The sequence below is a fragment of the Danio aesculapii genome, chromosome 4, assembly GCF_903798145.1.
Source record: "Danio aesculapii chromosome 4, fDanAes4.1, whole genome shotgun sequence".
In the NCBI taxonomy this organism is placed as follows: Eukaryota; Metazoa; Chordata; class Actinopteri; order Cypriniformes; family Danionidae; genus Danio; species Danio aesculapii.
Window position 1 is genome coordinate 23,647,352 of NC_079438.1, and position 105,318 is coordinate 23,752,669.

General features: G+C 38.5%; 2 protein-coding genes and 6 non-coding genes across 8 annotated transcripts; 6 read left to right on the plus strand and 2 right to left on the minus strand.

Annotated features, from left to right (window-relative positions):
• Positions 1–8,424: 8,424 nt before the first annotated feature.
• On the minus strand, positions 8,425–33,766 carry LOC130223485 (gastrula zinc finger protein XlCGF8.2DB-like; the record flags this gene model as incomplete). The annotated part of the gene is made up of 4 exons (XM_056456331.1): positions 8,425–8,465; positions 8,554–8,561; positions 15,888–16,348; positions 33,170–33,766. Coding segments are annotated over 4 exons (1,107 nt in total), but the record flags the coding sequence as incomplete, so codon positions are not given.
• A 31,151-nt stretch (positions 33,767–64,917) lies between these two features.
• trnar-ccg (transfer RNA arginine (anticodon CCG)) lies at positions 64,918–64,990 on the minus strand. The gene has a single exon. It is a non-coding gene; the product is annotated as a tRNA-Arg (tRNA).
• Positions 64,991–66,634: 1,644 nt separating this feature from the next.
• On the plus strand, positions 66,635–66,706 carry trnap-agg (transfer RNA proline (anticodon AGG)). The gene has a single exon. It is a non-coding gene; the product is annotated as a tRNA-Pro (tRNA).
• Positions 66,707–66,980: 274 nt separating this feature from the next.
• On the plus strand, positions 66,981–67,052 carry trnap-cgg (transfer RNA proline (anticodon CGG)). Its single transcript has one exon. It is a non-coding gene; the product is annotated as a tRNA-Pro (tRNA).
• Positions 67,053–68,856: 1,804 nt separating this feature from the next.
• trnap-agg (transfer RNA proline (anticodon AGG)) lies at positions 68,857–68,928 on the plus strand. The gene has a single exon. It is a non-coding gene; the product is annotated as a tRNA-Pro (tRNA).
• A 7,115-nt stretch (positions 68,929–76,043) lies between these two features.
• Positions 76,044–76,115, plus strand: trnap-agg (transfer RNA proline (anticodon AGG)). The gene has a single exon. It is a non-coding gene; the product is annotated as a tRNA-Pro (tRNA).
• Positions 76,116–77,557: 1,442 nt separating this feature from the next.
• On the plus strand, positions 77,558–77,629 carry trnap-cgg (transfer RNA proline (anticodon CGG)). The gene has a single exon. It is a non-coding gene; the product is annotated as a tRNA-Pro (tRNA).
• Positions 77,630–80,256: 2,627 nt separating this feature from the next.
• LOC130222348 (gastrula zinc finger protein XlCGF8.2DB-like) lies at positions 80,257–91,726 on the plus strand. The gene is made up of 2 exons (XM_056454933.1): positions 80,257–80,399; positions 90,443–91,726. Exons 1-2 carry the CDS (start codon positions 80,315–80,317, stop codon positions 91,483–91,485), a joined length of 1,128 nt encoding a protein of 375 aa, XP_056310908.1. The 5' UTR covers positions 80,257–80,314; the 3' UTR covers positions 91,486–91,726.
• Positions 91,727–105,318: the final 13,592 nt, after the last annotated feature.

The window sequence follows — 105,318 nt, forward strand, 5'->3', positions numbered from 1 at the left end:
AAACCTTATAATTCTAAGGTGACGAAATGTCAAGAACTATTGAAGAAGATTTTTATGTACTAAACCTATATGAAGACACATTTAACTGGGTGAGTGGAGGGCCCTACGAATCTGCCATTATATATCTTTGAAAACAGGTGATAGGTTAAGGCAAAGGGGTCATAAAAGAGCATGAGAGAGGACTTGAGGATGCAATGAGAACCATCTGTGTCAGAAAGGCATGAAATGTATACAACACATGTTGAAACTGTCATGTATATTTAAAAGACACATACTGTATGGGAGGAGAAGAGTCCAGTTTAGATGTTTGAAACATATATACTAATCATGATTACCAAATGTGAACTGTATGTGGAAAAACGGTGATGATTATATTAGATCTGTAAATTATAAGGGCCAACAAGAAGAGGGAGTCTTTAAATAGGGGTCGTAAAGGAGTAGAGCTGGGGAGAGGCCTGTTGAACCAGTAAACAGCTGTGAAAACACACAGGTGGGAGGAAGCAAGGATAAAGGGGATAGCAAATTTGAGGGACATTGGATTTGTCCTGGAGTGAGACTAGAGATGGGTCTGCTCCAGGCTGTCTCTGCTTTTTTGGGAAATATTCCAATAAAGTATATTCTTCTGATATTCATAACCCCAGTCTGAGCTTGATTCATTAAGAAAACAGCCAGGAACCACAACAAATGGCGTCCCTGGGTGGGCCGGAAAGGAGCAGGACTGGTGTTGCTGTGCATGCTGGACTGGAGAGAAAACACAAATATGTGGCCACAATAAAAAATGGTAAGCGATTTTATGCTTATTAGTTTGTGTTTTTTCTGCCAGGACCTGCTTGTAACGGTAAAGACACTTGAACTGTTTCTCCAGCTTTAAAGAACTAAAAGTAAAAGTAAACATAAAAAGATATTAAAAGAAATAAGGGGTTTTGAATAACATAAGAAAAAGAGTAATTTGCATGCAAATGATCTGTGTTTTCCTAAGAGGGCCTTGACGGATAGGATAAACATTAACTAGTAACTGTTCCCCATATTTGGGCAATTTATAAATGGATGTTTGATATGCACAGAGCATTTATAATTTTAAGAGAGAGTCTTTAATGTGCGGTGACAGTTAAGAGATTAAAGCAGATTAAGTTTAAGTAGAGAGATGCGCGCAAAGTCCTACGATACCGCTCTGTTAAAGGTGAAGCAGAGGGCTGCATGGGTAGGCAAAAATCCTGTGGTTACCGCTCTAAGGTTAGAGGCTGCTCGGGCAGGTCACTCAAGAGGAGTGTAGTGTAGTGTATTTATTCAATTGTATGTGTTTGTGTATTTGCTGCTTCGAGTTGAGGCAAAATAGTCCATATAAGAATAGTAATTGATGCAGATCAGGGAAGAGATTATGATATAAAGGAGGAGTCTCCTAAACCAAAACTGATGGAACATGTTGCATTCAAAAGACACAGACTGAAAAAGCAGAAGAATATACTAGTTAAACATTTTTCAGAAAATAATCTTTGTGTTTTAAGTTGTGTTTATGTTAAAAAAAAAGAACAATGAGTGCACTGAAGCAGAGTGGACTGAAATTCCTGACATAGCAACAGGTGGAAGACAGTCTGCCCCAGGATGGGGGTAAGAGAGAGATTTATGGTGTCCATGTGTGACCAGTAAAAGAGAATATCAAACTATTATATAAAATAAAAAGATAGACTTTAACATAATCATAATGGGTATAATATAAGTTATTAAATGAAGAGACATATTACAAAGTGCTACAGCAAGATAATTGAAATAGGGAAATACCAATAATAGAGTAAGATATAATTAATTGTGTTATATTATAGAAAATGGAACTAAAATAAATTCATTAAAAGCTATACTAATTAACTAATGAAGCCATAGTTTATAAATATATGGAGATAAAGGGAGTATGAAGGAAAATAATAGATTAATAAATAAATAGATTTACTAAGCAAGTATGAATAAATATTAGATAAGTTAGTTATTTGACAAAGATAAAAATGAGAAAGGAAAACTGAAGATTTAAGGATAACATGTGTAAAATAAAATAAATTTAAAAATGTTAAAATGTATAAGTAAACCTAAGAGCTAAAAATGCAAATTAGGCAAAGGAAAAAGAAAAAAAAAAGAATAGAATAGAAATAGAAAAAAATAAGTCCAAACACTGTTTAATAGAGAAAAAATGAGATGTTTAAAAATGTAGAAAATGTTTCAAATATAGGTATATTAACAGATAAGATAATAAAAACTAGAAAAATCAGTAACATTCTGAAGAAACTAAGGTTTGCTTTTAGAGGATTAGTTTATATTTAAGGGCAATAAAAAATGTTTTGTCATCTTTCTCAAAGTCAGCTACATGTTATCTGAGCCATCATCTATTTGGAGTAAAGCATAGTGATTCAGATGAAAATCAGTTGGGTAAATGTTAAAGAACATGATGGAGTGAGTTAAAAAGTTATTTTTTAAAAGTTTATGCAGTAAGGAGCTAAACTGATAATTAAGTATTGCATTTCAAAAATGAAAAATGGTTCTAGTAAGCAAATATGTAAGTTTAATTAATAATATGAACACTGAGGTATAGCAGTAATGATTTTGAACAGTTATACCAGATATTATAGGCTGATATTAGGCTGTAGATGTAGTACTGTTGAATTAAAACAGGTATGGAACTAAGAAATAAAATACTCAAATATGTGGCAGAGAATATAAAACATAAAAAATGACAAATGGCAAAAGGAAGGAACATTTGATGCAGGCATAGGGAAAATAGAAACTGAGTATGGAAAATGTTAAGGAAATTAAAAAATCTTAGTAAAGAAACACTAGTATAGATAAGCAAAAATGCACAATCTGAAGCTAAAGAAATTAATTAGAATAACACTAAATAAATAGAAAATTATATCAGATTTACATATGATAATAATTACTGGAGGAAAAATAAGCTGATAACAAAGAAAAGATAATAGATGGAAGGAGTCTTCATTTGATGGAGAAAATATGGGAAAGAGAAAAAAGACTTTTATTAAGTCATGGGCTAAATTCCATATATTATTTAAGAGGATATAGGGATGGACTTTGGTGGACTGTAGTCTTGTACCTACCAGACATCTCTGAGTGCACTGGCAAATAGGAAAGGTGGTTGAGAAACACAATGGACAAACTGTTGGCTGTGGACATTTGTGAAAGCAGTGAGGCAGGCACTGCACGCCCAGGATTTACTGAGGACTGAAAAGGCCACTGATGTTCAGAGACACTAAAAAGAGTCAAACAAGAGAATGATGAACTGATCAAAACAAGAAAAAGTGCACCACCAGAACTTTACATCAGCTAAATGAAAGAAAAGAAGCCAGAACTAAGAGAGAGGGGGAAAACACTGTGCCCTGATAAGGAAAAATGTGTTGAGTCTGGACACCACAGAAAAGACTCCAGAGCCAATCTATGAACCAGCTGTCTTCTCAGGGTGCGAGGAGGGAGAGTCTGGCAGTCCATCTCAAAGCAGTCGAACTATAGTCCAAATTGAGTATAATGTGACCACTCAGAAGGAAAATTAAGAGCAAAAGTGTACCTACCCATTCTTGTCTCAAATCAGACTCCTGCCAATTTGATAGAGAAATATCGTGTAAATTGAAGAAAAGTGTTATATGAAAATATACAATGAAAATGTAAATGTGTAATGTTGAAACTATAAATTATGATGAATGTTAAATAATTTGGTTAATTTTCATAAGTTTAATCATAGAGATCCTTGAACATAGAAGGATAAAGTACAATGCATGGTGGTGACTAAAAAAAAAGACAGCTTTTGATAGCTGAAGAAATAATTTGGATTAGAAATTTTGATGGAATTAAATATTTAAGTAAAAATTAAGGAAATATCTTAGCATAATCCTATTTTGAGTAATCTAAACCAAGATTTTAGAGAAAAATTATGTAAGAGATTAAGACAGAAAAGTGTTTTATACTTAAAGAAGAGATTAGAAAAAAAAATGAAATGAACAGGTTGGGTACAATATAGGTAAAAAAAGTGACAATTCTAAATGTACTAAAAGAATAACTGAAAGAGAAAAGTGTTTAAGAAAACAGATTTTGTTTCACAAATAATCATATGTGAAGAAATTATTCAAAGCAAAATGGATTAAGGACTAAAGATGAAAAACCAGAACAGATAGAGAAGAACCTATAAAGAAATAGGTAGTTTTAACTTGTAACAATTACAACAAAACTGTATGCACAAGCAGCATGATGTGAGAGCGGGAAGGAATTAAGAGCTGATAACACAAATCAATATAAGATGCAAATTAAGAAATATCTCAGAAAGAAAATTATTTAGGGTAAATAATGATTATCAGTTCAGGACGTAGAGGTAGAAAAAATTATCCAGAATAGTGAGGATTAATATTAAACCTGATGCAGGTTTGCCCAGAGAAACACTAGATGCTGAAACTGTTATAAAAACATGAATGGATTTTATTTGAATTTGATTTAAATTTAATTTTTGATTATGGCATTAGTCAAAACAGACAAAAGTAAATTTTGTGTAGTTTATGATTTAAGCGCAATCAGTGATAGAGGATTTTTCAGCAGAGATTCCCAACACACTGTACTGAAATATGTTATTCCTGATGACAAATATGTTAAAGTAATTGATTTCTGTTCCGGTAATTACTAGAGGAGGGCAGACAGTACATTGGCTGATAAGCAATATACATACATTAGAATGCCTAAAAAGTGGTTTAGGATTGATATTGTTATAACATATGTAGGATTTAGTTATCTGCAGATCCATTTAGCTCTGTCCTAAGTAAAAGACTTAAACAAAAAACACTATTGCTACAAATAATGAAACGATGACTTTTTAGAGATGACTGGTTTAGTGCCAATTAGATGGAGGATTATACAATAGGATTGAGTTGAGAAATTACAAAATAGAAAGGACTGAAAAAATTAGGCATGCCTTTAACTAGAAATCCAGATGCAATAATGTCAGGTAAGATGATAAATAAGAAATTGTATTTTCATTAAAGGAAATAATAAAGTAGTTCTAATATAGTAGTTTTAGCATAGAGTCACAACCTCAATTAGATGACAGTACAAGTTAAACAACAAACTAGTCTCTATGAACAATATATGTAGCATCAGAGGGAAAAAAGAAAGATAAGATTTTTCTAATACATACAAAGTACAGATTGTTGAGTCAACAGCATTTCTAAATATTGGCATTAAAAATGTATATGGTTTGTATCAAGGGTGAAGTGGTAAGGAAAATTAAGCAGCAAAGATAGTGGTCTCCTTATTTTATTATAGTGATTAGTGAATTGTTATGCACATGTGACTTTTGTGCAGAGTAGAAGGTGAGTAAAGGAACAGCAATATACATAAGAGGGTTATTCAATAACTTGATTGTGTATGTTGTGTTGCATTATGATAAACTTTTTTAGGGCAAGAGATACAAGCTTTTGGAAAACCACAGGTGTGGTAGATGAGTGAAGGTGATTCCAGAAGTAAAGTAGGGAAGAAGGAATAGTTATTACATTTAAGACACACAAAGTAAGTCCCATATTTGGAATCCCCACAGAAATAAGTTCAAATAATGTGTTCATTTATAAAGGAATTAAGAGTAATTAAGGTTAATTAAATTAAATAAATTAAAGATAATTAAGTAGATAAATAGGTGGATATGTGATTCAGTGAATAAATAGATAAATAAATTAATTGATAATGAGTTAAAAGAGTATTGGAAATCAAGAAAATTGAGCAATTATCATAAACACCTGTAAGAAATGGCTGAAAGAGCTGAAGATGATCCATCAAGGCCAGAGCTTAACAAAATATGTGAAAATAATTAACTTAATTGGATTGATGTATTACCTCTTGCGTTGATGAGTGATTGCATGAAAACTGACAAAAACAGGCATCTAACGCTGCATGAAGTGCTATTGGGTCGACCCTTGCATGTAATCTTGCACATAACCTTGCATGTAATCTTGCATTTAACCTTGCATATAACCTAAACTCGTGGAATGTTTGGAGAACAATTCTAATGCATTGGAAAGAAGAAGTTTGGTCTTTTATGAAGAAACTAATTGCCATGTGCAAAGCGATATCTGTACAGGAAACCAGAGAGTAGCAGAAGCAGGAGATTATTCCGATGCTCGAGTATATCTGAGGTGCTCTGGAGAAAGTGGAGTGAAGTCAGGAGAAAAGGACCTTATGACAAGGTTGCCAAAGGGGATGCCATCAACTGGGTACCATCTGAACCACTGCAAAAGGGCGCCAAAGGAAAAAACTACAGGAAGAGAAAGCTAATGGGAAACAGAGGAACCAGAAAATCCTGAAGTTCAATGAAGTGCAAAGTGTGGCAGGAGGAGTTTATCAGAAAAGTTAAAAGAGTGATTCTGATAATATGCCTGAGTAAGAAATACAGAAGGTGCCACAAGTTCAAGCGATGATAATCACCACAACTTCAGGCTACAGACTCTCAACATAAAGTCTCTATCAACATCTTTTCAGGCCAGAATGAAAGAAAGAAACAAACAATTCAATCGCACGAGTAAATCAGACTGTGATTAAGAAAGCAGAGTGCTAAATATTTTGATAGTTTAGATAAAGAAGAGGATGATGAAGAGGATCCATGCCTTGGGTGTAAGTGCTAGAAAACCTCTACCCCAAAATGGCGGCTCTCTACGATGCGCAAAGTATCTGGGCTGAAGATCAACTTATTCTACTTATTATGTGTGTTGTTGGTGGAGTAGAATAGTGTGTAGTGAACATGTATTATGATTATGTATGGTTATTCTTTGATTCTTTGAAATAACTGTGACCCCCACAAGCATATGTATAACCTGATGCACGCTCATGCTTAAAACACTACCTCCTTTGATATAACAGCAAAATAGAATGAAGTCTTTTACTGTGTTCTTGTCAAGACTGGATGCAGATGTTTGGCTTGGTTTTATTCCAAAGTGCGATTCCATAATCTGGTCATTTGTAATAATACAGTGACATATATTTGTCATTAGGTAGTAGAACTTAGGGCTGGATTATGAAGTTGCACTATGGGTAAAGACAATTAAGGTGTGGCTTTAATAAGCCACAGAGGAGGGAAATGAAGAAGATTTTTATTTACTAAACCTATATGAAGACACATTTAATTGTGTGAGTGGAGGGCCCTACGAATATGCCATTATATATCTTTGAAAACAGGTGATAGGTTAAGGCAAAGGGGTCATAAAAGAGCATGAGAGAGGACTTGAGGATGCAATGAGAACCATCTGTGTCGGAAAGGCATGAAATGTATACAACACATGTTGAAACTGTCATGTATATTTAAAAAGACACATACTGTATGGGAGAGAAGAGTCCAGTTTAGATGTTTGAAACATAGATACTAGTCATGATTACCAAATGTGAACTGTATGTGGAAAAACGGTGATGATTATACTAGATCTGTAAATTATAAGGGCCAACAAGAAGAGGGGTCTTTAAATAGGGGTCGTAAAAGAGTAGGAGCTAGGAGAGGCCTGTTGAACCAGTAAACAGCTGTGAAAACACAAAGGTGGGAGGAAGCAAGGATAAAGGGGATAGCAAATTTGAGGGACATTGGATTTGTCCTGGAGTGAGACTAGAGATGGGTCTGCTCCAGGCTGTCTCTGCTTTTTTGGGAAATATTCCAATAAAGTATATTCTTCTGATATTCATAACCCCAGTCTGAGCTTGAGTCATTAAGAGAAAAGCTAGAAACCACAACATATACTCGAGCATTGGAATAATCTCCTGCTTCTGCTACTCTCTGGTTTCCTGTACAGATATCGCTTTGCACATGGCAATTAGTTTCTTCATAAAAGACCAAACTTCTTTTTTCCAATGCATTAGAATTGTTCTCCAAACATTCTACGAGTTTAGGTTATATGCAAGGTTAAATGCAAGATTACATGCAAGGTTATGTGCAAGATTACATGCAAGGGTCGACCCAATAGCACTTCATGCAGCGTTAGATGCCTGTTTTTGTCAGTTTTCATGCAATCACTCATCAACGCAAGAGGTAATACATCAATCCAATTAAGTTTATTTTCACATATTTTGTTAAGCTCTGGCCTTGATGGATCATCTTCAGCTCTTTCAGCCATTTCTTACAGGTGTGTATGATAATTGCTCAATTTTCTTGATTTCCAATACTTGTTTAACTCATTATCAACTAATTTATTTATCTATTTATTCACTGAATCACATATCCACCTATTTATCTACTTAATTATCTTTAATTTATTTAATTTAATTAACCTTAATTACTCTTAATTCCTTTATAAATGAACACATTATTTGAACTTATTTCTGTGGGGATTCCAAATATGGGACTTACTTCGTGTGTCTTAAATGTAATAACTATTCCTTCTTCCCTACTTTGCTTCTGGAATCACCTTCACTCATCTACCACACCTGTGGTTTTGCAAAAGCTTGTATCTCTTGCCCTAAAAAAGTTTTATCATAATGCAACACAACATCCACAATCAAGTTATTGAATAACCCTCTTATGTATATTGCTGTTCCTTTACTCACCTTCTACTCTGCACAAAAGTCACATGTGTATAACAATTCACTAATCACTATAATAAAATAAGGAGACCACTATCTTTGCTGCTTAATTTTCCTTACCACTTCACCCTTGATACAAACCATATACATTTTTAATGCCAATATTTAGAAATGCTGTTGACTCAACAATCTGTACTTCGTATGTATTACAAAAATCTTACCTTTCTTTTTTCCCTCTGATGCTACATATATTGTTTATAAAGACTAGTTTGTTGTTTAACTTGTACTGTCATCTAATTGAGGTTGTGACTCTATGCTAAAACTACTATATTAGAACTACTATATTATTTCCTTTAATGAAAATACAATTTCTTATTTATCATCTTACATTTCTTGTTAAAGGCATGCCTAATTTTTTCAGTCCTTTCTATTTTGTAATTTCTCAACTCAATCCTATTGTATAATCCTCCATCTAATTGGCACTAAACCAGTCATCTCTAAAAAGTCATCGTTTCATTATTTGTAGCAATAGTGTTTTTTGTTTAAGTCTTTTACTTAGGACAGAGCTAAATGGATCTGCAGATAACTAAATCCTACATATGTTATAACAATATCAATCCTAAACCACTTTTTAGGCATTCTAATGTATGTATATTGCTTATCAGCCAATGTACTGTCTGCCCTCCTCTAGTAATTACCTGAACAGAAATCAATTACTTTAACATATTTGTCATCAGGAATAACATATTTCAGTACAGTGTGTTGGGAATCTCTGCTGAAAAATCCTCTATCACTGATTGCACTTAAATCATAAACTACACAAAATTTACTTTTGTCTGTTTTGACTAATGCCATAATCAAAAATTAAATTTAAATCAAATTCAAATAAAATCCATTCATGTTTTTATAACAGTTTCAGCATCTAGTGTTTCTCTGGGCAAACCTGCATCAGGTTTCATTTTAATCCTCACTATGCTGGCTAATTTTTTCTACCTCTATGTCCTTAACTGATAATCATTATTTACCCTAAATAATTTTCTTTCTGAGATATTTCTTAATTTGCATCTTATATTGATTTGTGTTATCAGCTCTTAATTCCTTCCCGCTCTCACATCATGCTGCTTGTGCATACAGTTTTGTTGTAATTGTTACAAGTTAAAACTACCTATTTCTTTATAGGTTCTTCTCTATCTGTTCTGGTTTTCATCTTTAGTCCTTAATCCTTTTTGCTTTGAATAATTTCTTCACATATGATTATTTGTGAAACAAAATCTGTTTTCTTAAACACTTTTCTCTTTCAGTTATTCTTTTAGTACATTTAGAATTGTCACTTTTTTACCTATATTGTACCCAACCTGTTCATTTCATTTTTTTTTTTGTTCTAATCTCTTCTTTAAGTATAAAACACTTTTCTCTGTCTTAATCTCTTACATAATTTTTCTCTCAAATCTTGGTTTAGATTACTCAAAATAGGATTATGCTAAAATATTTCCTTAATTTTTACTTAAATATTTAATTCCATCAAAATTTCTAATCCAAATTATTTCTTCAGCTATCAAAAGCTGTCTTTTTTTTTTTTTTTTTAGTCACCACCATGCATTGTACTTTATCCTTCTATGTTCAAGGATCTCTAAGATTAAACCTATGAAAATTAACCAAATTATTTAACATTCATCATAATTAATAATTTCAACATTACACATTTAAATTTTCATCGTATATTTTCATATAACACTTTTCTTCAATTTACACGATATTTCTCTATCATATTGGCAGGAGTCTGATTTGAGACAAGAATGGGTTGGTACACTTTTGCTCTTAATTTTCCTTCTGAGTGGTCACATTATACTCAATTTGGACTATAGTTCGACTGCTTTAAGATGGACTGCCAGACTCTCCCTCCTCGCACCCTGAGAAGACAGCTGGTTCATAGATTGGCTCTGGAGTCTTTTCTGTGGTGTCCAGACTCAACACATTTTTCCTTATCAGGGCACAGTGTTTCTCCCCACTCTCTTAGTTCTGGCTTCTTTTCTTTCATTTAGCTGATGTAAAGTTCTGGTGGTGCACTTTTTCTTGTTTTGATCAGTTCATCATTCTCTTGTTTGACTCTTTTTAGTGTCTCTGAACATCAGTAGCCTTTTCAGTCCTCAGTAAATCCTGGGCGTGCAGTGCCTGCCTCACTGCTATCACAAATGTCCACAGCCAACAGTTTGTCCATTGTGTTTCTCAACCACCTTTCCTATTTGCCAGTGCACTCAGAGATGTCTGGTAGGTACGAGACTACAGTCCACCAAAGTCCATCCCTATATCCTCTTAATTAATATATGGAATTTAGCCCATGACTTAATAAAAGTCTTTTTCCTCTTTCCCATATTTTCTCCATCAAATGAAGACTCCTTCCATCTATTATCTTTTCTTTGTTATCAGCTTATTTTTCCTCCAGTAATTATTTTCATATGTAAATATGATATAATTTTCTATTTATTTAGTGTTATTCTAATTAATTTCTTTAGCTTCAGATTGTGCATTTTTGCTTATCTATACTAGTGTTTCTTTACTAAGATTTTTTAATTTCCTTAACATTTTCCATACTCAGTTTCTATTTTCCCTATGCCTGCATCAAATGTTCCTTCCTTTTGCCATTTGTCATTTTTTATATTTTATATTCTCTGCCACATATTTGAATATTTTATTTCTCATTTCCATATCTGTTTTAATTAAACAGTACTACATGGTGGCCTAATATCTGGTATAACTGTTCAAAATCATTACTGCTATAGCTCAGTGTTCATAGTATTAATTGAACCCACATGTTTGCTTACTAGAACCATTTTTCATTTTTAAAATGCAATGCTTAATTATCAGTTTAGCTCCTTACTGCATAAACTTTTAAAAAATAACTTTTTAACTCACTCCATCATGTTCTTTAACATTTACCCAGCTTCTATGAATTTCATCTGAATCACTATGCTTTACTCCAAATAGATGATGGCTCAGATAACATGTAGCTGACTTTGAGAAAGATGACAAAACATTTTTTATTGCCCTTAAATATAAACTAATCCTCTAAAAGCAAACCTTAGTTTCTTCAGAATGTTACTGATTTTTCTAGTTTTTATTATCTTATCTGTTAATATACCTATATTTGAAACATTTTCTACATTTTTAAACATCTCATTTTTTCTCTATTAAACAGTGTTTGGACTTATTTTTTTCTATTTCTATTCTATTCTTTTTTTCCTTTCCCTAATTTGCATTTTTAGCTCTTAGGTTTACTTATACATTTTAACATTTTTAAATTTATTTTATTTTACACACGTTATCCTTAAATCTTCAGTTTTCCTTTCTCATTTTTATCTTTGTCAAATAACTAACTTATCTAATATTTATTCATACTTGCTTAGTAAATCTATTTATTTATTAATCTATTATTTTCCTTCATACTCTCTTTATCTCCATATATTTATAAACTATGGCTTCATTTGTTAATTAGTATAGCTTTTAATGAATTTATTTTAGTTCCATTTTCTATAATATAACACTATTAATTATATCTTACTCTATTATTGGTATTTCCCTATTTCAACTATCTTGCTGTAGCACTTTGTAATATGTCTCTTCATTTAATAACTTATACCCATTATGATTATGTTAAAGTCTATCTTTTTATTTTATATAATAGTTTGATATTCTCTTTTACTGGTCACACATGGACACCATAAATCTCTCTCTTACCCCCATCCTGGGGCAGACTGTCTTCCACCTGTTGCTATGTCAGGAATTTCAGTCCACTCTGCTTCAGTGCACTCATTGTTCTTTTTTTTAACATAAACACAACTTAAAACACAAAGATCATTTTCAGAAAAATGTTTAACTAGTATATTCTTCTGCCTTTTCAGTCTGTGTCCTTCGAATGCGATATGTTCCATCAGTTTTGGTTTAGGAGACTCCTCCTTTATATCATAATCTCTTCCCTGATCTGCATCAATTACTATTCTTATTGCTCTTTAAATCACACCACACATTTGCAGCCCTCCTTTTATATTATAATCTACTATAATTGTTATTTTAACCTTCTCTTTATTGAAAACATACTTTTAAACACATTCACACTTCTACTCTTATTATTTTTCTCTTCTCATTCACTCCTCTCCTCCACTCAGTGTAACATGAGCTGCATCCCCCTATCCTCGTTCCAGTCAAGGAGGAGGAAGGGAGCCTTCTCTGCACACCAATATGGACTATTTTGCCTCAACCTGAAGCAGCAAATACACAAACACATACATTTAAATTAATACACTACACTACACTCCTCTTGAGTGACCTGCCCGAGCAGCCTCTAACCTTAGAGCGGTAACCACAGGATTTTTGCCTACCCATGCAGCCCTCTGCTTCACCTTTAACAGAGTGGTATCGTAGGACTTTGCGCGCATCTCTCTACTTAAACTTAATCTGCTTTAATCTCTTAACTGTCACCGCACATTAAAGACTCTCTCTTAAAATTATAAATGCTCTGTGCATATCCTACATCATTAATAATTTCCCAAATCTGGGTAACAGTTACTAGTTAATGTTTATCCTATCCGTCAAGGCCCTCTTAGGAAAACACAGATCATTTGCATGCAAATTACTCTTTTTCTTATGTTATTCAAAACCCCTTATTTCTTTTATCTTTTTATGTTTACTTTTACTTTTAGTTCTTTAAAGCTGGAGAAACAGTTCAAGTGTCTTTACCGTTACAAGCAGGTCCTGGCAGAAAAAACACAAACTAATAAGCATAAAATCGCTTACCATTTTTTTATTGTGGCCACATATTTGTGTTTTCTCTCCAGTCCAGCATGTACAGCAACACCAGTCCTGCTCCTTTCCAGCCCTCCAGGGACGCCATTTGTTGTGGTTTCTGTCTTTTCTCTTAATGAATCAAGCTCAGACTGGGGTTATGAATATCAGAAGAATATACTTTATTGGAATATTTCCCAAAAAAGCAGAGACAGCCTGGAGCAGACCCATCTCTAGTCTCACTCCAGGACAAATCCAATGTCCCTCAAATTTGCTATGCCCTTTATCCTTGCTTCCTCCCACCTTTGTGTTTTCACAGCTGTTTACTGGTTCAACAGGCCTCTCCCAGCTCCTACTCTTTTATGACCCCTATTTAAAGACCCCTCTTCTTGTTGGCCCTTATAATTTACAGATCTAATATAATCATCACCGTTTTTCCACATACAGTTCACATTTGGTAATCATGACTAGTATCTATGTTTCAACATCTAAACTGGACTCTTCTCTCCCATACAGTATGTGTCTTTTCAAATATACATGACAGTTTCAACATGTGTTGTATACATTTCATGCCTTTCCGACACAGATGGTTCTCAGTGCATCCCCAAGTCCTCTCTCATGCTCTTTTATGACCCCTTTTCCTTAACCTATCACCTGTTTTCAAAGATATATAATGGCAGATTCGTAGGGCCCTCCACTCACCCAGTTAAATGTGTCTTCATATAGGTTTAGTACATAAAAATCTTCTTCAATTGCCCTCTACCGTAATACGCAGCGTATGAGCGACCGCCGAAATATCTAAATAAGCTAATAAATCAAAGAGATTGTCATTTCTCTTCAGTTTCACACATACTAAATTAATCAACTATTAGATGTTTTACAGTGGACCACTGTGCTTCCCTATCGTCATTAAGCACACCGGCTGAAAATTTAATACCTACAGCCACTTTACGGTAAATTTAAGACAATTTAAGACCTTAATTTCCCCGATTTAAATTTAAGACATTTTAAGGACCCGCAGGAACCCTGTTCTACTAATTATAGAAGGGGATGTTAAGTGTATAAATTAGAATCCCTTTATGTCTTCCCACCAGTATGTTACTCAATGACTCGAGTCTTGGTGTGCTCTAATCGTTCATCTTGTGTCGTTGGTCAGTACGGTTAAATACCATTCTTCCTTCAAACGATTTAAACGTCCATCATCGGTGAATTAAGTCAAGAAGTTTTACTAGTCTCTCAGAGTTCTTTGTTAGGATCTGTCAGGTTTTACCTTTCTTTCAAATGGAGCTAGTGTTGTCCCTTTGAAATTCAGTTTTTCCCAGATCTTCGCGTGATGTTTTTTCTTACTTTTCTTCGAAGTCACTCCAACCTTTTGCCAAGATCTTTGTTTCTCTTTCCCAGAGATTCCTATAATAGTTTCTTCTTCGCTGTTTATCAGTCCTTTTTCTTTCAGATCTCTTGACGCCTCCATCATCAAACTGTACATGACCGGCCCGTTTTCCAGAAAGATTCTAAGTTTGTCCGGCGTTGATGTTTGGAACTTAATCTCCTTTTCTTTCAGAGTTTTTCTTATCGGAGCAAAAGCCCGTTTTTTCTGGTGAATCTCAGGTGGGTAGTCTTGGTCAAAGAAAATCCTTTTTTTCGTTCCAGTGTATTAATTTCTTCCTCCATGCAAAGCAGAGGAGGACCAGGTCCTTCTTTTTGTATTCCTGGAAGAATACCACCACTGATCTAGGGTGTGCATCAGCGGGTGGTTTTGGTCTGAGTGCCAGATGACACCGTTGGATTTTAAGGTCCAATTCGTCGAGTGACAGCTCCGTTTTGATAATCGCTTCCACCAAGTCTTGGATATTATTCCCTTCTCTTCCTTCGGGGATTCCAAAAATCTGAATAATATTTATACGGGCGCGTGTTTCTAGATCTAACAGTTTCTCTTTTAAATTTTCTTGAATTTGGATGGTTTGATCGAGCATTTCTTTCATCTCAGCGACGTTCTCCTCAATTTCTTCAACTCACTGCTCCCCTTCATTGACCTTTTCTATCGTTGCATTTAGGTCCGTGATAAGGCCATCCAGTTTTTGATTGACTTCTTGTTAAAAGTTACTTAGTTTCATTTTCACATCTTTTGCGAGAGAATCTTGGAAGGCGGTTAAATCGGATTTAATATTCATCCAGAAAGCTATGATGTCCGTATGTATTGCTGCAATGCTAGCTGACAGGCTATCAGCTATGCCGTCCGCCTTGGATTTTTCATCTGTTGCTTTCTCTTTTTTTTTTTAGGTTTCAATGGTTGTTTTGTCCTAGCCTTTTTGTTTTTGTCCCCCTCCATGTTTTTTTTAAAATATGGTTTAGGTTATCATGTATGATGTCATAAGGAGGATTAATACCAGTGTGTATGGGAGCGCTCTTTCTATGCTGCTACATGTGTTGATGCCATACCGGAAACCATCCCATGTGTTTCTTAAGCTGCCTCGAATGAGTGAAACTATGTACACACTGATCATGTCTTGGGTTTCTCTCCAGTGTGGATCCTCATGTGTTTATTAAGGTTTGATGATTGGCTGAAACTCTTCCCACACAGAGGGCATGTGAATGGTTTCTGTCCAGTATGGATCATCATGTGTTGATTGAGGTTTGATGAGTGGATGAAACTCTTCCCACACTGAGGGCATGTGAATGGTTTCTCTCCAGTGTGGATCCTCATGTGTAGATTAAGGGATGATGATTGGATGAAACTCTTCCCACACTGAGGGCATGTGAATGGTTTCTCTCCAGTGTGGATCCTCATGTGTAGATTAAGGGATGATGATTGGCTGAAACTCTTCCCACACTGAGTGCATGTGAATGGTTTTTCTCTGGTGTGGATCTTCATGTGTCTATTAAGCGATGAGGATTTGCTGAAACTCTTCCCACACTGAGTGAATGTGAATGGTCTCTCTCCAGTGTGGATTCTCATGTGTTCAATAAGGTATGATGATTGGCTGAAACTCTTCCCACACTGATGGCATTTGAATGGTTTCTCTCCGGTGTGGTTCATCATGTGAATCTTAAGTTTGCTTTTGCTTGCCAAACTCTTTCCACACTGACTGCAGATAAAACGACTCTTGTCTCTCACTTTTAAAATATCATCAGTCTCTAAATGAGTTTTGTCCTCAATTTTGACATGCTGTTCCTCCTCTTTACTCTCCTCATAGTCTTTAATTAGGTCTGAAATAAAAAAAAAAGTTCAGTTTTTAGTAAATAATTAAAACTCTTATCAAAAGCTGAAGTGAAAAGGCACTAAAAACATTGGCTACACAAACCTTAATTTTGATGCACATTAACCCTCCTGTCGTGTTCACTTCCTGCCCCTTACTTTAGTGTTCCCGGTCAAAATTGACCGGTCTGTTTTAAATGCTTTTATATTAGCACAAAAAAAAAAAAATTTCTCCACCAAATTTTTATTCAACTTTCGTTAGCTGTGAACAATGTCTCAAAGTAGTGTTTAACATGAATTTACTGAATTAGACATACAATAACTGCAATGAAAATAAAAATAGGCGCTGAAAATATATTACAAAATGAACAACAGATGACAGAAATTTAAATACTTTGTTTCATTACTAACTGACAGTTCGCTAAAATAACTATCACAGGGTCTGACCAAAGAAACTGAAACTTTAATCCATCTGAATGATTTATCTACCAACAAAGCACAAACAAAATGCCATCCTTTCCTGTGTTCTGAGTGATCGAATTTTTAGTCATTCAAGTGTACTAATATAGGGAATAGTGACTGAGGGTATTTATGTTGAGCATGGACACAGAACTAGCACAGAACTAGTAGTAATACTTTGGTCATTTTTGAGTGAGATAATAACGGTCTAATATAATAAAATAATTGTTGCTAAGCTAAGCTAAAAGTGCTCCTGCTAGACTCAGAGATTGGCTGAACGGAGATAGGCGGAAAGAAAGAAAGAAAGAAAGAAAGAAAGAAAGGGATCTAGATTCCTTCTATGTGCTTCTTTCCAGAGAGAGAAAAATAAATAAATACACAAAAATAAGAAAAGAAAGAAAGACACACATGGATGGATTCACATAACAGACACCTGGTCTGTCTGAAGATATGATACACTGTTTTATCAGGAAGTTGATTCACGTTGGAGGATCCAACACTTTCATGGCAATTCATAACTTACTGGTTTAGTAACTAATCCATATGACTTTGTATGATCTCATTCATACAGTTTTGTACAATTTGCTTATCCCCAATGACGATTGGGTTTAGGGGTGAGGTTGGGGGCCACGCCTCCTTTTTTAAAATCATGCACTTTTGTACGACTGAACTCATATGAATTAGCCACTAAACTGATAACACATAAAATAGTTATGTTTCCTTGTGAGATCAGGCTGGAGGATCAGCACATAAGCGCGTAAAAGAGATGTGTACCTGCAAAAGAGATTGTTCAGTCTGAAATAAGTGAGTGAGTGAGTTGGGGTAGTATGTGTGGGGATGTTTTCTGTTTGATGAATGAATATAGACGGGATACCCATTCATTTCCTATGGCGGACACTGGTTGATTAAAACATCAGACATATCTGAGACATATCTGCATAATATCTGCAAAAAGCCTTAAATCTGCACCTTTAAATGACAAATGTTCTCTGGTTTAGTAATCTGCATGTAAGAAATGCAATGCAGAAATGTAACACTTCACTGTTTCAGCTCATCAAACAAATGTAAATATTAGTCAAAGATAACACACTTAAACACATTGTGTAGTTTTTAAATGAAGGTTTTTATTATTAAAAAGAAGACAAAATACTACCTATGTGAAATTTTTTTCCCCATTAAAACATAACTTTAATTTATCACACCGATTTCAAGTTCTCTAGCCACAACCAACCTGATTACTACCACACGTTCGCAATCAAGAAATCACCTAAATTGGACCTGTCTGACAAAGTACACCAAAACAGCCTCAAAAGATAGACATCATGCCAAAATCTAAAGACCTTTAAACACGAAATACTTAATAGAAAATACTTGTGTCACGAGTAAAAAAAAAAAGTGAACTCAAATGCAGAAAAACAACGATTTCCTCGATTTCACTTTTAAAATGGCGGCCGCGTGAAAATCAGTCTACAGAGGGGGCTGGTAGCCTAAGCAGCACGGAAAGGGAGACAAGCCCAAAGAAAAAATGGGAAGGGAGTTATATGCATATTTGACTATAGTTAATGTGGAACTCTAAGATGATGGTTCCCTGGATGCGACGCAACGCAAGACCCTCTCCAGCCGCAGATTAGCTTGCTTGGCCTGGCCATTGGTCTGTGGGGGTGCTCGTGAGAAAGGCTAGCAGTCGCCCCCAGCTGTTGGCAGAATTCTGCCCAAAACCTGGACACAAATTGGGGACCCCTGTCTAAAACCATATGAACTAGGAGGCCATGAATACGGAAGACGGGGTTCAAGACAATGGCTGCTGTCTTCCCCATTGAAGGTAATGTGGGGAGGGGAATAAAGTGAGCTGCCTTCAAGAATCTGCCCACCACAGTGAGGACTATTAAGTTGCCACTGGAAGGGGGTAAACAAGTGACAAGCCAACACAAACTGACCAGTGTACCACACCATTGAGAGCCACCAGAACCATTGCTTGATTAACTCAAGGGTCCTATCTGCTCCTGGGTGGCAGGCTAGCTCAGAAGAGGGACCCCTACTGTAAAACCTTGGTCCAGACTGACTATGGCACATAAAACAAGTTACTAGGACATTTGGAGGGCATAGCAATGGTACGAAGATACTTCCAGACCACAGACTCCACCCCCCGCAACCACAAGTTCAACTGGAAGGGTGGGTCTGGGTTCAACCTTACTTATATGTGACAGGGAATGGGCCTTTACATTTTTGGACCCCAGGCGATTAGAGATGTAAAAATCAAATCGTAAAGATTTTAATTTTTGATATTAAAATTAGGCTTGTCACTAGTGACACTGGTAATTTCTTATATAATAAATGTGATTGTTACTAGTACAATTAGTCATTTTAAATTAACTTGTCAACAATTCAGAATCAGTTAATGTCAAGAATTACATTTTTGATATCATAATTGCATACCCTGAGAATAAATATAAGGCTGGATATGATTTTGTTAAATATCAACAGTTACATTTTTGATTTAAAAAATGCTGATTGTTGATATCAGGAATTGCATTTCCACTAGTACCAACCCAAATTCTTATATTGAAAATGATGTCATCATTTGGAGGAAAACATTCCTAATATCAAAAGTGAAATATCAACTAGTAATAAACATTTCTTGATATCTGTAACTTAATTCTAGCAAGTTAAAAATGCATTTTGACTAGTAAAAATTGCTATTTCAAATCTAACGAATTGCTTTTTGGATGTGTGCGTAGTAATGAATTCATTTATGTGCTGTAGGGAAATTTATTAGTCTGTCAGATGAAGAAGAGCCGGAGTCAGAGATTCAATTAAAAGAAACATTGCTGAAGATAGTTAGCAGTTTCATCAGCAGAAGCCGGCTTCAACACTCGCAGTGAGTTCGTAGACCGTTCTGCTTACAACCTCAAACCAACAATTTTACTCTTATATAACATCATTAACTGTGTCATACATAACACCTGATTGGTTAAAACACAAATTGATTTAGAACATTTCCACGTGAGTAAAGGCGTACAATTCTGAACGATATCTCAATATCTCAAGCATACAAATGTCAGACATCTGCTAGGCTGTTTAGAGCTGACCTCAGACCTGTGACAGGATCTAAAATTGAATTGTACACACACACACTCAAGGTACAATTTGTTTCTTACCCAAGGCTGAGTGTACTCTCAGCCGTTTTTATCAAAACTGGTTATCTACATTCAGGCTGCTATATTCTCACCACACAAGTCTATTTTGAATAAAAAGGAAAATCAATTTGAACAGAATTAACACATAATAATAATATCAACCTTCAAGCCCTTTAGTTTCACTCGACGTCTCCATGACCTCTGACCAGATTTGGGAGCTCCTGAAAATAGTTTTGACAGACAAAGATAGGGACAAAGACACTTCAAGTGAAAATTCCTGAATTCATTCATTCATTTACTTTCTTTTCAGATTAGTCCCTTAATTAATCTGGGGTCACCACAGCGGAATGAACCGGCAACTTATCCAGCATATGTTTTACGCAGCGGATGCCCTTCCAGCCGCAACCCATCACCGGGGCACACTCATACACTTATATCCACACACATACACTATGGGCAATTTAGCTTACCCAACTCACCTGTTCCATATATCTTTGGACTTGTGGGGGAAACCGGAGCACCCGGAGGAAACCCACGCGAACACGGGGAGAACATGCAAACTCCACACAGAAATGCCAACTGACCCAGCCGAGACTCGAACCAGAGACCTTCTTGCTGAGGCAGCAGCACTTAAATTCCTAAATATATTCTGAAATTAGTTTACTTTTATTCATTAGTCCAAATCATCTCAAAGATTAAATACTGATTAAAATACTCATGTGAATGAAGTAATAAGAAAAAGGATAATAAGAAAAAGGATAAACACTGGTCCTTGCTGAGATGGATTGGAAGACAGAAATCTGAATCCATCAGTGCATAGTGATGACGAAACTACATATTTGATATCAACTATTGAATTTTTGATATCAACAATTGCATTTTCACTAGTTAAATGTAGGCTACCATTCAGACTTAATTGTTGATATCAGGAATTCAATTGTTGATTTCAACAACTAAATTGCTCCACAAACTTCTGCTACTCCCTCTAAACCCTGGCTGTCGGATGGTCTGAGAGAATGGTTAGTGTTAGGGTTAAGTCATGTGCTGACATTGTCATGTCCTCGGTTTGATCTTCTGGGCCACTTGTTGTTGTGTTTGTATTTTCTATGTGCCTTTCCCTAGAACGTTTTGTTTTGATCACCCGCCACATGCCTTCTGTTTACTTTCTACTTCCACGCCCATCCTCCCGTTTACGTTCTATTACTCTATTAAGTTAATGTCACTCACCTGTTCTCCTTGATTTCTCCCTCTATTTATTCCTTCCCTTATCATTGTCCTGTGTCAGATTGTTGTTTGCTTTCGTGCGTGTTCAACGATCTCCCGGTCCTGCTACCAGGCCCCTTCCTGTCTAGTTTCAGTCCTCCTGCTCGCCTGCCTCTTCTCTCCGCTTCAGCGAGCCATATTCCAGCTCCCTCCTGCCCCGAAGTGCTCACTCTTTCTTGCAGGTGTCGTGGCCCAGGAAACGCCACTCTCCGGTATCGCCCCTGCTACCGTGATGTTCAATGACATGCTGAGAGACATGGTAAACCAATTTGTCTTTGTGTACCTTGATGATATCCTGATATTCTCTCCATCTCTACAGGTACACACCTGGGATGTTCGCCAGGTGCTGCACAACTACTAGACAACCAGCTGTGTGTTAAGGCAGAAAAGTGCATTTTCCATGCCAAGTCAGTGTCGTTCTTGGGGTGTGTAATTTCGGCGGGTGAGATCAAAGCTGACTCCTCTAAGGTAAGGGCTGTTGCCGATTGGCCAACTCCTGACTCTTGAAAGGCATTGCAGCGGTTCCTGGGATTCGCCAACTTTTATCGGCGATTCATCCAGAATTTTGGTCTGATTGCTGCACCCTTAACTGCACTCATCTCTTCGAAGGTACTGTTCAGGTGGGGAGAAAAGGCTCAGGAGGTCTTTGATAAATTAAAGTCCCGTTTTATCTCTGCTCCTGTCTTATCTGTTCCAGATCCTAAACGACAGTTCATAGTTGAAGTGGACGCTTCTGAGGTCGGAGTAGGCACAGTCTTGTCACAACGGTCTCCCCGGGATGGGAAGGTGCATCCTTGTGCTTTCTTCTCCCACCGCCTGACCCCCGGAAAGCGAAACTATGACATTGGTAATCAGGAGTTGTTGGCAGTCAGATTGGCTTTGGGTGAGTGGCGCCACTGGTTAGAGGGTTCAGATTAGCCTTTTTTGGTCTGGACAGACCACAAGAACTTGCAGTAAATAAGTTCAGCCAAGAGGCTGAGTGCAAGACAGGCTTGCTGGTCGCTCTTCTTCAGCCGATTCATCTTTGAATTCTCGTACAGGCCAGGGTCAAAAACATCACACCTGATTTTCTCTCCCGCTTGTTCGAGACCCCGGAGAGGGAGGTTTCGAATTACATTATCCTGTCCAAGGGCGTGGTGGTGGCCTCTCTCCTGGGATTTTGAGACGGGTACAAGAGGCCTTGCGAGAGTCCCAAGAACCTAGAGGAATTCCAGCAAGCAAGTTATTTGTTTCTACTGCTCTGTGCTCTCAGGTTATCCAGTGGGGGCACTCATCCAAAATGATCCATTACCCAGGAGTTCAAACCAGATGCTGCAGTCTCGTCTGCCTTGGCTTTTGTCCAACGGTGTCGGCACACCTGGAAAAGAGCTAAGGAGGCCTTGGCCCGGGCTAGTAGACAGACCAAAGCAGCGGCTGATCGTCATCGGAATCCAGCTTCACACTATGTATGTGGTCAAAGGGTATGGCTCTCCACCAAGGACCTGCCTCTCAGTGTTGCCTCCCGCAAGTTGGCTCCCACGTTTATTGGCCCATACCGGATCACATAGGTGTTGAGTCCTGTGGCGGTTCGGCTCAAGCTTTCTCCTACGCCTGGTCGGGTACACCCAGTTTTTCATGTCTCTAGGGTTAAACCTGTCTATTCCTCCCCTCTTGTTCCCTCTATTCCGACCCCTTCCCGCCTCCACCCGTCTAGTGGATGGCTCTCCAGTCTATACTGTTAGGAAGTTACTGGATGTCAGATGCAGGGGTTTTGGATTTTAATACCTAGTGGACCAGGAGGGCTATGGCCCGGAGGAGAGGAGTTAGATACCGGCCCGGGATATTCTGGACAGGAGGCTGATCGAGGACTTCCGTTGGCGACGAGGTGAGCCCCCTCCTGGAGCACCTAGTGGCGCCGGTAGGGGGGGGGGGGGTACTGTCATGTCCTCGGTTTGATCTTCTGGCCCACTTGTTGTTGTTGTGTTTGTATTATCTATGTGCCTTTCCCTTGCACGTTTTGTTTTCTTTTGATCACTCACCACATGCCTTCTGTTTACTTTCTACTTCCACATCCATTCTCCCATTTACGTTCTTTTACTCTATCAAGTTAATGTCACTCACCTGTTCTCCTTGATTTCTCTATTCCTTCCCTTATCATTGTCCTGTGTCAGATTATTGTTTACTTTCGTGCGTGTTCAACGATCTCCCGGTCCTGTCCAGTCTGCCTTTTATCCCGTTTAGTCCGACTCCTGGTCAGCATCCTTGATTTAGCTTTTTTTCTGCTACCAGTTTAGTTTCAGTCCTGCTGCTTGCCTGCCTCTCCTCTCCGCTTCAGCGAGCCATATTCCGGCTCCCTCCAGCCCCGAAGCACTCACTCTTCCTCGCAGGTGTCATGGCCCAGGAAACGCCACTCAGCGGCCCTCTGCTGGGTGTCTTTATAATTGCACCCATATGAGAAGACTGTCTCCTCCACAGAGAAGTTTCTGTTCCTTGGCTTTTAGATCTTTGTGGAACATTTATTTTGTTCTACTTTTGCCTTTTCATATATTAACTTTAGTTTTCTAAGAGTTTCCTCTACGGAGAGTTTGTGTTGAAGTTTATCCTCTGGAGTTTTTTCAGAATTTTCTACATCTACTAGTTTTTTCCTCTTCGGAACAGTTTTCATTGAAAATTTTTTTTACTCCCTGAGACTGTCCTCTGCTATTGTGTGAATAAACTGTGAAGGACCTGCAATTGTGTCTGTTCTGTTTCTCCTTGATCAGATCCTTGACAGAGATAACTTCGAACAGCACCCAGGGCAACAGAGAGAACATGGCACAAATCAAACTGACCTTAGCAGTTAGCAAACCCAGCTGAAATCATTAGTTTCCCAACTCTATTTGACCAAAACCCATACTACCATAACAAAATTAACACTTCAGACATCCACAAATTATTCAGGACATTTTATGCCCTGCTCTCCGCCAACTCCTTATCAGCTGGCCTACTTCGTTACACAAAAAAACACTGAAATTAGCAGTCTATTTCGCACTAAATCCAACCTAAATCTCCATCACACAACACCCTCTGAAGAAAAATTCCCTCTCTTCCTGCACTCCACACTGGCACATTCCCAACCACTTTTAAGCAGATGGAAAGAAGGCCAGCTAGTGAAGTCCTGTGCAGATAAAACTCACTCCTCTGACCTTTTAAGGTGCTCTGGCAACAGGCGCTAGGCGCCATGATCTTTAGCCCCCTTGTTAGAGCAACTGCCATGCAGAAGGTCGCTGCTTCGATCCCAGCTCGGAGGGGGTTGGGTGGTGTAGCATCAGCAGAGTTACACAGGTCTGGTTAACCTCACTGTTCAAAAAGCCATCACTCAACACCTCATTGGAAGAAAAATACAGACCAGTCTCTCTCCTTCTATTTATTGCCAAAACACTAAAAGGGCTGTTGTCAACTACATTTCCAAATTTTTTAACTCGCATCAAACTGCCTGAAGGATGTCGGCTTGGAAAAAACATCACCAACTGCTTACTCATCTGATTACATCACCTTCCCAGCAACTCCACACATCCAACACAATTTCCAGTCCAGCTGGGATCACCCACCATTACCCCATGTAGCTCGGTATTAAATCTTAGAGTGATTCTGGATGATCAGTTTTCCTTCAAAGAGAACATTGCTAACACAGCTCCATCATGCAGATCTGGACTTTTCAACATCAGAAAAATCAGACTCCTCTTAACAGATCATGCTGCACAACTTTTAGTGCAAACTCATCATTTCAAGGCTAGACTCCGACAGTGGTCTTCAAGCTGGACTCCCATCCAGCACCCTTAATCCTCTACAGATGCTCCAGAACACTGCAGCTCATATGGTCTTCAATGAGAGCCCATGTAACTCCTCTCTTTACCTCTACCTGCTATAGTTACCGCTCAAGGCTCGTATCAATTTCAAACCACTGGCACTGCACCCTCTTACCTGCACCTACTCCTGAAGGTCTACATAGCCTCCAATCTAGGAGTGAGCACAGGCTATAAATCACTTTCAAAAAACTTTTCATTGATTGTTCCATGCTGGAGGAATGTCTTCCTATTTCCAACTAAATGTAAATGTAAGATTCTCAAATGTAAGATATTCAGTCTCAAAAATAATAAAATAAAAAAACTATATAACATTAATTCATGCACAGCACTAATCATTTACATAATCCGATTCATAAATTCAAAAGACAATTTGTGAATTAACAAACATTGAATTTTTGAATTTAAGAATTGTGTGCTTCAAAACAAATCCAGAGGCTTAAGGAGATCACTAAATTCGTCCACTGGGGCAGTGGCTTTCTTTGAATACTACATGTGTTTGTTGCAACCAAGTTAATCAATGACATGGTTTCTGCTACATTCATTCTTCCATGGCTAGGCACCACGCCAAAATTGCCACGCCACAGCTACATTACAGCTTCTCATTCAAAACATTCAGTCATGTTTTTTCTTAATAGCGGGTAATAATCGCAATATAGCAAACTATCATACTCAAAATGAACTGCCTTCCTAAAGTTACTTCTCTACTTCAGTATATCCCTGTAAATGTTTCTTCACAATATTTAAAACAGCTTGATAATTTAGTCAATTAGTTTCTCTTGAACAATTAGCACCCTAGGTTGCATAGGATTACATCGCAACAGCCAGTTGATAAAAAAGGATTGGGGCTTCCTGAGCATTTATTTCATTATTATGCCTTCAGTCTGAGACATCTCACGCACTGGTCTATCCCTCCTTAGAGAGCTCCATCTTGGTTCGAGGTTGAACAAGTCATCCTACTTCCCCTTCTTCTACTACAATGTCTATCCATCCATCTGTTTATTCATTTTATTTTGTAAATGTGTTTTTTTTTAGGCTGATCTCAAAAATAATCATTTTTTACTGATAGAATTTTAGGTGCAGGCTAGGACTGTCTTTTGCAGATATCGTCCTTTTGGCTTCATAGGACATGGACCTTCATCATGCAGTGGGACGGTTTGCTGCTGAGTGTGACACGGCAGGGAAATAAACAGTACCTCCAAGTCAGAAACCATGGTGCTTGACTGGAAAAAGGTGGCCATCTCCAGTTTGGAGGAGAGTCCTTACCCCAAATGGAGTTCAAGTATCTGTGTTTTTTTTTCAAGAGGAATGGAATGTGAGATTTAAAGATGGATCCGTGCAGTGGCAGCAGAAATGTAGTTGATGTGATTGTCTGTTGTGTGGAAGGAGCTGAGGCGAAAGGCAATGTTCTCAATTTACCGCACAATCTAGGTTTCCTACTCTTACCTATGGTCATGACTGAAAGGACAAGATCTCGGATACAACCGGAAACATTTTACAAAGTGTTATGAACCGCTCGTTTGAGTAGCAACATAAAATAGAGATGAGCTTTCAAAATAGCCTGAATGCAAAATATTTATTATAAAATGTAACTCATAGAACAATCAAAACAACCAACAAATGTCTATGGATGATAATAAAGACAAAGAACTTAGGATATAATCACAACAACACTTTAACTACATGATATAAGTAATGCAAAACAAAACCAGAAGGTTAAAGAGTCAATGAGATGGCAGGTCTTGACATGAGGTTTCCTGAGTAGCCACAGCGTCCTGGGGTAGCTAACGCAACAACTTTTATATACCCATTGATGAGTAATGCAGGCATCCGATCAGTATTTACCACAATCTGGAGTCTTGGGATAATCACAGTGTATTAATATTGTAAAACTTCATACCTGTTGCTCTGCCTAAATCATAAAATATTCTAAATGTAAATGTAAGATTCTCAAATGTAAGATTCTCGGTCTCAAAAATAATAAAATAAAATAATAAAATAAAAAAAATAACAGTAATCAATGCACATCACTATTCATTTACAAAATCCGATTAATAAATTCACAAGACAATGAATTAACAAATATTGGATTTGTGAATTTAAGAATTGTGTGCTACTTTAAAAAAAAATTCATAGACCCAAGGAGATCACTAAATTTGTCCCTCTGGGCAGTGGCTTGCTTTGAATACTACATGTGTTTTTTTGCAACCAGGTTAATCAATGGTTTTTAACCCTTATAGCAGATGAATCCTTCTGCATGTGTCTGAAATGTATGATGTCTGGTACTAAACAAAAGCTAGTGATATTTGCAATACATTGGTGTAAATGAAAAACTTGTACCAGAAACAGTATTTGCCTTGTAACATTTGATGTAAGATATTAACAAACTAACAAGATATTTTATTACATGAAATTACCAAGCAGTCTGTTAATGACATACCCTGAGCATAATGGTATGGGGCATGAGCCCGCCCACCATGGCAACAGCTCATTGGAAGACAGTGCCATTGGGATTGACCAAACCAGGGAAAACACTAATAAAACAAATTAACAAACAAACCAAACTAGACTGGGCAAACTGGCAGGGATCAGGACTGGAACAGACACACGACAAGGTAACATACGATGAGGAAACATACAATGATATACAATGATGAACTAGCACAGGACAGCAGACATGAGGAGAATATAAGCAGGAGTAAATTAACACACAAACAGATGAACAGATGAATGGAGGGGTGGGACTAGACAAGAGATGGGAGAGCACATGACACAAAGAGACAACACAAGCCATGTGCTCACATAAAACAAGATTAGAACACGCAGCCAATGAGAGAACTCATTAACCGTGTGTTTGTATGACAAGACAAACACAACACTGAAGCACACAACAAAAGCATGCAACCACAATGTAAACACAGAGCCACGTGCTTTGACAACAGACGCAAGACACGAGCACACGATAGGTGAAAACACCTTACCGTGCGCTCACACAAATGCAACGCGCATGTTTCATCTCAGCGCCAACCAAAACCGAAACCGACTAGATGGAGACGCTGAGAATAAAACAGCGCGATGCTGACAGAACAAACACACAGAGTACAAGAGCGCGCAGACCCCGCGCGCCCGCATCAAGTGGCCCGCTTGACCCGCTTGTTTGAGTCGCACCATAAAAGAGAGATGAGCCAACAAAATAGCCTGAATGCTAATTATTTATTATAAATGTAACTCATAGAACAATCAATCAAAGCAACCAACAAATGTCTAGGGATAATAATGAAGACAAAGAACTTAGGATATAATCACAACAACACTTTAACTACATGATATAAGTAATGCAAAACAAAACCATAAGGTTAGAGTCAATGAGATGACGGGACTCCTGAGTAGCCACAGTGTCCTGGGGTAGCTAGCACAACAACTTTTATATACCCATTGATAAGTAATGCAGGCATCCAATCAGTATTTACCACATACTCCAATCTGATGTCTTGGGATCATTACAGTGTATTAATATTGTAAAACTTAATACCTGTCGCTCTGCCTACATCATAAAGTATTCATCAAGTTTGTATTTTACTCAAAAAAGTAAATGTAGTAAAGTAGAAATAATCTTGAACCCAAAAATAAAGAAACTTTACTAATAAAAGATGCAACACAGGACAATTGAATGGGCTTTCTTAACTTGAGGCCCTAGTATACTGCAAACTACCCATCCTGGAGCTCCACCTTCTCTGTCGTGCGGTGTCATGCCAGTGATTTGTTTCTCATTCAGGGAGTCAGAGAGAGAATATAATCCAAAACAATACTAGCTACATGAATACACTGGAGAGTGGAGTAGAGATGTATCCGCACCTGTACAATCACTTGCAAAGAGATTTTAAGCTGCATAGGTGCTGTTTGCCAGATGTTTATAAAACTGTTCTCTCAGCCACCATTATTGTATTGTGGTAAATGCAAGGAGCGCAACACATTTACAACCCCACCTACTGCAGTGTAGGAGTGTTGGAAAATGCTCTGATTACTAAAGTAACCCTCATTCCCCGAGGAGGGGAACGGAAATGCTATAGTGGATTTTTAATCCACGCATGGGGATTTCATTCAGAAAGCCAATCATCTGAAAGAGCATGTAAACGGGCCAATGAAATGCCAAATGAATTGGCAGTGTCAGGTTGCGCACCTGATGCTTGTTGCAATCAATTTAGCATAAAACCACAGCGAAAGCAAGATGAGGCATCCTTTTTAAGCCGAAGAGACTGATATCTACAGCTAAGGAACAATCATTATGGCTATGCATTTCCGTTTCCGTTCCCCGAGGCTACTTAAGTAACCAGAGCGTTCCCCTTTGGATGGGGAACTTCAATGCTATAGTGGATTTTTAAGCCACGTATGGGGAAATGTCTGGAAAACGCCATAATAACTGCACCTTACCTTCCCTTCCGATGAGAGGATAGCCAGGCATAGCGTGAGCGCACCTGCATCATAGAGAGGCGCGGTCTTCCAACGCGATCCCTGGACCTTACTTATCCCACTTCAAGGAAGATTTACGGATTTAGATATATATTTTTGAGGAGCCGTAAGCGTCTAGATAATTCTAGGAATTTAATACGACAGTACGTTGGGAAAGCGTGCAGTCCCGAAGGGGGGGATGCTGCGGAGGCCGCTTGCTACCCAAATGGAGAGATGATGGCAGAATATATGAACTAGCCCTGAGAAGGGGGAGTACGCATATAATAAGATGATTAGCAGAGAGGGAAGACACAGGTCCGCCTGTGAGTGGGGGACTGCGTCGTGGCTGAATAAGCAAATGGGATCGCCTAGTGGGGATCATGCATGCCCGCAACACACAGCCCCCCAGCCCGTGCTGGAACAACATGACTGGATGTCTGTCCTGGAGGCACTCCGGCCTGTAGGAACGAGGGGTTGTTCCAAGGGCTAGGGCGACACAGCGCAGTAACAGTGACTCGGTGTGTGCCTGCGTGCCATGCGTGTCTGGGGACTCAATCGTGAAGCCAGTGCTGAAGTAGTCTCATATGGGGTAATCAGAGCGGCGTGACAGTCGCTGCGGATGCCATATCCCCAGGAGACTCTGAAATAATTTCAGTGGGACCACTATTTTGCTGTCGAACTCTCTCAGATAGTTCAGCATTAGCTGAGCGCGCTCTCTGGAGAGGCGCGCTGTCATGGTGACCGAGTCCAGCTCCAGCCCGAGAAAAGGGATCCTCTGCACGGGGGCGAGTTTGCTCTTTTCTCGGTTGACCTGAAGCCCCAACAGGTAGAGGTGCCAGAGCACCTTGTCTCTGTGCATAATCAATTGCTCCAGAGAGTGGGCTAAAATCAGCCAGTCGTCGAGATAATTGAGTATGCAGAAGCCCGCGAGCCAAAGGGGCGCTAAGGCGCTAAAGAGTTGGAAGGCATAGCGTCCCAGACTGGCAGAGTTCTGGCTGTCACATCCGGGGAAGTGGAAAAGTGCTCTTTCATTGATGTTTGCGTAGCACTGAAAAGTGCCATTGGAAATGGGACCCGGCCGTCCAGCGGGAAAGAGCAAATTCCCTCTTCTCCGGATGACCTGTCTCAGGGACGCTTCGCGGTCCGTTTACCGGACTTAACGGCGCCCTAAGCAGGGTGAATGCCTACTTCCGAGGTGCTCGACGCGCCCGATTCGCTGCAGACTGCTCTCTCACCGCCTTGAATTTCTGGGTGAATTCACCGACGGTGTCGCCGAACAGGCCAGTCTGGGGTATGGGGGAGTCAAGAAAGCGGACTTTGTTGACTTTGCGCATATCAGCCAGGTTTAGACAGAGGTGGCGCTTCTAGACCACTAATGTGGACATCGTCCTCCCCAACGCACACGCAGCGGACTTAGTGGTTTGAAGAGCATAGTCGGTTGCGGTGCGGAGCTCGTATAAGCAAGCTTGGGTCGGACCCACCCTCGTGCAGACTGGCCAGCGCTTGGTAGTGCTGGTAGGTGGTCATAGCATGCAAGGCGGAAGCATCCTAGCCCGCAGCCTTGTAAGCTCTAGCTCCGAGGGAGGCAGATAACCTACAGGCTTTAGACGGGAGACGAGGCGGACGCCGCCAAGAAGAGGCACCACGCGGACAAAGTTTGACCGCAATGATGCGCTCAACCTGAGGAATCGCCTCATACCCCCTGGCTGCTCCACCGTCAAGATTGGTGGGGGCGGAGGGACGCGCAGCACGGGCAGAAAAAGGTGCCCTCCAGGACTGCCTGAGCCTACTGTGCACCTCCGGGAAGAAGGCTTCGAAGGCTTGGCCCTCTTGTTCTCTACGTAGCACCCATCTAGTCGGTCCGGCCGCGGAGCTGGGGGATAAACCATCTCCAACCCCAAGGCCGAAGCAGCCCGAGAAAGCATTGCTAAGATGTCTGTTTCAGGATCCTTTTTGACAGCGCTCACCTGCCCGGAGGGGGCGAGCAGGTCTGGATCCTCGTCAGACAATGAAAGCCCACCCTCCAATGCAGCAGTGGACGTCTAGTCCCTGGTGTCATCGAGCGTAAGGGCTACCATCTGGTTAGACGGATCGTTTCCTCTGCTCGAAGCTTGGATGCAGCGCTTGGAGGAGTGAGAGGTCCACGGGCCCGAAGGCGACAGAAAATCTCCCACTGGAAACCTCAGACCTGCCAGAGTGCCCGCTGCAGTGCAGGAGACAGCTGGGGTGGTTCGCACTTTTGCAAAGGTTAGCCGCGATCTTAACTGCACAACAGACATGGCATTGCAATGATGACATGAACTGCCCGCGAACACCGCATTAACATGCTGGACCCCCAGACATGCAACGCAGTGCTCGTGCCCATCATCCAGGGACAGGAAACCACCGCATCCAGAAACGCACGGTCGGAGCGTCATCCTGAAAAGTACGTGCTGCACGACTGTGTTGCTCTTTTAGAAAACTTGCAACATTGTACGCACCGCTCTGGAGGACCGGATCCAAAGAACGCCAGGCAAGGGAGAAGCCCAGCTCAACCGTCTGCCACCACGTGTATACACTCTGGACCAGGAGACCATTCTCGTTCGCTCGAAATCGCTGGATATCAGCAGGAGGAACCCTCATTGACTCTCTCAGAAGGCTGTAGAAGTCTCTGAAGCGAAAAGGATGCCTCATCTTGCTTTCGCTGTGCTTTTATTGCCAAATTGATTGCAACAAGCATCAGGTGTGCAAGCTGACGCTGCCAATTCATTCATTGTTTTGCTGCATTCATATAATGTGTGCAACTTTTTGTCCATGTGTTTCTTAAGCTGCGCCAAATGAGCGAAACTCTGTAGACACTGATCAGATCTGTACGGTTTCTCTCCAGTGTGAATCCTCCTGTTTTCAGATGTGTTAAATGATTAAACCTCTTGTCACAGTGTGAACACTTGTACGGTCTCTCCAGTGTGAATCGTCTGATGCAGTTTCAATTTTGGAGCTGTAATAAAAGTCTTCTCACACTCAAGCACATATACTCTTTCACACCAATGTGGATCTTCATGTGTTCATTAAGGTTTGCTGATCGGTTGAAACTCTTCCCGCACTAAATGAATGTGAATGGCTTCTCTCAAGTGTGGGTCTTCATGAGTTTATGAAGGTCTGAGGAGTTGCTGAAACTCATCCCACAACGAAACTAGAGTTTGAGCATGCGAAATTCTGCTGTATGGCGCTGCGAAAAGGGGCGGGATTAAACAGGATGATTAGACATTAAATAAATGAGCGATTGGTCCATATTTTACATTTCCATCCAGAGATTTCATGTTTCGATCTTTGATTGGTCTCAAACACTCAAGTGATGCGATTTCCCAGGTCACAGTTCACCAAGCTTGAACTTTGCAAGGCAGTGATCTGCAAAACTTGATGAACAAACTAGGTTTCCGGTCTGATGTATTCGCGTGCGTATGAATGGAAGTCTATGGGGAGAAAAGTCCAGTGTGACGTGTGACTGCGGCTTAAGTGCAAGTGAATGGTTTCTCGCCAGTGTGGATCTTCATGTGTAGATTAAGGGATGATGATCGGCTGAAACTCTTCCCACAATGTGTGCAAGTGAATGGTTTCTCTCCAGTGTGGATCCTCATGTGTAGATTAAGGGATGATGATCGGCTGAAACTCTTCCCACAATGTGTGCAAGTGAATGGTTTCTCTCCAGTGTGGATCCTCATGTGTAGATTAAGGGATGATGATTGGCTGAAACTCTTCCCACACTGAGTGCATGTGAATGGTTTCTCTCCTGTGTGGATCCTCATGTGTAGATTAAGGTTTGATGAGCGGTGGAAACTCTTCCCACACTGAGTGCATGTGAATGGTTTCTCTCCTGTGTGGATCTTCTTGTGTTCATCAAGGTGTGTTGATTGGCTGAAACTCTTCCCACACTGAGTGCATGTGAATGGTTTCTCTCCAGTGTGGATCGTCATGTGTTGATTAAGGGATGATGAGCGGATGAAACTCTTCCCACACTGAGTGCATGAGAATGGTTTCTCTCCAGTGTGGATCCTTATGTGTAGATTAAGAGATGATGATTGGCTGAAACTCTTCCCACAATGAGTGCATGTGAATGGTTTCTCTCCAGTGTGGATCCTCATGTGTTGATTAAGGGATGATGAGCGGATGAAACTCTTCCCACACTGAGTGCATGTGAGTGGTTTCTCTCCAGTGTGGATCCTTATGTGTAGATTAAGAGATGATGATTGGCTGAAACTCTTCCCACACTGAGTGCAAGTAAATGGTTTCTCTCCAGTGTGGATCATCATGTGAATTTTAAGAGTGTCTTTTCTTCCAAAACTCTTTCCACACTGAGTGCAAGTGAAACGATTCTTGTCTCTCCTTTTCAAAATACAATCAGTCTGTAAATGATTTTTTTCCTCAGTTTTGACATGATGTTCCTCCACTTTACTCCCCTCATTCTCTTCAATTAAGTCTGAAATAGATAAATAAAGCATTAGTTTTCATTAAGTCTTATTTATCTAGTGCTTTTACAATGTAAATTGTGTCAAAGCCTCTTAACATAGAAGTTATAGTAAATGGACTCTATGCACAAACTCTGCTGACCTGTTTCCGGTAGATTCTGAGTCAGTCTCTCTACTTCTGCATAGCGCGTTCTACAGCTAAATCTAATAGCGGCGAAACCTAAACGGATCAGAACATGACAAAGAAGGGATATTTACTCTTAAATAGATGAGGATCTTGTGCCAGTGGATGTCCAGCATCTGGAACATCATTGTTCAGTTCCAGAATCCACAATAGTTGATTAGTACACCAGGGGCCCATTTCAGAAAGGAGTTTAAGTGACCACTCAGAGTATTTTAACCCTGAAAAACCCTGAAACCCAGAGTATTTAATTCCCTGAAATGGAAACTCTGGGTTTTCCACTTCAAAATGGCAGGTTTGCTAAACTCGAGAAAGCAGGGTAAGTCAAGTCTGTTTCAGAAAGAGACATAACTTTAACTCAGTCAGTTGCTGTGGTAACTTACTCTGTGAACCTAACCTGGTCAGGAGCAGGTTCTATTCTCTAAACTCTGAGTTTCTGTTGGTCTCCTCCCCTTTTTTAAAGACGAAGCTGTATTTCTCACCTTAGCCTTACATTTCCAACCAGTGACTGTATAAAATATGGATGACGCGACAGCGCCATTTCCCATTGAACGATTTGAGGGCAAAACGCCTCTGTGACGGGTACAACTGTCGCAAAAGACTGCTGAAATTGAAGCCTGGGCATGCGCAGAAGGACTGTCTGATGGAGCCAGAGGAGGAGCTGCGGAATCAAGCTTCCAACCAAATGCTTGATGTGAAATCAACCACGCCCCCCCCCCCCGCACTTTTCACTTGACCGCCGGTGTCTGCACTATAACAAAGGCTTGCTGATGTAAATATAAGAACTTACATTTACAAAAACGCAGTAATATACGGTTTAAAAACTGTGTGTTGCAAGCTGTAATGATTTAATAAAAGCAATACATGTTGAACTGCAGAAATAAACAATCTTTCCTTTACTCTAGCCTGAGTTAGACTAATATGAGCACAAAAAATATTCTCTTATAACAGGGTTGCTAGTATTTGTTATCTTCACAGGGGAAGAAATAACACTTGTACAATATGAACAATAATAAATAAACACCACTTACATTTTTAGAAAGGTTTTTATTTTTAATTAGCAAACAACAGAACTCAAAATATAGCCTACACACCATAAATAACGATTTACCAAGCGGGAAAAATCATGCGTTTAAAAGATAAATACAGCAAGATTTCTAAATATAGATAGTTACACATCCCAACCCTGCAATTCGTCAATTTGCATGGTTTCCGCTACATTCATTCTTCCATGGCGGGGCGCCACGCCAAGATTCATCCCGCCACGGCTACATTACAGCTTCTCATTCAAAACATCCTATTTTTTTAATAGTGATAATCGCACCAAAACGTATTAAAAGGTAAGTGAATTATAACAGTGCGAACTTTTCTGTAACCGACCATAGTAGTGCTGTGCGTCATTTGTTTTACCTTTTAAGTTTCGTGCTGACTGACTGACTGTGACAGGTGCGTGATGCGTGAGGCCAGCAAACACAACGTATAGCCGTTTTACTTTATTGTAGACGCATTAATACCGGAGGGATTCATAAATATTCCTAGAAAATCTAATAAATGCTGGAGACATACTGCTTACATAAACGCACTATATCGCACTTCAGCAGCGTTTATTTGAGAGCGCACAAGAAGATCTGCGCACTCTTAAAGCGGCTTATATTTGAGGGCGTGCAAGAAGTTTTGTGCACAAGCAGAAAAAAATTGGCACGCAAGCGAAGAGATCCGCATGCTCATAGGCTATTACATAAATGCGATCTCGACTTCTAATACTGCGCTCACGACATTTCTCATTGAAATAACGCCACAGGTAGTTGGTAGATCTGTGTAAAAAAGGTCTGCCGCCACAGCTGGAAAAAATTCTAGAGGAAACACTGATTTGTACAAAAAACTTCGCAGTATTAATGCATCAACTGATGTCTATCAGCTGGTGCAACATCTCTTGTATTGTTTATTATTCTTTGCTTGTATTGTATTGTGTTGTTCGCTAGTATATTGTTTATTATTTTTTGCCTCCGTTTTCATTTGGTTTATTCCATGCCTTCATTATATCTGGCAAAAAGGAATTTACATTCTTTTTAATGTTTATTCAGAGTTGTCAAATAAAAAGCCAACAGTAAATGATGTATGTAATTAATTTATAACATTTACAGCTATATTTGTTATACAAGTTTCGGTTTCTAGAACATTAATATTTTATAACAGCAAATTCAGTAGATTAACTCATCAACATGCCGAAACTCAAAATGCAGAGACGTCCTGTAAATCAAGTTCAAATAACCTTACAGGAGATCAAAGTGGAGATCGGCTAACATTAGTTTTGTCTTCCTAATTATTATTTCAGACCCATTAAGGAATTACTGCTAGACAGCGATCACCTGTATTTTCCCCGTCATACTTAAATTTGTTTACAATGTGTCATTTCTTGTGCAGCTTTTATTGTTATTTTTATATTAAAATTCTTGATTCTTGTGCACTACAAAATTTATTCAATTTTATAATTATTTGTTAAATACTTGTGCAATCAATACAGGTTTATTATTATTTATTTTGAACCTTTATTTGAATATTTGCGATATGTATGCTGTTTGCATTTTATTCAAAGGTTAAACTCAGTGCCTACAGTTTGCCTTTACATAGTAGCCTACGTTTGCTGTTATATCAACACAAATGGTTGTAATAACGTTAATAATAACCGAGTAGGTACAGCAGACGGAGTCGGGACGAGTCGTAAGTCTCCGGCAGGCGAGGATCTAGCTAGCAGGAACTCACCGAAGTGTATTTTGCTATCAGGGTGGTTAGGCGTGTATCTGCAAACTAATAAAGCCCAAAAAATCCCTGACCTTACCGAATAAACAGTGTTCCACCAGATCCTGTATGTCAGAAACTATAGTTTACTGCTGAACTCATTTTATCGTAATGTAAAATAACACTGAAATCTAATAATAACACTTCAGTCTCCTGCCGAAGCTCAGACGGTCTGCTTTGAGAAACTGTCAATCACAGCTGATGATACTCCCAGCAATAAATTACTGCTAAAAACAAACTGTTTACAAAAATGAAGATCTGCACCTATATCAGCACGATAACCAGTGCCTTAATTGACCAGAACCATCTTTCGGGACATTTTATTGCAAATTAACACGGAGGAGGCGGGCTTTATGACTTGTACTGCAGCCAGCCCCCAGGGGGCGATCTAACGACCGAGACCTTCACTCAAAAGCAGGCTTGCGGCAGATTTGTTTCCAACCACCTAATTTATTGCTCATTTTGGAGATGCGCATAAAAAAACGATTGATGGAGACGTCATGATGCACATAACTTTTGAAAATATGCATAAAAAACATGTGCACAACTCGTCACCTTAGAATTATAAGGTTCTAACTGACATTTTTGTCAAAATTGAGTTATTGACATATTCATATTAAATGACAACTTATTTACATTATGGGATGTTTTTGTAGAAGTTCTTTACATTTTAAGACTTTTTATTCAAAAACAAAAAAGGTTTTATCTGCAAAGTCGAACTCTATTTTGGCTATATAAGGTTCCATCTGTGAGCCAATCAGCATTTCGAATGCACGACCAATCAGGATCAGCATTCTTTTGTCATTCCGCCGCACTGCTCTGTTGTGGAGCAGGAAAGACCTGAAGGAAATCATCGATTAAATAATGCCACGCCACACAAAATTAAGAAGAAACTTCACTGTCGACTACTTTATTGACGATCTTGTCAAGGACAGAAGTCTAAATTCCAGATAAGTTTGTTTTTTCTGTTTGTTTCGTTTAAGGTCTTGCAGAGAAGTTTATTATCAGACACCACATTAGCTGTCAATGCTAGCAAGCTGTTCCCTTCATCTATCCTGTGTAATGCAGACCCGTAGTCAAGGGGGGTTCGGGAGGTTCGAAAGACCCACCCCCCACTGACAAATGTCTAGAATTTGTCCCAAACATGAGCTCATCCGTCTTATTTTGGCTGCGAGGTCATCATACATAACGTTAGTGTAAATAATTCATCAAATAAGGCTTTAATTCCAAGCCGAATACCCTCTTGGCTGTCGCTTCAGTTTTAGCCAATGCAAACTTATTTATCCAAAATACAGCTGTGCAAGAAAACATACAATCAGACGTTAGTGAAGTCATCCTTCGCTACTGAACTGTTATTAAATAGAGATGAAATTATGTTATTCATGACTTTTTTAATGTACTTTACAAGAAAGGCCAAAAAAAAACCTGAAGCTCTATTATTATTATTATGTCTGAATTTTTTTTATCATTCAAATGGCCAAATTCTGACTGAATTATTTGTTATTTGCATAATGAATGACAATAGGCCACAGACCTTAACAGATAATTTTTTTCTAATGATATATGATGTCATAAATGTGTATTTTAATTTGTGATATAAAGTAATGTTAGCTATAAAAGAGTTAGTGTGTAAAACTACTCATATAGTACGGCTACAGTTTGTGTAAGATTGTTATAGCAGTTACCTCAGTATTAAATGGTAATGATTGCAGAATGATTGTAGGTTGTAGCCTGTAACTAGTCAGTGGTACCAAGCTACACACTATTTATTTATTTTTTCTATTATTGTGATAAGTAATGATACAAATTATATGAAACACCAGGAGAACAGCAAAGAGAAAGAGAGCACCAGACAAAGAAAATATTAAAAAAAGCATCATTAGAGACGGGGAACAACTGAGGCAGAAGAGCAAAGGAGCAGTGTGGTAGAAGAGCAACGTGAAATTGAACTTTCAGAGACAGAGAGACAAACAAGCAGTCTAGAAATACCAAGACAGAGACCAACAGAAAGAGGGAAAGTAAGAATTAGTTTTTAACTACAAAACGTAGTGAGAAACTTTTCAGAATTTACTGCTTGTCTATTAAAATATACTGTGTATTTAAATGTAATATAAAATGTAAATAAGTAACTTAAGTTGTGTTTTTTTAATGTTTTTTTCTCCAGGCAGGTGACCAGGTAGAGGCAACAGAAGGAGCAGCATTAGGGCCATGGCTTTTATCAGACAAAGCAGAGACCACACCTGCCAGTCCACCAACTGAGGAGCTGGGGACTAATCAGAAAAGAAGAGGCAGGAGACGGGTTGCCAATCCTTCAAAATGGAAAGAATCAACCCGCAAGAAACTTTATCAGGAGGGCAAGGAACATGTCAACTCTACAAATAAAATGGCTTCAGCCAACTCTACAAATAAAATGGCTTCAGCCAAACATGTGAGAACTTTGAAGAACTGTACTATGTCATGTAAATTCAAATGTGCAAAAAAAAGTTACCCCAGCTGAAAGGGAAAAATGCTTTAGAGTTCTACGAGTTGAGTCAAAACAGAAAATATGACTTTATAGCCATGACTACAGACTGTGACAAAACAAACAGGCAAACTTGTGATGAACCACAAAGAAAGCGTATCTACTCATTTAAGTACTAAACATAAGGGGTAAAAAAGTGAGAGTCTGTAAGCTGTTTTATCTGGGCACTCTTGCCGTCAGTCAGAAACCAGTGTATAACATACACATGAAAAAAAATCTGACCCAATCAAATCAGAAAGAGGAGGTAAAGGCACACATCAGTTCATTTCCTGTTGTTGAGTCACATTACTGTCGTGCCAACACAGAAAGGCAGTACCTTGAGCCAACACTCAATGTTTCAAGGATGTATGATCTCTACAGACTTAAATGCAGTGAGAATGGAGATACTCCTGTGAAAGAATCGTATTATCGATTAATATTTAACACAGAGTTTAACCTAAGCTTTCATGCCCCTAAAAAAGATCGGTGTGATCAGTGTGAAGCATACGAGACCACTGTAATGCAAACTGTAACACATCTGAAATGTTTTGGTCATTCATTCTAAAACACCTTAACTGTTTCAGTATTAATGGTAATATATTATTAATGATCTCCAGAGCATCTGGAGCATGTCAAGAGCTTCTGTTCTTCGCATATCATGTCTTCAAACACCACCACGCGTTCATTGTGTGTCAGCACTGTCTTCTGAGGCGCAAGTACATTTATTAAATAAGAAAAGATTCATGTAGCTTCTTCTACCGCAGTAAATTCAGTTTTTACTGTTGATATGAGGCACCAGTTAATCAGGAAGTGACGATGTTGTTCTCTTTGATTCATTGGATGGAAACGCTGATTTATTTGCACGTCTTTTATGTGATATTCCAGTTTTGCACATAAATTTAATCAATATATTTGGATGGAAACATAGCTATTGCCTACATTTCAGTCACACAACAGTCACGTACGAGAATGGCTTGTCCTTTATTAATGAATAATTAGCTTAAATTCACAGACCTTCAACAGGGACATGTACTGTAACTAGATTAATGGAATTATTAATCTTTCTAAAAACTACGGTTTAGTTCTGCTCACATTCTAAATGTGATATCAACCTCTACCAGTTGATTAATTATAGAGGCAGACACAAGAGCGCACTTTTAAATCTATTAAAACTGATCAACGTGTCATCCGCAGAGTGAAACAACAAGCTGGACAGTCATCAGCTCTTTCTATTACAGCGAGCATCAACCCGATTTACACAATGGCTTGCCTTCTGCCCATCAGTAAAAGCTTGAGCTAAAGATTAAAGAGTAGATGATCAAGCAAAATTTAGTCATGTAAAAAAATTATATAAACCCAAACTGTACATAATTTCTATGTTGTGGTCTGCACTGCAGGAATATAAAGTTGTCAATATAATAAACATACATTGTCAATGCATTAATATAAACATGTATACATAAATAACAGAACAATTTGAGTGAACATTTGCACTGCACTAATGTAAATATGCAGGGTTTTTTTGTGCAGACTCGGGCGATGGTTACCTTCATCAAATGTACCACCTCCGTCTTTTGGCAAAAATCAGGCAGGCAACTTCTGTCAGACCCCAGTGCTGCTCAATAATTCCAAATGCATTTGTTTCAAGTAGCAAAAATGTAATGAATGGGATACCACCTCCAACTCATTTTCAACAAGGAAAACCCACCTAATTACAGGTAATTAAAACAACATAAAAATCTATATGAACTATGAGAAACAGACACGACTAGCATATAATTGGTATTCTTATATATAGCATAATAATACACACCATCAAAATGAACGATGTAACTTGAAATGTAGAATTTTAACCTCTTTTCTTCTTTGCTGTTTGGTGTGACAGCTTTCTGTCTCATGATTCGATTAATGTCCTTCATGGTAATGCGAGGAAACTTTTATAAACAACGAGTGTAATCTATCATCTGTTTACAGTGATCGCAGTGCTGTACCGGAAAGTTGACATGCGGGCTAATTGCAAACGCGGAAGAGATCTTGCATAGAGTCCATTAAAACTGTCAATCAAGTTTCAGAGTTCTTACTTAATTGATCTTAAAGTCATTTTGGTCATATTGATAAGACAGATTTGAAAGCTGTTAGAAAAAAGTTATGGGGTAACAGCTAAACAGACAGCTGAATATTTGCCTCACAGACATAAGACCATACCTGCAAACACTTTTTTTCTCGGGTTTTTCTCGGGATTCTCCCAAATTTCAGACCCATCTCCCATATTCTTCTGTCTTTTAGTTATATTCATGGCCGTTTTTTTCTCCATTGGCCTCTATTTTTGATTGCAAAGCCATGACAGCATATAATCATGCATTTATGATTGTTGGTGTTTTCTGTGACGACAGTCAACAGTTTAATTGGTCTCCACCAATGGGACGGCAAAAAGGAAATGAGTGAGAGTATAAAGGAAGAGGAGGAGAGTTTAAGAGGGCAGCATTATGTGGTGTGTGGAAGAAAGAGAAGTTGACTGAACTGTTGCTGCATGGGGAAATGAGTAAAGAAACCGGGTCGAGACGAGTAGTGTAAACTGGCTGTGAGAAACAAAAAGCGAAAGTACGTATCGAAGCAAAAGAGCAAAGACCACTGTCTTGTTACTGAAGTGCTCATGACGTCTGTGAATGAGTGCGTCACCAAAGACTTCAGTCCAGTGTGTCCTGAACAAAATCAACTTATCGATTTATCTCGCAACAATTTTATTATGGCAAAAATAAAAGCAAAAAAAAGGTACACTTACTTAAAAAGAAAATACACGTTTCTTTAGCCAGCTCCACAATTCACACATTACTGTCTGGCTAGTTTCTCTCCTTTGCTTATGCTAAAAAGGCAATAATGGTCCAAAATTCCTGACCATTTTCACCAATAAAGCCTAGAAAAACAGGGCATCAGTATATTGTAAACCGATAGGTTCAAATATTTCTTTCCAGTGATCTGTGCGTTTTGTTTTCGTGGAGTTTCAGTGCACTTTACTGACGCATTTCTAAAAACAGTTTGCGGAGAGAGAAAAGAGAGAATGGTTTTTGGCAATATGAGGAGACGACGCATCAAAATGCGTACATGCGGCCTTCGACCCCTGGGGGTTAAACACCTATATGTATCACGCAGTTAATGACGTTATGTAAGAGTCTAATTGTTGTTCTAGACTTGTTGGCGATTGTTAAAGCTGGCCTCTGCTGATGAAACTACAAACTATCTACAGTAAACTTTCTTTTAATTGAATCTCTGACTCCTGCTCTTCTTTATCTGATAGACTGGTCATTTTTAGGTTAAAACTGTTGGTCCCCCTTCAAAGTGCATTTATGCACGCACACTATAATCTGCTGTTTTACTCCATTGAACTCCATATAAAAGACAGAAACTTTTTTGAACAGGCCTATCTAAAGGATTAATGTAGCCTGATGATCAACAGAAAAAATGGCACATTTGACCATCTTCCCAACAGGGAAAACACCAACAATCTAGAATGCATGATTATTTGGTGTCATGGCTTTGCGGTTAAAAAAATGTTTATAATGGAAGTCAATGGGTCAAACACAGCCAAGAACATAATGAAAGGGTATAGGGCTGCACGATTAATCGTATTATTATCACGATAAGGATTTTTGTGGCCCACGATCAATAATTAAATATAGTCACGATTTTACAGTATAAACACCAAGCCATTATTTTAATGAGTGGATTTTATGGACAAGCATGAGGTGACTGCGTCTAGATTGCAAGTGTTTTTTTTGAGGAATGTAATGTTAATCAGGTAGCCTTTGCTCCTGTTCAGTCGAAACTTCCTAAAGTAACACAACAAACCTCATTAACCACCTTAAAAGCCAATCACAATGTGGCTGTCATCAGTGGCATACCATGTGGGCTTCCTTCGAGTGCTCCAGTTTCCCCCACAAGTCCAAAGACATGTGCAGGAAGAAATTAAAGGAAAAAAAGAACAGCACATTAGAATAAGTCAACAGTGAGAAGCTCTATGTGTAATAAGTTATGATTTGGGGGAAAAAGGGGGTTAATATAATAGAGTTTGTTTCGCTTATAGCCATATAACTGAAAAATTGGGAAGTAAATTTGAGGACTAATGAGGAAAAAAAGAGCAAAACAGACCAGATAGATTCAGTGATTTTACAAAAAATACATAAAAGCTGTGAACCCAATCAGTATGATGGACTTGCCTTAAGAAGTAAATATCAAGAGAAAGAGAAACAATAATGAATACAACATCTGAATGAACAAATAGCTCAGAAGTTAAATGATTTAAACAAGTGTAGTTAAATACTTAAAGAATTATTATCATTGCAGGACTTGAATTTATAATTAGAAAATTAACCAGTATAGTGAGGGTTAAAATTAAACCAGATGCACATCTGCAGAGAAACTAAGAAAAATGCTGAAATGATTATAAAAACAATATTGAAGTTTTATTGAGAGTAGGATTATTAACACCTACGGATTATAATATGAAATAAATCATTGGATATTTTCGATTTAAAATATATTTCAAGTCAGGCATGACTGTGTATGTAACTAATAAGATTTGATTTTAATTTAAATAAATTTTTTAATTATGCTGCATTAAAGCCGGTAAAAAGCAGATGCTATAAGAACAATTAATGAGAGAAAATCTTCCAGCTGAGGTTCCTACATTTTATGAACAAATGTTTCTCCTGATGTCAAATATTGTTAAGTAATTCATTTCTGTTCAGCTTATTTTAGGTAATTAGCAGAGGAGGGTAGGGACCAATTAGTATTTACATTTGCTGGTGAAAATTATACATACAACGAAGTGCCTGTAGATCTTATGATGAATAGTAGTTTGTTACAACATGTGGTTGATTTAATTATCTCCAGATAGACTTAGTTCAGTTAAAATGCAGAAAACATATGATGACTTTTAGGGAGGATTTTAGCATTGATGGAACAGAGAATTTTACAAAAAAAACAGCACTGGAGAAAATTTATGAAACAGGAAAGACTGCAAAAATACAGTTCTGAATTAACAGGAAAAACAGATACAATAAAGGCATTTGAGGTGATGAAAGATAAATTAGTCTGTCATTGAAGGAAACACTGTAGCAGATTTAAAAGTAAATAAGTGACAGGATGTGAGGTAGCAAGTCACCTATAGTGCTTCTAGAGCTACAATCTCAATTAAAGAACATTGTAAAAAATTAAACGTCAGACAGATCTCTGTGAACAATCTAGCATGAAAGGGAGGAAAAGACTGTCTATAGCCTAAACATAAAGGAATAATTGTTGCACCAGCAGCATCTCTAAAAATACTAATTGCAGATGCACATGATTTTGATCAAGGGTGAAGTATTAGGAAAAATTAAACAGCAAGGAGATTGGTCTCCTTATTAAATGCAGTGCTTAGTGAGTTTTGCCCATGTTACATCTGTGCTAAATATAATGTGAGGAAAGGGACAGCAACCAGTACCTTAAGTGACATTCAAGCATTTAGTAATGAGGGTTTTGAGGTTATACTAAAATGAGTACAAGGCAAGAAATACATGTTTGTACTACTTAATAGGTTAGGATTAAAAACAGGTTGTGGTGATTAATTATATTTCTAATAAGAAAACTATGATTTCTACATCTGAAATACCATCAGAAAAAAGTTCAAATAATGGGTGTGCATTTATAAAGTATTTAGAGTAATTAAAGTAAATTAAAAATAGCTAAATAAGTAAATAAATGATTAAACAAATAAACAAGCAAATAAATAAAACTGTTAAAGAAGTACTGTTAATTAAGAATAAATCAAAGACTGGAGTGAAATTATCCTGCGCAATCACAAGGACTGGTCAAAAGCTACAAGAAGATCCATTAGGGCCAAAGCTCTTTTTAAAAAATATGTGAAAATGCTAAACTTGATTAAGTTTGGATTATTAAACTAGGCTGATGTGTAAACAGATGTTTGAATGAGTTTTTACATGTAAACTAACAGAAACAGGAAACTAACACTGCATGGAATGCTAATGTCCTGTCTAATACATTGGCAAATAATAATTTTGTCTTATAAGAAAAACTAACTGCCATGTATGAAGCTATTCATTCACAGGAAAAGAACAGTGAACAGAAGGAAGATGTTCCTGCTGCTGCTGATGATGATGCAAATAAAGATGAGTGAAAGCCTAGAGGTAACTTCTCCAAAGGTAAAGGATTATCCCAGTCTGATGGAGTCAGACAAGAGTATCCAACAATTGACTTCTTAATTTTCTTGGAAAGGGGTGAATATCCCACAACAAAATGAAGGTAAAGAACAATCGTCTGAAGAAAATATTGACCCAGAGGATATGTATGAAAATCAAAATGATATGCAATTTAAAAAGAAATTGAGTATGACCAGATCTCAGATGATCAGCTCTTAGAAAAAACTAATAACAATGATTGGTATCATTGGGCAAAATACATTTAGAAAATTACAAATATTCAATTGCCCAATATGTTTACAAACACTTTTGAAAAAGCTTATAGTGGTTGTAAATGTTTATGATTATAGACATTGTGCAAAATTCAGTATACTGTACTGTGACTGCCCATTTTGCCAGGCCCAATGTCTTGATATAATAGGAAGCACCAAATTTACATTAGAGAACAATGGTAGGTTGAAAAAAGAAAGCAAAGAAATGAACATTAAAGTTCAAGCAACAACAAGAGAGATTCCCACAAATATGCAATAAGAAATTAGAATATGAATGTTATAACCAAACAAGTGGATCGACAAATGTGAGAAAATTTAAAAGGAAATTGTGCAATAATTTGCCATTTGACTGACAAATGTGGGGAAAAGAAAATGTTTATATGCAAACCTTCCAAATGGCTACAGCTACAATAAGGAATATAATGTTGCCAGTTTCAGAAAAAGGCGATAGGACGGCTAACAGCACACTTGGTAATTGCACTGGACAAAATGTCCAATTGCCAAGATGATTTCCCTTAATACAACAATATGAACAAATAGCAGACTACTACTGGATCTATGGAAGGGGAATATTACACCTCAACATTCCATTGAAATGGAAAGGGATTTGTACTAGAGTTAAACTAATACAGGAAGTGATAATAACTGATTGAGTTGAAGAGCAAAATGACATACAAAGACAGCAGAATTGGAAGCATCGAGTTAAGAGACAATATACACCTGACTCAGAAGTTCACATTGGCCAACCTAGTGTAATACCAGATGAGTTTAAAACTAGAGATATAGCAAAAGAAGGATCTGACTCTATAATAGTGTGGATAATTGCAATGACATTTTTTTACAGTGGATTAACTACATTTATTACAACCAACAAAGATTTATAAAGTACACAAATGATGACGTTAATGTATTAGGAGAATAATTGGCCCTAACAAATAAAATGGCTTGGTAAATCACTGCACCCTTTACTGCTCCTATATTCCAAATAATACTGCCACAAGTGGATCTTTCACTGAAGCCATGCGAAAAGCAGAAAATCTGAGGAAAGAAGTAAAAGAGAACGCTGGAGAGGATAAGTACTTTAGTGACTAGTTTGCTTCCATATATGGATCATTAGGACAATAGTTGCGATTGGACAATAATTAAGATTGGAATATTCAAAAGAATTGCTATATTTGTTTTTATTCTATTTTGTTGTGTTATCCCTCTTCTCAGATTTATAGCTAAAGCTGCTGCCAAACAGATGGTCGATGTGCGAGTTAATAGAACTGTGCATGACTGCAGAGACCATGTCTATGAAGTTCTTGGGCCAGATTTGGAACATTTGGATGAGTTTTGAGAACAATTACTACCCTAAATTTCTTTCATCTTTAAGGTCTTAAAAATAATAATAATATAATTCTTTAGCTTTTTACTATTTCATAAAGGCTTTAAATCCCAAAGAGAATGGTTTTAAGCAAGGCATCATCCTAATACAGGAAAATGCAAATAGAATGGACTGAACTGAAAGATTGTGTAATCATTTTAAGACCCGTTTACTAGTATAAAATTCTGTGTATATAGGAGTTCATCAAAGCTGCCGGAGCTGATATCAGATGTACACGAGGAAAGAGGGAAGATGACTATGGGTCAAGGGACACTCCAGAATCCAGCAACAAAGGAGAAGAAGAGCAGAATCTACTGGAGGTTTAAAAACCCACTGTCTGCACCAACACCAGACAGTACTCAGAAGTACCTCTGGCGACGTGGGATGAAACATCAGATATAGTTCTTTTACAGGTGCTATGAATGTTCTGCAAATATTGAGATTTTCTTTTGTGTGTTGATTAATCAAGTATATATGTTATATAACCACTGCTGTGAGCAAAGCTGACAAAGAATATGTTTTAACATGACTAATAATTGTTGAGTGTTGAAGTCCCCAAGAAAGTATTTAGTTAGGGAGAGCGGGATCTTTTACTCCTTCTAAAGACAAAACTGGAAGGAGATGTTTGGTTCTGTTTCTCCTCTGAAGTGCGCCGCAAGGATGCTGACAATTGATAAGGATGTAGATGGGCAACTTTTTTGGTTGCACAAGAACGTTAAAAACTGAGCGAAATGTTAGATTCTTAAGTTGCACTTCAGCGAGGGATTTAGGAAATGGACTTTTTTGATAAAGCCCCTGAGGGGGGATTTATAGTGGAACTTTTATTATGTAATCACTATATATAGTGGAACTTTTATTATGTAATCACTATATAATCTGCCACTATTAAAATATAGATTACTATTAAAATATACTGTCAAAACTTATAGAAATACCTACATTCAAGTAATGCAGAAGAGACATACAAACATGCAGGGGCTTATAATTGAGGGCCTTACAATTGAAGCACAGCATGTCATGCGCCAAAGTGAGAACATTATGACAGAGCGTATGCAATACATTTAGACAATGTATATGTTGAACAAGACAAAAACAACCCTCGCCAAAATAACATACATAAGGAGAATCATTTAGAAAGTATGAAAACAACATGATCCTATGCAAACACATGATTGTAAGCACATGCTATATGACCTTTAAGATATGTAAAAACAGAAAAACATACAGCCATTAATTAAAAAGCTACGATCCTATTGGAGCCGGGAATAGGGTGATGTTACATCATATCTCATGATACCTATGGATAAGAAACTGTATATAAACTGTGGGTTTTTGGACATTGAGTGGGAGAGAGCTCATTGACCATCTCTGCTGTAACAATAAACTGCTTCAACTTGAGAACTTCAAAGACCTCAGCCTCTTTTTAGAAACCTAGAAGATGTTTGTCGAGATCCAGCGCAACTTTCCACTACAGTTTGAGCCCCACGTTGGGTGTTTGTGTTACCTTTCTCTCTCTCTTTTCGGCAGCTTTCATTTGGGTTCATCCAGCAGACCAAGTGAGACAAAGTTCAGCGTTTCTACTACAGGTGGTTTGGTGTCTGAGTCTCTGTGGTGCAATCGGTTAGCGCATTCGGCTGTTAACTGAAAGGTTGGTGGTTCGAGCCCACCCAGGGACGAACCAAGCCTTTGCTGCCTTGCAACTGCTAACACATGCACCAGGCAATGATCCTGGGCCACGTGCTGTCTGGCGTTACAAGATGACATCAGGATTTAGCAGAAGTTTGTTGTCCAGTGCCTAGATCGACCAAGTTACTTATTTCAGTTGATTTAAAATAAGCATCAAACTTTACACAGGTAGGGAAGGTATTGATCAAAACAGTGGCTAGAATGCGTGTCTCACAAGCCCGGCTAGCTCAGTCGGGAGAGCATGAGACACTTAATCTCAGTGACGTGGGTTCGAGCCTCACATTGGGTGTTTCTGTTACCTTTCTCTCTCTCTTTTCGGCAGCTTTCATTTGGCTTTATCCAGCAGACTAAGTGAGACAAAGTTCAGTGTTTCTACTACAGTTGGTTTGGTGTCTAAGTCTCTGTGGCGCAATCGGTTAGCGTGTTCGACTGTTAACCGAAAGGTTGGTGGTTCGAGCCCACCCAGGGACGAACGAAGGCTTTTGCTGCCTTGCAACTGCTAACACGTGCACCGGGCAATGATCCTGGGCCACGTGCTGTCTGGCGTTACAAGATGACATCAGGATTTAGCAGAAGTTTGTTGTCCAGTGCCTGGATCGACCAAGTTACTTATGCCAGTTTACTTAGAATGAATGTATCAGAAGCCCGGCTAGCTCGGTTGGTAGAGGATGAGACTCTTAATCTCAGGGTCGTGGGTTCGAGCCCCACGTTGCGCGTTTCTGTTACTTTTCTCACTCTCTCTTTTCGGCAGCTTTCATTTGGATTCTTCGAGCATACCTATTGAGACAAAGTTCAGCATTTCTACTACAGTTGCAACGCTCTCTAAGTCTCTGTGGCGCAATCGGTTTGCGAGTTCAGCTGTTAACTGAAAGGTTGTTGCTTTGAGCCCACCCAGGGACGAACCAAGGCTTTTGCTGCCTTGCAACTGCTAACACGTGCGCCGGGCAATGATCCTGGGCCACGTGCTGTCTGGCGTTACAAGATGACATCAGGATTTAGCAGAAGTTTGTTGTCCAGTACCTGTATTGGCCAAATTTTTTATTCCAGTTGACTTAAAAACACCATTACACTTTACACAGGTAGGGAAGGTATTGATCAAAACAGTGACTTTCTCTTGAATGAGTATCTCACAAGCCCTGTCTGGCGTTACAAGATGACATCAAGATTAAGCAGAAGTTTGTTGTCCAGTGCCTCTTTTGGCCAAGTTACTTATTCCAGTTGATTTAAAATCAGCATCAAACTTTACACAGGTAGGGAAGGTATTGATCAAAACAGTGACTAGAATGAGTAGCTCACAAGTCCGACTAGCTCAGGTGGGAGAGCATGAGACACTTAATCTCAGTGACGTGGGTTTGAGCCCCATCTTGGGTGTTTCTGTTACCTTTCTCTCTCTCTTTTCGGCAGCTTTCATTTGGGCTCATCTAGCAGACCAAGTGAGACAAAGTTCAGCGTTTCTACTACAGTTGGTTTGGTGTCTGAGTCTCTGTGGCGCAATCGGTTAGCGTGTTAGGCTGTTAACCGAAAGGTTGTTGCTTTGAGCCCATCCAGAGACGAACGAAGGCTTTTGCTGCCTTGCAACTGCTAACACGTGCGCCGGGCAATGATCCTGGGCCACGTGCTGTCTGGCGTTACAAGATGACATCAGGATTTAGCAGAAGTTTGTTGTCTAGTGCCTTGGTCGGCCAAGTTACTTGTTCCAGTTGACTTAAAATCAGCATCAAACTTTACACAGGTAGTGAAGGTATTGATGACGCCACTGGCTTGCATGGTTCAGGATCTGTAGAGCTGCGCATCGTTGGATTTGCTCTTCAGTATTTGGACTCTCAGTAGTGATTATTAAACCACACTGAACTGAGCTAAACTGAACTGAACTTAAACACTACAAACTGAACTACACTGTTCCTATTTACTGTGACCTTTTATGTGAAGCTGCTTTGACACAATCTACATTGTATAAGCGCTTTACAAATAAAGGTGAATTGAATTGAATTGATCAAAACAGTGCCTCGAATGAGTGTCTTATAAGCCCGGCTAGCTCAGGTGGGAGAGCATGAGACACTTAATCTCAGTGACGTGGGTTTGATCCCCACGTTGGGTGTTTCTGTTACCTTTCTCTCTCTCTTTTTAGCAGCTTTCATTTGGGTTCATCCAGCAGACCAAGTGAGACAAAGTTCAGCATTTCTACCACAGTTGGTAAGGTTAGTCTGAGTCTCTGTGTCATAATCGGTTAGCGCGTTCGGCTGTTAACCGAAAGGTTGGTGATTCGAGCCCACCCAGGGACAAACTAAGGCTTTTGCTGCCTTGCAACTGCTAACACGTGCACCAGGCAATGATCCTGGGCCACGAGCTGTCTGGCGTTACAAGATGACATCAGGATTTAGCAGAAGTTTGTCGTCCAGTGCCTAGATCGACCAAGTTACTTATTCCAGTTGATTTAAAATAAGCATCAAACTTTACACAGGTAGGGAAGGTGTTGATCAAAACAGTGGCTAGAATGAGTGTCTCACAAGCCTGGCTAGCTCAGTCGAGAGAGCATGAGACACTTAATCTCAGTGACGTATGTTCGAGCCTCACGTTGGGTGTTTCTGTTACCTTTCTCTCTCTCTCTTTTCGGCAGCTTTCATTTGGCTTCATCCAGCAGACTAAGTGAGACAAAGTTCAGCGTTTCTACTACAGTTGGTTTGGTGTCTAAGTCTCTGTTGCGCAATCGGTTAGCGCGTTTGGCTGTTAACTGAAAGGTTGGTGGTTCGACCCCACCCAGGGACGAACGAAGGCTTTTGCTGCCTTGCAACTGCTAACACGTGCACCGGGCAATGATCCTGGGCCACGTGCTGTCTGGCGTTACAAGATGACATCAGGATTTAGCAGAAGTTTGTTGTCCAGTGCCTGGATCGGCCAAGTTACTTATGCCAGTTTACTTAGCATGAATCTATCAGAAGCCCGGCTAGCTCAGTCGATATAGCATGAGACTCTTAATCTCAGGGTCGTGTGTTCTACCCTCACGTTTGGCGTTTAGGTTATTTTTCTCACTCTCTCTTTTCGGCAGCTTTATTTGGATTCTTCGAGCATACCTATTGAGACAAAGTTCAGCATTTCTACTACAGTTGCAATGCTCTCTGAGTCTCTGTGGCGCAATCGGTTTGCGAGTTCAGCTGTTAACTGAAAGGTTGTTGCTTTGAGCCCACCCAGGGACGAACCAAGGATTTTGCTGCCTTGCAACTGCTAACACGTGCGCCGGGCAATGATCCTGGGCCACGTGCTGTCTGGCGTTACAAGATGACATTAGGATTTAGCAGAAGTTTGTTGTCCAGTGCCTAGGTCGGCCAAGTTACTTGTTCCAGTTGCCTTAAATCAGCATCAAACTTTACACTGGTAGTGAAGGTATTGATCAAAACAGTGCCTAGAATGAGTGTCTCACAAGCCCGGCTAGCTCAGGTGGGAGAGCATGAGACACTTAGTCTCAGTGACCTGGGTTTGAGCCCCATGTTGGGTGATTCTGTTACCTTTCTCTCTCTCTTTTCGGCAGCTTTCATTTGGGTTCATCCAGCAGACCAAGTGAGACAAAGTTCAGCTTTTCTACCACAGTTGGTATGGTTAGTCTGTGTCTCTGTGTCACAATCGTTAGCGCGTTCGGCTGTTAACCGAAAGGTTGTTGCTTTGAGCCCATCCAGGGACGAACGAAGGCTTTTGCTGCCTTGCAACTGCTAACACGTGCGCCGGGCAATGATCCTGGGCCACGTGCTGTCTGGCGTTACAAGATGACATCAGGATTTAGCAGAAGTTTGTTGTCCAGTGCCTGGATCGGACAAGTTACTTATGCCAGTTTACTTAGAATGAATGTATCAGAAGCTCGGCTAGCTCAGTCGGTAGAGTATGAGACTCTTAATCTCAGGGTCGTGGGTTCAACCCCCACGTTTGGCGTTTCTGTTACTTTTCTCACTCTCTCTGTTCGGCAGCTTTATTTGGATTCTTCGAGCATACCTATTGAGACAAAGTTCAGCATTTCTACTACAGTTGCAATGCTCTCTAAGTCTCTGTGGCGCAATCGGTTTGCGAGTTCAGCTGTTAACTGAAAGGTTGTTGCTTTGAGCCCACCCAGGGACGAACCAAAGATTTTTCTGCCTTGCAACTGCTAACACGTGCGCCAGGCAATGATCCTGGGCCACGTGCTGTCTGGCGTTACAAGATGACATCAGGATTTAGCAGAAGTTTGTTGTCCAGTGCCTAGGTCGGCCAAGTTACTTGTTCCAGTTGCCTTAAAATCAGCATCAAACTTTACACTGGTAGTGAAGGTATTGATCAAAACAGTGCCTAGAATGAGTGTCTCACAAGCCCGGCTAGCTCAGGTGGGAGAGCATGAGACACTTAGTCTCAGTGACCTGGGTTTGAGCCCCATGTTGGGTGATTCTGTTACCTTTCTCTCTCTCTTTTCGGCAGCTTTCATTTGGGTTCATCCAGCAGACCAAGTGAGACAAAGTTCAGCTTTTCTACCACAGTTGGTATGGTTAGTCTGTGTCTCTGTGTCACAATCGTTAGCGCGTTCGGCTGTTAACCGAAAGGTTGTTGCTTTGAGCCCATCCAGGGACGAACGAAGGCTTTTGCTGCCTTGCAACTGCTAACACGTGCACCGGGCAATGATCCTGGGCCACGTGCTGTCTGGCGTTACAAGATGACATCAGGATTTAGCAGAAGTTTGTTGTCCAGTGCCTGGATCGGACAAGTTACTTATGCCAGTTTACTTAGATTGAATGTATCAGAAGCCCGGCTAGCTCAGTCGGTAGAGTATGAGACTCTTAATCTCAGGGTCGTGGGTTCAACCCCCACGTTTGGCGTTTCTGTTACTTTTCTCACTCTCTCTGTTCGGCAGCTTTATTTGGATTCTTCGAGCATACCTATTGAGACCAAGTTCAGCATTTCTACTACAGTTGCAATGCTCTCTAAGTCTCTGTGGCGCAATCGGTTTGCGAGTTCAGCTGTTAACTGAAAGGTTGTTGCTTTGAGCCCACCCAGGGACGAACCAAAGATTTTTCTGCCTTGCAACTGCTAACACGTGCGCCAGGCAATGATCCTGGGCCACGTGCTGTCTGGCGTTACAAGATGACATCAGGATTTAGCAGAAGTTTGTTGTCCAGTGCCTAGGTCGGCCAAGTTACTTGTTCCAGTTGACTTAAAATCAGCATCAAACTTTACACTGGTAGTGAAGGTATTGATCAAAACAGTGCCTAGAATGAGTGTCTCACAAGCCCGGCTACCTCAGGTGGGAGAGCATGAGACACTTAGTCTCAGTGACCTGGGTTGACAAGATGACATCAGGATTTAGCAGAAGTTTGTTGTCCAGTACCTGTATTGGCCAATTTTTTTATTCCAGTTGACTTAAAAACACCATTACACTTTACACAGGTAGGGAAGGTATTGATCGAAACAGTGACTTTCTCTTGAATGAGCATCTCACAAGCCCTGTCTGGCGTTACAAGATGACATCAAGATTAAGCAGAAGTTGGTTGTCCAGTGCCTCTATTGGCCAAGTTACTTATTCCAGTTGATTTAAAATCAGCATCAAACTTTACACAGGTAGGGAAGGTATTGATCAAAACAGTGACTAGAATGAGTGTCTCACAAGCCAGACTAGCTCAGGTGGGAGAGCATGAGACACTTAATCTCAGTGACGTGGGTTTGAGCCCCTTGTTGGGTGTTTCTGTTACCTTTCTCTCTCTCTTTTCGGCAGCTTTCATTTGGGTTCATCTAGCAGACCAAGTGAGACAAAGTTCAGCGTTTCTACTACAGTTGGTTTGGTGTCTAAGTCTCTGTGGCGCAATCGATTTAAAATAAGCATCAAACTTTACACAGGTAGGGAATGTGTTGATCAAAACAGTGGCTAGAATGAGTGTCTAACAAGCCCGGCTAGCTCAGTCGAGAGAGCATGAGACACTTAATCTCAGTGACGTGGGTTCGAGCCTCACGTTGGGTGTTTCTGTTACCTTTCTCTCTCTCTTTTTGGCAGATTTCATTTGGCTTCATCCAGCAGACTAAGTGAGACAAAGTTCAGCATTTCTACCACAGTTGGTATGGTTAGTCTGAGTCTCTGTGTCACAATCGGTTAGCGCGTTCGGCTGTTAACCGAAAGGTTGTTGCTTTGAGCCCATCCAGGGACGAACGAAGGCTTTTGCTGCCTTGCAACTGCTAACACGTGCACCCGGCAATGATCCTGGGCCACGTGCTGTCTGGCGTTACAAGATTCAATTCAATCCAATTCACCTTTATTTGTATAGCGCTTATACAATGTAGATTGTGTCAAAGCAGCTTCACATAAAAGGTCACAGTAAATAGGAACAGTGTAGTTCAGTTTGTAGTGTTTAAGTTCAGTTCAGTTGAGCTCAGTTCACTGTGGTTTAATAGGAGGCTGGAAGCTGGCCTCAGCGAAGACTCGTCTGTCTCTGGAGCGTCACAGGAATCAGTCTCATGTTCTCCACTCTTCCATGACCATCACAGTAGCTGCTCAGGATTCGGCCAGGTCCAGGATATGGAAACCTTGGGATCATCTCGTCGTTGGTCTTGGATCGAATCAGTGACTCTGCATAGTCTGAGGGCCTCGGGAAGAGTATCCCCAGGTGGAAATGGAGAATAAAGAAAATAATTAGCCTAGCTGATGTTCACAGTGTATATCAACAAGATGCATAACCTGTGTGGAAGCCCCCTAAGTGGTGCACTAAGTGTATGCTTTACTGAACAGATAGGTCTTTAATCTAGTTTTGAATTGGGAGAGTGTGTCTGAGCCTCGGACGTTATCAGGAAGGCTATTCCAGAGTTTAGGAGCTATAAATGAGAAGGCTCTACCTCCTTTACTCGACTTTGCTATTCTAGGTACTACCAGAAGCCCTGAGTTTTCAGACCTTAAAGAGCGAGTTGGATTGTAGCGAGACAGAAGATTGGTTAGATAAACAGGAGCTAGATTATTTAAAGCTTTATATGTAAGAAGCAATATTTTAAATTCAATACGAAACTTAACAGGCAGCCAGTGTAAGGAGGATAAAATTGGTGTGATGTGATCAAATTTTCTAGACCTGGTAAGAACTCTGGCAGCTGCATTTTGTACTAATTGAAGTTTGTTAATAGAGGATGCTGGGCAGCCAGCAAACAGTGCATTACAGTAGTCCAGCCTAGAAGTCATAAAAGCATGGACTAGCTTTTCTGCATCTGAGATGGATAGCATACTTCGTAACTTAGCGATATTTCTCAGATGAAAGAAAGCAGTTTTTGTTACATGGGATATATGATTTTTAAAAGTTAAATTGCTGTCTAATATGACACCCAGATCTTTTATAGTAGAGCTAACGCTAACTTTGTATCCCTCTAATTGTAGGTCGAGTTGTGAGATCTGCTGTGTACAGGATTTAGGCCTAATAAGTAATAATTCTGTTTTGTCTGAGTTTAAGAGAAGATAATTGTTGGTCATCCAGTCTTTAACATCTTTAATACACTCAGTTAGCTTGGACAGTTTAGACGTCTCGTCAGTTTTAGTTGAAATATATAATTGAGTATCATCTGCATAGCAGTGAAAGCTGATCCCATGTCTTCTAATAATGTCTCCCAGGGGTAGCATGTATATTGTAAACAGTAAAGGGCCTAAAACTGATCCTTGAGGCACCCCGTATTTTACTGGGCTGATTTGTGAAGGCTGTCCATTAATATTCACAAACTGGTAACGGTCAGATAAGTATGACTTAAACCATTGTAGGGCCTGTCCGTGGACACCTGTAGACTTTAAGCGATTAATAAGGATACCATGGTCAATGGTGTCAAATGCCGCACTAAGATCGAGTAGAACTAATAGCGAGATGCACCCTTGGTCAGCAGCTAAGAGTAAATCGTTGGTTATTTTCACTAATGCAGTTTCTGTACTGTGATGAGCTCTGAAACCTGACTGAAACACTTCAAAAACATTGTTCGTCTGCAGAAAGGAGCATAATTGAGCAGAAACAACTTTTTCTAGTATTTTAGATATAAATGGAAGATTTGAAATAGGCCTATAATTAGCTAAGTTGCTGGGGTCCAGTTGTGGTTTCTTAATAATAGGTTTAATAACAGCTAACTTGTAAGGATTTGGAACATGGCCTAAAGATAATGAAGAGTTGATAATGTTAAGAAGAGGTTCTCCTATAACAGGTAGCAATTCTTTCAGTAACTTTGTTGGAATTGGGTCCAATATACACGTAGCTGATTTAGAGCTATTTATAATTTTGTCTAGCTCTTCCTGTTCTATGATTTTAAAGCACTGTAGGTTATTTAGATTCAGTGGCGTGTTTACTGGATCTGAAGTATAAGGCGGTGCAGAAAGTTGAATATCTCCTATTTTCTGTCTAAAGCCTTCTATTTTATCACTGAAAAAATTCATGAAGTCATCACTACTAATTTGCGGTGGAACATTTGTTCCAAAGATGAACGATTATTTGTTAATTTAGCAATGGTGTTAAATAAGAATCTAGGATTGTTATGATTATTTTCTATCAGTTTGCGGAGGTGCTCAGCCCTGGCAGATTTTAAAGCCCTCCTGTAGCTGGACATACTGTCTTTGTATGCAATTCTAAAGACTACTAAATTAGTTTTTCTCCATTTACGTTCCAGGGCACGGGTTGCTGTTTTGAGAGCGCGGGTATGACTATTATACCATGGTGTAGTTTTATTCTCTCTAGCCTTTTTTAGTTTGATGGGTGCCACGGTATTTAGAGTGCTAGTAAAGATGGCATCCATACTGCTGGTTACTACATCAAGGTCATTTGCGTTTACGGGTGCATTTCGAAGTAGAGAAAGATCAGGTAAGTTATTTATAAATTCATCTTTAGTGGATGGAACAATAGTTCTACTAGGGCAATATATTGGAGCGGATCTGCTAATTTCAGGTAAACACAGCTTATATAGTAAGAGGTAGTGGTCTGTAATATCATCACTTTGTGGTATAATGTCTACATCAATGACCTCAATTCCATAAGACAGAATTAGATCTAGTGTATGCTTTAGGCGATGGGTTGGACCAATAACATTTTGCTTTATTCCTAGTGAGAGCAGTAAGTCCATAAATGCGAGCCCTAATGTGTCGTTAGCATCATCTATGTGGATGTTAAAGTTTCCTACAATTAGTATTTTATCAGTTTTAACTAGTAAGTCAGAGATAAAATCAGAAAACTCTTTTAGAAAATTGACATAGGGTCCTGGGGGTCTATATATGGTGATTAGAGCGAGAGATAACATAGGTTTTTGCATAGTGTTTGGAAGGACAACATTAAGCGCTAATACTTCAAAGGAGCTAAACATAAGTCAGTTTCTCTGATTAACATTAAGAATATTACTAAAGATTGACGCGACTCCACCACCACGACCAGTTTGACGAGCCTCATGTTTATATAAGAATCCTGGAGGAGTTGCTTCATTTAAACTAATATAGTCATTTTGTTTCAGCCAGGTTTCAGTGAGACAGAGTGCATTAAGATTGTTATCTGTTATTAATTCATTTATGATAAGTGCTTTAGGTGCTAGTGACCTGATGTTTAGGAGACCAAGCTTCATAAAATTTGTATTTTCACAAATCTGTGACATCTGTTTTTATGCTTGATGAGTTAAACCATGATGATCATACAGAATTTTATCGTTTAAATTAAATTTATAAATGGGAGAATGGCGATAAGACAAGTCTATATAAAAATGAAATGCCTGGTTAATGATCAGTATGAAGGACTAGGAGTGACACTGAAAAATCATTTTATCAATGAAAATTTTTTTACATAAAAATGTACATAAATACATCACATTTAAATGTTTAAATAAATACAATTTGTTTTAAAACATTGATTAATCAAACAATAAAAAGTATTTTATGAAGAAATTTCCTTAAATTCTTTAAAAAATGCTTTTGGCAAATGTTTTTTAAAGCTATATAATATGTGTATTTTATATATATTTAATATGCTTTTTTATTCTTTGATTAATTAGCAGAAGAAAACATGAATTAAATAAACAGTTTTAAATAAGTATATTTACAAATTTAAATGATATTTTTTAAATGTAATCTTTTATTGATATAATAATATATTATTGATATATTAATATGTTTTAAAAACACAAATTAAATCCATTTAAATATGCCTTGTCCATTTATAGTCGATTTCTTATTGATGCACTTTTTATTAATTGAATAACCAACATTTAAAACGTGAAATAAATAAACTTTTTAAATTGTATATTAATCTATCCATTAATTTTTTTTTATTCATTGTTTAACTGCCTATGTGATTCATTTAAATAATTTTCTGCTTCAATTATTGAAAGTTGATCATTTGATTATTCATTTTATTTTTAAATGATGCTCTTGGTCCTCCATAGAACAGTGCCTGTTTAATATTTACATTCTAATATCAGGTGTTATATGTTCAACCTGAAATTAATTAAATTTAAGTATCCTAACATGCAGTGTAGGGTAAAGTCACTTTTAAAAGTAATGCAATACAATATTGAGTTATTCCTCCAAAAAAGTCAGTAGGTGCATTACTTAGTTACCTTTTATCGCAAGTAATACATTTTGTTAATTTTGAGTTATTTATTTTTATTCATTCAACTCTGAAGTTCCTCTGAAATATTCGGTTGTATTATTTGGTTAGAAGTGTCATCTGGACCATTTCTGCTTTCATTGTGAGCAGAAAACGGTACAGATTCAGTTCAGTTCCACTTCAGTACAGATATGGCTACTGAGAACGCGCGTTTCTGCACGCGCAAAACTGCAATTGGTCAACCGCAGTCACACGTAGTACTCTGGCCTTTTCATAAAAAAAAAAACATTTCTGTGCTTTACGCAATAGCCACCAGGTGGCTCAAGGAATGACTGCTTTTCCATTGACTAACAGGTAGTTCTCATACAGTACGTGTTATAAAATACAAATTCATTACATCATATATCATTAGGAAAAAATAGCAATCTGTTAAAGTTTTAAAGTAAAAAAAACTCATCATTTATTAGACAAAAAACTGCACATTCAACTGTCCTCAGTAACAATTTGGCCATTTCAATAAAAAATAATAGTTTAAACATAATAATAATAATACAATAATAATTAATTCTTCAGATTTTTTTTGCCTTTGGTTAAAATAAAACACATTTGAAAATTCCTGTAAATCAACAATAGCCAAAATATATTCAAATTAATTTAATATGGTCCGCTTCTGGTGCTTCACACCTTTTTATTGCTCATTTTTATTTCAGGAATAAGGTCCAAGATTTAGAATAAAGTTACCTGTAAAATGTTTTCTGTTTAAGAACAATACAGTAGTGAAAGAAGACTTCTCTTACATCAGATTATAGTCCCACCGAAGTAACAGCCGGCAAATGATTCCGTTTAAATAATGTTATTATTATTAGTAGTATTATTTATTATATGGATATTTATGTTTGTATTAATAAAAACAAGCTTAGATTTGCCGGGAGAGTGAAATCATCAGAAACTAAGCTACCTTCTTTTCTGTCATTGCAATGCCGCTTTACAAACGGTTGGGGAAAAACCAGCGGCCCACCATATTCTTACGAACATAAAGCTCTACATTTAAAATTTCATTTTTACATTTTACCACGTCATATAAAAACATAAACATTTGTTTGAGGACATTGAACACATGTTTTTGTATGCATGTGTGTGTGACCAGGCGAAAGAGCGCTCGCTTCACAGCTCTTGAAGCATATTAAATCTTTTTTTTTTCTGTATTTGCTTTTTTGTGCATGAACGTTTTATTGTATTTTTAGTTTTATATAAAGTTTTTAAGATTTTATATAAAGATAAGAATTTACATGACGGGTAGTAATTATATTATACATGGTTTATTATATTCAAGTCAATGAAATTGGCTAATAACCAAATATAAATAAAATATGTTTGTAAGAATGTGGTGGGTGTGCCAGTGAAAAGCAGCTGTAGTGTATACTGTTGTAAATAATTAATAAAGCGGTATTAATTCCTGCCAGGTGGCGCAGTAGGTAGTGCTGTCGCCTCACAGCAAGAAGGTTGCTGGTTCGAGCCTCGGCTGGGTCATTTGCCGTTTCTGTGTGGAGTTTGCATGTTCTCCCTGCGTAGCGTGGGTTTCCTCCGGGTGCTCTGGTTTCCCCCACAGTCCAAAGACATGTGGTACAGGTGAATTGGGTAGGCTAAATTGTCTGTAGTGGGTGAGTGTGTATGGATGTTTCCCAGTGATGGGTTGTGGCTGGAAGGGCATCCGCTGCGTAAAACATGTGCTGGATAAGTTGCTGGTTAATTCAGCTGTGGTGACTCTGGATTAATAAAGGGACTAAGCCGAAAAGAAAATGAATGAATGATAGTTCCTGCCAGGGGCAGACTGGCCATCTGGCAAGGGCCGGATCATTTTTTAAATGTGGGCCGGTCAGATTTTTTTTTTTAAATATGTATTGTTTTTACATGCAGGCAGCTTTTATCTCTTGCTAGATGTGATATTATGATGATGAGGATAATAATAATAGTAATAATAAAAATAATAATAATAAATGTTAAGCATTTGGCCCAATCGGCGATGGCTGCCTGGTTTCGTGCAGCCAGAAACTGTACATTAGGTCTTGATTATTAATATTTATTCATTAGGTCACCTATAATTGTTTAATAAGCACATATTTATTCAAAACAAGAATGAGGCAAAGCCCAGCATAAGCAGTGATTCAAATAATGACAACACTCACAATGAGAGAGTTAAAAAGGATGAGAAGATGTAGAATCAGACAGACAATGTGCACAATGTCAACTTAGAAACAAGGAGAAGCCAACATATAGACAGTGGCAATAAAGACTTGATTATTATCATCATATCCAAATACTTAATAAATAATATTTTAAACCTCCTCCGGTGTTTATTGTTTTTAAGGGAAAGGCACAGCCAATCAAAATGCCCATATGTCTTTTGGGGCGGGAGGAGCGAACGTGATTGAACCCTTTCTGCATGCCTAGGTTATATGTTGACAGCGCCATTTTTTTTTTTTTTTTTTGTGGATTAAATTATTGGTGGGGACATTTCAATGGTTGGAGGACATTGGTGGGGACACATCCCCTCCGTCCACCCTAAATCTATGCCCCTATATATATATATATATATATATATATATATATATATATATATATATATATATATATATATATATATATATATATATATGTAACCGTAGTCTCTTTTACTCTGCGTTGTGTAGTGAATGATGAGAGGACACCATTTTGAGTCTGCACAGAGAATGTTATTATGTTTATGACAGATCGGCAGCTTCAGCTCATACCATTACACTCTTTAGTTCAGGGAAAAGGTGGAAAAGGGGGCGAAAGGACAAGCCGATAAAGAGAAAGAGGGAAGAAAAGAGCGAAAGATGGAGGAAACGTGCAAGAGGCGCCGCAGAAGGGCGCGAAGACAGGAAAGGGACAGAGAAAACTAGCTCTCACGATTACAAAAAGCAGCATATGAACCGTGACAATCCACATATTACATCGTCAAAATAAAAATCATAAATGCATACCTGCACAGAGAATGTTATTATGTTTATGACAGATCGGCAGCTTCAGCTCATACCATTACACTGTCAACAAAAATAACATTCTACAATATAACAAATTGTTTTTACATTAGTAAATAAAACATATGATTAAAATTAAACTTAATTATGCATGTGTGTGTGTGTTGTTCATGACCAGCACCAAGTTCAATGTGGAACAGGTAGAGCATACCTCTTTAGTTCAGGGAAAAGGTGGAAAAGACCGCTCAAACAATAGTGCAACAGGTATGGCCGCTTGGACTATACCATCTTGATGTTAACCCCAAGGGGGAGAAGAGGTGAAACCACTGTCACTGTCGCATGACTCTTTTTACATTTATATTGTGAACACTAAACAATTTTAAATTAACAGTAACTAACAGGAGAAAAATATAGTGAAATCAATATGCCTGAAATTATCCTGTTACATATATATATAGCCGTTTGAGTTCTGAATAAGCCAAATAGGCTCAACCCACCAGTTTACTGTAGTAAAAACCACTTTCTATATTTAAGTGCATTTTTTGTTTTCATGTATTAAATAAACAAACTGTCACTTTTCTAATTAAATGACATGCATTTAAATATATATTTTTAAACTTACAGGCTAATTCACATATTTCACGATCTGAATGATTTTAATAAATAAGAAGTATTTTTTAATACTAGACAACACTTGATGTTTCTGTCTCTGTCAGTGACTCAGTGATAGTTACAATGGGTACATTCTCTAAGTGGTTCTGTCACTCTGTTTAATCCTTTCTGTGCAAGACTGTATAGTTAATGTTACTAGAACTGTAAAGTGTTTAATATTGGTAGTTCATTTTGAAATAAAAATAGCGAAATGTTCATAAAGAGTTACATTTTTCCCTGGAGGAAACAGCTGTGCTGATGAGGTGAACGCCGAGAAAACCCGACAGCTTTTCCGTGACATTGGAGGATACGGGTGATACAAGTGTATCTATATAAAGAACTGCAAATAAGCAGGTATTATAACAATTTATCAATTTATCACACACCTCGTTCTCTCGCTGTCCATGGCTGTGGTTTGCTGATCAAATGAATAACAAGACAGGGAGGACCTGAATCCTGAGTAGAAATATAGGGCTACAGCCCCCCTAAAACAGGCCAAGCAACGCCCATGGTGCGCTCACTGCGCTGGGTCTCTCAGTTAGTGGCGAGACCACTCGATGCTCGATGCCAACAGTCGGTTGGCGAGTAAATTAATATGATGAATGGAAACACACAGGCCTGTGCGTATAGACATGTAATGTAATGCTGTACAGTAATTAAATACCCATGAGTCACTTGTGACTTTGTATGTCATTTTAGATATTTTATATACTTAATTTTAATTTTTAAACTAAAAATATTTCCTTTCTATTAAAAATAACATGTTAAAATGTATACAAACAAATCAAAGTCATGTTTAATAGACCAAGAACAGTATTTCCTAGAGTCTAATAGTTTTTATTCTGGAGAAGGTCTTGGGCTATTTATTTTAGTCTGGCTGCAGTAAAAGCAGATAGGCCTAATAAGCATGTCAATATAATAAACCCCTTAAGAATTTCTTTATGTCAAACAAACATTTGTCATGACTTGTCACTCAAAAGCATCTTGCTATAGCTACTTAATTTATAATGTTGCCAAATGAGATTTCTTGAAAGCTTTCTTGCTGTATAAGCTGTTTATTTTGTCATTCTTTAAACATTTGTTGAATATACAGATTTATATTTTAAATACACCCTTTTAAGTAATGAGCTGTTCATCTTCTGTGATTATGACCATCTTTTTTTTTGTAAAAACATTGATATTTCAATTGCATCCACTCCCACAATACAAAAAATACTATAATGAGTTATAGGAATACTATAGTGTTTTTGAACCATATTATAAAAATAGCCTGTTTAAATTCTAAAGTTGCTCTGGTATCACAACAACTATAAACATAACCCAATACTGAAAAAACATGTTCAAAAACGCTGTAATATTTACTATAATATTAACTATATTACTATACTATTTTTTCATGAGGTCTTCCGCGATAATAAATGCGAACGCGATCTCCGCCACTGGTGACATTTCCAGGCGGCAAAATAGCAAGATTTGGGAAGTGTCCAACTTCTGATGTATTATTTGAGCCCTCTTCTTACTGCAGACAAGGTGAGGCACACCTCAAACAAGCCAATTGACATGCAAACACATCTCAAGAAGGTTTTCACAGCTACTGTCTTTCATCCACCAAACATTGCTCCCAACTTGAAGTGAGACCTTCAAAGATGACCCAGGTGGGACTTGAACCCACAATCGCCAGCTCCGGAGGTTGATGCCTTATCCATTAGGCCACTGGACCATGTCGCCATTCTTTTGTCATGGATGCCAATGCATGGAAAACTGCACTTTAGGATCTATATGCCACTTTGCCTTCTGTCAAATAAGATGTGTGCAACTAATGGACAAACATTTTCTTTGTGCAATCATACACATTCGTGTCTCATTGGTCCTGGGGTATGGTTCTCATGTATGTTGTGACTGGTCTTGAGTTTCAAATTCCAGACAATGCCACTCTCATTAACTTGAAATCACAACCTTTCTGCAGCTATTTTCTTGTTTGTGTTTCATCATCATCCACCTAACATGAGACCATTAGTTGAAAGCCACGGGGTACTTGAAGACAAGATCTCCATTGCCAAATATTAGCGGAACCTTTTAAGTTTGTAACGTGACAGTGAGATTCAAGCAAGATTGGATGAATCTTATTTGAAGTGTGCAGCAAGTCTGAGAATTCGAAGCTAACTATTGTCCTCAGATCATCACGCCTAAGTTTTGAGAAAACAAGTCGGAATTGTTTCACAAAACTGAAATGTAACCCAAGCAACACAACCCAGATGGGACTTGAATCCACAATCCCCAGCTTCGAAGGCTGATGCCTTATCCATTAGGCCACTGGGTCAATACTAGCATTTGTCATATCTGTTGTATGGCTCAGGAAGTTCTTGTAACTCAGAAAACAGTACTTTAGGATCCCGATGCCATATTGTATTCAGACGATCTGGTGTGTACACGTAATGACAAAACAGCTTCTCTGAGGAGTTTTCCTTTGTCATGTCTTTTTGACCTAAGGGTTTGAACCTAGCTTTTTAAAGGTCACACTGGATTGTCTTGCACAGCCAACTTAAAAGGAACTGCATCAAAGACAACCCAGTTGGTACCTTAAACCTACAATCCCCAGCTTCGGAGGCTGGTGCCGTATCCATTACTCCACTGGGCTGTTTTTCACTGCCTGTGAACTGTAATATGCCTCCAGGGAGTTGCTGACACACGTAACAAAAACAACATGAACAAAGAGTAGATTAGATCAGTCTCACAGAATTTTTTGTGGCACTGCAGACTGCTTCTACAGGGCTTGTTGGTCTAGGGCAGGGGTGGGCAAACTCGGTCCTGGAGGGCCGGTGTCCTGCACAGTTTAGCTCCAACTCTGATCAAATACACCTGCTTATAGATAATTAGTGATCTTGAAGACACTGATTAGGATGTTCAGGTGTGTTTGATTAGAGTTGAAGCTAAACTATGTAGGACACCGGCCCTCCAGGACCGAGTTTGCCCACCCCTGGTCTAGGGGTATGATTCTCGCTTAGGGTGCGAGAGGTCCCGGGTTCAAATCCCGGACGAGCCCTACGCCTCAGCAAGTCTGAGAATTCAAAGCTAACTATTGTCCTCAGATCATCACGCCTAAGTTTTGAGAAGACCAGTCGGAATTGTTTCACACAACTTAAATGTAACCCAACAAAGACAAACCAGATGGGACTTGAACCCAAAATCCCCAGCTTCGAAGGCTGGTGCCTCATCCATTAGGCCACTAGGCTGTTTTTACTGCCTGTGAACTGTAATATGCCTCCAGGGAGTTGCTGACACACGTAACAAAAACAACATGAACAAAGAGTAGATTGGATTGGTCTCACAGAATTTTTTGTGGCACTGCAGATTGCTTCTGCAGGGCTCGTTGGTCTAGGTGTATGATTCTCGCTTAGGGTGCGAGAGGTCCCGGGTTCAAATCCCGGACGAGCCCTGCGCCTGTCTTTGAAAAAGAGGCGGAGGTGTGCAATCCAAGGTGTTTGTATGATAATTGTAGCAGCTTTTGCTGTGACTTTAGTTAATGAAAATTTAGTGGACTTCGAAGGCTGGTTCCTTATCCATTATGTCACTGGGCTATTTTTACTGCCTGTGAAGTGTAATATGCCTCCAGGGAGTTGCTGACACACATAACAAAAACAACATGAACAAAGAGTAGATTGGATCGGTCTCACAGAATTTTTTTGTGGCACTGCAGATTGCTTCTGCAGGGCTCGTTGGTCTAGGGGTATGATTCTCGCTTCGGGTGCGAGAGGTCCCGGGTTCAAATCCTGGACGAGCCCTACGCCTCAGCAAGTCTGAGAATTCGAAGCTAACTATTGTCCTCAGATCATCATGCCTAAGTTTTGAGAAGACCAGTCGGAATTGTTTCACATAACTTAAATGTAACCCAACAAAGACAACCCAGATGGGACTTGAACCTAAAATCCCCAGCTTCGAAGGCTGGTGCCTCATCCATTAAGCCAATGCTAGCCTTTGTTGTATCTGATGTATGGCTCAGGAAGTTCTTGGACCTCAGAAAAACAGTACTTTAGGATCCCTATGCCATATTGCATTCAGACGATCTGGTGTGTACACCTAATGACAAAACAGCTTCTCTGAGGAGTTTTCCATTGTCATGTCTTTTTGACCTAAGGGTATGAACCTAGCTTTTTAAAGGTCACACTGGATTGTCTTGCACAGTCAACTTAAAAGGAACTGCATCAAAGACAACCCAGTTGGTACTTTAAACCCAAAATCCCCAGCTTCGAAGGCTGGTGCCTCATCCATTAGGCCACTAGGCTGTTTTTACTGCCTGTGAACTGTAATATGCCTCCAGGGAGTTGCTGACACACGTAACAAAAACAACATGAACAAAGAGTAGATTGGATCAGTCTCACAGATTTTTTTGTGGCACTGCAGATTGTTTCTACAGGGCTCGTTGGTCTAGGGGTATGATTCTCGCTTAGGGTGCGAGTGGTCCTCGGTTCAAATTCTGGACGAGCTCTATGCCTGTCATCGAAAAAGAGGCAGAGCTGTGCTCACTATGATATTTCTATGTTAATTGTAACAGCTTTTGCTGTGACTTTAGTGAATGAACATTTAGTGGACTTTTGATCTAAATCAGTCTAACATGTACAATTATACAGACAAAAAAAGGAGCGCCAATGATTTGGTTGTTAGACTTGTTTATGGATCTTGAACAACCCACCAGCTTTATATGTAAGCACCATTTTTGTCTTTGTAGTCTCTTCTCTGTTGGCACCATGCATGATTCAAAATGGCCTTTCGCGTTAGGTATCTCGTTACCCTTTTAGTCATAATAGGTAATATGCATGGCAATGCAGGAAGTTAATGACATGCAAACACATCTCAAGAAGGTTTTCACAGCTACCGTGTTTCATCCACCAAACATTGTTCCTAATATGAAGTGAGACCTTCAAAGACAACCCAGATGGGACTTGAACTAACAATCCCAAGCCCTGGAGGCTGATGCCTTATCCATTAGGCCACTGGGCCATTTAGCCAATCATTTGTCCTGGATCTTTTGTATGCCTTCAACAAGATGCCAACGCATGGAAAACTGCACTTTAGGATCTCGATGCCAGTTTGCATTCCGTCAAAAAAGATGTGTGCAACTAATGGACAAACATTTTCTTTGTGCAATCATCCACATTCGTGTCTCATTGGTCCTGGGGTATGGTTCTCGTGTATTGTGTGACTGGTCTTGAGTTTCAAATTCCAGACAAGGCCACTCTCATTAACTTGAAATCACAACCTTTCTGCAGCTATTCCCTTGTTTGCATTTCATCATCATCCACCTAACATGAGACCATTAGTTGAAAGCCACGGGGTACTTGAAGTCAAGATCTCCATTACCAAAGCTTAGCGGAACCATTTAGGTTTGTAACGTGACAGTGAGATTCAAGCAAGATTGGATGAATCCCCAGCTTCGAAGGCTGGTGCCTTATCCGCTGTTTTTACTGCCTGTGAAGTGTAATATGCCTCCAGGGAGTTGTTGACACACGTAATAAAAACAACATGAACAAATAGTTCATTGGATTGGTCTCACAGAATTTTTTGTTGCACTGCAAATTGTTTCTGCCGGGCTCGTTGGTCTAGGGGTATGATTCTCGCTTAGGGTGCGAGAGGTCCCGGGTTCAAATCCCGGACGAGCCCTATGCCTGTCATTGAAAAGGAGGCGGAGCTGTGCTCACTATGATGTTTCTATGTTAATTGTAGCAGCTTTTGCTGTGACTTTAGTGAATGAACATTTAGTGGACTTCTGATCTAAATCTGTCTAACATGTACAATTATACAGACAAAAAAAGGAGCGGCAATAATTCGGTAGTTAGATTTGTTTATGGATCTTGAACAACCTACCAGCTTTATATGTAAGCACCATTTGTGTCTTTGTACACAGTCTCTTCTCTGTAGGCACCATGCAGGATTCAAAATGGCCTTTCGCGTTAGGTATCTCGTTACCCTTTTAGTCATAATAGGTAATATGCATGGCAATGCAGGAAGTTAATGACATGCAAACACATCTCAAGAAGGTTTTCACAGCTACCGTGTTTCATCCACCAAACATTGCTCCCAAATTGAAATGAGACCTTCAAAGACAACTCAGATGGGACTTGAACCAACAATCCCAAGCCCCGGAGGCTGATGCCTTATCCATTAGGCCAATGGGTCAACACTAGCGTTTGTCATATCTGATGTATGGCTCAGGAAGTTCTTGTTACTGAGAAAACAGTACTTTAGGATCCCTATGCCATATTGCATTCAGACGATCTGATGTGTACACCTAATGACAAAACAGCTTCTCTGAGGTGTTTTCCATTGTCATGTCTTTTTGACCTAAGGGTAGCTTTTTAAAGGTAACAATGGATTGTCTTGCACAGTCAACTTAAAAGGAACAGCATCAAAGACAACCCAGTTGGTACTTTAAACCCACAATCCCCAGCTTTGAAGGCTGGTGCCTTATCCATTAGGCCACTAGACTGTTTTATACTTACTGTGAACTGTAATATGCCTCCAGGGAGTTGCTGACACACGTAACAAAAGCAACATGAACAAAGAGTAGATTGGATCAGTCTCACAGAATTTTTTGTGGCACTGCAGACTGCTTCTACAGGGCTCGTTGGTCTAGGGGTATGATTCTCGCTTTGGGTGCGAGAGGTCCATGGTTCAAATCCCGGATGAGCCCTATGCCTGTCATTGAAAAAGAGACGGAGCTGTGCTCACTATGATGTTTCTATGTTAATTGTAGCAGGTATTGCTGTGACTTTAGTGAATGAACATTTAGTGGACTTCTGATCTAAATCAGTCTAACATGTACAATTATACAGACAAAATAAAAAAGGAGCGGTAATGATTCGGTTCTTAGATTTGTTTATGGATCTCAAACAACCCACCAGCTTTATATGTAAGCACCGTTTCAATGACATGCAAACACATCTCAAGAAGGTTTTCTACATCTACCATGTTTCATCTACTAAACATTACTAACATGTTGAACTGAGACCTTCAAACATGACCCAGGTGGGACTTGAACCCACAATCCCCAGCTCCGGAGGCTGATGCCTTATCCATTAAGCCACTTGACCATGTCGCCAATCTTTTGTCATGGATCTCTTGTATGCATTCAACAAGATGCCAATGCATGGAAAACTGCACTTTATGATCTATATACCACTTTGCCTTCTGTCAAATAAGATGTGTGCAACTAATGGACAAACATTTTCTTTCTGCAATTATACACATTCGTGTCATTGGTCCTGGGGAATGGTTCTCATGTATGTTGTGACTGGTCTTGAGTTTCAAATTCCAGACAATGCCACTCTCATTAACTTGAAATCACAACCTTTCTGCAGCTATTTTCTTGTTTGTGTTTTATCATCATCCACCTAACATGAGATCAATAGTTGTAAGCCACGGGGTACTTGAAGACAAGATCTCCATTGCCAAAGATTAGCGGAACCTTTTAAGTTTGTAACGTGACAGTGAGATTCAAGCAAGATTGGATGAATCTTATTTGAAGTGTGCAGCAAGTCTGAGAATTCGAAGCTAACTATTGTCCTCAGATCATCACGCCTAAGTTTTGAGAAAACAAGTCGGAATTGTTTCACAAAACTTAAATTTAACCCACGCAACACAACCCAGATGGGACTTGAATCTACAATCCCCAGCTTCGAAGGCTGATGCCTTATCCATTAGGCCACTGGGTCAATACTAGCTAATGTCATATCTGTTGTATGGCTCAGGAAGTTCTTGTGACTCAGAAAACAGTACTTTAGGATCCCTATGCCATATTGCATTCAGACGATCTGGTGTGTACACCTAATGACAAAACAGCTTCTCTGAGGAGTTTTCCTTTGTCATGTCTTTTTGACCTAAGGGTTTGAACCTAGCTTTTTAAAGGTCACACTGGATTGTCTTGCACAGCCAACTTAAAAGGAACTGCATCAAAGATAACCCATTTGCTACCTTAAACCCACAATCCCCAGCTTCGAAGTCTGGTGCCGTATCCATTACTCCACTGGGCTGTTTTTCACTGCCTGTGAACTGTAATATGCCTCCAGGGAGTTGCTGACACACGTAACAAAAACAACATAAACAAAGAGTAGATTGGATCAGTCTCACAGAATTTTTTGTGGCACTGCAGACTGCTTCTACAGGGCTCGTTGATCTAGGGGTATGATTCTCGCTTAGGGTGCGAGAAGTCCTGGGTTCAAATCCAGGACGAGACCTATGCCTGTCATAGAAAAAGCAGTGCAGCTGTGCTGTCTATGGTGTTTCTATGTTAATTGTAGCAGCTTTTGCTGTGATGTTAGTTAATGAACATTTAGTGGACTTCTGATCTAAATCAATCTAACATCTACACTTATTCAGACAAAAAAAGCAGCAGTAATGATTCGGTTCTTAGATTTGTTTATGGATCTCAAACAACCCACCAGCTTTATATGTAAGCACCGTTTTAATGACATGCAAACACATCTCAAGAAGGTTTTCTACAGCTAGCGTGTTTCATCCACAAACATTGCTAACATATTGAAGTGAGACCTTCAAAGATAACCCAGATGGGACTTGAACCCACAATCCCAAGCCCCAGAGGCTGATGGCTTATCCATTAGGCCACTGGACCATGTCGCCAATCTTTTGTCATGGATCTCTTGTATGCATTCAACAAGATGCCAATGCATGGAAAACTGCACTTTATGATCTATATACCACTTTGCCTTCTGTCAAATAAGATGTGTGCAACTAATGGACAAACATTTTCTTTCTGCAATTATACACATTCGTGTCATTGGTCCTGGGGAATGGTTCTCATGTATGTTGTGACTGGTCTTGAGTTTCAAATTCCAGACAATGCCACTCTCATTAACTTGAAATCACAACCTTTCTGCAGCTATTTTCTTGTTTGTGTTTTATCATCATCCACCTAACATGAGATCAATAGTTGTAAGCCACGGGGTACTTGAAGACAAGATCTCCATTGCCAAAGATTAGCGGAACCTTTTAAGTTTGTAACGTGACAGTGAGATTCAAGCAAGATTGGATGAATCTTATTTGAAGTGTGCAGCAAGTCTGAGAATTCGAAGCTAACTATTGTCCTCAGATCATCACGCCTAAGTTTTGAGAAAACAAGTCGGAATTGTTTCACAAAACTTAAATTTAACCCACGCAACACAACCCAGATGGGACTTGAATCTACAATCCCCAGCTTCGAAGGCTGATGCCTTATCCATTAGGCCACTGGGTCAATACTAGCTAATGTCATATCTGTTGTATGGCTCAGGAAGTTCTTGTGACTCAGAAAACAGTACTTTAGGATCCCTATGCCATATTGCATTCAGACGATCTGGTGTGTACACCTAATGACAAAACAGCTTCTCTGAGGAGTTTTCCTTTGTCATGTCTTTTTGACCTAAGGGTTTGAACCTAGCTTTTTAAAGGTCACACTGGATTGTCTTGCACAGCCAACTTAAAAGGAACTGCATCAAAGATAACCCATTTGCTACCTTAAACCCACAATCCCCAGCTTCGAAGTCTGGTGCCGTATCCATTACTCCACTGGGCTGTTTTTCACTGCCTGTGAACTGTAATATGCCTCCAGGGAGTTGCTGACACACGTAACAAAAACAACATAAACAAAGAGTAGATTGGATCAGTCTCACAGAATTTTTTGTGGCACTGCAGACTGCTTCTACAGGGCTCGTTGATCTAGGGGTATGATTCTCGCTTAGGGTGCGAGAAGTCCTGGGTTCAAATCCAGGACGAGACCTATGCCTGTCATAGAAAAAGCAGTGCAGCTGTGCTGTCTATGGTGTTTCTATGTTAATTGTAGCAGCTTTTGCTGTTATGTTAGTTAATGAACATTTAGTGGACTTCTGATCTAAATCAATCTAACATCTACACTTATTCAGACAAAAAAAGCAGCAGTAATGATTCGGTTCTTAGATTTGTTTATGGATCTCAAACAACCCACCAGCTTTATATGTAAGCACCGTTTTAATGACATGCAAACACATCTCAAGAAGGTTTTCTACAGCTAGCGTGTTTCATCCACAAACATTGCTAACATATTGAAGTAAGACCTTCAAAGATAACCCAGATGGGACTTGAACCCACAATCCCAAGCCCCAGAGGCTGATGGCTTATCCATTAGGCCACTGGACCATGTCGCCAATCTTTTGTCATGGATCTCTTGTATGCATTCAACAAGATGCCAATGCATGGAAAACTGCACTTTAGGATCTCGATGCCACTTTGCCTTCTGTCAAATAAGATGTATGCAACTAATGGACAAACATTTTCTTTGTGCAATCATACACATTCGTGTCTCATTGGTCCTGGGGTATGGTTCTCATGTATGTTGTGACTGGTCTTGAGTTTCAAATTCCAGACAATGCCACTCTCATTAACTTGAAATCACAACCTTTCTGCAGCTATTTTTTGTTTGTGTTTCATCATCATCCACCTAACATGAGACCATTAGTTGAAAGCCACGTGGTACTTGAAGACAAGATCTCCATTGCCAAATATTAGCGGAACCTTTTAAGTTTGTAACGTGACAGTGAGATTCAAGCAAGATTGGATGAATCTTATTTGAAGTGTGCAGCAAGTCTGAGAATTCGAAGCTAACTATTGTCCTCAGATCATCACGCCTAAGTTTTGAGAAAACAAGTCGGAATTGTTTCACAAAACTTAAATTTAACCCACGCAACACAACCCAGATGGGACTTGAATCTACAATCCCCAGCTTCGAAGGCTGATGCCTTATCCATTAGGCCACTGGGTCAATACTAGCTAATGTCATATCTGTTGTATGGCTCAGGAAGTTCTTGTGACTCAGAAAACAGTACTTTAGGATCCCTATGCCATATTGCATTCAGACGATCTGGTGTGTACACCTAATGACAAAACAGCTTCTCTGAGGAGTTTTCCTTTGTCATGTCTTTTTGACCTAAGGGTTTGAACCTAGCTTTTTAAAGGTCACACTGGATTGTCTTGCACAGCCAACTTAAAAGGAACTGCATCAAAGATAACCCATTTGCTACCTTAAACCCACAATCCCCAGCTTCGAAGTCTGGTGCCGTATCCATTACTCCACTGGGCTGTTTTTCACTGCCTGTGAACTGTAATATGCCTCCAGGGAGTTGCTGACACACGTAACAAAAACAACATAAACAAAGAGTAGATTGGATCAGTCTCACAGAATTTTTTGTGGCACTGCAGACTGCTTCTACAGGGCTCGTTGATCTAGGGGTATGATTCTCGCTTAGGGTGCGAGAAGTCCTGGGTTCAAATCCAGGACGAGACCTATGCCTGTCATAGAAAAAGCAGTGCAGCTGTGCTGTCTATGGTGTTTCTATGTTAATTGTAGCAGCTTTTGCTGTGATGTTAGTTAATGAACATTTAGTGGACTTCTGATCTAAATCAATCTAACATCTACACTTATTCAGACAAAAAAAGCAGCAGTAATGATTCGGTTCTTAGATTTGTTTATGGATCTCAAACAACCCACCAGCTTTATATGTAAGCACCGTTTTAATGACATGCAAACACATCTCAAGAAGGTTTTCTACAGCTAGCGTGTTTCATCCACAAACATTGCTAACATATTGAAGTGAGACCTTCAAAGATAACCCAGATGGGACTTGAACCCACAATCCCAAGCCCCAGAGGCTGATGGCTTATCCATTAGGCCACTGGACCATGTCGCCAATCTTTTGTCATGGATTTCTTGTATGCATTCAACAAGATGCCAATGCATGGAAAACTGCACTTTATGATCTATATACCACTTTGCCTTCTGTCAAATAAGATGTGTGCAACTAATGGACAAACATTTTCTTTCTGCAATTATACACATTCGTGTCATTGGTCCTGGGGAATGGTTCTCATGTATGTTGTGACTGGTCTTGAGTTTCAAATTCCAGACAATGCCACTCTCATTAACTTGAAATCACAACCTTTCTGCAGCTATTTTTTGTTTGTGTTTCATCATCATCCACCTAACATGAGACCATTAGTTGAAAGCCACGTGGTACTTGAAGACAAGATCTCCATTGCCAAATATTAGCGGAACCTTTTAAGTTTGTAACGTGACAGTGAGATTCAAGCAAGATTGGATGAATCTTATTTGAAGTGTGCAGCAAGTCTGAGAATTCGAAGCTAACTATTGTCCTCAGATCATCACACCTAAGTTTTGAGAAAACAAGTCGGAATTGTTTCACAAAACTTAAATGTAACCCAAGCAACACAACCCAGATGGGACTTGAATCCACAATCCCCAGCTTCGAAGGCTGATGCCTTATCCATTAGGCCACTGGGTCAATACTAGCGTTTGTCATATCTGTTGTATGGCTCAGGAAGTTATTGTAACTCAGAAAACAGTACTTTAGGATCCCTGTGCCATATTGTATTCAGACGATCTGGTGTGTACACGTAATGACAAAACAGTTTCTCTGAGGAGTTTTCCTTTGTCATGTCTTTTTGACCTAAGGGTTTGAACCTAGCTTTTTAAAGGTCACACTGGATTGTATTGCACAGCCAACTTAAAAGGAACTGCATCAAAGACAACCCAGTTGGTACCTTAAACCCACAATCCCCAGCTTCGGAGGCTGGTGCCGTATCCATTACTCCACTGGGCTGTTTTTCACTGCCTGTGAACTGTAATATGCCTCCAGGGAGTTGCTGACACACGTAACAAAAACAACATGAACAAAGAGTAGATTGGATCAGTCTCACAGAATTTTTTGTGGCACTGCAGACTGCTTCTACAGGGCTCGTTGGTCTAGGGGTATGATTCTCGCTTAGGGTGCGAGAGATCCCGGGTTCAAATCCTGGACGAGCCCTATGCCTGTCATAGAAAAAGCAGCGGAGCTCTGCTGTCAATGGTGTTTCTATGTTAATTGTAGCAGCTTTTGCTGTGACGTTAGTTAATGAACATTTAGTGGACTTCTGATCTAAATCAGTCTAACATGTACACTTATTCAGACAAAAAAAAGGAGCGGTAATGATTCGTTTATGGATCTCAAACAACCCACCAGCTTTATATGTAAGCACCGTTTTAATGACATGCAAACACATCTCAAGAAGGTTTTCCACAGCTAGCATGTTTCATCCACAAACATATTGAAGTGAGACCTTCAAAGACAACCCAGATGGGACTTGAACCCACAATCCCAAGCCCCGGAGGCTGATGGCTTATCCATTAGGCCACTGGACCATGTCGCCAATCTTTTGTCATGGATCTCTTGTATGCATTCAACAAGATGCCAATGCATGGAAAACTGCACTTTAGGATCTCGATGCCACTTTGCCTTCTGTCAAATAAGATGTGTGCAACTAATGGACAAACATTTTCTTTGTGCAATCATACACATTCGTGTCTCATTGGTCCTGGGGTATGGTTCTCGCGTATGGTGTGACTGGTCTTGAGTTTCAAATTCCAGACAAGGCCACTCTCATTAACTTGAAATCACAACCTTTCTGCAGCTATTTTCTTGTTTGTGTTTCATCATCATCCACCTAACATGAGACCATTAGTTGAAAGCCACGGGGTACTTGAAGTCAAGATCTCCATTGCCAAAGATTAGCGGAACCTTTTAAGTTTGTAACGTGACAGTGAGATTGAAGCAAGATTGGATGAATCTTATTTGAAGTGTGCAGCAAGTCTGAGAATTCGAAGCTAACTATTGTCCTCAGATCATCACGCCTAAGTTTTGAGAAAACAAGTCAGAATTGTTTCACAAAACTTAAATGTAACCCAAGAAACACAACCCAGATGGGACTTGAATCCACAATCCCCAGCTACAAAGGCTGATGCCTTATCCATTAGGCCACTGGGTCAATGCTAGCAATTGTCATATCTGTTGTATGGCTCAGGAAGTTCTTGTAACTCAGAAAACAGTACTTTAGGATCCCTATGCCATATTGCATTCAGACGATCTGGTGTGTACACCTAATGACAAAACAGCTTCTCTGAGGAGTTTTCCTTTGTCATGTCTTTTTGACCTAAGTGTTTGAACCTAGCTTTTTAAAGGTCACACTGGATTGTCTTGCACAGCCAACTTAAAAGGAACTGAATCAAACACAACCTAGTTGGTACCTTAAACCCACAATCCCCAGCCTCGAAGGCTGGTGTATCCATTACTCCACTGGGCTGTTTTTCACTGCCTGTGAACTGTAATATGCCTCCAGGGAGTTGCTGACACACGTAACAAAAACAACATGAACAGAGTAGATTGGATCAGTCTTACAGAATTTTTTGTGGCACTGCAGACTGCTTCTACAGGGCTCGTTGGTCTAGGGGTATGATTCTCGCTTCGGGTGTGAGAGGTCCCGGGTTCAAATCCCGGACGAGCCCTGCGCCTGTCATAGACAAAGCAGCAGAGCTGTGTTATCTGTAGTGCTTTTGCTGGGACTTTAGTTAATGAACATTTAGTGGACTTCTGATCTAAATCTGTCTAACATGTACAATTATACAGACAAAAAAGGAGCGGCAATGATTCGGTTGTTAGATTTCTTTATGGATCTTGAACAACCTACCAGCTTTATATGTAAGCATCATTTTTGTGTTTGTACACAGTCTCTTCTCTGTAGGCACCATGCAGGATTCAAAATGGCCTTTCGCGTTAGGTATCCAGTTACTCTTTTAGTCATAAAAGGTAATAAGCTTGGCAATGCAGGAAGTTAATGACATGCAAACACATCTCAAGAAGGTTTTCACAGCTACCGTGTTTCATCCACCAAACATTGCTCCCATATTGAAGTGAGACCTTCAAAGACAACCCAGATGGGACTTGAACCTACAATCCCGAGCCCCGGAGGCTGATGCATTATCCATTAGGCCACTGGGTCATTTCGCCAATCATTTGTCATGGATCTTTTGTATGCCTTCAACAAGATGCCAACACATGGAAAACTGCACTTTAGGATCTGGATGCCAGTTTGCATTCCATCAAATAAGATGTGTATATGGCCACACTGGGCAAAGTATAGGTATACTCGGGCACAGAATCTGGGTCAGAAGTATGCCCTATGAGCATGCTCTGTGGGTATTAAGTAATTAACAAAATAGTTAGGTCTCACTAATACTAAGTTGATTCCAGGCACAAAATGTGCCTATAAGGTCCCAATAAAGCACTCATACAAAGAAGTGTGGTTATGAACATGCATGGCCATTGTGGCTTTAACACAAAACAAAACTAGTTCACTTCTACTATGTAGCAAAATAGCACAATATTACTTCAACTGCATAATTACATATTTTGAACGCATAAAGTCAGTAATAAATGAAGCCATCTAAAAATATAAAGACAACATGGACTATTTTTCAAAGGTTCGGGACGACTGCTTTATTTTATAAAGATACAGATATAAAAGTAACCTTGTAAATAATTATTCCTTTTTTAATATGTTAACTTTTCTATTTGAAAATGTTAAAATATAATTTATTCCAATGATGTGAAAGCTGCATTTGAGGCATTTGTGTCCTACATGAAGTCACTCTAATGATTTGGTGCTTTAAAACCTTTTTATTTTATTAACCCAAAACTACTCATGCATTTTGACTGTTATTTTATGTTTTGTGTTACAATGTGAACGTCATCAATGTCACACACACACACACACACACACATACGCACACACACACATATATATATAAACTATTATTTTTCATTTCATGTGTTAAGTTTTTAGTTAAGATTCTCCACTGTCTGGACCTAATTTTGAGGTAAAATCAGAAAGAAAAGAGAAACTGGTGTGTAAATTAAAAAAAATAACTTATGGATTCAAGCAGTCAGGCAGGAACTGGAACAAAATGTTGATTACTTGTGTGAAGACTTGTGTGTATGGCTTTTGTGCTTATTTAAACATATTCAAGGGCATGATGATGGGTAGCATTTTTATTATATGTATTATATATATTATATTTTATTATATTATATTTTTATTATATTTATTATAGGCCGCTCTGGCTGAATTGTAATTTTTGTGTGTACTACCCCCTTATATGCTTCTGTAAGTAAAGGTAAAGTTATATATTATATTACAGATATTATTTGAAAAAATAAACCTTAGATAGGAAGTTGTGAAAATAGGAAGGAAGAGGTCATAATTACGAGGAGGAGATTTGGACTCATATTAATAGGAAGTAATGTGTTTTCAGAGATGCAAGTCATCATAGAGTGGATTAAAAATGTTTTTCAAAATTGTCTTAAAAATGTTTAAAGTTTTTGATCAGCTTCAAATACTGTATGTCTGTCTGTGTGTGTGTGTGTGTGTGTGTGTGTGTGTGTGTGCGTGTGTGTGGAAAGTGGAAAACGTGTGTGTGTGTGAGTGGAAAGTGGAAAACGAGGGGAAAATTTTGTCAGTAAGTCATGACTAAAAGTAAGTGGCAAAAAGCTTAAAAAAAAGACTTTTATTTTGGCGTAGCGGTGTGACGTCATAAGGCTGCGCCGCTCCTCCACTGTGATTCCATGCTTTGATTCAACTGAAGAAAGGTTTGTTTTAAAACTTTTACACATATATAAACCGATTGATTAAAGTTTCAGGTTTTTTCATCCGATGCTAAATTATGTACCTGTTGTTGAAAATAATATTTTAACCCTTTTTACAACGTAGTACTATTTTACTCACAGTAATGAGGGCTATTGTTTGAACATAAATGTGTGTAATAAGTGTTTTAATGAAGGTTTAATTTATTAAATAGCATAATGTCATTCCATTCTAAGTATACATCACTATATATATATATATATATATATATATATATATATATATATATATATATATATATATATATATATATATATATATATATAAGAAATGGAGTACTAGTTTTAATCAGCTCATTTGTGGCTATTGTTTCTTGCTTGAACTTACTGGATTTATTTTTGTTAATTACTCTCATATAAAGAAACTGTTGAAGCAAGTGTTGAAGAGAAGTTGTTTCTGTTCATTGTTTTGTTCATTTTAAACAGGATAACGTGTTCAAACACAGAGAAAAACTCCTGCTGAAGCGACTGATCTCCACACTGTTATAAAGATGGCGTTTATTAAAGAGGAGAGTGAAGATGTGAAGATTGAAGAAACATTCACAGTCAAACAGGAAGATCTGCAGGAACAAACAGGTTGGTTTTCATTCTCAAAGACCAACTCAGTCATGAGATCCTCATTTAGATATATTTTAATAAGAAGAATGCTAAATTAAATCCATCTGCAGCCCTGAGTGTGCTGCCTAGTTCTCCTAAATGCACATAAGCACTCATTGAAAGACAGGAATGAGCTTCTTTCCTGTTACTTGTTCTCATGTCTTTAGTCATTATTTTTATGTATTATTAGTCTCCCATTTTCTGGACCTTCTTAAGGTTATTGCTTTTCTTGATCTTCTACTGTTTGTTAAGCGTCCTTGAGCACTGGCGCTATATAAAATAAATAAAAACAATAAATAAAAAAAGTTTAACTGAGCTGACGATATTTGACCTACAGTATTCTCATAGAAGATATCTGCTATGTGATAGTGTTGGCTTACTACTTTCCAATTGCATATGTCACGTTGATCACAATTCCCTTTTTTATCAACTTCTTTATGGGTTTAAACTTGTTTCTAGTAGTTGTTACTAGTTCTGACAGATAGTTTCTGAGTTAGAATTACATCATTATTATAATAACTAGTTACCAGGACTTTTGTGTTTAAACAGGGTTTCTGTGGGGCCTTAAAATTTCTTAAATTCCAAAATCTAAATTTTAGGCCTTAAAAAGTCTTTTAACTTTTAAAACATTTGTTCATTTATTTTAATTAAATTTTTCAAAGAAAGTTTATGTTTGGAAAAGTGTATGGATACAAGTTTTTATACAATATTTTAAATCGTTTGCTAAGAAATATCTAAAATATTGTAATTTTTTATCATTCATTTATTATTGTATTATTAAATGTATTAAATCATAATATTTTTTTTAAAGGGCAAATAAAAATCTTTTCCATCTGGGGCATTTGAAAACTTCCTTTCCCTTTTATGAGTCTAAAATTTCATTCATAATTGTCTTGAAAATGTCATAAAATTCTTGCATTTTACTTGGTGAAACCTGCAGAAACCCTGGTTTAAAGTATGTCAGAAAACGTGGATGCCCCCAATTTTAAATATGCTGAATGAAATGGACACTAAAATAATTAATTATTATAAAACATTGTACAGTATTCTAAACTATATGATGTTGCTGTGGGACGACGTGAAACAAAACAAATTATAGTGGAACAATAACGTTTAGCATTGCACTGACTACAACTGGCCAACAAACTAGTCTAAAATGACTTTTGCTGCTTAAGAAATGGATTACAGCATGCTGATTGCTGTAACTGCTGCATGCTGACTGAAACATTTGAGTGTAAAGTTCGTCAGTATTGACCATATTCTTCACATACCAGCAGGCGCTGCCATTGGAATCTTTTTGCCTGAAATTTATTTTTTTAATAATTAATTTTTGGATCCAAAATACAGTGTTATGCTGCTTAGGCATGAGACGATAACAGTTAACAAGGTATACCACAGTTTGGAAAAGGAAAGGTTTTAAAACCTTGTATATTTAAGGTATATATAAGGCTTTTTTAGGACAGTATCTCCAGCAGAAATAATATCCAAAAATGCAGTTTTAAATAGTAAAGAAACAAATGAAGACAGCAGAAGTCAATGATTAATTTGAATGATTTAACCTGATCACCATGCCTAATGCTGCTTGATGTTGCTAAGTCAAATTTTCACATTTTTTTATTTTTCTTTGTATGTATAGTCATAAACACACTTGTTTGTAGAGCAAGTAGTGCGACCGTTTTCTTCCGTTTATAACTCCTGGTCATTTCTCCAATTGTCAACTGAATTGGAAGTGCTAAAACAATAGCATATGAGATCAGGTCACTATGACATGATTGATAATTGACACTGTTTGTCATTGTACTCTGGTTATTCTGAGATCTGATGCTGAGTATTCTTAGGGCTTTTCACACTTCAAATGTTTAACCCTGGGTCATTCTAACCCTCGATAAACAGAATCCTGGGTTATCTGTAATCACTTTCCACAATGCTCATGCTATACCTGGTGTTCATTAACAGACGGTCCACATTTGCAAACCCCGGGTTAACATTATTATTTGTATATTTACGTTGTCACTGTCCCTCATTGGACAAACAGCATGTCACCTTTTTAGATGGCATTTCTGCATCTTATCAGGTATATAAAATGTCATCACGTAGGTCTTCAGCTAAGCCTCAAGACATGCACAAAGGCAAGAAAACAAAGACAAAAGTACAAATGAATGAAAACAAGTAGCAAAGTATGTCATCTTGCCATCTCCTCATCACTCCAGTTTACAGCAAACGTGGCATTAAGCATTTGCATAAGTTCATTCATTCATTTTCCTTTGGCTTAGTCCCTTTATTCATCAGGGGTCACCATAGCGGAATGATCCACCAACTTATCCAGCATTTGTTTTAAACAGTGGATGCTCCTCCAGCTGCAACCCAGTACTGGGAAACATTTGCATAATTTATATACAATAATGCAAACTCACAAATATAAGCGTGAATTATGCGTACGTGCTGTGAACATGCAGGATCTGTCTCAATTAGGCCTTTCAAGCAAGTTACAAATGTTTAAAGCCAGTGGAAGATACAAATGAGGGAACACAACATGAGTAATCTAGAGCGAGTGCATTTGATCATTTGCATTTAAAGCCACAGGCACAAAAAGAGCTTGGTTTTTCTCTGACCCCCAAAATGAAATATTCTGCAAGGTACAGTACAGACCAAAAGTTTGGACACATCTTCTCATTCAAAGAGTTTTCTTTATTTTCATGGCTATGAAAATTGTAGATTCACACTGAAGGCATCAAAACTATGAGTTAACACATGTGGAAATATATGTGTAACAAAATATGTTATGTTCTAGGTTCTTTAAAGTAGCCACCTTTTGCTTTAATTACTGCTTTGCACACTCTTTCTATTCACGCCTAGGCAATCTATTGATGAGCTTCAAGAGGTAGTCACCTGAAATGGTTTTCATTTCACATGTGTGCCCTGTCAGGTTTAATTAGTGATATTTCTTGCCTTCTAAATGAGTTTGGAACCATCAGTTGTGTTGTGCAGAAGTCAGGTGGATACACGGCTGATAGTCCCACTTAACAGACTGTTAAAAATTGTATTATGACAAGAAAAGAGTGGCCATCATTACTTTAAGAAAATGAAGGTCAGTCAGTCCGAAAAATTGGGAAAACTTAGAAAGTGTCCCCAAGTGCAGTCACAAAAACCATCAAGCGCTACAAAGAAACTGGCTCACATGCAGAACGCCCCAGGTCGGAAGACCAAGAGTCACCTCTGCTGCGGAGGATAAGTTCATCCGAGTCACCAGCCTCAGAAATTGCAGGTTAACAGCAGCTCAGATAAGAGACCAGGGGGATATTCCAGAAAGCTGGGTTAACTTACCATCTGCTAAACCCTGAACTTTTGGTTGATTAACCCAAAACCTGCTTATTGTGAGTATGTCGGTTCCAAAACAGCTGATAAGTGTTGGTTAATTCAACCTCCTGAAGATAACCATGGGTTAATGCGCGCGCACGGCGCATACCTGAAGGCATTTTCAAGACACAGTGAAAAAAAAAAGCGCAACGCACTTTACAGAGGCGGAGGTTTTAATCACAGATTACACATCTGCATCAGTGAAAGAAATATAAGATAAGAAATAGACAAGAAAAGAAAAAATAAGTGATTCGATAGTTTAATAAATTACACATGCCACCCTCCCTTTTATTGTAATGAAAAATTTAACATCTCTTTGCCAGTTTGCATTCCGTCAAATAAGATGTGTATATGGCCACACTGGGCAAAGTATAGGTATACTGGGGCACAGAATTTAACATCGCAACGTACCTGTAGAGAGGTGGGGGTGAGTTTCGCGCGACGTACCTGAAGAGAGCGGTGTAGGTGAGTTGCATGCGACGTACCTGAAGAGCGGTGGGGGTGAGTTGTGTGCGACATACCTGAAGAGCGGTGGGGGTGAGTTGTGTGCGACATACCTGAAGAGCGGTGGGGGTGAGTTGCGCGCGACGTACCTGAAGAGCGGTGGGGGTGAGTTGCGCGTGACGTACCTGAAGAGCGGTGGGGGTGAGTTGCGCGTAACGTACCTGAAGAGCGGTGAGGGTGAGTTGCGCGCGACGTACCTGAAGAGCGGTGGGGGTAAGTTGCGTGCGACATACCTGAAGAGCTGGGAGGGATGCGGTGGAGAGTGGTGTGCGACGTATTTAAGGACCAGGCGGGAGATGCGCGATTTCCGGGAGATTATCTTTCCTTTTGCAGGATACTCCCGGAACTTCCAAGAGACTTGGGATGTCTGCATGAGCATCACCTTAAGGTGAGAAATGTATACTCACTTAAAACAGTTGGGTTAATAATAACCCAACAGGTAACCCATAGATGGGTCAATTTGGCACCGACTTTCTGTTGGTTTATTTTAACCCAATCCATAGGGTTGATAAGGTTAACCCAACAATTTGGGTCACAAAAATAACTAATTTGTTGGGTTATTTTGCCAAAAAGTGGCTTAACCACTATATAGCAATAAATTATTTGTATTATTATTATTATTATTATAGTAGTAGTAGTCATCTTTATATGTAAATAAAAAATCCACAGCTTTTAATACATTGGCTAAGCTTTATTTAAATCCATGAATTTAGTGCCACTCCTTTCACAATAATAAATGCCTAAGAGCAGTTTAGTTCATCCTCAAGCAGCAGGACATAAGGGTTCTGTCTCTGTTGCTCCTCCACTAAGTACTGAATGAAATACAAGTATACACACATGAATTAAATAATGTCCAACATTTATTGTAATAAATAATGCACCTAGAGGTAAAAAATCAACAAATTCTTGTTTTGCCTCCTGGTATCTTGCTGCACAATCTGTATGGCAGTAAAGAAATTGAAGCTGGCTGAGTTGTTAAAGCACCCTCTCCAAAGCGGGATCTCCAAGGCTGTCTTTATATCAAACAGAAGAAATCACAATAATTAAACTCAAAACAAGCCCCTCATATCAAAGGTGAAATGCTACAAATTGGGATTAAAACAGAGCTGTTATGCAGGATTGTCTCACCAGATGAAATGTTTGCTTGAACTGGTAGATCCGAGGCTCTCTTCTCTTTTTTTTTTTTGCAATATGAGAGAAACCGCAGTGATGCATCTCCCTAAATCTTAAAAAGTTTCTTTGGTGCGTGGGTATAAAATACCCATCCTGAGCAATCTAAAAATAAATAAACAAAAACAGCACTTAAATCCATGCCATACAAACAGTACACTGGATTTATTAAAGGGATATTTTACACAAAAATGGAAGTTCTGTCATCAGTAATTCACCCTCCCCTTGTTCTAAATCTCTCCTTAATTAAACACAAAACATGATATTTTGAACAATACAGGTAACTAAACCATTCTTGGTCTACAGTGAAATTCCATAGCATTTTCTTATCTGTTAAAAAATAAAATAAAAAAACATTAATAAAGGGCGCTCGCACTCACCATCAATCATGCTCTTATAAAGACGCCTCGTTTGGATAGCAGCCACAAAACAATTGATTATAACTGCTGAACATTTACCAGGTTGCAAAAAATGTAATTGCTGACTCGTTTTTCTTTTCATAAGTTTTAGCTATTGGCGCCAGAAGCGGACCCTCATCTAACACCTGTTCCTCATTATTCAGAGATGACATTGCCATAAACCACCCTTTATATCACCTCCAAGAATCCTCTATTTCTCTAATCCTTCAAGCAGTCGCCCCTAGAACTCTCCAGTCATATCTCACTGCATGGAGCTCTTTCAAACACTTCTACTCTCTGTATAAAACACCTTTTCCTTCCTCTCTATCACCTCATTCATTTCACATTTATACATTTCAAAAGATATACAAGCTAGTTCAATTCGAAGCTACCTAAGTGGGATTCAATTTTTTCACAAATTGATACACGGGTCTCCTTCAGATGTCCTTACAAATTCTCAAACCACCCTCCTTATCAATGGCATACAAAAAAAAAACACTCCCCCCACCCCCCACGCCAGACAACCCATTACACTCTATTTCCACACATACAGCCCACACACTCGATGCCATGTTCACACTAGATTTTTTGGGGTTTTGAACTAACGATAACATCTAATTTCAATCCCACAATCCACCCCACCATATCTGACCTAACCTTGCTGGATAAAGAAACTCTATCTTTCAATAATAAGCAAAGCAAAACAGATCAGCTATACAAAGAACAATCTAATTTCATTTTTGACATCCCCTTGCCCACACACCCATTTCAAACCCTCTTAGCATTCTTGCACTACAGGAGAGCCCAAGAACATAACCCCCTCGCCTCCCTTTTTACTGATGAGGCTAACCGTCCAGTAACACGTTTTTGGTTTCAAAACCCCCTAAAAGAAGTTCTCTGCATTTCAGGCTTCCCACCACCCCGAACCAATCTCTACACACTCATTCAGGATAGGAGCAGCCACTACAGCAGCCCACAACGGCCTCTCCCAACAACAGATACAAACTCTCGGATGTTGGTCTTCTAACGCCTTCAAATCATACATTCGCCTCAGCCAATATCACCTCAGAGAAGCCCAGCTGATTCTAGGTAGCCAACAACAACACTCTAGTTTCTAAGCAGCAGTTCTCCCTATTTTTCACCCTACTAGCGTAGGACTCCTTTTACTATCTTCCCCTTTTTCTCTTCCTCTTCATAATTTCACTTACTTTCATTTATTTAAAAAAAATAAAAAATTATTCACCATCATCACACTCCCCGCAATAATTCAACCGCAAAGGCTTAGCTGGGACACATATTGCTTCCATACTGACCACCATTTAATTACATTACATAGTAGCAGTAACAATGCTCTAGAAGCTCTACTGAGCTATACTCAACCTTTGCACTATGTGCTGGTTTGCCTTTATTTAATTACCCTAATTAAACAAAGATAAACCAGGATCCTCCCTTCGCAATATTTCTTAGCTAGAGTTTAGTTAAAGGATCGTCTTTATAATGTTTTTGCAAAAAGAATAAATTAGATTCATACTTTACCACACAGGGTAACTTGATGCGTTCTGGAAAATGAAGTCAATGTCCACTCCAGTGAAGATAAGTAATAAAATACACTTTTATTAATAAAATCCAGTGAAAAGTAGAATAAACAAAAGACAAATAACAGAAACAAAATCCTTACTTTATCCTTCATTGAGGATAAAGGGCAACCACCCTCATTATAGAGAAGTCAGCAAGCGCAAATCTGATCAGTATGGCTGCACTTTTATACTTCCAAAATCAGGTCATGCACATAATTACACCTCATATATCAGTGAGGACTTGACATATTGAATTATGCTCAGGGATACAAGTACCTATACACCATTTGGGTCTTACCTATTACATCAAAGAACACATTATAAATCACTAAGGACCAACTGTATAATGTGGTCTGACCACTCAGTCAAGAGTTCTAATAGTCAGCTAAACTTATAGGTCATGTCTTATGTGAACAAATTTATAGTTGTTCCTAGGTACATTTAAGAACAAGAATCAATATACAAACAATTACATGCTCATTATTTAGACAGTTTTAAGCCATTAAACGCTACCCGAGGTACCGGTGCCTACAGAGGGTACCGGCATCCATGACCAAAGAGTATCATGGCTCTGTGGCCAGGGAGTTCCCCATCCCATGGACAGAGAGTCTCAGGCCTTAATGGTCAGCTGCGCTAGCTGTTTGCACTCAAAGGAGAGGAGGTCAGAGGAAGGTAAGAGCAGATGAGGGTCAGAGAAAGGTAACTCTCTCTCTCCTTCATCGTTCATTAGTCTTGTGCGCCCTCTGCTGGTTACATTGTGCTCTTTGCTTACACTTTCAGATAAAGTTGAGCTCTGAAGTATCGGAATGTCAGTATAGGAGAGGTTTACTTTTGTATCTTCCTCGTCTCACATTAATAATGGCACCATTCATCACAACTACTACACCAATGTTGTAGCTTTAGCTGAGCTCATACCCACATTACTATTGACCGGAACCAATGTTCCTGCGGGATTCCACACAACTCTCTAATCTGCTAATTTTTCACTCAATCTTCTCACCACTGCAGCAACAGTGTCAGTCTAGCTGAGCTCCTATCCACTTCCATCATAACATTTCTGTAAGAGCACACACAACACTCCAGACACTAACTACCAATGCACCTCTGCAGCTGCAGAGTCACTCTGCTGAGTCTCATTCCCCCTCTGCAACACAGCCGCAACTCTGCTTGAGTTCACATACACTTCCATTTAGTCATTTACTACTGACACACTCCCCAGCACTTCCACAGCAGTCTCTCCAGAGGTGTACTTTCCTTCCAATACTGACTTCCATTGCATCTCTGCAATCGCAGAGACGCTCCGCTGAACTTCATTCCCCTCTACACCACTGCTGCAGCAGTGATGCTCTGTTGAGCTCATATACACTTCCATTTAGCCATTCACTACTGATACACTCCCCAGCACTGCCAAAGCAGTTAAAACGTCTCTGCGGAGGCAAATTTCTCTTCCAATATTGACTTCCATTGCACCTCTGCAGCAGAGGCGCTCCACTGAGCTTCATTCCCCTCTGCACCACTGCCGCAGCAGTGACGCTCTGCCTGACCTCTGATACACTTCCAAATTTTTAATTTTCACTGATACTCTACTCTGCTCTGCCACAGTAGTTTAAATGCCTCTGTGCATGCATAGTTACCCTTCAATAATTCCATGATAATAACACTCACCGCACATGTGCAGCAGCAGAGACACTCTGCTGAACTTTATAGCTACATTTCACCACTGCCATAGTAAGCCTCTCTAACAGAGCTCACGCCTACATGCTTCAAGTCATTACATTTACCTCACTCTCCAGCCCGGTCCATGCAATTAACACTGCCCCGGGAGCACATATAGTTGTACATATTCCGTCAGTCAGTACACCACTCGGGTAGCAACTCTTATCTCTCCATTTATACCCGCACCGGCCCCGTTTTTGATCCTACAAGCTATTCAAGTACCATTTTAACACCTTTTTATACCAGCAGCCAGGTATTGCGTTGATCTTCATTGCCTTTTAGGGGGTTCTTAAAATACGCAGTTGCTGTCCCGTGCAGAGCATTTTGGGGAGTTCTCGAGACCTACCTGAGCTCAGAGCTCCCCTGTCGCCCTGCAAACAGGAGGGATCCCAGGGCTCAAGGACCTTTTAAGCTCAGGGCTCTCTCCCGGGACAGCGTGCCAAACTTGCTTATAATCAATCATCAGCTAAGTGTGAACTCTTGAAGTGAAGTTTATTTATAAACTAATTTTGAGAGGATCACGTGCTTAAGATTGAACATGGCTGGTTCTGCATTAGCTACGTATGATCCGCCAATCAGACGATTCCTAACCCAATATAAAGAGCCAAGGTTTCTCACTATAGTCGTCTTCGATTTGAAGAATCCCCCTTTCCAACCCTACTCCTCCACCTTTCTCTTCATAGGGTGGCACAGTGGCCCAGTGATTAACACTGTTGCCTCACAGCAAGAACGTCACCGGCTCTAGTCCTTTAACAGGGCGGCTGTCGTTTCTGTGCGAAGTTGGCATGTTCTTCCCGTGTTTGTGTGGGTTTCCCCTGGGTTTTCCGGTTTCCTCCCACATTACAAAAACATGAACTACAAGTTAATTGATCAATCTAAATTTAGCACTACAGTCAAACTTCCATCCAGCAGCATATATCTTCATAACAATAATTTTCCGTCATCAGCTCTTATCAAAAACGGGGGAGTTCTCGAGACCAACCTGAGCTCAGAGCTCTGCAAATGGGAGGGAGTCCAGGGCTCAAGGACCTTTTGAGCTCAGGGCTCTCTCCAGGGACAGCATGCCAAACTTGCTTATAATCAATCATGAGCTAAGTGTGAACTCTTGAAAGATGAATTGAATCTGCTTAAATGTGTACACGTTAATGGACTAAACAAAATATGATCTGATTTATTTTGCATTTAATGTGCATCAAAATTACAATGTGTGTAGCCAATGTTTCCAGTGTCTTTTCACTTTTCAGCTTTTGATGAGTTTATAAGACTTAATGAAAACTTATGTTTTATTTACTTATTTCAGACCTAATTGAAGAGAATGAGGGGAGTAAAGAGGAGGAACATCATGTCAAAATTGAGGAAAAAACTCATTTACAGACTGATAGTATTTTGAAAAGGAAGGACAAGAATCGTTTCACCTGCACCTGCACTCAGTGTGGAAAGAGTTTTGGAAGAAAAGGCAGTCTTAAAATTCACATGATGATCCACACTGGAGAGAAACCATTCACATGCACTCATTGTGGAAAAAGTTTCAGCCAATTATCATCCCTTAATCAACACATGAGGATCCACACTGGAGAGAAACCATTCACTTGCACTCAGTGTGGGAAGAGTTTCAGCCAATCATCATCCCTTAATCTACACATGATGAGCCACACTGGAGAGAAACCATTCACTTGCACTCAGTGTGGGAGAAGTTTCATCCAATCATCAGACCTTAATAAACACATGAAGACCCACACTGGAGAGAAACCATTCTCATGCACTCAGTGTGGGAAGAGTTTCAGCCAATCATCATCCCTTAATCCACACATGATGGGCCACACTGGAGAGAAACCATTCACATGCACTCAGTGTGGAAAAAAATTTCACTGCTCTTCACACCTTAATCTACACATGAGGATCCACACTGGAGAGAAACCATTCACTTGCACTCAGTGTGGGAGGAGTTTCAGCCAATCATCAGACCTTAATAAACACTCGAAGACCCACACTGGAGAGAAACCGTTCACATGCACTCAGTGTGGGAAAAGTTTTCACTGCTCTTCACACCTTAATCAACACATGAGGATCCACACTGGAGAGAAACCATTCACTTGCACTCAGTGTGGGAGGAGTTTCAGCCAATCATCATCCCTTGATCAACACATGAGGATCCACACTGGAGAGAAACCATTCACTTGCACTCAGTGTGGGAGGAGTTTCAGCCAATCATCATCCCTTAATCAACACATGAGGATCCACACTGGAGAGAAACCATTCACTTGCACTCAGTGTGGGAAGAGTTTCAACCGATCAGCAAACCTTAATAAACACAGAAAGATTCACACTGGTGTGAATATATGAGCTCCAAAATTGAAACTGCACCAGACAACTCACACTGGAGAGACAGTACACTTTGACAAGAGGTTTATTCAGTTAACACATCTGAAAACACAAAAGAGGATTTATACTGGAGAGAAACTGTACAGATCTGATCAGTGTCTACAGAGTTTCGCTCATTCGGCGCAGCTTAAGAAACACATGGACAAAAAGTTGCACACATGACATGAATGCAGCAAAACACTTTCTCATGTTCACAGGATGTTTCATGTCTGAATAATGCTAGAAAAGGCTGAGTGACGGTATACTGTTTTCCAGCAGTCCTACACTGCAGTAGGTGGGGTTGTAAATTTGTTGCGCTCCTTGCGTTTACCATAAACACAATGATGGCGGCTGAGAGAAGAACAGTTTCATAAACATCTGGCAAACAGCACCACAGTGTGGATACATCTGTACTCTACTCTCCAGTGTATTCATGTAGCTAGTGTTGTTCTGACTCCTAGAGTGAGAAACAAATCACTGGGAAGACACCGCACATCAAAGAAGGTGGAGCTCCAGGATGGTTGGTTTGCAGTATACCAGGGCCTCAAGTTTAGAAAGCCCATTTAATTGCCCTGTGTTGCATCTTTTCTTAGTAAAGTTTCTTTATTTTTAGGTTCAAGATTCTTTCTAGTTTACTACATATACTTTTTTGAGTAGAATACAAAATTTATGAATATTTTATGATTTAGGCAGAGCGACAGGTATTAAGTTTTACAATATTAATACACTGTGATGATCCCAAGACTCCAGATTGGAGTATGTGGTAAATCCTGATTGGATGCCTGCATTACTCCTCATTGGGTATATAAAAGTTGTTGTGTTAGCTACCCCAGGATGCTGTGGCTTCTCAGGAGTCCTCATGTCAAGACCTGCTATCTCATTGACTCTTTAACCTTATGGTTTTGTTTTGCATTACTTACTTACATATCATGTTGTTGTGATTGTATCTTAAGTTCTTTATCTTCATTATTACCTCTAGACATTTGTTGGTTGCTTTGATTGATTGTTCTGAGTTACATTTTAGAATAAATAATTTGCATTTAGGCTATTTTGTTGGCTCATCTCTCTTTTATGTTGCAACTCAAACAAGCCGGTCATAACACTTTTTGTAAAATGTCAAAAGGACAATGTTATTTGGAAATGGCAGAGACAGCCCTAGCCTGCACCTAAAATTCTGTCAGTAAAAATTATAATATTTTTTAGATCAGCTTCAAAAATAACACATTTATAAAATAAAATGAATAAATAGATGGACGGATTGACATTGCAGTGGTGGAAGGGGAAATAGGATGGCTTGTTCAACCATAAACCAAGACTGAGCTCTCTCAGGAGGGATGGACCAGTGCGCGAGATGTCTCAGACTGAAGGCGTATTAATGAAATAGGTGCTCAGGAAGCCCCAACTCTTTTTATTATCAACTGGTTGTTGCGATGTACTCCTATGCAACCTATGGTGCTTATTGTTCCAGAGAAATTAATTGACTAAATGATCAAACTGTTTTAAATATTGTAGAGAAATATTTACAGGGATATACTGAAGTAGAGAAATAACTTTAGAAAGGCAATTCATGTTGAGTATGATAGTTTTTTATTTTGAGTATCTCAGAGCAGTAGTTCTCAATTCTGGTGCTTGTGCAAAATGTGTTGACAACCGTCCCAAATGAATTTTAGCTCTTATTACTAGATCTTAGAATCACACCTGAGGACTTCCGGTTATGTCGCCTTTGGTATAGCCGTGAGTGTGACCAGCTCCCTTTAACTTTTCATTTCTACTTTACAAACTTCGCTGTTTTAGAACTTTTTGGGAACCTTAATCTATTTACTTTTCTTTCTTAGAGTGCGTAGTATTATATTCTCACTTAACATGTCGAAAGGAAAGGGCAAACAGGTGGAAAAAGACTGTGAAGCGTCATCCTCGCCTAGCTCTAGTGTTACGCTAGCTGAAATCAGCGCCCTGCACGAGAGCTCAGAGCCTCTCTTGCCGCGGATTTTAAAGCCTCTTTTGAAAGCTTGGACACTTAGTTGGACAATATTAACTCCACAGTCGCGGCTCATGACCAGCGCATCAGTTGCCTCGAATTGGGACTCACGGAGGTGACCCAGCACCTTGAACACCTAAAGGCCACGTGCTCCGGCCTCACAAAAGAAAACGAGTGGCTGCGGTCTAAAATTTCAGACCTAGAGGGGCGCAGCTGGCGGCAGAATATTCGCATTGTGGGGCTCCCTGTGTCAATTTAGGGACCGTGACCAACTAACTTCTTCTCCGAAATGCTTGCTGAGATTTTTGGCTATCACATTTTCACATCACCGCCTGAACTGGACAGAGCGCACCGAATCCCTGCTCCCAAACCTGCCCCAGGACAGAGACTGCATCCTGTGGTTCTGCGGTTTCATCCTTACCAGGTGAAGAATTTCGTAGTTTGTGAGTCTCGAACAAAAAAAGGGATTTTGACTTTTCGTACTCCCAAATTCAGATCTTTGAAGATTACTGCCCAGATGTCCTAAAGCTGCGCAGTGAATTCAAAGATCCCATGACAGCGCTCTACAAGTACGGACTCAGACCTGCTCTTTTCTATCCAGTTAAACTACGCATCACTCTACCGAACGGTGAGAAACTATGGTTGCTAACAGCTAATGAAACCAACAACTACATTCGGAACTTAGACGCATAGTAGTTCACTTCTTTGCTTTGGACTATAATATGATATAAACACATCTCTAGTTATAAACTGCTTGGAGCATTTTTTTTTCTTGTAAAACTCATGCCACTTCAAGGAGTTACTACTGGGTGACTATTCAATTTACACTAACAGACGTTTGTACGTCATGATGCACTGTGATTTATTTTTTCCGGATAATTTTGTTTTTGCTTTTTGATGCAATGGTGACTCGTTCTTCTCGCCTATTTTTCTTTTTCATGGACGATGATATATCATCGTGTTCTGCGGATAAAGCCTTGTTAAACTGTATACAATGTTTGTTACCAGCTTACGGATAAGTCATAGTTCAAATAATGTTTATTCCATTTATTTTTTTTTGTTTGTTGTATGTAGTGATGATATAAATACAACTATGAGGTTGTGTAGTAAAACATGGGGAGGGATTGTATAAAGGAAGAAGGAAGCTTGCAACTGTTTTTGGTTGGAGATATGTATGATGTAGATGTTCTTGCCTACATCGTTTGTTGGAGTTATGTGTGTGGGTTAGGAGGGCGAGGGTAGGTGTTTTTTTTTTTGTTTGTTTTTTTTTTCTCTTCTGCGGGAGCCAGAGAAATTTTTTGTGACAAATAGTTTTTAATGTCTTCTGTGTTCAGTGGCACACCTACTGGTGTATTTACATTCTCCAGCTGGAATGTCAAAGGGCTTAACTCACCTATAAAACGTAATAAAGTTCTCAACCATTTGAAGCAGCTAAACCTAAAAAAGCTTTTATCCAAGAAACTCATCTTACAAGTGCTGACAAATCTCACCCCTAGCATTTCAGCTGGTATTATATGGGAAGCTTGTAAAGCCTTTCTGAGGGGAGAAATCCTATCTTATTCAGCACATCAGAGGAAAAAAGGCATCTGAACAGAAGTCTTCTTTAATTTAAATATCTAGCGGAGCTTCAATCCAGAATGGAAACCTCACCTACTCCAGATTTGTCTAAGAAAAAACTTACAACAAAAACTGAATTTGACCTGCTGACAACGAATGAGGCCACTATAGCGCTTCATAAAAGCCGTTATAATTACTATGAATTTGGTGACAAACCTAGTAAACTATTAGCACACCATCTACGTCAGTCCTCTGCCCTAAACTATATAACTTCTCCGGACCCACAATTGACCCACTTCTCATTAACAACCAATTTAGAAATTTCTACAACTCCTTGTACACCTCAGAAAGCCTTAACAAAGAATCACACCTTGATAGTTTTTTCAATAATCTTGATATTCCTCTTATCAATTCTGATTTGGCCTTAAAATTGGATGATCCCATCACTCTCGATGAAGTTAAGACAACAGGCAGTCTTTTCATAACATCAGACGTCTAGCCCATATAAAAAGCTCCAGAGTTAATTATATCCATGGATGCTGAAAAGGCTTTTGACAGAGTTGAGTGGGATATTTTTTTATTTTATACTCTTAAAATTTGGAATAGGTGATTATTTTATATCTTGGATACAGCTTTTGTATACTTCCCCTTTAGCCTGCGTACGCACAAACAATTACTATTCAAAATACTTCCCTCTTGGGAGAGGAACAAGGCAAGGATGCCCACTCTCACCTCCCTTGTTCGCTCTGGCTATCGAACCTCTAGCCATTGCCCTCAGAGGCAGTTCAATGTTGGGCATCACTATGGGGGTTGACCATAAAGTATCCTTGTATGCAGACGACCTTCTGGTGTTCATTGCTGACCCGGCCAGCTCTATCCCAGAGGTGCTTGCATTGCTAACAGAATTCGGCAAAATTTCAAGCTATAAATTAAATCTGACTAAAAGTGAAGCAATGCCTATTAATAATGCTGCCTCTGAATGTCCTTTATCCTCCTTACCATTTAAGGCCAATTTACAAAGCTTTAAATACTTAGGTGTACAGGTGACAAAAAAATTGAAGAGCTGTTTGACCAAGATTTTCGCCACTGGTCTTTTCTCTCTTTGGCAATAGCAGGCAGAATCAACTGCGTGAAGATGAACATACTCCCTAAATTCTTATACCTTTTTCAGTGTATTCCAATTTTTATCCCCAAATCTTTCTTTGCTACATTAGATAGTTCTATCTCTCAATTCTTGTGGAATGGTAAAACCCCAATGATTCGGAAGGACATCCAACAGAAACCTAAGGGTTTGGGTCATAAACGCCGGAATCTCCATAAAACGGAACAACCAAAACTCTATGAATCCATCTTGTCACCAACTTCGCCCCCTCAGGACAGCAGAACCGCCCGCTCCCGCCACACCCCTATCCTCAACCCACCACAGCCCTGCATGCACGAAATCTCCCCAGACCATCAAAGAAAGCAACTATGAAAAGCAATAAAAAGCAATCCCACCCCCTCCCTCGACCTCCAGCTCCACATTCCAACGAAAACTCCAGCCCTACTCTTTCAGCCATCCCTTCCACTCTCAACCCTCCTCAATTCTCTCTCCCATCCAACCGCCCTCACTCTTCAACCCAGCTTATTTCTACCCAGTCTTTCTCTACAAGTCTTAATGCTCTTCTTCTCCCTACTCATTTCCCCTCTTCCAGTATCCCCACCTTTTTCTTCTATACATCCCTTCACCAAGCACCCACCTCCATTACTAACCCTCCCCAACAGTCTACCCTCCCTACTCACATTTCATCCACACGGCACCCTTTCACCCTAACCACAGCCACGCCCCTTCCCATTCTGCTTTAGTCCTGTAACCACCCCTGATCTCCAATGCTTTCATGAACCTCATCCTATCAGGTGCTGACATCGACCTTTGTACATTCCTTTTACCCATAGCACCTCCCTCAACAGAACGACAGGTGGATTGCGGCGAATTCACTATTACACTTCGATCACCTGCTAGAAGGCCTTAACGTAGCATTCGCACGTTATACAGTGTGCCTACTGGGAGGCCATGGATACTGATCTTCACAACAGTTTTCTTAGGATACCGTAATCTTTCCTGCGCGGTCTGTCATTCAAATCTGCACACGACCACTTCCTGTCCCTTCATAATCCCCTCCTCCGACAAGCAAGATGCTTTCGCCACCCCTGCAAATTTCTCCATATCTGCAGTTACTTTTTAAATGTCTGGGTAAAAAACAAAACTTCTTTCATATTTTCTTAAGAGAAAGCCTAGCAACACATTAGCAACCACCTAGCAACACCTTAGCATCCACCTAGCAACATTTTAGCAACCAACTAACAACACCTTAGCTACCGCCTAGCAACAGCTTAGCAACACTTTAGCAACCACCTAGCAACACCTTAGCAGCCACCTTGCAACACCTTAGCAACCAACTAGCAACTCCTTAGGAACCACCTAGCAACAGGTTAGCAACTGCTTGGCAACACCTTAGCAACCGCCTAGCAATACCTAAGCAACCAACTAGCAACACCTTAGCTACCAATTAGCAACACCTTAGCAACGGCCTAGCAACAACTTAGCAGAGATGTATAAAGTACTAGATACCCAGACTTAAGTAAAAGTACAGGCACTCTATCAAAAAGTGACTTGAGTAGAAGTTGAAGTGCTCTTTAAGCACCATACTTAAGTGGAAGTACTAAAGTATTCAACATTTTTTGTACTCAAGTATTGCAAGTAGTTTATTTCAAAATTTACTACTCAAGTACTGAAAGTAAAACTACAAGTATTGTGTAATGTAGTTATTAAAGAAAGCAGTCAAAAGACATCATATTGTTTTGTTTATTTTAAATATCCTTTTTTGGGGTACGTGATTAAGCAGAACGAAAAGAAACATGGCTTACAATACTGTTTTTCTCTCGTGCTTGAACCACAGATCTGACAGATTATAACAGCTTTAACACACACCTTTCAAAGTTGTCACAAAAACACTCTGTAATCCACTCAAAACGCTACTGAAACCAATTTTCAGAGCGCAAATTACCGGTTTTAAACACTAAACGGAAGTTCTAAACATTCTACTGGAAGACGCTGGTCGCTATGGCCCCCTTTATACAGCAGCCAAGAAAAAGGTCTATAATTGTAACGAGTAGGGGTGTGAATTTACACTGGTCTCACGGTTTGGTTCGGTTACGATTATCATGCCATCGATTCAGTTCAATTCTATATCTAAGCATTGACGATGATTTCCACACATAATTAGATTTTTTCTTCACAACACAAGAATTTTTTAAATTAAAATCTATAAATATATTAATATTTAGATATTATCCCTTTAACTGCCTGCTCGACCAAATGGTTGGCATATTTTGACTGACCATATCTTATTGAGAGGAGTACCTAACTTAACTAAACCTGATTGAGCCATCTCTACCCCTTGGTTGACGTATGTTATGCCAAAAAAATCCACTAGTTGTCTCTAACTCAATCAAAAGCACTCGTCACAACATTGCTTCTACATTAAAATCAAAAACAAGGAAATCAGTCCTGACATCATGTGAACTGTTTTTGGTAAAAATTTGCAAGGTAAGCATATTTTTTTGACATATTACCCTCTAAGAGCTCTAACTTTACAAAGTTATGTTACTTGGTGCCATGAAAAATATTCAGTGTGTTTGTATTAATTTTTCAAAAACATGCTCCACCAAAAGGTTAATTTGTCACTTTATAGTAAAGGTAGAAAAGCAAAACTAATGATTTCATAACTTGCACTTCTGCAGTCTGAATGAACTGTTTGTTGAGAAATATCAACTTTTGATCATTCACAGAATAAATTTGACACAGCTTGTTATTTATTCATGAATATAGATCATTTCTTAAGTATATATATTTTTTGACACTTTTAGGATATTTTTAGAGTAAATATAATGAATTTTTATTTAGAACTTATGTGTGGAAATCACAACTTTCAAAGATGATTACCTCTTAAATGGCAAATACTTGTGTACCAGCATTAGCACAATTGTAAGAAATTGATATTTGACTGTTTGTAGATATATGATGGATGTCAATAGTTTCTATAGTACAAGAACTCATATCGTCAGACCCTTTTACCAGAAAATCCCTTCACTCATGAGATAATTCAGCATGTTCACTTACATGCATAGTCTCTCTCTTTCTCACCCCCCCCCCCCCACACACGCACACGTACACGTACATTGCCCTGCACACACTTAAATGTTCACTCTCTCCCTACACTCTCACACACAATTCTCTCTCTCTCTGTCTCTCTCTCTCACACACAATAGACAATTTAGCCTACCTAATTCACCTGTACCACATGTCTGGGGGAAACCAAAGCACCCGGAGAAAACCCACGCAAACGCAGGGAGAACATGCAAGCTCCACACAGAAACACCAACTGACCAAACCAAGGCTCAAACCAGCAACCCAGCGAACTTCTTGCTGTGAGGTGACAGCACTACCTACTGTGCCACTGCGTCCCCTGTTTCATCAGCATTTTAATTTAATATATTTATAATGTGATATATAATGTTTACTGAATTGATTATTATATTGTAATTTTACATGTTCATATTATAATCATTATCCTTTAAGAAAAATCATAGGTCTTTAAAAAAACATTTAATACTATAGTGATCTAAAAAATAATTAATTGACAATCAAAAATATCCTATAGACAATAATCCTACTTTTGTTTCGTCTGATTTTGTCTACTTTTGTTTTGTCTGATTTTGTCTACTTTTGTCTGATTTTGTCTAGTTTTGTTTGGTTTTGTCTAGTTTTGTTTTGTCTAGTTTTGTTTGTCTGATTTTGTCTATTTTTGTTCAGTTTTGTCTGATTTTGTATATTTTTGTCTAGTTTTGTCTAATTTTGTATACTTTTGTCTAGTTTTGTTTTGTCTAGTTTTGTTTGTCTGATTTTGTCTACTTTCATCTGGTTTTGTTTTGTCTGATTTTGTCTACTTTTGTCTATTTTTGTTTTGTCTGATTTTGTCTATTTTTGTCTAGTTTTGATTTGTCTGATTTTATCTACCTTTGTCTAGTTTTGTTTAGTTTTGTCTCGTTTTGTTTAGTTTTGTCTGATTTTGTCTAGTTTTGTTTTGTCTAGGTTTGTTTAGTTATGTCTATATTTGTTTAGTTTTGTCTAGTTTTGTCCGATTTTGTCTAGTTTTGTCTAATTTCTTTTTGTCTGATTTTGTCTACTTTTGTCTAGTTTTGTCTGATTTTGTCTACATTTGTCTGATTTTGTCTACTTTTGTCTAGTTTTGTTTTTCTGATTTTGTCTACTTTTGTCTGATTTTGTTTATTTTTGTCTGATTTTGTCTATTTTTGTTTAGTGTTGTCTCATTTTGTTTAGTTTTGTCTGATTTTGTCTTTTTGTTGAGTTTTGTCTAGTTTTGTTTTGTCTAGTTGTGTTTGTCTGGTTTTGTCTACTTTTGTCTAGTTTTGTTTTGTCAGATTTTGTGTACTTTTGTCTAGTTTTGTTTTGTCAGATTTTGTCTATTTTTGTCTGGTTTTGTTTTGTCTGATTTTATCTACCTTTGTCTAGTTTTGTTTAGTTTTGTCTCATTTTGTTTAGTTTTGTCTGATTTTGTCTAGTTTTGTCTGATTTTGTCTAGTTTTGTTTAGTTTTGTCTAGTTTTGTTTTGTCTAGGTTTGTTTGTCTGATTTTGTCTACTTTTGTCTAGTTTTGTTTTGTCAGATTTAGTCTACTTTTGTTTTGTCTGATTTTGTCTAGATGCGTTTTGACTGATTTTGTCTACTTTTGTTTTGTCAGATTTTGTCTATTTTTGTCTAGTTTTGTTTTGTCAGATTTTGTCTACTTTTGTCAAGTTTTGTTTTGTCTGATTTTGTCTACTTTTGTCTAGTTTTGTTTTGTCAGATTTTGTCTACTTTTGTTTTGGCTGATTTTGTCTACTTTTGTCTACTTTTGTTTTGTCTGATTTTGTCTACTTTTGTCTAGTTTTGTTTAGTTTAGTTTTGTCTTGTTTTGTTTAGTTTTGTCTGATTTTGTCTATTTTTGTTTAGTTTTGTTTTGTCTAGGTTTGTTTAGTTTTGTCTGATTTTGTCTACTTTTGTGTAGTTTTGTTTAGTTTTGTCTGATTTTGTCTATTTTTGTTTAGTTTTGTTTTGTCTACTTTTGTCTAGTTTTGTCTGGTTTTGTCTACTTTTGCCTAGTTTTGTCTAATTTCGTTTTGTCTGATTTTGTCTACTTTTGTCTAGTTTTGTTTAGTTTTGTCTAGATTTGTTTAGTTTTGTCCGATTTTGTCTAGTTTTGTCTAAATTCTTTTTGTCTGATTTTGTCTACTTTTGTCTAGTTCTGTCAGATTTTTTCTATTTTTGTCTATTTTTGTTTTGTCTAGTTTTGTTTGTCTGATTTTGTCTACTTCTGTCTAGTTTTGTTTTGTCTGATTTTGTCTACTTTTGTCTAGTTTTGTTTATTTTTGTCTCATTTTGTTTAGTTTTGTCTGATTTTGTCTATTTTTGTTTAGTTTTGTCTAGATTTGTTTAGTGTTGTCTAGTTTTGTCCGTTTTTGTCTACTTTTGTCTGGTTTTGTTTAGTTTTGTCTAGATTTGTTTAGTTTTTTGTCCGATTTTGTCTAGTTTTGTCTAATTTCTTTTTGTCTGATTTTTGTCTTTTGTCTAGTTTTTTGTTTTGTCTGATTTTGTCAACTTTTGTCTGATTTTTTTTGTCTAGTTTTTTGTCTGATTTTTTTCTATTTTTGTTTAGTTTTGTCTCATTTTGTTTAGTTTTGTCTATTTTTGTTTAGTTTTGTCTCCTTTTGTTTAGTTTTGTCTTGTTTTGTTTTGTCTAGGTTTGTTTAGTTTTGTCTAAATTTGTTTAGTTTTGTCTAGTTTTGTCCGATTTTGTCTACTTTTGTCTAGTTTTGTTTTGTCCAGTTTTGTTTGTCTAATTTTGTCTAGATTTGTCAGATTTTGTCTACTTGTGTTTTGTCTGATTTTGTCTACTTTTGTCTAGTTTAGTTTTGTCTGATTTTGTCTACTTTTGTTTAGTTTTGTTTAGTTTTGTCTAGATTTGTTTAGTTTTGTCCGATTTTGTCTAGTTTTGTCTAATTTCTTTTTGTCTGATTTTGTCTACTTTTGTCTAGTTTTGTCTGATTTTGTCTACTTTTGTCTAGTTTTGTTTGTCTGATTTTGTCTACTTTTGTCTAGTTTTGTTTTGTCAGATTTAGTCTACTTTTGTTTTGTCTGTTTTTGTCTAGATGCGTTTTGTCTGATTTTGTCTACTTTTGTTTTGTCAGATTTTGTCTATTTTTGTCTAGTTTTGTTTTGTCAGATTTTGTGTACTTTTGTTTTGTTTGATTTTGTCTACTTTTGTCTAGTTTTGTTTTGTCAGATTTTGTCTAGTATTGTTTTGTCTGATTTTATCTACCCTTGTCTATTTTTGTTTAGTTTTGTCTCGTTTTGTTTAGTTTTGTCTGATTTTGTCTAGTTTTGTTTTGTCTATGTTTGTTTAGTTTTGTTTTGGCTGATTTTGTCTACTTTTGTTTTGTCTGATTTTGTCTACTTTTGTTTAGTTTTGTCTGATTTTGTCTATTTTTGTTTAGTTTTGTTTTGTCTAGGTTTGTTTAGTTTTGTCTGATTTTGTCTATTTTTGTTTAGTTTTGTTTTGTCTAGGTTTGTCTAGTTTTGTTTAGTTAGTTTGTCTACTTTTGTCTAGTTTTGTCTGGTTTTGTCTACTTTTGTCTAATTTCGTTTTGTCTGATTTAGTCTACTTTTGTCTAGTTTTGTTTAGTTTTGTCTAGATTTGTTTAGTTTTGTCCGATTTTGTCTAGTTTTGTCTAAATTCTTTTTGTCTAATTTTGTCTACTTTTGTCTAGTTCTGTCTGATTTTGTCTACGTTTGTCTATTTTTGTTTTGTCTAGTTTTGTTTGTCTGATTTTGTCTACTTCTGTCTAGTTTTGTTTTGTCTGATTTTGTCTACTTTTGTCTAGTTTTGTTTAGTTTTGTCTCATTTTGTTTACTTTTGTCTGATTTTGTCTATTTTTGGTTAGTTTTGTCTAGATTTGTTTAGTGTTGTCTAGTTTTGTCCGATTTTGTCTACTTTTGTCTAGTTTTGTCTAGATTTGTTTAGTTTTGTCCTATTTTGTCTAGTTTTGTTTAGTTTTGTCTAATTTCTTTTTGTCTGATTTTGTCTGCTTTTGTCTGATTTTGTCTAGTTTTTTTTGTCTAGTTTTGTTTGTCTGATTTTGTCTACTTTTGTCTAGTTTTGTTTTGTCAATTTTTCTACTTTTGTGTTTGGCTGATTTTGTCTACTTTTGTCTACTTTTGTTTTGCCTGATTTTGTCTACTTTGTCTAGTTTTTGTTTAGTTTTGTCTTGTTTTGTCTGATTTTGTCTATTTTTGTTTAGTTTTGTCTAGGTTTGTTTAGTTTTGTCTGATTTTGTCTACATTTGTGTAGTTTTGTTTAGTTTGTGGTCTGATTTTGTCTATTTTTGTTTAGTTTTTTTTTTGTCTACTTTTTTTCTAGTTTGTCTGGGTTTTGTCTATTGTTTTGTCTAATTTCGTTTTGTCTATTTCGTTTTTGTCTGATTTTGTCTACTTTTGTCTAGTTTTGTTTAGTTTTGTCTAGATTTGTTTAGTTTTGTCCGATTTTGTCTACTTTTGTCTAGTTCTGTCTGATTTTGTCTACTTTTGTCTATTTTTGTTTTGTCTAGTTTTGTTTGTCTGATTTTGTCTACTTCTGTCTAGTTTTGTTTTGTCTGATTTGTCTACTTTTGTCTAGTTTTGTTTATTTCTGTCTCATTTTGTTTAGTTTTGTCTGATTTTGTCTATTTTTGTTTAGTTTTGTCTAGATTTGTTTAGTGTTGTCTAGTTTTGTCCGATTTTGTCTACTTTTGTCTGGTTTTGTTTAGTTTTGTCTAGATTTGTTTAGTTTTGTCTGATTTTGTCTACTTTTGTCTAGTTTTTTGTTTTGTCTGATTTTGTCTACTTTTATCTACTTTTGTTTTGTCTGATTTTGTCTACTTTTGTGTAGTTTTGTCTAATTTCGTTTTGTCTGATTTTGTCTACTTTTGTCTAGTTTTGTCTGATTTTGTCTACTTTTGTCTAGTTTTGTTTTGTTTATGTTTGTTTGTCTGATTTTGTCTACTTGTGTCTAGTTTTGTTTTGTCAGATTTTGTCTACTTTTGTTTTGTCTTATTTTGTCTACTTTTGTTTAGTTTTGTTTCATTTTGTTTAGTTTTGTCTGATTGTTTACTTTTGTCTGGTTTTGTTTAGTTTTGTCCGATTTTGTCTAGTTTTGTCTAATTTCTTTTTGTCAGATTTTTGTCTTTTGTCTAGTTTTTTGTTTTGTCTGATTTTGTCAACTTTTGTCAGATTTTTTGTCTAGTATTTTGTCAGATTTATTTCTAATTTTGATTAGTTTTGTCTCATTTTGTTTAGTTTTGTCTATTTTTGTTTAGTTTTGTCTCCTTTTGTTTAGTTTTGTCTTGTTTTGTTTTGTCTAGGTTTGTTTAGTTTTGTCTAAATTTGTTTAGTTTTGTCTAGTTTTGTCCGATTTTGTCTACTTTTGTCTAGTTTTGTTTTGTCCAGTTTTGTTTGTATAATTTTGTCTAGATTTGTCAGATTTTGTCTACTTGTGTTTTGTCTGATTTTGTCTAGTTTTGTCTAGTTTTGTTTAGTTTTGTCTAGATTTGTTTAGTTTTGTCCGAATTTGTCTAATTTTGTCTAATTTCTTTTGTCTGATTTTGTCTACTTTTGTCTAGTTTTGTCTGATTTTGTCTACTTTTGTCTAGTTTTTTGTCTAGTTTTGTTTGTCTGATGTTGTCTACTTTTGTCTAGTTTTGTTTTGTCAGATTTAGTCTACTTTTGTTTTGTCTGATTTTGTCTAGATGCGTTTTGACTGATTTTGTCTACTTTTGTTTTGTCAGATTTTGTCTATTTTTGTCTAGTTTTGTTTTGTCAGATTTTGTCTACTTTTGTCAAGTTTTGTTTTGTCTGATTTTGTCTAGTATTGTTTTGTCTGATTTTATCTACCCTTGTCTATTTTTGTTTAGTTTTGTTTCGTTTTGTTTAGTTTTGTCTGATTTTGTCTAGTTTTGTCTAGTTTTGTTTTGTCTATGTTTGTTTAGTTTTGTTTTGGCTGATTTTGTCTACTTTTGTCTACTTTTGTTTTGTCTGATTTTGTCTACTTTTGTCTAGTTTTGTTTAGTTTTGTCTTGTTTTGTTTAGTTTTGTCTGATTTTGTCTATTTTTGTTTAGTTTTGCTTTGTCTAGGTTTGTTTAGTTTT

Excerpts from the sequence above, each read along its gene's own strand:
- LOC130222348 (XM_056454933.1), top strand. The coding sequence starts at position 80,315 with ATGGCGTTTATTAAAGAGGAGAGTGAAGATGTGAAGATTGAAGAAACA. Across the intron at positions 80,400-90,442 it reads AGATCTGCAGGAACAAACAG|ACCTAATTGAAGAGAATGAG; the intron begins GTTGGTTTTCAT and ends TACTTATTTCAG.